This window comes from Pristiophorus japonicus, chromosome 5 (genome assembly GCF_044704955.1).
Source record: "Pristiophorus japonicus isolate sPriJap1 chromosome 5, sPriJap1.hap1, whole genome shotgun sequence".
Taxonomy (NCBI): domain Eukaryota; kingdom Metazoa; phylum Chordata; class Chondrichthyes; family Pristiophoridae; genus Pristiophorus; species Pristiophorus japonicus.
Window position 1 is genome coordinate 31,053,875 of NC_091981.1, and position 144,179 is coordinate 31,198,053.

Here is a 144,179-nt window from a genome sequence, read left to right on the forward strand (position 1 = left end):
AAACTTTTGAAAATAGCATGTGGAGTCCAATTTGCATGGTAATCATCTTGCATTGCGTGAATGCTTTGCACTGGTTCAAAAAATTGTGTGCACTTGCAACAATAGTCAAGATTATCTAGTTTCCCCAAAATAGTATTCCGGGTTTCAAAAATGTTGACTTTACATATAGAGATATAACATTTAAACTGGCTCTGATTATTTTTTTTAAAAGGTGACAATGGCCCTGAAAATCAACAGGGGAACATCGTGCAGTAACAAATCTGCCCAGCACCTCCACCTCTGACAATACCAAAGTTCTCAGGGTCTGGGGAAGGTTCTCCAGAAATTAACTGTGGGCATTATGGGGAACACATCTGAGGCACATCATCACCGTTCCCCCATTGAAGACCTCGAGTATAATGTGGGAAAATGTGAGGTTATCCACTTAGGTAGGAGAAATAAAAAAGCAAATTATTAAAATGGGGTGAGATTACAAATGCTGCAGTACAGAGGGATCTGGGAGTCCTTGTACATGAAACACATTAAGTTAGCATGCAAGTACAGCAAGTAGTGAGGATGGCAAATGGAATGTTGGCCTTTATTGTAAGGGGGATGGAGTATAAAAGCAGGGAAATCCTGCTACAACTGTACAGGGTGCTGGTGAGACCACACCTGGAGTACTCCTTACAGTTTTGGTCTCCTTTTAAAGGAAGGATATACTTGCATTGGAGGCAGTTCAGAGAAGGTTCATGAGGTTTATTCTTGAGAAGAAGGGATTGTCATATGAAGAAAAGTTGAACAGGTTGGGCCTATACTCATTGAAGTTTAGAAGACTGAGAGGTGACCTTATTGAAACATATAAGATACTGAGGGGGGCTTGACAGGTTGGATGCAGAGAGGTTGTTTCCCCTTGTGGGGGAATCTAGAACTAGGGGGCACAGTTTCAGAATAAAGGGTGGCCCATTTAAAACAGAAATGAGGAGGAATTTCTTCTCTCAGAGGGTCGTGAATCTTTGGAATTCTCTACCCCAGAGAGCTGTGGAGGCTGGGTCATTTAACATATTTAAGGTGGAGACTGACTGATTTTTGAACGATAAGGGAGTCAAGGGTAATGGGGAGCGTGCGTGGAAGTGGAGTTGAGGCCAGAATCAGATCAGCCATGATCTTATTGAATGGTGGAGCAGGCTCGAGGGGTCATATGGCCTACTCCTTCTCCTATTTGTTATTTTCTTATGTTAATAATGGGAGAAAGCTGGCCAGACTGCAGGTGGTGATGGGGTGGTGGGGGTGAGGTGAAGTCCCAGCCCCCTGTCTGCCTCCCTTTGATGGATGTGGCCGACCATGTTTGCAGCAGACAAAGGTTCTCCTCCCCTCCTCCCTATCAGGAAACGACCGATTCAGGCCGGTGCCTGGAGTATCCGTGTCCTGGCCTACTTCCTGAGCCTTCCGCTGCACTCCCATCAGGGTTACAGTGGACGTGCGTCGGAAGATCCGATTATTTTGGTGGCCAGTGTTTCCAAACTACTCTCGGACAGCACAGAGCGTAATGCTAAGGTCTGTCTGTTCCAGAATTAGTTAATACAATAAGGGCTGAAGAAACCTTGCGTCCCAAAGCACTTTACAGCCAATGAAGTTGTTTTTAAAGTGTGGTCACTATTGTAATATAGGAAACCCAGCAGCCAATTTGTGCACAGCAAGATTCCACACAGCAATGTGACAATGACCAAATCATCTGTTTTAGTGATGTTGGTTTGAGGGAAAAATATTGGCCAGGGCACCGAGGAGAACTCCCCTGCTCTTCTTCGAAATTGCGCCGTGGGATCTTTTGCATTGTCCTGAATTGGTTTTATGTCCCATCGACAGACGGATTACAGATTGCGGAGCCTGGAAATACTCAAGACAAAATGAAGACTCATTGTGCGTCAGTTCTTCAAGAGGAAACAACTGCTGTTCGGTTACCAAGTATTTTTGAACAAACTTGAAAATCAAGAAAGAAAAATTAAAGTTCAAGTGTAAGTCTACTCTTGCTCAAAGGATTTCACAAGCAACTCATGACTTTTGAAATGGTGTCACAGTGATGTCATTAACAGCAGGCAAGATACAGGCAATGAGATGAGTGACTAATTAATGATTGAGGAGGTATGTTCACCCAGGACATTGGGAGAGCTCCCTACTCTACTGCCCAAAAGTCCCTTTCGTACCCTCAGAGAGCAGGACTTCTCACCAGAACAATAAAGTCAGGTAATTCTCGCATTAATACTGGCTCCTTTAATACAAGCCTCCTTCATGCAGGCTTTTTTAGTCTGGCACTTGATCATGTAAATAACAGAGGAAAATACAGCCCACAATTCTCAACTCATTTTCCCCTGTACTTGTTTTAAATGGAGGACTGACAAAGAAATATACCTAAGCCATGCTCATTCTTGAAATTTCACACAAATGGCAGCAAAAGTGCAGCATATTATCAGCATCTCCTGGTGAAACAGGAAAAACTGCTTACTTACAAGGGAAAACTAGGTCACAATTCACACAAGAACAGAAAGCACACTTCAGCTTTGGCAATACAGTCTGCTTGAACTTATGGGGTGGTAAGTGATGAATACAGCATTCATTTATTCCAAATTTACAACGGAAAAAAGACTTTTTTTTAACTTGCGTGAGCTTCGAACTTGAAAAATTAAAATAATGGTGGAAAATCGGAAGTGCGGTGAATTGGCATGCCCACCTCCCATGTGTGATTCTCTGATCTGTGCTCCCATTGAGTGAGGCTCTTTAGCGAGAGCAGAGTCTCAGCTTTGTAGGGCTGCAGTATAAATCAAAGATTGGCATCTCCAACATTTGCTCTTTCTAATATTAACTACACAAATTCAGCTTGTGCCCAGAAACACTTGAGGGTGAGAATTGGGCTGATAGGTCATTTTTCAATTTCAGTGCAGAGCCTTGTCTGAAGGAGCAGATAGCAGGTAAACAATCCAGCATAGCCATTCATTTTTGTTCCCGTTCATTTCAAAGGATGAAAAGTTGCAGGTACTGCCCATGAGATTTCCTGCTTTGCGCTCCTGGCAAGTGAGGCTCTATGATGGGAGCTCACAATCAGATCATTTGCCTTTCATGTCTTTTTGAAGAATTGTTCTTTTCAATATTTCTAGTTGTTCCACATTGTAAAGGAACAGGTTAATAATTTTTCAGAAAATACCAGAGGAAATCTTCATGAAGATATTTATGTCGTCTCTATACTGTGGTGACGGAGGAATTCTGACCCAGGTGAAACAACATTGACTCGTGTCACAAAAGCAAAATACTGTGGATGCTGGAATCTGAAATTAAACAACGGGTAAAAAATATGGGCAGAGGTTTTGATCTGAAATTGTTGAACTCGATATCGAGTCCAGAAGGCTGTAAAGTACCTAAACGAAAGATGAGGCCTGCTCCTCGAGCTTGCGTTGAGCTTCGTTGGAACAGTGTAAGAGGCCGAGGACGGAGAGATCAGAGTGAGAGTGGAGTGGAGAATTAAAATGACAGACGACTGAAAGCTCGGAGTCATGCTTACGGACTGAACGGAGGTGTTCCACAAAGTGCTCACCCAATCTAAGTTTGGTCTCCCCAGTGTAGTGGAGACCACATCGTGAGCAGCAAAAACAGTATACTAAACTGAAAGAAATACAAGTAAATTGCTGTTTCACCTGGAAGGGGTGTTTGGGGCCCTGGACAGTGGGTAGGCTGGAGGTTATAAAGGCAGGTGGTGCATCTCCTGCGCTTGCACAGGAAGGTGATGTGGGAAGGGGAGGGATTGCTGGGGGTGACTGCGGAATGGACCAGGGTTTTGCGATGGAGGTGGTCCCTTCGGAATGCTGAGAGGGGAGGGGAGGGGAAAATGTGTTTGATGGTGGGATTACGCTGGAGGTGGTGGAAATGGCGGAGGATGATCCGTTGAACGTGGAGGCTGGTGGGGTGAAAGGTGGGGACAAGGGGGATCCTGTCGTGGTTCTGGGAGGAAGGGGAAGGGGTGAGAGCAGAGGTGCGGGAAATAGAACGGACACTGTCGAGGGCCATGTTAACCATGGCGGAGGGGAATCCTCGATTTAGGAACGAGAAAGACATATCAGAAGCACTACTATGGAAGGTGGCGTTTTCAGAACAAATGCGATGGAGAAGGAGAAACTGGGAGAATGGAATGGAATCCTTACAGGATGCGGGGTGGGTGGAAGTGTAGTCCAGGTAGCTGTGGGAGTCAGTGGGCTTATAGTGAATGTTTGTCAACAGCATATCCCCAGAAATGGAGACAAAGAAGTCGAAGAAGGGAAGGGAAGAGTTGGAGATGGACCAACCATGTGAAGATGAGGGAAGGGTGAAGTTGGATGGAAAGTGAATGAAATTTTCTAGTTCAGAGCGAGAGCAGGGAATGGCACCGATATCGTCATCAATGTACCAGAAAAAGCGGACCTGAGTAGGACTGGAACAAAGAATGTTCCACATATCCCACGAAAAGGCAGGCATAGCTAAGATGCATACGGGTTCCCATAACAACACCTTTAATTTGGAGAAAGTGAGTGGAGTCAAGGGAGAAGTTGTTCAATGTGAGAACAAGTTCAGCCAGGCGGAGGAAGGTGTTGATGGATGGGGACTGGTTAGGCCTCTGTTAAGGAGGAAACGGAGCACCCTCAGGCCATCCTGGTAGGGGATGGAAATGTAGAGGGATTGGACATCCATAGTGAAAAGGAGACAATTGGGACCAGGAAACTGGAAACTGTTAAAGTGGTGGAAGGTATCAGAAGAGGCGGATATAAGTGGGAAGAGACTGGACAAGGGGAGAAAAAATGGAGTTGAGATAGGAAGAAATAAGTTCCGTGGGGCAAGAACAGGCTGAAATGATGGATCTACTGGGGCAGTCCTGTTAGTGGATCTTGGGAAGGAGGTAGAAGCGGGCTCTGCAGGGTTGGGAAAATATGAGGTTGGCGGCTGTGGAGGGAAGATCTCCAGAGGCGATGAGCTCAATGATGGTCTGGGAAATGATGGCTTTATGTTTGGTAGGGCGGGTCCAGGGAGAGATAGGAGGAGGTGTCAGAGAGTTGCTGATCAGCCTCTGCAAGATCGAGGTCGATTCGTAAACAACAACAGCGCCACCCTTGTCAGCAGGTGTAGTGACAATGTTGGGGTTGGATCTGAGAGAGCGGAATGCTGCAAGTTCAGAGGGAGGTAGGTTGATTGTTAGATTGATTAATGTCGGCCTTCTTGCTTTTCACCTGAAACATAGAAACATAGAAAATAGGTGCATGATTAGGCCATTCGGCCCTTCGAGCCTGCACTACCATTCAATATGATCATGGATGAAGATGCAACTTTAGTATCCCATTCCTGCTTTGCTCCTTATCCCTTGGTCCCTTTAGACATAAGGATCACATCTAACTCCCTTTTGAATATATCTAACGAACTGGCCTCAACCACTTTCTGTGAATTCCACAGGTTTACAATTCTCTGAGTGAAGAAGTTTCTCCTCAATTCGGTCCTCAATGGCTTACCCCTTATCCTTAGACTGTGACCCCTGGTTCTGGACTTCCCCAACATCGGGAACACTCTTCCTGCATCTAACCTGTCCAATCCCGTCAGAATTTTATATGTTTCTGAGATCCCCTCTCATTCTTCTAAATTCCAGTGAATATAAGCCTATTCGATCCAGTCTTTCTTCATATGTCAGTCCTGCCATCCCGGGAATCAGTCTGGTGAACCTTCGCTGCACTCTCTCAATAGCAAGAATGTCCTTCCTCAACTTAGGGGACCAAAACTATACACAATATTCAAGGTGAGGCCTCACCAAGGCCCTGTACAACTGCACTAAGACCCCTCTGCTCCTATTCTCAAATCCTCTCACTATGAAGGCCAACATACCATTTGCCTTCTTCACCGCCTGCTGTACCTGTCACCATTCAGATAATATTCTGCCTTCCTGTTTTTGCCACAAAAGTGGATAAACTCACATTTATTTACATTATACTGCATCTGCCATGCATTTACCCACTCACCTAACCTGTCCAAGTCACCCTGCAGCCTCTTAGCATCCTCCTCATAGCTAACACTGCCACCCAGCTTAGCGTCATCTGCAAACTTGGAGATATTACATTCAATTCCTTCGTCTAAATCATTAATGTATGTTGTAAATAGCTGGGGTCCCAGCACTGAACCTTGCGGTACCCCACTAGTCACTGCCTGCCATTCTGAAAAGGACAAGTTTATTCCTACTCTTTGCTTCCTGTCTGCCAACGAGTTCTCTATCCATGTCAATACATTACCCCCAATACCATGTGCCTTAATTATGCACACTAATCTCTTGTGTGTTACCTTGTCAAAAGCCTTTTGAATGTCCAAATAGACCACATCCACTGGTTCTCCCTTGTCCACTCTGCTAGTTACATCCTCAAAAGATTCTAGAAGATTTGTCAAGCATGATTTCCCTTTCATAAATCCATGCTGACTTGGACCGATCCTGTCACCGCTTTCCAAATGTGCTGCTATTTGATCTTTCATAATTGATTCCAACATTTTCCCCACTACCGATGTCAGGCTAACTGGTCTATAATTCCCTGTTTTCTCTCTCCCTCCTTTTTTTAAAAGTGGAATTACATTAGCTACCCTCCAATCCATAGGAACTGATCCAGAGTCTATAGAATGTTGGAAAATGACCACCAATGCATCCACTATTTCTAGGGCCATTTCCTTAAGTACTCTGGGATGCAGACTATCAGGCCCTGGAGATTTATCGGCCTTCAATCCCATGAATTTCCCTAACACAATTTCCAGCCTAATAAGGATTTCCTTCAATCCTCCTTCTCGCTAGACCCTCGGTCCCCTAGTATTTCCAGAAGGTTAGTGAAGACAAAATCAAAGTATTTGTTTAATTGGTCTACCATTTCTTTGTTCCCCATTATAAATTCACCTGATTCTGACTGCAAGGGACCTACATTTGTCTTCACTAATCTTTTTCTCTTCACATATCTATCAAAGCTTTTACAGTCAGTTTTTATGTTCCCTGCAAGCTTGCTCTCATACTCTATTTTCCCCCTCCTAATTAACCCTTTGTCCTCCTCTGCTGAATTCTAAATTTCTCTCAGTCCTCAGGTTTGCTGCTTTTTCTGGCCAATTTATATGCCTCTTCCTTGGATGTAACACTAACCCTAATTTCCCTTGTTAGCCACGGTTGAGCCAACTTCCCCATTTTATTTTTACGCCGCACAGGGATGTACAATTGTTGAAGTTCATCCATGTGATCTTTAAATGTCTGCCATTGCCTATCCACCGTCAACCCATTGAGTATCATTCGCCAGTCTATCCTAGCCAATTCACGTCTCATACCGTCGAAGTTACGCTTCTTTAAGTTCAGTCTCTGCATTAACTGTGTCACTCTCCATCTTAATGAAGAATTCTACTATATTATGATCACTCTTCCCCAAGGGGTCTCGCACAACAAGATTGCTAATTAATCTTCTCTCATTACACAACACCCAGTCTAGGATGCCAGCTCTCTCGTTGGTTCCCCGACATATTGGTCAAGAAAACCATCCATTATACACTCCAGGAAATCCTCCTCCACCGTATTGCTACCAGTTTGGTTAGCCCAATCTGTATGTAGATTAAAGTCATCCATGATAACTGCTGTACCTTTATTTCACACATCCCTAATTTCCTGTTTGATGCCATTCCCAACCTCACTACGACTGTTTGGTGATTTGTACACAACTCCCACTAGCGTTTTCTGTCCTTTGGTGTTCAGCAGCTCTACCCATACAAATTCAACATTATCCAAGCTAATGTCCTTCCTTACTATTGCGTTAATCTCCTCTTTAACCAGCAACGCTACCCCACCTCCTTTTCCTTTCTGTCTATTCTTCCTGAATATTGAATACCCCTGGATGTTGAGTTCCCAGCCTTGGTCACCCTGGAATCATGTCTCCGTAATCCTTATTACATCAGATCCGTTAACAGCTATCTGCAAGGTTAATTCATCCACCTTATTACAAATGCTCCTCGCATTGAGACACAGAGCCATCAGGTCTGTTTTTTTAACACTCTTTGTCCTTTTAGAATTATGTTGTAATGTGACCCTTTTTGATTTTTGCCTTTGATTTCTCTGCCTTCCACTTTTCTGTATCTCCTTTCTACCTTTTGCTTCTGCCCCCATTTTACTTCCCTCTGTCTCCCCGCATAGATTCACATCCCCCTGCCATATTAGTTTAAACACTCCTCAACAGCACTTGCAAACACTCCCCCTAGAATATCGGTTCCGGTCCTGTCCAGGTGCAGACCATCTGGTTTGTACTGGTCCCACCTCCACCAGAACCGGTTCCAATGTCCCAGGAATTTGAATCCCTCCCTCTTGCACCATTCCTCAAGCCACATATTCATCTTAACTATCCTGCTATGTCTGCTGTGACTAGCACATGGCACTGATAGCAATCCTGAGATTACTACCTTTAAAGGAGCAGCTGCAGGGCATTCTGGAGGGGGAGGGTGAACAGCCAGTTGTCGTGGTGCATATAGGTACCAACGATATAGGACCTTTGAGGTCCTATTTTTTAAATTTAACTCCTAGCTCCCTAAATTCAGCTTGTAGGACCTCATCCCATTTTTTTTACATATATCGTTGGTACCTATATGCACCACGACAACTGGCTGTTCACCTCCCCCTCCAGAATGCCCTGCTGCTGCTCCTTTAAAGCTAGTTTTGGAGAATCCCTTGCATCAATTCACCTCTTAAATCTGATGAGCTACCAGCCTTTGATCTATGCTACTGAATTCCTGTTAATTTCTGTTACAGTGAAGTGCCAGTCCTGGCTCAGTGGTAGCCCGCTTGCCTTTGAGTTAGAAGGTTGTGGGCTCAAATCCCTGGATTTGAACCCATAATCCAGGCTGAAACTTCAGTTCAAAACTGATGGAATGCTGCACTATCAGAGTTGCCGTCTTTCAGATGAGACAGTTAAACGGGGGCCGGTCTGCCTTCTCAGGTGGACATAATAAAGTTCATGGTATTAATTGTGAAAGAAAGGATACTATTGAATCCCTTTATCATTTTAAACACTTAGATTAGATCACACATCAACCTTCTAAACGGAATGCAGGCTACAGACATAGCTACCTAGTACATGAAAGGAGGGATATAATTTTATACTCTATTCATTAACTAAATAAACAAATAAATTACAAGCTCAATATTAACTGTTTCATAAAACAGATATTGAAGCCTTATAAACGCTCCATGTTTGTGAGCTTCTATTTCCTTTTTGAAGGAACAAATCTTTCTGAAAGAACACATGCAGTCTCAGATTATTATAGTAGTTAATTGCCTGTTATGCACTTTACAATCCTATTGTTGACTCCTCATTAATCATATCGCATTCTAGCTGGTCAAATGGTCCCTTTTCAGCAAGAATTCTTTTAGAGGTTGTTTAATACAGTATCAGTTAATAATAATTTAAACACAATGAAATTCATCTTTTGGCAATTAAAATATGTATCCCTGATGATAGACTCATAATAACAATCGTTACATTGGATATGCATGATGTGGGGCATTATTGCTTACATATAAAGGTAATTGCTTTGGAAGCTTTATAAATCTGCAATGAATAGCATTTTTAAATATTAGTTTCATTAAAATTAAATGGAAATTTCCCCACAATGGTTTTATAGTGCAGTATTCTTCATTTTCTCTCTCCTGTAAAGGTAGCCATCCTTTTTACTGGCATCCTTCTTTATATATTATTAATTATCTTTCTGCTTTATGGGAAATGTTCCTCTTTAACCAGCTTCTGATGGTAGAGCAACCATTATCAACGCTACTTTACTAAGAATCCACAAATCAAGTAGGTCTGTTAGCTATTCCAGCTCTGCAGTAGTCTTGATTCCATGGTAGCACTCTTGCTTCTGAGGCAGAGGTTGTGGGTTCTGAGCCCCAGTTGAGCATATAATACAGGTTAAAATTCCAGCACAGTACTAAGGGAGTGCTGCACTGTCAGAGGTGTCGTCTTTCAGATGACATATTAAACCAAGATTCCGTCTGTCTCTCAGGTGGCCATAAAATTCCCCTGGCACTTTATCAAAGAAAAGCTGGGGGCTGGATTTTCCAGTCCTTTGCACTCTGGGTCTCACTCCAGAGCGGCGCGAAATGGGGTGGCGAGGTCTCCTGCGTCCTGTCGCGAGCTTCGGGTCAGGTTTTGGGGCAGCAATGAGCAGCACCACCAGCAAGAGCTGCGTTGGGTGTGCAATGACTCTCGGTTTGACACCGTCCGAGTTTTGACTCGAACCCGACCTGTACGCCTGGAATCGCAGCCATGACGGCGGCGGTGATGAACGTAAAGTGCTGTAAAGGTAAGTGCGAGTGTTTGTTCTTTTAATTCTTTTAGCGATTTGTGTTGTGGTGGCTTGGGCAATGTTTTGGGAATGTTTTTGTGGGATTTTTTTAAGGTTCCCCCCACCCCTCCCAAGACCTCTCTCAGAGCGCACACGGCCCAGCACTTTAGTTCGCGAGTTTCCCATTTTTGCGCCTCGAAAGTTGTACAACGCCTCCCTTCGTGCTGCGCACCCTGGTGCAGGACCAAGATGGCAAAAATTCCTTACAAAATCCAACCTATTCCCGACCGGTAAATTTCCCACCCCGCCTCTGTTTTCGTCCCGAAAACAGAAAAGCCTAAAATCCAGCCCAGGGAGTCCTCCAAGTGTCCAACATTTATCCCTCAACCAACAACGCTAAGGAATTCAGAGAGTGGTGAGAATGTGGAACTGCAGCCATGTGGGGCAGTTGTGGCGAATAGTATAGAAGCATTTAAAAACATCAATAACAACTTGTATTTAAATAGCGCCTTTAACATAAAACATCCCAAGGAGCTTCACTGGAGAGTTATAAGACAAAAAAATAAATTTGACACCGAGCCTTACAAGAAGAAATTACGGCAGATAAGCAAAAGCTTGGTCAAAGAGATAGATTTTAAGGAGTGTCTTGAAGGAGGAAAGAGAGGTAGAGAGGCGTAGAGGTTTAGGGAGGGAGTTCCAGAGCTTAGTGCCTAGGCAGCTGAAGACACGGCCGCCGATAGTTGAGTGATTATAATCAGGGATGCTCAGAGGGGAGAATTTGAGAAGCGCTGCAATCGAGGCATTGCATAACCGGGAGCCAATGTCGGACAGCGAGCACAGGGGAACTTAAAGGGAATCTAGATAAGTCATCACCGTCATCATAGGCAGTCCCTCAAAATCGAGGAAGACTTGCTTCCACTGTAAAAGTGAGTTCTTAGGTCACTGAACAATCCAATGTGGGAATTACAGTCTCTGTCACAGGTGGGACAGACAGTCATTGAAGTAAAGGGTGGGTGGTGAGTCTGCTTTGCCGCACACATCTTCTGCTGCCTGCGCTTGCTTTCTGCATGCTCTCGGCGACGACACTTGAAGTGCTAAGCGCCCTCCTGGATGTTCTTCCTCCACCTAGAGGGACTCCCTGGACAACGTGGATTATTTCCCAGACCTCAGGAGCCTATTACCAGCAAGGGTAGACATCGATGACGAGGTTCAACACCGCCTCCAGTGCACCAGCGCAGCCTTCAGCCACCTGAAGAAGAGAGTGTTCGAAGATCAGGCCCTTAAATCTGGCACCAAGCTCATGGTCTACAAGTCTGTAGTGACACCTGCTCTCCTGTATGGCTCAGAGGCATGGACCATATACTGTAGACACCTCAAATCGCTGGAGAAATACCACCGTCAATGTCTCCGCAAGATCCTGCAAATCATCTGGGAGGACAGACGCACCAACTTTAGTGTCCTCGTTCAGGCCAACAATCCCAGCATCGAAACACTGACCACACTCAACCAGCTCTGTTGGGTGGGCCACATTGTTCACATACCTAACACAAGACTCCCAAAGCAAGCGCTCTACTCGGAACTCCTACATGGCAAGCGAGCCAAAGGTGGGCAGAGGAAACATTTCAAGGACACCCTCAAAGCCTCCTTGATAAAATGCAACATTCCCACCGACACCTGGGAGTCCCTGGCCAAAGACCTAGATAAGTATATGAGGGAGAAAGGAATAGAAGAATGTGCTGATATAGTGAGATGAAGAGGGGAGGGAGGAGGCTTGTGTTGTCGCATAAACACCGGCATAGACCTGTTGTGCCGAATGTCCTGTTTCTGTGCTGTAAATTCTGTAATTCTATGCCTACCTGGGGGAAGCCTGCAAGGGAACTCCGTGGGATTTGGAGACACATGTGTCAGGAAGAGGGACGATAGATGCTGGCCTGATCGGCCCATGTCCTGGTGAGAGGTGAGTGAATCCCACAGTGTGGGCCGTGAAGCTTCCTGTGGAACTTTTTAGTCTGCTTCAAGTGTTGCCTGGAAGGACACTGTCACCTTAGCAACCTGAGGTTCTGCATTTTGCTCTTTGTTTAAATCACTAGGGGGTACTGCTGCATTTTCTCTCACCAATTCTGGCTATTATGTCACTCAGTGTAACTAATTTCAGTTAATTTGGATAGTGTGTACAAAATTAGAGGGTGTCGTATAAAATTAACAATTCTCAAAGGAGGTTGAGAGCAGGAGGAATCCCTCCATCCCACAAACACATACACACACCACGAACACAACAACAACTTTATATATACATACACACAAACACACATATGCACGCATACAAACACATATTACACACAAACACACACACAAACACACAGTCATGAATATTTGGAACAGAGTCTCAGATAATTTACTGTGTAAATTAAGACCTTTAAGAAGAGCTGAATGAATATCTGGTACCAATATTGAGGAGCATTGTTCCAAATACAGATAGAGATCTAGTCCTGTATGAAATTTCACACCAAGGTCAGAGATGTATAGCGTAGGTAAGGGTGCGGTTAGATAACGGTTCTGAAGTTTTACTATATCTTTGACGCCGAGGAGAAACTTTGCAGAGTCTTCCCTCAGGGACGAAGCTGGTTGGCAGAATCCATGATTGGGGGAATTCCCTATCATTCAGCATTTGGCATTCAAGTTTTCTACAGAACTTTATAGACAGCAACATATGGCATTCAACGATTAAAGTTGTGGTATTGCTGAGGTGATTTTTATGTAACGAATGTTGAATTCTCTAAATTGTATCAGTGCATTAGTTAAATCTCTCAGTTTGTGTTTCACAAAATGCTGTATAAAGGTGCAAACACTAGACCACAGTGTGTAGTAAATCTACAGGAGATATGCAGGACTGCAACACGTGGCCCTGAAGCTCCGATTCAGCTCCCTTTGAACCCTGCTGGGAGCTTAGGATTTTCAGAGTAGTGAAGGAATGCAAAATTCACAAGAACCCCCCCCCCCTCCCCTGTGTTTGGGCTCATTCGAAAGGAAATTTAATTTGGAACTATCTACCGAAAAGTTTAGAACTCTAAAGTGCTTATGGAAGAAACTACGAACTTTAATAGAATTTTGGATTTTACAAGACAAATTCAAGGCTGTGGGTGGACCTTAAGAACCCACAGGAGACACCCTGATTAATGGGGCTGCCTAGGTGTTGGAACTGAAGTAACTTTGTCTGGAGAATTGAATAGTCAAGAATCTTTCTCCACAAGGAACATTAACATTACAAAATAGCTACTCATCAACATGGGTCTGGACAACCATTTCAGCATATACATCACAAAGAGGCCCAATCCCGTCAGTATGCGAAAGATTAAGCACAAAAGGACATTGCAATTACCAAACTAATATTTCCATCAGGAAACAGTTTTCGAACATCAACCCACCCAAGACATATCAACTTTTAACAAGCCCGACAAAATATTATAAAGAAGAACCAAACCCGCCAAAATTATACAAAGGATTTTGAAGAGATTTGTCGCTAAGATTAGAACACTGAAATTGTATAACTGGCCCCTGTTTTCAACAGACGTTAGGTGGTTGCTAGGTAGCTACAAGGCTGCTACTACCTCATCAAGACAAGGAGAGAAACCAACGCGACAGTTGTAAACTAACTTCTCCAGCCTCGAAGTCCTGAAGTCCTGAAGGAAGGAAGAACATCACCATCGCAGCAGCGACTGACCGCAGTCAATGTGGTATCAAGGGAAAACATAACCGCGATCCACCATTAACTATCAAAAGGATTGGTAAGCATAAGTCCCTGCCTGCGCTGGAGTATAACCTGGTTGGAATTAGGTATTGGGAGGTGGGAGGTATAATTTACTGTAACCCCCCTTTGAATGTGTAGTGCATGGTTCTTAGAGTGATTTGTGATTTTAAGTTTGACCTTGTACCTTTCCTTGCACTGTTCTTTATTAGTGTGATTTTAAGTTTGACCTTGTACTTTTCCTTGTATTGTCCTTTATTAGAGTGATTGTAAGTTTGGCCTTGTATTTTCTTACTAGAGTAATAAGCCTGTATTACCTTGACTGTAATTATAAACAAGGTTCTTTGCATCAAACCAGTATCCTTACCACTTTTGTCACACCCCCAAAATAAATCCAGAGTACAGAACCCAAGGGAGTAGGAGCGATTCGAAACTGCTCAAGTTGGTCAGAAGGGAACCTGACCCCCTCATAGAGACCACCACCCCTTATAGTAGCCAGTTGGATTTAGGTGATTTATCCACAAACCCTTCAGATTCCTAGAATAATTGGCATTGTCCCCACTGTGAGATGAATAATTGTAATTTTAGTGACCTCAAACGAGAGATAAGCCTTCAATATATCTGTCAAACAGGAGCACAGTACTGATTCAAGGTTGAAAGAGCAGGGCTTCACATTGCGTAACTGAATGCACTACTGCCGTCGTAACAGAAGTTAACAGGGCCAAAATTGCCCCTTTTTACAAGGCCCGTGGCCGCCTGAAAGCGAAGGCTACAGGTCGGTGCAGACTGACTGCTAATTCTCCACAGAGGGGCCGCCATTTTAGAAATTGTCCTTTCTCAGGTTTGGAGCGGTGTAGGGGACCGCTCCACCCATTTTCTCGCCACGGCATGCACACACCGACCCCTTACCTATCGGCGGCAACCCCGTCCTGAAATTGCCCCGTGGGAGCAGTGCCACTTCCGGTTGGTGCCCCCGACAGCTTTTTCTGTTCTGTGGCTTGTCAGCGCGGCCGCCCTTAAAGGGGAGGTGGCACTGCTGGAGACACCATGTTATTTTTTATTGTCGGCCGACTGCCAGGTCAGGCCGACAATTAATGCCACGGGTTTGGCCGGGCCGCCAACAGGCAGCCTGGCAACCCCTCTTGGATGCCAGGCCACTGGCACGGCCGAAACCCTCCCTGGTGGCCAGTGTTTGCCACTAAAGTGGCTGCATAGTCCACTTCCGTCCCGCTCCCAAAAAAACCCACAGAGTGTTGAATTTCTCCAGATTGTCCATCCCATGCATTGGGGCAGACGGAACACTTCAAGAGCGGTAGGTGCGACTCGTTTTGGGCGGTGGACAATTTCAGACCCAATGCCTCTTCAGAATGATCTCTGACCCAGTCCCAGAAACATTGGGAGCATTTTTAACCTAACCCGTGGAGCGGGAAAGCCACAGGATTGGGGGGAACGCCAGTTTTACACCCACTCGATATTACTTCACCCGACTCCGTGGGTATCCCGCTGCGAGTCAGGTTAAAATCAATGTGATCCTCATGGGTGGCATGGGAATCGGTAACTTATCTATAAATGTCATCAACAGAAACAGATTTTGCCATGTAGCAGAACTAATCCAACTTGTCCTCAACCATAATTTTATTAAACAAAATGTCTCCTCGTATTAAATTTGTTAGGTCTTGTGGGATAAGAAGTATTGTGTTAATTATGACAACCAGAGTAGACTTTGGGCTAGAATTTCAGTTGTCGGCGAAAATTGTAGTTTTACGCCTAAATTACCGGGGCAGAAATCCCAGCCTCCCTGGGTCTGTATGGAAGGCATTGCAAAATTCGGTTTTCGCCGCACAATATGCATATGCCGAAAAGCCGCTTTTCTGATTTGTTGAGCTCTGGCTTGACAGATCCTCCGTTTCCCCACAGCCAGAACATTTGCAAGGGCAAGATTGCCTTATTTATCCATATCTTGCCCAGCGAATGTCCTGAAAACTCTTGCGCCTGGTAAAAGCAAGCGCATAGCCTACTTTTACCAGCATAAGAGTTTTAAAATGTACAAAAACATAGTAAAATAAAAATTAAAAAACATATTTTAATCTTAAAAACCCTGCCCACGAGGTAAGTTTATTTTAAACTATAATTAAAAAACTTTTAAAAAATCGGAAAAATATATATTTTTTCTAAGACATTTATTAACTTTAATTTAAATTAATCTTAAATATGTGATATATTTTTTCTATTTTTTATTGGTGTTTTGTTGTTTGGGGGGGTGTTTCTCAATCATAATAATGAGAACTCTTACTTATGGAGTTACCATTATTATGAATGAGAAAATACTGTACCTGGATTGGCTGCCCAGTGCCATGTGACTCCAGCTCCAGCATACGGACGTCCCGACGTGCACACACTCTGATGCGCAGGGAGTAGACGCCTCAGGACCGGGATTGCTGGTGGGCGCAGCAGGATAAGATAGGTGTGCATCTTTTTGAACATTTTCTGTCAAGTACCCGCGGGGAGCAGAGGATTTCAGGGCCAATGTTTTTGCTGCCCTTCTGTTTTTAGGCCTAAATTGCGGCCTTTACTTCTGTGCCATCGGTAAAGTTGGTGTTATACGAGGATCTGCGGCTCAAACCGCGAGTTTCAGCAGTTATAGTCCCAGGCTGGTAGCGCTGCGAGAGTGACCTTGGGAGGGGGAAAGAAAAAATTGCAAATAACATTCACAAAACATTCACAAAACCCTTACCTAATAAATCGCTAAAAAGAACTTGAACTTACCTTTATTTCAGGTCTTCATACTTACCGCTGCTGGCAGTGCTGCACCTGTCGGTATTCTGGGCGTGGCGGACAGTGCCGAAAGTCTGTCGGTAACGTCAGCAGTATGTGGAAGTGCCGCTGCAGAAAGGTGCCCGAAGATCCCGCCGACCGGGTTTTCGCCGCAGAGGGTCAAATCGCGGAGAAAACCCAGTCGCAAAATCGGCAAAATTCTAGTCCTTTGCCTTCCAATGTACAACTCCCTGAGAAATCTAAATGTGTGAATTATAACTCATGAGGAACTTTTGATACAGTTGCTATAATTTGCCCAGGCAGAGAGTTCTTTTCTATTCTTCCTGTATAGGAGGAAGTGTAAAAGCCATTGACCCAGAAATTAAAGTGTGGGATACGAGCAGATGCTTAACACACCCTTCTCAAATTCCTACCACTGCTGTTTTAATGAAGGCCTTTGTGCATCAGGATTATTTCAGGGCTTATGTGTAACTATTGAAAGAAAAAAGGTTTCCATATCTTCATTACACGTAAAACAAATGCTTCTTGTGTTACAATCCTAGAAGAGATGTTGATCGAGTTCATCACCAATTTAATACACAATATTAGTATACTCAATTCACATGTGCAAATTAAATTAACTGAATGCTGATTTTCTTGCAAAATTCAAAAGACTTAAGAAGTGCGCTTTGCTAGACTGCAAAAAAAGATTATTAAAGACAGAAGAAAGACTTGGATTTATATAGCACCTTTCATGACCACTGGATGTCTCAAGCCTGCCACTTTAATTCCCCACTCCATTCCCACTCTGACCTCTCTGTCCTCGGCCTACGACACTGTTCCAATGAAGCTCAATGCAAGCTCGAGGAACAGCACCTTATCTTTTGTTTAAGCCCTTTACAGCCTTCTGGATTCAACAGCGAGTTCAGCAATTTTAGATCATAACCTCTTTCCACATTGTGTTCCCTTTCCTCCCTTTTTTTTTTACAAATCCTGTCCCCCCCCCCCCACCTTTTTACTTTTATTTTTATTTTTTGCTCTTTTCCAAGGCAGCTGGTAATTATTCTGCCATTCACACCCCATCTTGACTCATCTTTTGTTTCCTAACTTGCGCCATTACCATCTAATTTTGACCCATCATCCCTCCTGCCTTCCATCCTATCACTGACCTTCCCTTTTGTTCTTTCCTCCCCTCCCCCTTTCACTGCCCCCGAACTTCCTTAAGAACCTGTTACATTTCAAACCTTTCCAGTTCTAACGAAGGATCACAGACCAGAAACGTTAACTCTGTTTCTCTCCACAGATGTTGCCTGACCCGCTGAGATTTCCAGCATTTTCTGTTTTTATTTTAGATTCCAGCATCCGCAGTATTTTGCTTTTGTATAAGTACTTTTGGAGCGTAGTCACTGTTGTAATGTAGGAAATTAAGATTTGCTAATTTAATTAACTGTTCACCACCACCTTCTCAAGGACAATTAGGGATGGACAATAAATCCAGACCTTGCCAGCAATGCACACATCCCAGGAACTAATAAAAAAAAATTAATTTGCAAATGTAAATTAAGTGGATACAAAAACAACCTTTTGTCTGATTTATTCAAATTACATTTCTGTAACTTTCGGGGAATACTCATTTTTGTAAATTAGGATTATTGCAATATTGGTTTTCTCTGTAGCTCAGATAGTATAAGTGCTTGATACGTACTGACCACTGTATTGAATGTTATTTAAAACCTCCCCCTGGCTTTGCCTCAGTCACAATTTCTTCTGCTGCTTTAAGAAGCCAAACATGGCCATTGATCTAAATAATACCTTTATTTGCATATAATCATTTTAAAAATCTATTGTTTTAATTTATGTACAATACGAAAACATACTGTGGATTTATTGGATCAGATATTGTCAGCCTTTGAGTCAGAAGGTTGTGGGTTTAAGTCCCAATCCAAAGACTTGAGCACATAATGCGGGCTGAGGGAGTGCTGCAGTGTTGGAGGTGCTGTCTTTTGGGTGAGATGTTAAACCAATGCCACTCTGGCCTCTCAGGTATAAATGCAGCGCTGGTGGTACATCCGCCCAAAAGAGGAGGAAGAGCATCCGGGAGGGTACTGAGCACCTCGAGTCCCATTGCCGAGAACAAGCAGAAACCAAGCGTAGACAGCGGAAGAAACGTGCGTTAACCAGGTTCCCTGCCCACCCTTTCCTTTAACTACTGTCTGCCCCACCTGTGACAGAGACTGTAGGTCCCGTATTGGACTATACAGCCACCTGAGAACTCACTTTTAGAGTGGAAGCAAGTCACCCTCAACTCCGAGGGACCGCCTATGATGATGACATAAATGCAAGTTATTTTTCTTTTCATATTAATCCTTGACATAGCATTACACACACAGGACCTGGTTGCTTATGTGTCAATCCGGCAGGGAACCATGTGCATGACATCTGCCTCTTTGATCCTATATGGCAAAACAGCTGTTCATATCACTGGGAAGAGGGGGAATCTGTATATCTCTAAATAAGACCAAGCTGTGTGACACTTTGTAAGTTATAATTCTGCAGATCTTTCACACAAGCAACGTTAAGCAAACTGCTTTGAGCTGTCATGCATGGCACTGCTGTTTGGGAAAAGGCAGCAGGGAAGAGAGGCACAAGAACATTCAACATTACATTTTTATGTTAGAACTTGAACCTGTTGGTCTACTGGTGTGCGATCAATAGACATTTGTTGTAAGCCAATCAGCTTTGAACATTTTAAACACAAATATTTATGTACTGTGAAAAATGTCAGAAATTCTTTCAAATAAACTGCAGGGATTTTGTGTTTTGGAAATGATTATGGTTTCACATGGGGTGAGGGGAGTGTTCTCTATCCATCTATCCATTGTCATTTTGAAAAGCTTGAAACACAATCTCCTGCATAATATCCTGCGATATTTTCTATAACTCTCCTGTATCATCTGCTCGGAATCCTAAGCACCAGTGACACAGAAACAGACCATGATATGTGAATACACAAATCAAAGGTCGTCCTCATTTTGTAAAATTAACCTGTTTTACATTTTTGGTTAATTATTAATTAATTATTGGCAGCTATTTTTAGCTTCCTACTTATATAGTGGAAATCTGCATCTTCAAGAATAAGATAATAAATTGGAGAGAGAAGGTAAATTCGAATTTTGCTTCAAGCTAAACGGTGACAGTAGGTAAGGGGGCACAATTTTAAACTGATTAAAAAAGGGGCAAATTCAGGCCTGAAATCAGGAAGATCTTTACACAGAGTGATCAACATATGGAAAGCATATTAAGTAGAATAGTGGAGATAAAAACCTTGGAATCATTTTAGCACTAGTTGGATCTCCTGATGATGGACAGATGGTCTTTCTAAACAGATATATTGATGAGAGCCAAGAGCCCTTCCTTATCTTACATCTGATTTTCTAGTCTTGAGAATACCAAAATCCAGCATTTTCCACATGTCTGGATTTAATTAATGAACACGTGAAGGTTTTTTTTTAAAGAAGTGCTTTAGATAGAGAGAGAGCATCTAGTTAGAAACAACAGAGGGACGTATGACTGACGTACCATCTCAGGCTCATTACTGTTAAGAGCCACTGTCAGAGAATTGACACCAGTGCCATTTGTAAATGCTGGGAGATCTAAGTCTTAATCAGTACCACTGAACTTGACTCAGACCTTCTCCCTAACAGCCACCTCTGGAGCCCTAGCTAATAACCTCCTTGTGCACCTTCTTGTAACTGCATCATTCTGAAAATAAATCAGAAGTTGAAGATTTCAAAGGATGCCAGAAAAAGAAAATTAGCAAACTGCAAGGGGACAGCCAGCAGGTGTGAACAAGGTACAGTTCAACAATGAATCGAAGAAAATCTGAATAGGAGTGGTTGTCAGAAAATTAATCACAAACAGAGGGATACAGCAACGCTGCGGGAAGAATATAAATCAAGGAAAACTTGTCAGTTTTTTTTTAAGTCGAACATTAATTTTTCAAATTATAACCTGGCACCGCCACACGAACAGCATTTGTTAGAACAGATCAGCTAAAATGATAATAAGGTCAGGGTTATGATTGCCTGTTGTGCAGTAATTACAGTGAAGCAATAAGAGAAGGGTGAATTATTTTAGAGCGTCAACAGATCTTTTAGAAAGAACAGCAGGAACAAAGCATAGTCTTCAAAATCTTCAATTTCATCAGATATCTCCTGATTTTTGAAATGTGTTCCTTTAATTTCTCGCTGTCCTGATTAGGGAAATTTGTGTCATAAGTCTACTTTCACTTAACCCTCTGTTTCCACTAAACCCTCTATTTTCACTTAACTCTCTACTTTCACTTTAACCCTCTGTTTTCATTTAACCCTCTGTCACTACAACAATTTTTCAAGTGGGAATTTCAATGAAAGCTTGTACATTTTTGGAAAAATTAAGGGGCAAAATTAATATTTTGATAACAAATTTCCTATTCCAAACTAATACCGGAGGAAAGGGAGGGTTTGGAGAATTTGAATGGAATCCTTAAACTAAAATTGCAACAGGCAAATATGGTTGGAGTACAGCATGGAAGATTAATGCAGAATTCATGGAGTGTTTATAGGTTGAGGTTCAGGATGCATGCTGGACTGATCACGTGTCTACTATATAATCATCAGTGGACAGGAGCACTGTATGATCACCAGTGGACTAGTGCACTGTATGATCACCAGTGGACGTGGGCACTGTATGATCACAAGTGCACGTCGGCACTGTATGATCAGCGGTAGACAAGTGCACTGTATGGTCACCAGTGGACAAGTGCACTGTATGATCACCAGTAGACGTGGGCACTGTATGATCAGCAGTGGACAAGTGCCCTGTATGATCACCAGTGGACTAGTGCACTGTATAATCACCAGTGGACGTGAGCACGGTATGATCACCAGTTGACTTGTGCACTGTATGATCACCAGTTGATTGTGCACTGTGTGATCACCAGAAGACAAGTGCACTGTATGATCACCAGTGGACAAGTCTCCTGTATGATCACCAGTGGACTTGTGCCCTGTATGATCATAAATGGACGTGTGCACTGTATGATTACCAGTGGAATTGTGCACTGTATGATCACCAGTGGACATGGGCACTATATGATCACCAATGGACACGTACACTGTATGATCACCAGTGTACAAGTGCACTGTATGATCACCAGTGGACGTGGGCACTGTATGGTCACCAGTGGACATGGCCACTGTATGTTCATCAGTGGACAATTGCCCTGTATGATTACCAGTGGAATTGTGCACTGTATGATCACCAGTGGACGTGGGCACTGTATGATCACCAGTGGACAAGTGCACTGTATGATCACCAGTGGACTTCGGCATTGTATGATCAGCAGCGTACGTGTGCACTGTATGATCACCAGTGGACGTGTGCACTGTATGATCAACAGTGGACATGGGCACTGTATGATAAGCAGTGGACAAGTGCACTGTATGATCACCAGTGGACTAGTGCACTGTATGATCACCAGCGGACTAGTGCCCTGTATGATCACCAGTGGACGTGAGCACTGTGTGCTCACCAGTGGACAAGTGCACTGTATGATCACCAGTGGATGTGGGCACTGTATAATCATCAGTGGACAAGTGCCCTGTATGCTCACCAGTGGACATGGGCACTATATCGTCAGCAGTGGACGTGGGCACTGTATGATCACCAGTGGACAAGTACACTGTATGATCACCAGTGGACAAGTGCAGTGCATGATCACCAGTGGACGTGGGCACTGTATGATCAGCAGTGGATGTGTGCTCTGTATGATCACCAGTGCACAAATGCACTGCATGATCACCAATGGACAAGTACACTGTATGATCTACAGTGGACAAGTGCACTGTATGACCACCAGTGGACAAGTGCACTGTATGATCACCAGTGGATGTGTGCACTGTGTGATCACCAGTGGATTTGTGCAATGTGTGATCACCAGTGTATGCGGGTACTGTATGATCACCAGTGGACAAGTACACTGTATGATCACCAGTGGACAAGTACACTGTACGATCACCAGTGGACAAGTGCACTGTATGATCACAAGTGGATGTGGGCACTGTATGATCACCAGTGGACGAGGGCACTGTATGATCAGCAGTGGACAAGTGCCCTGTATGATCACCAGTGGAAAGGGCACTGTATGATCACCAGTGGATTGGTGCACTGTATGATCACCAGTGGGCATGTGCACAGTATGAATAGCAGTGGAATTGTGCACTGTATGATCACCAGTGGACGTGGGCACAGTATGATTACCAGTGGACTTGTGCACTGTATGATCATCAGTGGAAGTGGGCACGGTATGATCACCAGTGGACATGTACACTGTATGATCACCATTGGACAAGTGCACTGTATGATCACCAGTGGACAAGTGCACTGCATGATCACCAGTGGACAAGTGCACTGTATGATCAGCAGTGGACGTGTGCTCTGTATGATCACCAGTCCACCAGTGCACTGTATGATCACCAATGGACTAGAGCACTGCATGGTCACCAATGGACAAGTAAACTGTCTGATCTACAGTGGACAAGTGCACTGTATGACCACCAGTGGACAAGTGCACTGTATGATCACCAGTGGATGTGTGCACTGTGTGATCACCAGTGGATCTGTGCAATGTGTGATCACCAGTGTATGCGGGTACTGTATGATCACCAGTGGACAAGTACATTGTATGATCACCAGTGGACAAGTACACTGTATGATCACCAGTGGATGTGGGCACTGTATGATCACCATTGGACGAGGGCACTGTATGATCAGCAGTGGACAAGTGCCCTGTATGATCACCAGTGGACAGGGGCACTGTATGATCACCAGTGGACTCGTGCACTGCATGATCACCAGTGGACGTGTGCACTGTATGATCACCAGTGGACACGGGCACTGTGTGATCACCGGTGGACATGGGCATTGTAAGATGACCAGTGGACAAGTGCACTGCATTATCACTGGTGTACGAGTGCACTGTATGATCACCAGTGGACGTGGGCACTGTATGATCACTAGTGGATTGGTGCACTATATGATCACCAGTGGGCATGTGCACAGTATGAATAGCAGTGGAATTGTGCACTGTATGATCACCAGTGGACGTGGGCACAGTATGATTACCAGTGGACTTGTGCACTGTATGATCATCAGTGGAAGTGGGCACGGTATGATCACCAGTGGACATGTACACTGTATGATCACCATTGGACAAGTGCACTGTATGATCACCAGTGGACAAGTGCACTGTATGATCACCAGTGGACGTGGGCACTGCATGGTCAGCAGTGGACGTGTGCTCTGTATGATCACCAGTGCACCAGTGCACTGTATGATCACCAATGGACTAGAGCACTGCATGGTCACCAATGGACAAGTAAACTGTCTGATCTACAGTGGACAAGTGCACTGTATGACCACCAGTGGACAAGTGCACTGTATGATCACCAGTGGATGTGTGCACTGTGTGATCACCAGTGGATTTGTGCAATGTGTGATCACCAGTGTATGTGGGTACTGTATGATCACCAGTGGACAACTACACTGTATGATCATCAGTGGACAGGTACACTGTATGATCACCAGTGGACAAGTGCACTGTATGATCACCAGTCGACAAGTGCACTGTATGATCACCAGTGGATGTGTGCACTGTGTGATCACCAGTGGATTTGTGCAATGTGTGATCACCAGTGTATGTGGGTACTGTATGATCACCAGTGGACAACTACACTGTATGATCATCAGTGGACAGGTACACTGTATGATCCCCAGTGGACAAGTGCACTGTATGATCACCAGTCGACAAGTGCACTGTATGATCACCAGTGGATGTGGGCAATGTATGATCACCAGTGGACGAAGGCACTGTATGATCAGCAGTAGACACGTGCCCTGTATGATCACCAGTGGACAAGGGCACTGCGTGATCACCAGTGGACTTGTGCACGGTATGATCACCAGTGGACGTGTGCACTGTGTGATCACCAGTGGACTTGTGCACTGTATGATCACCAGTGGACGTGTGCACTGTGTGATCACCAGTGGATTTGTGCACTGTACAATAAACAGTGGACATGGGTACTGTATGATCACCAGTGGACAAGTACACTGTATGATCAACAGTGGACAAGTGCACTGTATGATCACCGGTGGACACGTGCACTGTATGATCACCAGTTGACAAGTGCACTGTATGATCAGCAGTGGACGTGTGCACTGTACGATTACCAATGGACAATTAGACTGTATGATCACCAGTGGACAAGTGCACTGTATGATCACCAGTGGATGTGGGTACTGTATGATCACCAGTGGACGAGGGCACTGTATGATCAGCAGTGGACAAGTGCCCTGTATGATCACCAGTGGACAAGGGCACTGTATGATCACCAGTGGACATGGGCACTGTATGATCACCAGTGGACAAGTGCACTGTATGATCATCCGTGGACAAGTGCACTGTATGATCACCAGTGGACGTGGACACTGTATGATCAGCAGTGGACGTGTGCTCTGTATGATCACCAGTGCACCAGTGCACTGTATGATCACCAATGGACTAGAGCACTGCATGGTCACCAATGGACAAGTAAACTGTCTGATCTACAGTGGACAAGTGCACCGTATGACCACCAGTGGACAAGTACACTGTATGATCACCAGTGGATGTGTGCACTGTGTGATCACCAGTGGATTTGTGCACTGTATGATCACCAGTGTACGTGGGTACTGTATGATCACCAGTGGACAAGTACACTGTATGATCATCAGTGGACAGGTACACTGTATGATCCCCAGTGGACAAGTGCACTGTATGATCACCAGTGGACAAGTGCACTGTATGATCACCAGTGGATGTGGGCAATGTATGATCACCAGTGGACAAAGGCACTGTATGATCAGCAGTAGACACGTGCCCTGTATGATCACCAGTGGACAAGGGCACTGCGTGATCACCAGTGGACTTGTGCACAGTATGATCACCAGTGGACGTGTGCTCTGTGTGATCACCAGTGGACTTGTGCACTGTATGATCACCAGTGGACAAGTACACTGTATGATCAACAGTGGACAAGTGCACTGTATGATCACCGGTGGGCACGTGCACTGTATGATCACCAGTTGACAAGTGCACTGTATGATCAGCAGTGGACGTGTGCACTGTACGATTACCAATAGACAATTAGACTGTATGATCACCAGTGGACAAGTGCACTGTATGATCACCAGTGGACAAGTGCACTGTACGATCACCAATGGACAAGTACACTGTGTGATCACCAGTGGACAAGTACACTGTATGATCAACAGTGGACAAGTGCACTGTATGATCACTGGTGGACAAGTGCACTGTATGATCACCAGTTGACAAGTGCACTGTATGATCAACAGTGGACATGGGCACTGTATGATCACCAGTGGACACGAGCCCTGTATGATCACCAGTGGAGAAGTGCACTGTATGATCACAAGTGGACGTGGGCACTGTATGATCAGCAGTGGACGTGTGCACTGTACGATTAACAGTTGACAAGTAAACTGTATGATCGCCAGTGGACAAGTGCACTGTATGATCACCAGTGGACAAGTGCACTGTATGATCAACAATGGACAAGTGCGCTGTATGATCAGCAGTGGACAAGTGCACTGCATGATCACCAGTTGACTAGTGTACTGCATGATCACCAGTTGCCTAGTGCACTGTATGATCACCAGTGGACGTGTGCACTGGATGATCACCAGTTGACAAGTGCACTGTATGATCACCAGTGGACAAGTGCACTGTATGATCACCAATGGACAAGTACACTGTATGATCACCAGTGGACAAGTACATGGTATGATCAACAGTGGACAAGTGCACTGTATGATCACCAGTGGACAAGTGCACTGTATGATCACCAGTTGACAAGTGCACTGTATGATCAACAGTGGACATGGGCACTGTATGATCACCAGTGGACACGAGCCCTGTATGATCACCAGTGGAGAAGTGCACTGTATGATCAGAAGTGGACGTGGGCACTGTATGATCAGCAGTGGACGTGTGCACTGTACGATTAACAGTTGACAAGTAAACTGTATGATCACCAGTGGACAAGTGCACTGTATGATCACCAGTGGACAAGTGCACTGTATGATCAACAATGGACAAGTGCACTGTATGATCACCAGTGGACGTGTGCACTGGATGATCACCAGTGGACGTGTGCACTGTGTGATCACCAGTGGATTTGTGCACTGTACGATGAACAGTGGACATGGGTACTGTATGATCACCAGTGGACAAGTACACTGTATGATCAACAGTGGACAAGTGCACTGTATGATCACCGGTGGACACGTGCACTGTATGATCACCAGTTGACAAGTGCACTGTATGATCAGCAGTGGACGTGTGCACTGTACGGTTACCAATAGACAATTAGACTGTATGATCACCAGTGGACAAGTGCACTGTATGATCACCAGTGGACAAGTGCACTGTATGATCACCAATGGATAAGTACACTGTGTGATCACCAGTGGACAAGTACACTGTATGATCAACAGTGGACAAGTGCACTGTATGATCACTGGTGGACAAGTGCACTGTATGATCACCAGTTGACAAGTGCACTGTATGATCAACAGTGGACATGGGCACTGTATGATCACCAGTGGACACGAGCCCTGCATGATCACCAGTGGAGAAGTGCACTGTATGATCAGCAGTGGACGTGTGCACTGTACGATTAACAGTTGACAAGTAAACTGTATGATCGCCAGTGGACAAGTGCACTGTATGATCACCAGTGGACAAGTGCACTGTATGATCAACAATGGACAAGTGCACTGTATGATCAGCAGTGGACAAGTGCACTGCATGATCACCAGTTGACTAGTGCACTGCATGATCACCAGTTGACTAGTGCACTCTATGATCACCAGTGGACGTGTGCACTGGATGATCACCAGTGGACGTGTGCACTGTGTGATCACCAGTGGATTTGTGCACTGTACGATAAACAGTGGACATGGGCACTGTATGATCACCAGTGGACAAGTACACTGTGTGATCAACAGTGGACAAGTGCACTGTATGATCACCGGTGGACACGTGCACTGTATGATCACCAGTTGACAAGTGCACTGTATGATCAGCAGTGGACGTGTGCACTGTACGATTACCAATGGACAATTAGACTGTATGATCACCAGTGGACAAGTGCACTGTATGATCACTGGTGGACAAGTGCACTGTATGATCACCAGTTGACAAGTGCACTGTATGATCAACAGTGGACATGGGCACTGTATGATCACCAGTGGACACGAGCCCTGTATGATCACCGTGGAGAAGTGCACTGTATGATCACCAGTGGACAAGTGCACTGTATGATCAACAATGTACAAGTGCCCTGTATGCTCACCAGTGGACGTGGGCACTTTATCGTCAGCAGTGGACGTGGGCACTGTATGATCACCAGTGGACAAGTACACTGTATGATCACCAGTGGACAAGTGCAGTGCATGATCACCAGTGGACGTGGGCACTGTATGATCAGCAGTGGACGTGTGCTCTGTATGATCACCAGTGCACAAATGCACTGCATGATCACCAATGGACAAGTACACTGTATGATCTACAGTGGACAAGTGCACTGTATGACCACCAGTGGACAAGTGCACTGTATGATCACCAGTGGATGTGTGCACTGTGTGATCACCAGTGGATTTGTGCAATGTGTGATCACCAGTGTATGCGGGTACTGTATGATCACCAGTGGACAAGTACACTGTATGATCACCAGTGGACAAGTACACTGTATGATCACCAGTGGACAAGTGCACTGTATGATCACCAGTGGATGTGGGCACTGTATGATCACCAGTGGACGAGGGCACTGTATGATCAGCAGTGGACAGGTGCCCTGTATGATCACCAGTGGAAAGGGCACTGTATGATCACCAGTGGACTCGTGCACTGTATAATCACCAGTGGACGTGTGCACTGTATGATCACCAGTGGACAAGGGCACTGTGTGATCACCAGTGGACATGGGCATTGTAAGATGACCAGTGGACAAGTGCACTGCATTATCACTGGTGTGCGAGTGCACTGTATGATCACCAGTGGACGTGGGCACTGTATGATCACTAGTGGATTGGCGCACTGTATGATCACCAGTGGGCATGTGCACAGTATGAATAGCAGTGGAATTGTTCACTGTATGATCACCAGTGGACGTGGGCACAGTATGATTACCAGTGGACTTGTGCACTGTATGATCATCAGTGGAAGTGGGCACGGTATGATCACCAGTGGACATGTACACTGTATGATCACCATTGGACAAGTGCACTGTATGATCACCAGTGGACAAGTGCACTGTATGATCACCAGTGGAAAAGTGCACTGTATGATCAGCAGTGGACGTGTGCTCTGTATGATCACCAGTGCACCAGTGCACTGTATGATCACCAATGGACTAGAGCACTGCATGGTCACCAATGGACAAGTAAACTGTCTGATCTACAGTGGACAAGTGCACTGTATGACCACCAGTGGACAAGTGCACTGTATGATCACCAGTGGATGTGTGCACTGTGTGATCACCAGTGGATCTGTGCAATGTGTGATCACCAGTGTATGCGGGTACTGTATGATCACCAGTGGACAAGTACACTGTATGATCACCAGTGGACAAGTGCACTGTATGATCACCAGTGGAAAAGTGCACTGTATGATCAGCAGTGGACGTGTGCTCTGTATGATCACCAGTGCACCAGTGCACTGTATGATCACCAATGGACTAGAGCACTGCATGGTCACCAATGGACAAGTAAACTGTCTGATCTACAGTGGACAAGTGCACTGTATGACCACCAGTGGACAAGTGCACTGTATGATCACCAGTGGATGTGTGCACTGTGTGATCACCAGTGGATCTGTGCAATGTGTGATCACCAGTGTATGCGGGTACTGTATGATCACCAGTGGACAAGTACACTGTATGATCACCAGTGGACAAGTGCCCTGTATGATCACCAGTGGACAAGGGCACTGTATGATCACCGGTGGACTCGTGCACTGTATGATCACCAGTGGACGTGTGCACTGTATGATCAACAGTGGACAAGGGCACTGTGTGATCACCAGTGGACATGGGCATTGTAAGATGACCAGTGGACAAGTGCACTGCATTATCACTGGTGTACGAGTGCACTGTATGATCACCAGTGGACGTGGGCACTGTATGATCACTAGTGGATTGGTGCACTATATGATCACCAGTGGGCATGTGCACAGTATGAATAGCAGTGGAATTGTGCACTGTATGATCACCAGTGGACGTGGGCACAGTATGATTACCAGTGGACTTGTGCACTGTATGATCATCAGTGGAAGTGGGCACGGTATGATCACCAGTGGACATGTACACTGTATGATCACCATTGGACAAGTGCACTGTATGATCGCCAGTGGACAAGTGCACTGTATGATCACCAGTGGACGTGGGCACTGCATGGTCAGCAGTGGACGTGTGCTCTGTATGATCACCAGTGCACCAGTGCACTGTATGATCACCAATGGACTAGAGCACTGAATGGTCACCAATGGACAAGTAAACTGTCTGATCTACAGTGGACAAGTGCACTGTATGACCACCAGTGGACAAGTGCACTGTATGATCACCAGTGGATGTGTGCACTGTGTGATCACCAGTGTATGTGGGTACTGTATGATCACCAGTGGACAACTACACTGTATGATCATCAGTGGACAGGTACACTGTATGATCCCCAGTGGACAAGTGCACTGTATGATCACCAGTGGACAAGTGCACTGTATGATCACCAGTGGATGTGGGCAATGTATGATCACCAGTGGACGAAGGCACTGTATGATCAGCAGTAGACACGTGCCCTGTATGATCACCAGTGGACAAGGGCACTGCGTGATCACCAGTGGACTTGTGCACGGTATGATCACCAGTGGACGTGTGCACTGTGTGATCACCAGTGGACTTGTGCACTGTATGATCACCAGTGGACGTGTGCACTGTGTGATCACCAGTGGATTTGTGCACTGTACGATAAACAGTGGACATGGGTACTGTATGATCACCAGTGGACAAGTACACTGTATGATCAACAGTGGACAAGTGCACTGTATGATCACCGGTGGACACGTGCACTGTATGATCACCAGTTGACAAGTGCACTGTATGATCAGCAGTGGACGTGTGCACTGTACGATTACCAATGGACAATTAGACTGTATGATCACCAGTGGACAAGTGCACTGTATGATCACCAGTGGATGTGGGCACTGTATGATCACCAGTGGACGAGGGCACTGTATGATCAGCAGTGGACAAGTGCCCTGTATGATCACCAGTGGACAAGGGCACTGTATGATCACCAGTGGACATGAGCACTGTATGATCACCAGTGGACAAGTGCACTGTATGATCATCCGTGGACAAGTGCACTGTATGATCACCAGTGGACGTGGACACTGTATGATCATCAGTGGACGTGTGCTCTGTATGATCACCAGTGCACCAGTGCACTGTATGATCACCAATGGACTAGAGCACTGCATGGTCACCAATGGACAAGTAAACTGTCTGATCTACAGTGGACAAGAGCACCGTATGACCACCAGTGGACAAGTGCACTGTATGATCACCAGTGGATGTGTGCACTGTGTGATCACCAGTGGATTTGTGCACTGTATGATCACCAGTGTACGTGGGTACTGTATGATCACCAGTGGACAGGTACACTGTATGATCCCCAGTGGACAAGTGCACTGTATGATCACCAGTGGACAAGTGCACTGTATGATCACCAGTGGATGTGGGCAATGTATGGTCACCAGTGGACGAAGGCACTGTATGATCAGCAGTAGACACGTGCCCTGTATGATCACCCGTGGACTTGTGCACTGTATGATCACCAGTGGACGTGTGCACTGTGTGATCACCAGTGGATTTGTGCACTGTACGATAAACAGTGGACATGGGTACTGTATGATCACCAGTGGACAAGTACACTGTATGATCAACAGTGGACAAGTGCACTGTATGATCACCGGTGGACACGTGCACTGTATGATCACCAGTTGACAAGTGCACTGTATGATCAGCAGTGGACGTGTGCACTGTACGATTAACAATGGACAATTAGACTGTATGATCACCAGTGGACAAGTGCACTGTATGATCACCAGTGGACAAGTGCACTGTATGATCACCAATGGACACGTACACTGTATGATCACCAGTGGACAAGTACACGGTATGATCAACAGTGGACAAGTGCACTGTATGATCACTGATGGACAAGTGCACCGTATGATCACCAGTTGACAAGTACACTGTATGATCAACAGTGGACATGGGCACTGTATGATCACCAGTGGACACGAGCCCTGTATGATCACCAGTGGAGAAGTGCACTGTATGATCACAAGTGGACGTGGGCACTGTATGATCAGCAGTGGACGTGTGCACTGTACGATTAACAGTTGACAAGTAAACTGTATGATCACCAGTGGACAAGTGCACTGTATGATCACCAGTGGACAAGTGCACTGTATGATCAACAATGGACAAGTGCACTGTATGATCAGCAGTGGACAAGTGCACTGCTTGATCACCAGTTGACTAGTGCACTGCATGATCACCAGTTGACTAGTGCACTGTATGATCACCAGTGGACGTGTGCACTGTGTGATCACCAGTGGATTTGTGCACTGTACGATAAACAGTGGACATGGGTACTGTATGATCACCAGTGGACAAGTACACTGTATGATCAACAGTGGACAAGTGCACTGTATGATCACCGGTGGACACGTGCACTGTATGATCACCAGTTGACAAGTGCACTGTATGATCAGCAGTGGACGTGTGCACTGTACGATTACCAATAGACAATTAGACTGTATGATCACCAGTGGACAAGTGCACTGTATGATCAACAGTGGACAAGTGCACTGTATGATCACTGGTGGACAAGTGCACTGTATGATCACCAGTTGACAAGTGCACTGTATGATCAACAGTGGACATGGGCACTGTATGATCACCAGTGGACACGAGCCCTGTATGATCACCAGTGGAGAAGTGCACTGTATGATCACAAGTAGACGTGGGCACTGTATGATCAGAAGTGGACGTGTGCACTGTACGATTAACAGTTGACAAGTAAACTGTATGATCGCCAGTGGACAAGTGCACTGTATGATCACCAGTGGACACGTGCACTGTATATCAACAATGGACAAGTGCACTGTATGATCAGCAGTGGACAAGTGCACTGCATGATCACCAGTTGACTAGTGCACTGCATGATCACCAGTTGACTAGTGCACTGTATGATCACCAGTGGATGTGTGCACTGGATGATTACCAGTGGACGTGTGCACTGTGTGATCACCAGTGGATTTGTGCACTGTATGATCAACAGTGGACAAGTGCACTGTATGATCACCGGTGGACACGTGCACTGTATGATCACCAGTTGACAAGTGCACTGTACGATCAGCAGTGGACGTGTGCACTGTACGATTACCAATGGACAATTAGACTGTATGATCACCAGTGGACAAGTGCACTGTATGATCACCAGTGGACAAGTGCACTGTATGATCACCAATGGACAAGTACACTGTATGATCACCAGTGGACAAGTACACTGTATGATCAACAGTTGACAAGTGCACTGTATGATCACTGGTGGACAAGTGCACTGTATGATCACCAGTTGACAAGTGCACTGTATGATCACCAGTGGATGTGGGCACTGTATGATCACCAGTGGACGAGGGCACTGTATGATCAGCAGTGGACAAGTGCCCTGTATGATCACCAGTGGACAAGGGCACTGTATGATCACCGGTGGACTTGTGCACTGTATGATCACCAGTGGACGTGTGCACTGTATGATCAACAGTGGACAAGGGCACTGTGTGATCACCAGTGGACATGGGCATTGTAAGATGACCAGTGGACAAGTGCACTGCATTATCACTGGTGTACGAGTGCACTGTATGATCACCAGTGGACGTGGGCACTGTATGATCACTAGTGGATTGGTGCACTATATGATCACCAGTGGGCATGTGCACAGTATGAATAGCAGTGGAATTGTGCACTGTATGATCACCAGTGGACGTGGGCACAGTATGATTACCAGTGGACTTGTGCACTGTATGATCATCAGTGGAAGTGGGCACGGTATGATCACCAGTGGACATGTACACTGTATGATCACCATTGGACAAGTGCACTGTATGATCACCAGTGGACAAGTGCACTGTATGATCACCAGTGGACGTGGGCACTGCATGGTCAGCAGTGGACGTGTGCTCTGTATGATCACCAGTGCACCAGTGCACTGCATGATCACCAATGGACTAGAGCACTGCATGGTCACCAATGGACAAGTAAACTGTCTGATCTACAGTGGACAAGTGCACTGTATGACCACCAGTGGACAAGTGCACTGTATGATCACCAGTGGATGTGTGCACTGTGTGATCACCAGTGGATTTGTGCAATGTGTGATCACCAGTGTATGTGGGTACTGTATGATCACCAGTGGACAACTACACTGTATGATCATCAGTGGACAGGTACACTGTATGATCCCCAGTGGACAAGTGCACTGTATGATCACCAGTGGACAAGTGCACTGTATGATCACCAGTGGATGTGGGCAATGTATGATCACCAGTGGACGAAGGCACTGTATGATCAGCAGTAGACACGTGCCCTGTATGATCACCAGTGGACAAGGGCACTGCGTGATCACCAGTGGACTTGTGCACGGTATGATCACCAGTGGACGTGTGCACTGTGTGATCACCAGTGGACTTGTGCACTGTATGATCACCAGTGGACGTGTGCACTGTGTGATCACCAGTGGATTTGTGCACTGTACAATAAACAGTGGACATGGGTACTGTATGATCACCAGTGGACAAGTACACTGTATGATCAACAGTGGACAAGTGCACTGTATGATCACCGGTGGACACGTGCACTGTATGATCACCAGTTGACAAGTGCACTGTATGATCAGCAGTGGACGTGTGCACTGTACGATTACCAATGGACAATTAGACTGTATGATCACCAGTGGACAAGTGCACTGTATGATCACCAGTGGATGTGGGCACTGTATGATCACCAGTGGACGAGGGCACTGTATGATCAGCAGTGGACAAGTGCCCTGTATGATCACCAGTGGACAAGGGCACTGTATGATCACCAGTGGACATGAGCACTGTATGATCACCAGTGGACAAGTGCACTGTATGATCATCCGTGGACAAGTGCACTGTATGATCACCAGTGGACGTGGACACTGTATGATCAGCAGTGGACGTGTGCTCTGTATGATCACCAGTGCACCAGTGCACTGTATGATCACCAATGGACTAGAGCACTACATGGTCACCAATGGACAAGTAAACTGTCTGATCTACAGTGGACAAGAGCACCGTATGACCACCAGTGGACAAGTGCACTGTATGATCACCAGTGGATGTGTGCACTGTGTGATCACCAGTGGATTTGTGCACTGTATGATCACCAGTGTACGTGGGTACTGTATGATCACCAGTGGACAGGTACACTGTATGATCCCCAGTGGACAAGTGCACTGTATGATCACCAGTGGACAAGTGCACTGTATGATAACCAGTGGATGTGGGCAATGTATGGTCACCAGTGGACGAAGGCACTGTATGATCAGCAGTAGACACGTGCCCTGTATGATCACCAGTGGACTTGTGCACTGTATGATCACCAGTGGACGTGTGCACTGTGTGATCACCAGTGGATTTGTGCACTGTACGATAAACAGTGGACATGGGTACTGTATGATCACCAGTGGACAAGTACACTGTATGATCAACAGTGGACAAGTGCACTGTATGATCACCGGTGGACACGTGCACTGTATGATCACCAGTTGACAAGTGCACTGTATGATCAGCAGTGGACGTGTGCACTGTACGATTAACAATGGACAATTAGACTGTATGATCACCAGTGGACAAGTGCACTGTATGATCACCAGTGGACAAGTGCACTGTATGATCACCAATGGACAAGTACACTGTATGATCACCAGTGGACAAGTACACGGTATGATCAACAGTGGACAAGGGCACTGTATGATCACTGATGGACAAGTGCACCGTATGATCACCAGTTGACAAGTACACTGTATGATCAACAGTGGACATGGGCACTGTATGATCACCAGTGGACACGAGCCCTGTATGATCACCAGTGGAGAAGTGCACTGTATGATCACAAGTGGACGTGGGCACTGTATGATCAGCAGTGGACGTGTGCACTGTACGATTAACAGTTGACAAGTAAACTGTATGATCACCAGTGGACAAGTGCACTGTATGATCACCAGTGGACAAGTGCACTGTATGATCAACAATGGACAAGTGCACTGTATGATCAGCAGTGGACAAGTGCACTGCTTGATCACCAGTTGACTAGTGCACTGCATGATCACCAGTTGACTAGTGCACTGTATGATCACCAGTGGACGTGTGCACTGGATGATCACCAGTGGACGTGTGCACTGTGTGATCACCAATGGATTTGTGCACTGTACGATAAACAGTGGACATGGGTACTGTATGATCACCAGTGGACAAGTACACTGTATGATCAACAGTGGACAAGTGCACTGTATGATCACCGGTGGACACGTGCACTGTATGATCACCAGTTGACAAGTGCACTGTACGATCAGCAGTGGACGTGTGCACTGTACGATTACCAATGGACAATTAGACTGTATGATCACCAGTGGACAAGTGCACTGTATGATCACCAGTGGACAAGTGCACTGTATGATCACCAATGGACAAGTACACTGTATGATCACCAGTGGACAAGTACACTGTATGATCAACAGTTGACAAGTGCACTGTATGATCACTGGTGGACAAGTGCACTGTATGATCACCAGTTGACAAGTGCACTGTATGATCACCAGTGGATGTGGGCACTGTATGATCACCAGTGGACGAGGGCACTGTATGATCAGCAGTGGACAAGTGCCCTGTATGATCACCAGTGGACAAGGGCACTGTATGATCACCGGTGGACTTGTGCACTGTATGATCACCAGTGGACGTGTGCACTGTATGATCAACAGTGGACAAGGGCACTGTGTGATCACCAGTGGACATGGGCATTGTAAGATGACCAGTGGACAAGTGCACTGCATTATCACTGGTGTACGAGTGCACTGTATGATCACCAGTGGACGTGGGCACTGTATGATCACTAGTGGATTGGTGCACTATATGATCACCAGTGGGCATGTGCACAGTATGAATAGCAGTGGAATTGTGCACTGTATGATCACCAGTGGACGTGGGCACAGTATGATTACCAGTGGACTTGTGCACTGTATGATCATCAGTGGAAGTGGGCACGGTATGATCACCAGTGGACATGTACACTGTATGATCACCATTGGACAAGTGCACTGTATGATCACCAGTGGACAAGTGCACTGTATGATCACCAGTGGACGTGGGCACTGCATGGTCAGCAGTGGACGTGTGCTCGGTATGATCACCAGTGCACCAGTGCACTGCATGATCACCAATGGACTAGAGCACTGCATGGTCACCAATGGACAAGTAAACTGTCTGATCTACAGTGGACAAGTGCACTGTATGACCACCAGTGGACAAGTGCACTGTATGATCACCAGTGGATGTGTGCACTGTGTGATCACCAGTGGATTTGTGCAATGTGTGATCACCAGTGTATGTGGGTACTGTATGATCACCAGTGGACAACTACACTGTATGATCATCAGTGGACAGGTACACTGTATGATCCCCAGTGGACAAGTGCACTGTATGATCACCAGTGGACAAGTGCACTGTATGATCACCAGTGGATGTGGGCAATGTATGATCACCAGTGGACGAAGGCACTGTATGATCAGCAGTAGACACGTGCCCTGTATGATCACCAGTGGACAAGGGCACTGCGTGATCACCAGTGGACTTGTGCACGGTATGATCACCAGTGGACGTGTGCACTGTGTGATCACCAGTGGACTTGTGCACTGTATGATCACCAGTGGACGTGTGCACTGTGTGATCACCAGTGGATTTGTGCACTGTACAATAAACAGTGGACATGGGTACTGTATGATCACCAGTGGACAAGTACACTGTATGATCAACAGTGGACAAGTGCACTGTATGATCACCGGTGGACACGTGCACTGTATGATCACCAGTTGACAAGTGCACTGTATGATCAGCAGTGGACGTGTGCACTGTACGATTACCAATGGACAATTAGACTGTATGATCACCAGTGGACAAGTGCACTGTATGATCACCAGTGGATGTGGGCACTGTATGATCACCAGTGGACGAGGGCACTGTATGATCAGCAGTGGACAAGTGCCCTGTATGATCACCAGTGGACAAGGGCACTGTATGATCACCAGTGGACATGAGCACTGTATGATCACCAGTGGACAAGTGCACTGTATGATCATCCGTGGACAAGTGCACTGTATGATCACCAGTGGACGTGGACACTGTATGATCAGCAGTGGACGTGTGCTCTGTATGATCACCAGTGCACCAGTGCACTGTATGATCACCAATGGACTAGAGCACTGCATGGTCACCAATGGACAAGTAAACTGTCTGATCTACAGTGGACAAGAGCACCGTATGACCACCAGTGGACAAGTGCACTGTATGATCACCAGTGGATGTGTGCACTGTGTGATCACCAGTGGATTTGTGCACTGTATGATCACCAGTGTACGTGGGTACTGTATGATCACCAGTGGACAGGTACACTGTATGATCCCCAGTGGACAAGTGCACTGTATGATCACCAGTGGACAAGTGCACTGTATGATAACCAGTGGATGTGGGCAATGTATGGTCACCAGTGGACGAAGGCACTGTATGATCAGCAGTAGACACGTGCCCTGTATGATCACCAGTGGACTTGTGCACTGTATGATCACCAGTGGACGTGTGCACTGTGTGATCACCAGTGGATTTGTGCACTGTACGATAAACAGTGGACATGGGTACTGTATGATCACCAGTGGACAAGTACACTGTATGATCAACAGTGGACAAGTGCACTGTATGATCACCGGTGGACACGTGCACTGTATGATCACCAGTTGACAAGTGCACTGTATGATCAGCAGTGGACGTGTGCACTGTACGATTAACAATGGACAATTAGACTGTATGATCACCAGTGGACAAGTGCACTGTATGATCACCAGTGGACAAGTGCACTGTATGATCACCAATGGACAAGTACACTGTATGATCACCAGTGGACAAGTACACGGTATGATCAACAGTGGACAAGGGCACTGTATGATCACTGATGGACAAGTGCACCGTATGATCACCAGTTGACAAGTACACTGTATGATCAACAGTGGACATGGGCACTGTATGATCACCAGTGGACACGAGCCCTGTATGATCACCAGTGGAGAAGTGCACTGTATGATCACAAGTGGACGTGGGCACTGTATGATCAGCAGTGGACGTGTGCACTGTACGATTAACAGTTGACAAGTAAACTGTATGATCACCAGTGGACAAGTGCACTGTATGATCACCAGTGGACAAGTGCACTGTATGATCAACAATGGACAAGTGCACTGTATGATCAGCAGTGGACAAGTGCACTGCTTGATCACCAGTTGACTAGTGCACTGCATGATCACCAGTTGACTAGTGCACTGTATGATCACCAGTGGACGTGTGCACTGGATGATCACCAGTGGACGTGTGCACTGTGTGATCACCAGTGGATTTGTGCACTGTACGATAAACAGTGGACATGGGTACTGTATGATCACCAGTGGACAAGTACACTGTATGATCAACAGTGGACAAGTGCACTGTATGATCACCGGTGGACACGTGCACTGTATGATCACCAGTTGACAAGTGCACTGTATGATCAGCAGTGGACGTGTGCACTGTACGATTACCAATAGACAATTAGACTGTATGATCACCAGTGGACAAGTGCACTGTATGATCACCAGTGGACAAGTGCACTGTATGATCACCAATGGACAAGTACACTGTGTGATCACCAGTGGACAAGGACACTGTATGATCAACAGTGGACAAGTGCACTGTATGATCACTGGTGGACAAGTGCACTGTATGATCACCAGTTGACAAGTGCACTTTATGATCAACAGTGGACATGGGCACTGTATGATCACCAGTGGACACGAGCCCTGTATGATCACCAGTGGACGTGTGCACTGTACGATTAACAGTTGACAAGTAAACTGTATGATCGCCAGTGGACAAGTGCACTGTATGATCACCAGTGGACACGTGCACTGTATGATCAACAATGGACAAGTGCACTGTATGATCAGCAGTGGACAAGTGCACTGCATGATCACCAGTTGACTAGTGCACTGCATGATCACCAGTTGACTAGTGCACTGTATGATCACCAGTGGATGTGTGCACTGGATGATTACCAGTGGACGTGTGCACTGTGTGATCACCAGTGGATTTGTGCACTGTATGATCAACAGTGGACAAGTACACTGTATGATCACCGGTGGACACGTGCACTGTATGATCACCAGTTGACAAGTGCACTGTACGATCAGCAGTGGACGTGTGCACTGTACGATTACCAATGGACAATTAGACTGTATGATCACCAGTGGACAAGTGCACTGTATGATCACCAGTGGACAAGTGCACTGTATGATCACCAATGGACAAGTACACTGTATGATCACCAGTGGACAAGTACACTGTATGATCAACAGTTGACAAGTGCACTGTATGATCACTGGTGGACAAGTGCACTGTATGATCACTGGTGGACAAGTGCACTGTATGATCACCAGTTGACAAGTGCACTGTATGATCACCAGTGGATGTGGGCACTGTATGATCACCAGTGGACGAGGGCACTGTATGATCAGCAGTGGACAAGTGCCCTGTATGATCACCAGTGGACAAGGGCACTGTATGATCACCAGTGGACATGAGCACTGTATGATCACCAGTGGACAAGTGCACTGTATGATCATCCGTGGACAAGTGCACTGTATGATCACCAGTGGACGTGGACACTGTATAATCAGCAGTGGACGTGTGCTCTGTATGATCACCAGTGCACCAGTGCACTGTATGATCACCAATGGACTAGAGCACTGCATGGTCACCAATGGACAAGTAAACTGTCTGATCTACAGTGGACAAGAGCACCGTATGACCACCAGTGGAAAAGTGCACTGTATGATCACCGGTGGATGTGTGCACTGTGTGATCACCAGTGGATTTGTGCACTGTATGATCACCAGTGTACGTGGGTACTGTATGATCACCAGTGGACAGGTACACTGTATGATCCCCAGTGGACAAGTGCACTGTATGATCACCAGTGGACAAGTGCACTGTATGATCACCAGTGAATGTGGGCAATGTATGATCACCAGTGGACGAAGGCACTGTATGATCAGCAGTAGACACGTGCCCTGTATGATCACCAGTGGACAAGGGCACTGCGTGATCACCAGTGGACGTGTGCACAGTATGATCACCAGTGGACGTGTGCTCTGTGTGATCACCAGTGGACTTGTGCACTGTATGATCACCAGTCGACGTGTGCACTGTGTGATCACCAGTGGATTTGTGCACTGTACGATAAACAGTGGACATGGGTACTGTATGATCACCAGTGGACAAGTACACTGTATGATCAACAGTGGACAAGTGCACTGTATGATCACCGGTGGACACGTGCACTGTATGATCACCAGTTGACAAGTGCACTGTATGATCAGCAGTGGATGTGTGCACTGTACGATTAACAATGGACAATTAGACTGTATGATCACCAGTGGACAAGTGCACTGTATGATCACCAGTGGACAAGTGCACTGTATGATCACCAATGGACAAGTACACTGTATGATCACCAGTGGACAAGTACACGGTATGATCAACAGTGGACAAGTGCACTGTATGATCACTGATGGACAAGTGCACCGTATGATCACCAGTTGACAAGTACACTGTATGATCAACAGTGGACATGGGCACTGTATGATCACCAGTGGACACGAGCCCTGTATGATCACCAGTGGAGAAGTGCACTGTATGATCACAAGTGGACGTGGGCACTGTATGATCAGCAGTGGACGTGTGCACTGTACGATTAACAGTTGACAAATAAACTGTATGATCACCAGTGGACAAGTGCACTGTATGATCACCAGTGGACAAGTGCACTGTATGATCATCAATGGACAAGTGCACTGTATGATCAGCAGTGGACAAGTGCACTGCTTGATCACCAGTTGACTAGTGCACTGCATGATCACCAGTTGACTAGTGCACTGTATGATCACCAGTGGACGTGTGCACTGGATGATCACCAGTGGACGTGTGCACTGTGTGATCACCAGTGGATTTGTGCACTGTACGATAAACAGTGGACATGGGTACTGTATGATCACCAGTGGACAAGTACACTGTATGATCAACAGTGGACAAGTGCACTGTATGATCACCGGTGGACACGTGCACTGTATGATCACAAGTAGACGTGGGCACTGTATGATCAGAAGTGGACGTGTGCACTGTACGATTAACAGTTGACAAGTAAACTGTATGATCGCCAGTGGACAAGTGCACTGTATGATCACCAGTGGGCACGTGCACTGTATGATCAACAATGGACAAGTGCACTGTATGATCAGCAGTGGACAAGTGCACTGCATGATCACCAGTTGACTAGTGCACTGCATGATCACCAGTTGACTAGTGCACTGTATGATCACCAGTGGATGTGTGCACTGGATGATCACCAGTGGACGTGTGCACTGTGTGATCACCAGTGGATTTGTGCACTGTATGATCACCAGTGGACAAGTGCACTGTATGATCACCGGTGGACACGTGCACTGTATGATCACCAGTTGACAAGTGCACTGTACGATCAGCAGTGGACGTGTGCACTGTACGATTACCAATGGACAATTAGACTGTATGATCACCAGTGGACAAGTGCACTGTATGATCACCAGTGGACAAGTGCACTGTATGATCACCAATGGACAAGTACACTGTATGATCACCAGTGGACAAGTACACTGTATGATCAACAGTGGACAAGTGCACTGTATGATCACTGGTGGACAAGTGCACTGTATGATCACCAGTTGACAAGTGCACTGTATGATCAACAGTGGACATGGGCACTGTATGATCACCAGTGGACACGAGCCCTGTATGATCAACAATGTACAAGTGCACTGTATGATCAGCAGTGGACAAGTGCACTGCATGATCACCAGTTGACTAGTGCACTGCATGATCACCAGTTGACTAGTGCACTGTATGATCACCAGTGGACGAAGGCACTGTATGATCAGCAGTAGACACGTGCCCTGTATGATCACCAGTGGACAAGGGCACTGCGTGATCACCAGTGGACTTGTGCACGGTATGATCACCAGTGGACGTGTGCACTGTGTGATCACCAGTGGACTTGTGCACTGTATGATCACCAGTGGACGTGTGCACTGTGTGATCACCAGTGGATTTGTGCACTGTACGATAAACAGTGGACATGGGTACTGTATGATCACCAGTGGACAAGTACACTGTATGATCAACAGTGGACAAGTGCACTGTATGAACACCGGTGGACACGTGCACTGTATGATCACCAGTTGACAAGTGCACTGTATGATCAGCAGTGGACGTGTGCACTGTACGATTACCAATGGACAATTAGACTGTATGATCACCAGTGGACAAGTGCACTGTATGATCACCAGTGGATGTGGGCACTGTATGATCACCAGTGGACGAGGGCACTGTATGATCAGCAGTGGACAAGTGCCCTGTATGATCACCAGTGGACAAGGGCACTGTATGATCACCAGTGGACATGGGCACTGTATGATCATCAGTGGACAAGTGCACTGTATGATCATCCGTGGACAAGTGCACTGTATGATCACCAGTGGACATGGACACTGTATGATCAGCAGTGGACGTGTGCTCTGTATGATCACCAGTGCACCAGTGCACTGTATGATCACCAATGGACTAGAGCACTGCATGGTCACCAATGGACAAGTAAACTGTCTGATCTACAGTGGACAAGAGCACCGTATGACCACCAGTGGATGTGTGCACTGTGTGATCACCAGTGGATTTGTGCACTGTATGATCACCAGTGTACGTGGGTACTGTATGATCACCAGTGGACAGGTACACTGTATGATCCCCAGTGGACAAGTGCACTGTATGATCACCAGTGGACAAGTGCACTGTATGATCACCTGTGGATGTGGGCAATGTATGATCACCAGTGGACGAAGGCACTGTATGATCAGCAGTAGACACGTGCCCTGTATGATCACCAGTGGACAAGGGCACTGCGTGATCACCAGTGGACTTGTGCACAGTATGATCACCAGTGGACGTGTGCTCTGTGTGATCACCAGTGGACGTGTGCACTGTATGATCACCAGTGGACGTGTGCACTGTGTGATCACCAGCGGATTTGTGCACTGTACGATAAACAGTGGACATGGGTACTGTATGATCACCAGTGGACAAGTACACTGTATGATCAACAGTGGACAAGTGCACTGTATGATCACCGGTGGACACGTGCACTGTATGATCACCAGTTGACAAGTGCACTGTATGATCAGCAGTGGACGTGTGCACTGTACGATTAACAATGGACAATTAGACTGTATGATCACCAGTGGACAAGTGCACTGTATGATCACCAGTGGACAAGTGCACTGTATGATCACCAATGGACAAGTACACTGTATGATCACCAGTGGACAAGTACACGGTATGATCAACAGTGGACAAGTGCACTGTATGATCACTGATGGACAAGTGCACTGTATGATCACGAGTTGACAAGTGCACTGTATGATCAACAGTGGACATGGGCACTGTATGATCACCAGTGGACACGAGCCCTGTATGATCACCAGTGGAGAAGTGCACTGTATGATCACAAGTGGACGTGGACACTGTATGATCAGCAGTGGACGTGTGCACTGTACGATTAACAGTTGACAAGTAAACTGTATGATCACCAGTGGACAAGTGCACTGTATGATCACCAGTGGACAAGTGCACTGTATGATCAACAATGGACAAGTGCACTGTATGATCAGCAGTGGACAAGTGCACTGCTTGATCACCAGTTGACTAGTGCACTGCATGATCACCAGTTGACTAGTGCACTGTATGATCACCAGTGGACGTGTGCACTGGATGATCACCAGTGGACGTGTGCACTGTGTGATCACCAGTGGATTTGTGCACTGTACGATAAACAGTGGACATGGGTACTGTATGATCACCAGTGGACAAGTACACTGTATGATCAACAGTGGACAAGTGCACTGTATGATCACCGGTGGACACGTGCACTGTATGATCACCAGTTGACAAGTGCACTGTATGATCAGCAGTGGACGTGTGCACTGTACGATTACCAATGGACAATTAGACTGTATGATCACCAGTGGACAAGTGCACTGTATGATCACCAGTGGACAAGTGCACTGTATGATCACCAATGGACAAGTACACTGTATGATCACCAGTGGACAAGTACACTGTATGATCAACAGTGGACAAGTGCACTGTATGATCACTGGTGGACAAGTGCACTGTATGATCACCAGTTGACAAGTGCACTGTATGATCAACAGTGGACATGGGCACTGTATGATCACCAGTGGACAAGTGCACTGTATGATCAACAATGTACAGGTGCACTGTATGATCAGCAGTGGACAAGTGCACTGCATGATCACCAGTTGACTAGTGCACTGCATGATCACCAGTTGACTAGTGCACTGTATGAACACCAGTGGACGTGTGAACTGGATGATCACCAGTGGACGTGTGCACTGTGTGATCACCAGTGGACTTGTGCACTGTATGATCACCAGTGGACAAGTGCACAGTCTGATCAGCAGTGGACATGAGCACTGTATGTTAAGCAGTGGACAAGTGCACTGTTTGATCACCAGCAGACTAGTGCCCTGTATGATCACCAGTGGAAGTGAGCACTATATGCTCACCAGTGGACAAGTGCACTGTATGATCACCAGTGGATGTGGGCACGGTATGATCAGCAGTAGACGTGTGCACTGTATGATCACCAGTGGACAAGTGCATTGCATGAACACCAGTGGACTTGTGCACAGTATGATCACCAGTGGACATGAGCACTGTTTGATCACCAGTGGACAAGTACACTATATGATCAGCAGCGTACGTGTGCACTGTATGATCACCAGTGGACGTGTGCACTGTATGATCAACAGTGGACATGGGCACTGTATGATCACCAGTGGACAAGTGCACTGTATGATCAACAGTTGACTAGTGCACTGTATGATCACCAGTGGACAATTGCACTGTATGATCACCAGTGGACACGTGCTCTGTATGATCAACAGTGGACATGGGCACTGTATGATAAGCAGTGGACAAGTGCACTGTATGATCACCAGTGGACTAGTGCACTGTATGATCACCAGCGGACTAGTGCCCCGTATGATCACCAGTGGACGTGAGCACCGTGTGCGCTCACCAGTGGACACGTGCACTGTATGATCACCAGTGGATGTGGGCACTGTATGATCATCAGTGGACAAGTGCCCTGTATGCTCACAAGTGGACGTGGGCACTATATCGTCAGCAGTGGACGTGGGCACTGTATGATCACCAGTGGACAAGTACACTGTATGATCACCAGTGGACAATTGCAGCGCATGATCGCCAGTGGACGTGGGCACTGTATGATCAGCAGTGGACGTGTGCTCTGTATGATCACCAGTGCACAAGTGCACTGTATGATCACCAGTGGACAAGTGCACTGTATGATCAACAATGGACAAGTGCACTGTATGATCAGCAGTGGACAAGTACACTGTATGATCACCAGTGGACAAGTACACTGTATGATCAACAGTGGACAAGTGCATTGTATGATCACTGGTGGACAAGTGCACTGTATGATCACCAGTTGAGAAGTGCACTGTATGATCAACAGTGGACATGGGCACTGTATGATCACCAGTGGACAAGTACACTGTATGATCAACAGTGGACAAGTGCACTGTGTGATCACCGGTGGACACGTGCACTGTATGATCACCAGTTGACAAGTGCACTGTATGATCAGCAGTGGACGTGTGCACTGTACGATTACCAATAGACAATTAGACTGTATGATCACCAGTGGACAAGTGCACTGTATGATCAACAGTGGACCAGTGCATTGTATGATCACTGGTGGACAAGTGCACTGTATGATCACCAGTGTACGTGGGCACGGTATGATCACCAGTGGACAAGTACACTGCATGATCACCAGTGGACAAGTGCACTGTATGATCACCAGTGGATGTGGGCACTGTTAGATCAGCAGTGGACGTGTGCACTGTATGATCACCAGTGGACACGTGCACAGCATGATCACCAGTGGACTTGTGCACAGTATGATCACCAGTGGGCGTGTGCACTGTATGTTTACCAGTGAACAAGTGCACTGTATGATCCCCAGTCACTAGTCCACTATATGATCACCAGTGGACTAGTGCCTTGTATGATCACCAGTGGACAAGTGCACTGTATGATCACCAGTGGACTTGTGCACTGTATGATCACCAGTGGACAAGTGTACTGTATGATCAACAATGTACAAGTGCACTGTATGATCAGCAGTGGACAAGTGCACTGCATGATCACCAGTTGACTAGTGCACTGCATGATCACCAGTTGACTAGTGCACTGTATGATCACCAGTGGACGTGTGAACTGGATGATCACCAGTGGACGTGTGCACTGTGTGATCACCAGTGGACTTGTGCACTGTATGATCACCAGTGGACGTGGGCACTGTATGATTAGCAGTGGACGTGTGCACTGTATGATCACCTGTGGACAAGTGCACAGTCTGATCAGCAGTGGACATGAGCACTGTATGATAAGCAGTGGACAAGTGCACTGTTTGATCACCAGCAGACTAGTGCCCTGCATGATCACCAGTGGAAGTGAGCACTATATGCTCACCAGTGGACACGTGCACTGTATGATCACCAGTGGATGTGGGCACGGTATGATCAGCAGTAGACGTGTGCACTGTATGATCACCAGTGGACAAGTGCATTGCATGAACACCAGTGGACTTGTGCACAGTATGATCACCAGTGGACATGAGCACTGTTTGATCACCAGTGGACAAGTACACTATATGATCACCAGTGTACGTGGGCACGGTATGATCACCAGTGGACAAGTACACTGTATGATCACCAGTGGACAAGTGCACTGTATGATCACCAGTGGATGTGGGCACTGTTAGATCAGCAGTTGACGTGTGCACTGTATGATCACCAGTGGACACGTGCACAGCATGATCACCAGTGGACTTGTGCACAGTATGATCACCAGTGGGCGTGTGCACTGTATGTTTACCAGTGAACAAGTGCACTGTATGATCCCCAGTCACTAGTCCACTATATGATCACCAGTGGACTAGTGCCTTGTATGATCACCAGTGGACAAGTGCACTGTATGATCACCAGTGGACTTGTGCACTGTATGATCACCAGTGGACTTGTGCACTGTATGATCACCAGTGGACAAGTACACTGTATGATCACCAGTGGACAAGTGCACTGTATGATCAACGGTGGAAAAATGCACTGTATGATCACCAGTTGACAAGTGCACTGTATGATCACCAGTGGACATGGGCACTGTATGATCACCAGTGGACAAGAGCCCTGTATGATCACCAGTGGAGAAGTGCACTGTATGATCACCAGTGGACGTGGGCACTGTATGATCAGCAGTGGACGTGTGCCCTGTACGATTAATAGTTGACAAGTAAACTGTATGATCACCAGTGGACAAGTGCACTGCATGATCACCAGTGGACAAGTGCACTGTATGATCAACAATGGACAAGTGCACTGTATGATCAGCAGTGGACAAGTGCACTGTATGATCACCAGTTGACTAGTGCACTGCATGATCACCAGTGGACGTGTGCACTGTGTGATCACCAGTGGACTTGTGCACTGTATGATCACCAGTGGACACGTGCACAGTCTGATCAGCAGTGGACATGAGCACTGTATGATAAGCAGTGGACAAGTGCACTGTATGGTCACCAGTGGACTAGTGCACTGTATGATCGCCAGCGGACTAATGTCCTGTATGATCACCATTGGATGTGTGCACTGGATGATCACCAGTAGACTAATGCACTGTATGATCACCAGCGGACTAATGCCCTGTAAGATCACCAGTGGACGTGGGCACTGTATGATCAGCAGTGGACATGTGCTCTGTATGGTCACCAGTGGACAAGTGCACTGTATGATCACCAATGGACAAGTAAACTGTATGATCTACAGTGGACACGTGCACTGTATGACCACCAGTGGACAAGTGCACTGTATGATCACCAGTGGACATGTGCACTGTGTGATCACTGGTGGATGTGTGCACTGTATGATCACCAGTGTATGTGGATACTGTATGATCACCAGTGGACAAGTACACTGTATGATCACCAGTGGACAATTGCACTGTATGATCACCAGTGGACACGTGCACTGTATGATCAACAGTGGACATGGACACTGTATGATAAGCAGTGGACAAGTGCACTGTATGATCACCAGTGGACTAGTGCACTGTATGATCACCAGCGGACTAGTGCCCTGTATGATCACCAGTGGACGTGAGCACTGTGTGCTCACCAGTGGACAAGTGCACTGTATGATCACCAGTGGATGTGGGCATTGTATGATCATCAGTGGACAAGTGCCCTGTATGCTCACCAGTGGACGTGGGCACTATATCGTCAGCAGTGGACGTGGGCACTGTATGATCACCAGTGGACAAGTACACTGTATGATCACCAGTGGACAATTGCAGTGCATGATCACCAGTGTACGTGGGCACTGTATGATCAGCAGTGGACGTGTGCTCTGTATGATCACCAGTGCACAAGTGCACTGTATGATCACCAGTGGACAAGTGCACTGTATGATCAACAATGGACAAGTGCACTGTATGATCAGCAGTGGACAAGTACACTGTATGATCACCAGTGGACAAGTACACTGTATGATCAACAGTGGACAAGTGCATTGTATGATCACTGGTGGACAAGTGCACTGTATGATCACCGGTTGACAAGTGCACTGTATGATCAACAGTGGACATGGGCACTGTATGATCACCAGTGGACAAGTACACTGTATGATCAACAATGGACAAGTGCACTGTATGATCACCGGTGGATACGTGCACTGTATGATCACCAGTTGACAAGTGCACTGTATGATCAGCAGTGGACGTGTGCACTGTACGATTACCAATAGACAATTAGACTGTATGATCACCAGTGGACAAGTGCACTGTATGATCACCAGTGGACAAGTGCACTGTATGATCACCAATGGACAAGTACACTGTATGATCACCAGTGGACAAGTACACTGTATGATCAACAGTGGACACGTGCATTGTATGATCACTGGTGGACAAGTGCACTGTATGATCACCAGTTGACAAGTGCACTGTATGATCAACAGTTGACATGGGCACTGTATGATCACCAGTGGACACGAGCCCTGTATGATCACCAGTGGAGAAGTGCACTGTATGATCACAAGTGGACGTGGGCACTGTATGATCAGCAGTGGACGTGTGCACTGTACGATTAACAGTTGACAAGTAAACTGTATGATCACCAGTGGACAAGTGCACTGTATGATCACCAGTGGACAAGTGCACTGTATGATCACCAGTGGACGTGTGCACTGGATGATCACCAGTGGACGTGTGCACTGTGTGATCACCAGTGGATTTGTGCACTGTACGATAAACAGTGGACATGGGTACTGTATGATCACCAGTGGACAAGTACACTGTATGATCAACAGTGGACAAGTGCACTGTATGATCACCGGTGGACACGTGCACTGTATGATCACCAGTTGACAAGTGCACTGTATGATCAGCAGTGGACGTGTGCACTGTACGATTACCAATGGACAATTAGACTGTATGATCACCAGTGGACAAGTGCACTGTATGATCACCAGTGGACAAGTGCACTGTATGATCACCAATGGACAAGTACACTGTATGATCACCAGTGGACAAGTACACTGTATGATCAACAGTGGACAATTGCACTGTATGATCACTGGTGGACAAGTGCACTGTATGATCACCAGTTGACAAGTGCACTGTATGATCAACAGTGGACATGGGCACTGTATGATCACCAGTGGACACGAGCCCTGTATGATCACCAGTGGAGAAGTGCACTGTATGATCACCAGTGGACAAGTGCTCTGTATGATCAACAATGTACAAGTGCACTGTATGATCAGCAGTGGACAAGTGCACTGCATGATCACCAGTTGACTAGTGCACTGTATGATCACCAGTGGACGTGTGAACTGGATGATCACCAGTGGACTTGTGCACTGTATGATCACCAGTGGACGTGGGCACTGTATGATTAGCAGTGGACGTGTGCACTGTATGATCACCTGTGGACAAGTGCACAGTCTGATCAGCAGTGGACATGAGCACTGTATGATAAGCAGTGGACAAGTGCACTGTTTGATCACCAGCAGACTAGTGCCCTGTATGATCACCAGTGGAAGTGAGCACTATATGCTCACCAGTGGACAAGTGCACTGTATGATCACCAGTGGATGTGGGCACGGTATGATCAGCAGTAGACGTGTGCACTGTATGATCACCAGTGGACACGTGCATTGCATGAACACCAGTGGACTTGTGCACAGTATGATCACCAGTGGACATGAGCACTGTTTGATCACCAGTGGACAAGTACACTATATGATCACCAGTGTACGTGGGCACGGTATGATCACCAGTGGACAAGTACACTGTATGATCACCAGTGGACAAGTGCACTGTATGATCACCAGTGGATGTGGGCACTGTTAGATCAGCAGTGGACGTGTGCACTGTATGATCACCAGTGGACACGTGCACAGCATGATCACCAGTGGACTTGTGCACAGTATGATCACCAGTGGGCGTGTGCACTGTATGTTTACCAGTGAACAAGTGCACTGTATGATCCCCAGTCACTAGTCCACTATATGATCACCAGTGGACAAGTGCCTTGTATGATCACCAGTGGACAAGTGCACTGTATGATCACCAGTGGACTTGTGCACTGTATGATCACCAGTGGACTTGTGCACTGTATGATCACCAGTGGACGTGTGTACTGTGTGATCACCAGTGGATTTGTGCACTGTATGATAAAACAGTGGACATGGGTACTGTATGATCACCAGTGGACAAGTACACTGTATGATCACCAGTGGACAAGTGCACTGTATGATCACTGGTGGACAAGTGCACTGTATGATCACCAGTTGACAAGTACACTGTATGATCACCAGTGGACAAGTGCACTGTATGATCACCAGTGGACTTGTGCACTGTATGATCACCAGTGGACTTGTGCACTGTATGATCACCAGTGGACGTGTGTACTGTGTGATCACCAGTGGATTTGTGCACTGTATGATAAAACAGTGGACATGGGTACTGTATGATCACCAGTGGACAAGTACACTGTATGATCACCAGTGGACAAGTGCACTGTATGATCACTGGTGGACAAGTGCACTGTATGATCACCAGTTGACAAGTACACTGTATGATCACCAGTGGACAAGTACACTGTATGATCAACAGTGGACACGTGCATTGTATGATCACTGGTGGACAAGTGCACTGTATGATCACCAGTTGACAAGTGCACTGTATGATCAACAGTTGACATGGGCACTGTATGATCACCAGTGGACACGAGCCCTGTATGATCACCAGTGGAGAAGTGCACTGTATGATCACAAGTGGACGTGGGCACTGTATGATCAGCAGTGGACGTGTGCACTGTACGATTAACAGTTGACAAGTAAACTGTATGATCACCAGTGGACGTGTGCACTGTATGATCACCAGTGGACACGTGCACAGCATGATCACCAGTGGACTTGTGCACAGTATGATCACCAGTGGGCATGTGCACTGTATGTTTACCAGTGAACAAGTGCACTGTATGATCCCCAGTCACTAGTCCACTATATGATCACCAGTGGACTAGTGCCTTGTATGATCACCAGTGGACAAGTGCACTGTATGATCACCAGTGGACTTGTGCACTGTATGATCACCAGTGGACTTGTGCACTGTATGATCACCAGTGGACGTGTGTACTGTGTGATCACCAGTGGATTTGTGCACTGTATGATCACCAGTGGACGTGTGTACTGTGTGATCACCAGTGGATTTGTGCACTGTATGATAAAACAGTGGACATGGGTACTGTATGATCACCAGTGGACAAGTACACTGTATGATCACCAGTGGACAAGTGCACTGTATGATCACTGGTGGACAAGTGCACTGTATGATCACCAGTTGACAAGTACACTGTATGATCACCAGTGGACAAGTACACTGTATGATCAACAGTGGACACGTGCATTGTATGATCACTGGTGGACAAGTGCACTGTATGATCACCAGTTGACAAGTGCACTGTATGATCAACAGTTGACATGGGCACTGTATGATCACCAGTGGACACGAGCCCTGTATGATCACCAGTGGAGAAGTGCACTGTATGATCACAAGTGGACGTGGGCACTGTATGATCAGCAGTGGACGTGTGCACTGTACGATTAACAGTTGACAAGTAAACTGTATGATCACCAGTGGACGTGTGCACTGTATGATCACCAGTGGACACGTGCACAGCATGATCACCAGTGGACTTGTGCACAGTATGATCACCAGTGGGCATGTGCACTGTATGTTTACCAGTGAACAAGTGCACTGTATGATCCCCAGTCACTAGTCCACTATATGATCACCAGTGGACTAGTGCCTTGTATGATCACCAGTGGACAAGTGCACTGTATGATCACCAGTGGACTTGTGCACTGTATGATCACCAGTGGACTTGTGCACTGTATGATCACCAGTGGACGTGTGCACTGTGTGATCACCAGTGGATTTGTGCACTGTATGATAAACAGTGGACATGGGTACTGTATGATCACCAGTGGACAAGTACACTGTATGATCACCAGTGGACAAGTGCACTGTATGATCAACGGTGGAAAAATGCACTGTATGATCACCAGTTGACAAGTGCACTGTATGATCACCAGTGGACATGGGCACTGTATGATCACCAGTGGACAAGAGCCCTGTATGATCACCAGTGGAGAAGTGCACTGTATGATCACAAGTGGACGTGGGCACTGTATGATCAGCAGTGGGTGTGTGCCCTGTACGATTAATAGTTGACAAGTAAACTGTATGATCACCAGTGGACAAGTGCACTGTATGATCACCAGTGGACAAGTGCACTGTATGATCAACAATGGACAAGTGCACTGTATGATCACCAGTGGACAAGTGCACTGTGTGATCACCAGTTGACTAGTGCACTGTATGATCACCAGTGGACGTGGGCACTGTATGATTAGCAGTGAACGTGTGCACTGTATGATCACCAGTGGGCACGTGCACAGTCTGATCAGCAGTGGACATGAGCACTGTATGATAAGTAGTGGACAAGTGCACTGTATGATCACCAGTGGACTAGTGCACTGTATGATCGCCAGCGGACTAATGTCCTGTATGATCACCATTGGATGTGTGCACTGGATGATCACCAGTAGACTAATGCACTGTATGATCACCAGCGGACTAATGCCCTGTAAGATCACCAGTGGACGTGGGCACTGTATGATCAGCAGTGGACATGTGCTCTGTATGGTCACCAGTGGACAAGTGCACTGTATGATCACCAATGGACAAGTAAACTGTATGATCTACAGTGGACACGTGCACTGTATGACCACCAGTGGACAAGTGCACTGTATGATCACCAGTGGACATGTGCACTGTGTGATCACCGGTGGATTTGTGCACTGTATGATCACCAGTGTATGTGGATACTGTATGATCACCAGTGGACAAGTACACTGTATGATCACCAGTGAACAATTGCACTGTATGATCACCAGTGGACACGTGCACTGTATGATCACCAGTGGACGTGGGTACTGTATGATCACCAGTGGACAAGTGCACAGCATGATTAGCAGTGGACTTGTGCACAGTATGATCACCAGTGGGCGTGTGCACTGTATGATCGCCAGTGGACATGGGCACTGTATGATCAGCATTGGACGTGTGCACTGTACGATTACCAGTGGACAATTACATGGGTACTGTATGATCACCAGTGGACAAGTACACTGTATGATCAACAATGGACAATTGCACTGTTTGATCACCGGTGGACAAGTGCACTGTATGATCACCAGTTGACAAGTGCACTGTATGATCAACAGTGGACATGGGCACTGTATGATCACCAGTGGACAAGAGCCCTGTATGATCACCAGTGGAGAAGTGCATTGTATGATCACAAGTGGACGTGGGCACTGTATGATCAGCAGTGGACGTGTGCCCTGTATGATTAATAGTTGACAAGTAAACTGTATGATCACCAGTGGACAAGTGCACTGTATGATCACCAGTGGACAAGTGCACTGTATGATCAACAATGGACAAGTGCACTGTATGATCAGCAGTGGACAAGTGCACTGTATGATCACCAGTTGACTAGTGCACTGTATGATCATCAGTGGACGTGTGCAATGGATGATCACCAGTGGACGTGTGCACAGTGCGATCACCAGTGGACTTGTGCACTGTATGATCACCAGTGGACAAGTGCACTGTATGATCACCAATGGACAAGTACACCGTATGATCGCCAGTGGACACATGCACAGTCTGATCAGCAGTGGACATGGGCACTGTATGATAAGCAGTGGACAAGTGCACTGTATGATCACCAGTGGACTAGTGCACTGTGTGATCGCCAGCGGACTAATGTCCTGTCTGATCACCAGTGGACGTGTGCACTGGATGATCACCAGTGGACGTGTGCACTGTGTGATCACCAGTGGACTTGTGCACTGTATGATCACCAGTGGACGTGGGCACTGTATGATCAGCAATGGACATGAGCACTGTATGATAAGCAGTGGACAGGTGCACTGTATGATCACCAGTGGACTAATGCACTGTATGATCACCAGCGGACTAATGCACTGTAAGATCACCAGTGGACGTGGGCACTGTATGATCAGCAGTGGACGTGTGCTCTGTATGATCACCAGTGGACAAGTGCACTGTCTGATCACCAATGGACAAGTAAACTGTATGATCTACAGTGGACAAGTGCACTGTATGATCACCAGTGGACAAGTGCAGTGTATGATCACCAGTGGATGTGTGCACTGTGTGATCACTAGTGGATTTGTGCACTGTATGATAAACAGTGGACATGGGTACTGTATGATCACCAGTGGACAAGTACACTGTATGATCAACAGTGGACAAGTGCACTGTATGATCACCAGTTGACAAGTGCACTGTATGATCACCAGTGGACATGGGCACTATATGATCACCAGTGGACAAGAGCCCTGTTTGACCACCAGTGGACAAGTGCCCTGTATGATCAACAATGGACAAGTGCACTGTACGATTAACAGTTGACAAGTAAACTGTATGATCACCAGTGGACTTGTGCACTGTATGCTCACCAGTGGACGTGTGCACTGTGTGATCACCAGTGGATTTGTGCACTGTACGATAAACAGTGGACATGGGTACTGTATGATCACCAGTGGACAAGTACACTGTATGATCAACAGTGGACAAGTGCACTGTATGATCACCGGTGGACACGTGCACTGTATGATCACCAGTTGACAAGTGCACTGTATGATCAGCAGTGGATGTGTGCACTGTACGATTACCAATGGACAATTAGACTGTATGATCACCAGTGGACAAGTGCACTGTATGATCACCAGTGGATGCGGGCACTGTATGATCACCAGTGGACAAGGGCACTGTATGATCAGCAGTGGACTAGTGCCTTGTATGATCACCAGTGGACAAGTGCACTATATGATCACCCGTGGACTTGTGCACTGTATGATCACCAGTGGACTTGTGCACTGTATGATCACCAGTGGACGTGTGTACTGTGTGATCACCAGTGGATTTGTGCACTGTATGATAAACAGTGGACATGGGTACAGTATGATCACCAGTGGACAAGTATACTGTATGATCACCAGTGGACAAGTGCACTGTATGATCAACGGTGGAAAAAGGCACTGTATGATCACCAGTTGACAAGTGCACTGTATGATCACCAGTGGACATGGGCACTGTATGATCACCAGTGGACAAGTGCACTGTATGATCAACAATGGACAAGCGCACTGTATGATCAGCAGTGGACAAGTGCACTGTATGATCACCAGTGGACAAGTGCACTGTATGATCAGCAGTGGACAAGTGCACTGTATGATCACCAGTTGCCTAGTGCACTGTATGATCACCAGTGGACGTGTGCACTGTGTGATCACCAGTGGACTTGTGCACTGTATGATCACCAGTGGACGTGCGCACTGTATGATTAGCAGTGGACGTGTGCACTGTATGATCACCAGTGGACACGTGCACATTCTGATCAGCAGTGGACATGAATACTGTATGATAAGCAGTGGACAAGTGCACTGTATGATCACCAGTGGACTAGTGCACTGTATGATCGCCAGCGGACTAATGTCCTGTATGATCACCATTGGATGTGTGCACTGGATGATCACCAGTAGACTAATGCACTGTATGATCACCAGCGGACTAATGCCCTGTAAGATCACCAGTGGACGTGGGCACTGTATGATCCGCAGTGGACATGTGCTCTGTATGGTCACCAGTGGACAAGTGCACTGTATGATCACCAATGGACAAGTAAACTGTATGATCTACAGTGGACAAGTGTACTGTATGACCACCAGTGGACAAGTGCACTGTATGATCACCAGTGGACATGTGCACTGTGTGATCACCGGTGGATTTGTGCACTGTATGATCACCAGTGTATGTGGATACTGTATGATCACCAGTGTACAAGTACACTGTATGATCACCAGTGGACAATTGCACTGTATGATCACCAGTGGACGTGGGTACTGTATGATCACCAGTGGACAAGTGCACAGCATGATTAGCAGTGGACTTGTGCACAGTATGATCACCAGTGGGCGTGTGCACTGTATGATCACCAGTGGACATGGGCACTGTATGATCAGCATTGGACGTGTGCACTGTACGATTACCAGTGGACAATTACATGGGTACTGTATGATCACCAGTGGACAGGTACACTGTATGATCAACAATGGACAAGTGCACTGTTTGATCACCGGTGGACAAGTGCACTGTATGATCACCAGTTGACAAGTGCACTGTATGATCAACAGTGGACATGGTCACTGTATGATCACCAGTGGACAAGAGCCCTGTATGATCACCAGTGGAGAAGTGCACTGTATGATCACAAGTGGACGTGGGCACTGTATGATCAGCAGTGGACGTGTGCCCTGTATGATTAATAGTTGACAAGTAAACTGTATGATCACCAGTGGACAAGTGCACTGTATGATCACCAGTGGACAAGTGCACTGTATGATCAACAATGGACAAGTGCACTGTATGATCAGCAGTGGACAAGTGCACTGTATGATCACCAGTTGACTAGTGCACTGTATGATCACCAGTGGACGTGTGCACTGGATGATCACCAGTGGACGTGTGCACAGTGCGATCACCAGTGGACTTGTGCACTGTATGATCACCAGTGGACAAGTGCAGTGTATGATCACCAGTGGATGTGTGCACTGTGTGATCACTAGTGGATTTGTGCACTGTATGATAAACAGTGGACATGGGTACTGTATGATCACCAGTGGACAAGTACACTGTATGATCAACAGTGGACAAGTGCACTGTATGATCACCAGTTGACAAGTGCACTGTATGATCACCAGTGGACATGGGCACTATATGATCACCAGTGGACACGAGCCCTGTTTGACCACCAGTGGACAAGTGCCCTGTATGATCAACAATGGACAAGTGCACTGTACGATTAACAGTTGACAAGTAAACTGTATGATCACCAGTGGACTTGTGCACTGTATGATCACCAGTGGACGTGTGCACTGTGTGATCACCAGTGGATATGTGCACTGTACGATAAACAGTGGACATGGGTACTGTATGATCACCAGTGGACAAGTACACTGTATGATCAACAGTGGACAAGTGAACTGTATGATCACCGGTGGACACGTGCAATGTATGATCACCAGTTGACAAGTGCACTGTATGATCAGCAGTGGATGTGTGCACTGTACGATTACCAATGGACAATTAGACTGTATGATCACCAGTGGACAAGTGCACTGTATGATCACCAGTGGACTAATGCACTGTATGATCACCAGCGGACTAATGCACTGTAAGATCACCAGTGGACGTGGGCACTGTATGATCAGCAGTGGACGTGTGCTCTGTATGATCACCAGTGGACAAGTGCACTGTCTGATCACCAATGGACAAGTAAACTGTATGATCTACAGTGGACAAGTGCACTGTATGATCACCAGTGGACAAGTGCAGTGTATGATCACCAGTGGATGTGTGCACTGTGTGATCACTAGTGGATTTGTGCACTGTATGATAAACAGTGGACATGGGTGCTGTATGATCACCAGTGGACAAGTACACTGTATGATCAACAGTGGACAAGTGCACTGTATGATCACCAGTTGACAAGTGCACTGTATGATCACCAGTGGACATGGGCACTATATGATCACCAGTGGACAAGAGCCCTGTTTGACCACCAGTGGACAAGTGCCCTGTATGATCAACAATGGACAAGTGCACTGTACGATTAACAGTTGACAAGTAAACTGTATGATCACCAGTGGACTTGTGCACTGTATGATCACCAGTGGACGTGTGCACTGTGTGATCACCAGTGGATTTGTGCACTGTACGATAAACAGTGGACATGGGTACTGTATGATCACCAGTGGACAAGTACACTGTATGATCAACAGTGGACAAGTGCACTGTATGATCACCGGTGGACACGTGCACTGTATGATCACCAGTTGACAAGTGCACTGTATGATCAGCAGTGGATGTGTGCACTGTACGATTACCAATGGACAATTAGACTGTATGATCACCAGTGGACAAGTGCACTGTATGATCACCAGTGGATGCGGGCACTGTATGATCACCAGTGGACAAGGGCACTGTATGATCAGCAGTGGACTAGTGCCTTGTATGATCACCAGTGGACAAGTGCACTATATGATCACCCGTGGACTTGTGCACTGTATGATCACCAGTGGACTTGTGCACTGTATGATCACCAGTGGACGTGTGTACTGTGTGATCACCAGTGGATTTGTGCACTGTATGATAAACAGTGGACATGGGTACAGTATGATCACCAGTGGACAAGTATACTGTATGATCACCAGTGGACAAGTGCACTGTATGATCAACGGTGGAAAAAGGCACTGTATGATCACCAGTTGACAAGTGCACTGTATGATCACCAGTGGACATGGGCACTGTATGATCACCAGTGGACAAGTGCACTGTATGATCAACAATGGACAAGCGCACTGTATGATCAGCAGTGGACAAGTGCACTGTATGATCACCAGTGGACAAGTGCACTGTATGATCAGCAGTGGACAAGTGCACTGTATGATCACCAGTTGCCTAGTGCACTGTATGATCACCAGTGGACGTGTGCACTGTGTGATCACCAGTGGACTTGTGCACTGTATGATCACCAGTGGACGTGCGCACTGTATGATTAGCAGTGGACGTGTGCACTGTATGATCACCAGTGGACACGTGCACATTCTGATCAGCAGTGGACATGAATACTGTATGATAAGCAGTGGACAAGTGCACTGTATGATCACCAGTGGACTAGTGCACTGTATGATCGCCAGCGGACTAATGTCCTGTATGATCACCATTGGATGTGTGCACTGGATGATCACCAGTAGACTAATGCACTGTATGATCACCAGCGGACTAATGCCCTGTAAGATCACCAGTGGACGTGGGCACTGTATGATCCGCAGTGGACATGTGCTCTGTATGGTCACCAGTGGACAAGTGCACTGTATGATCACCAATGGACAAGTAAACTGTATGATCTACAGTGGACAAGTGCACTGTATGACCACCAGTGGACAAGTGCACTGTATGATCACCAGTGGACATGTGCACTGTGTGATCACCGGTGGATTTGTGCACTGTATGATCACCAGTGTATGTGGATACTGTATGATCACCAGTGGACAAGTACACTGTATGATCACCAGTGGACAATTGCACTGTATGATCACCAGTGGACGTGGGTACTGTATGATCACCAGTGGACAAGTGCACAGCATGATTAGCAGTGGACTTGTGCACAGTATGATCACCAGTGGGCGTGTGCACTGTATGATCACCAGTGGACATGGGCACTGTATGATCAGCATTGGACGTGTGCACTGTACGATTACCAGTGGACAATTACATGGGTACTGTATGATCACCAGTGGACAAGTACACTGTATGATCAACAATGGACAAGTGCACTGTTTGATCACCGGTGGACAAGTGCACTGTATGATCACCAGTTGACAAGTGCACTGTATGATCAACAGTGGGCATGGTCACTGTATGATCACCAGTGGACAAGAGTCCTGTATGATCACCAGTGGAGAAGTGCACTGTATGATCACAAGTGGACGTGGGCACTGTATGATCAGCAGTGGACGTGTGCCCTGTATGATTAATAGTTGACAAGTAAACTGTATGATCACCAGTGGACAAGTGCACTGTATGATCACCAGTGGACAAGTGCACTGTATGATCAACAATGGACAAGTGCACTGTATGATCAGCAGTGGACAAGTGCACTGTATGATCACCAGTTGACTAGTGCACTGTATGATCACCAGTGGACGTGTGCACTGGATGATCACCAGTGGACGTGTGCACAGTGCGATCACCAGTGGACTTGTGCACTGTATGATCACCAGTGGACAAGTGCAGTGTATGATCACCAGTGGATGTGTGCACTGTGTGATCACTAGTGGATTTGTGCACTGTATGATAAACAGTGGACATGGGTACTGTATGATCACCAGTGGACAAGTACACTGTATGATCAACAGTGGACAAGTGCACTGTATGATCACCAGTTGACAAGTGCACTGTATGATCACCAGTGGACATGGGCACTATATGATCACCAGTGGACACGAGCCCTGTTTGACCACCAGTGGACAAGTGCCCTGTATGATCAACAATGGACAAGTGCACTGTACGATTAACAGTTGACAAGTAAACTGTATGATCACCAGTGGACTTGTGCACTGTATGATCACCAGTGGACGTGTGCACTGTGTGATCACCAGTGGATTTGTGCACTGTACGATAAACAGTGGACATGGGTACTGTATGATCACCAGTGGACAAGTACACTGTATGATCAACAGTGGACAAGTGCACTGTATGATCACCGGTGGACACGTGCAATGTATGATCACCAGTTGACAAGTGCACTGTATGATCAGCAGTGGATGTGTGCACTGTACGATTACCAATGGACAATTAGACTGTATGATCACCAGTGGACAAGTGCACTGTATGATCACCAGTAGATGTGGGCACTGTATGATCACCAGTGGACGAGGGCACTGTATGATCAGCAGTGGACTAGTGCCTTGTATGATCACCAGTGGACAAGTGCACTGTATGATCACCAGTGGACTTGTGCACTGTATGATCACCAGTGGACTTGTGCACTGTATGATCACCAGTGGACGTGTGTACTGTGTGATCACCAGTGGATTTGCGCACTGTATGATAAACAGTGGACATGGGTACAGTATGATCACCAGTGGACAAGTACACTGTATGATCACCAGTGGACAAGTGCACTGTATGATTAGCAGTGGACGTGTGCACTGTATGATCACCAGTGGACACGTGCACAGTCTGATCAGCAGTGGACATGAGCACTGTATGATAAGCAGTGGACAAGTGCACTGTATGATCAGCAGTGGACTAGTGCACTGTATGATCACCAGAGGACTAATGCCCTGTAAGATCACCAGTGGACGTGGGCACTGTATGATCAGCAGTGGATGTGTGCTCTGTATGATCACCAGTGGACGTGTGCACTGGATGATCACCAGTGGACGTGTGCACAGTGCGATCACCAGTGGACTTGTGCACTGTATGATCACCAGTGGACAAGTGCAGTGTATGATCACCAGTGGATGTGTGCACTGTGTGATCACTAGTGGATTTGTGCACTGTATGATAAACAGTGGACATGGGTACTGTATGATCACCAGTGGACAAGTACACTGTATGATCAACAGTGGACAAGTGCACTGTATGATCACCAGTTGACAAGTGCACTGTATGATCAACAGTGGACATGGGCACTATATGATCACCAGTGGACAAGAGCCCTGTTTGACCACCAGTGGACAAGTGCCCTGTATGATCAACAATGGACAAGTGCACTGTACGATTAACAGTTGACAAGTAAACTGTATGATCACCAGTGGACTTGTGCACTGTATGCTCACCAGTGGACGTGTGCACTGTGTGATCACCAGTGGATTTGTGCACTGTACGATCAACAGTGGACAAGTGCACTGTATGATCACCAGTGGACAAGTGCACTGTATGATCACCAATGGACAAGTACACTGTATGATCACCAGTGGACAAGTACACTGTATGATCAACAGTGGACAAGTGCACTGTATGATCACTGGTGGACAAGTGCACTGTATGATCACCAGTTGACAAGTGCACTGTATGATCAACAGTGGACGTGGGCACTGTATGATCACCAGTGGACACGAGCCCGGTATGATCACCAGTGGAGAAGTGCACTGTATGATCACCAGTGGACAAGTGCACTGTATGATCAGCAGTGGACAAGTGCACTGCATTATCACCAGTTGACTAGTGCACTGCATGATCACCAGTTGACTAGTGCACTGTATGATCACCAGTGGACGTGTGCACTGGATGATCACCAGTGGACGTGTGCACTGTGTGATCACCAGTGGACTTGTGCACTGTATGATCACCAGTGGACGTGGGCACTGTATGATTAGCAGTGGACGTGTGCACTGTATGATCACCTGTGGACAAGTGCACAGTCTGATCAGCAGTGGACATGAGCACTGTATCATAAGCAGTGGACAAGTGCACTGTTTGATCACCAGCAGACTAGTGCCCTGTATGATCACAAGTGGAAGTGAGCACTATATGCTCACCAGTGGACAAGTGCACTGTATGATCACCAGTGGATGTGGGCACGGTATGATCAGCAGTAGACGTGTGCACTGTATGATCACCAGTGGACAAGTGCATTGCATGAACACCAGTGGACTTGTGCACAGTATGATCACCAGTGGACATGAGCACTGTTTGATCACCAGTGGACAAGTACACTATATGATCACTAGTGTACGTGGGCACGGTATGATCACCAGTGGACAAGTACACTGTATGATCACCAGTGGACAAGTGCACTGTATGATCACCAGTGGATGTGGGCACTGTTAGATCAGCAGTGGACGTGTGCACTGTATGATCACCAGTGGACACGTGCACAGCATGATCACCAGTGGACTTGTGCACAGTATGATCACCAGTGGGCGTGTGCACTGTAAGTTTACCAGTGAACAAGTGCGCCGTATGATCCCCAGTCACTAGTCCACTATATGATCACCATTGGACTAGTGTCTTGTATGATCACCAGTGGACAAGTGCACTGTATGATCACCAGTGGACTTGTGCACTGTATGATCACCAGTGGACGTGTGTACTGTGTGATCACCAGTGGATTTGTGCACTGTATGATAAACAGTGGACATGGGTACTGTATGATCACCAGTGGACAAGTACACTGTATGATCACCAGTGGGCACGTGCACTGTATGATCACCAGTGGACAAATGCACTGTATGATCACCAGTTGACAAGTGCACTGTATGATCACCAGTGGACATGGGCACTGTATGATCACCAGTGGACAAGAGCCCTGTATGATCACCAGTGGAGAAGTGCACTGTATGATCACAAGTGGACGTGGGCACTGTATGATCAGCAGTGGACGTGTGCCCTGTACGATTAATAGTTGACAAGTAAACTGTATGATCACCAGTGGACAAGTGCACTGTATGATCAACAATGGACAAGTGCACTGTATGATCAGCAGTGGACAAGTGCACTGTATGATCACCAGTTGACTTGTGCACTGTATGATCACCAGTGGACGTGGGCACTGTATGATAAGCAGTGGACAAGTGCACTGTATTATCACCAGTGGACTAGTGCACTGTATGATCGCCAGCGGACTAATGTCCTGTATGATCACCATTGGATGTGTGCACTGGATGATCACCAGTAGACTAATGCACTGTATGATCACCAGCGGACTAATGCCCTGTAAGATCACCAGTGGACGTGGGCACTGTATGATCAGCAGTGGACGTGTGCTCTGTATGGTCACCAGTGGACAAGTGCACTGTATGATCACCAATGGACAAGTAAACTGTATGATCTACAGTGGACAAGTGCACTGTATGACCACCAGTGGACAAGTGCACTGTATGATCACCAGTGGACATGTGCACTGTGTGATCACCGGTGAATTTGTGCACTGTATGATCACCAATGTATGTGGATACTGTATGATCACCAGTGGACACGTACACTGTATGATCACCAGTGGACAATTGCACTGTATGATCACCAGTGGACACGTGCACTGTATGATCACCAGTGGACGTGGGTACTGTATGATCACCAGTGGACAAGTGCACAGCATGATTAGCAGTGGACTTGTGCACAGTATGATCACCAGTGGGCGTGTGCACTGTATGATCACCAGTGGACATGGGCACTGTATGATCAGCATTGGACGTGTGCACTGTACGATTACCAGTGGACAATTACACGGGTACTGTATGATCACCAGTGGACAAGTACACTGTATGATCAACAATGGACAAGTGCACTGTTTGATCACCGGTGGACAAGTGCACTGTATGATCACCAGTTGACAAGTGCACTGTATGATCACAAGTGGACGTGGGCACTGTATGATCAGCAGTGGACGTGTGCCCTGTATGATTAATAGTTGACAAGTAAACTGTATGATCACCAGTGGACAAGTGCACTGTATGATCACCAATGGACAAGTACACTGTATGATCGCCAGTGGACACATGCACAGTCTGATCAGCAGTGGACATGAGCACTGTATGATAAGCAGTGGACAAGTGCACTGTATGATCACCAGTGGACTAGTGCACTGTGTGATCGCCAGCGGACTAATGTCCTGTCTGATCACCAGTGGACGTGTGCACTGGATGATCACAGTGGACGTGTGCACTGTGTGATCACCAGTTGACTTGTGCACTGTATGATCACCAGTGGATGTGGGCACTGTATGATCAGCAATGGACATGATCACTGTATGATAAGCAGTGGACAAGTGCACTGTATGATCACCAGTGGACTAATGCACTGTATGATCACCAGCGGACTAATGCCCTGTAAGATCACCAGTGGACGTGGGCACTGTATGATCAGCAGTGGACGTGTGCTCTGTATGATCACCAGTGGACAAGTGCACTGTATGATCACCAATGGACAAGTAAACTGTATGATCTACAGTGGACAAGTGCACTGTATGACCACCAGTGGACAAGTGCAGTGTATGATCACCAGTGGATGTGTGCACTGTATGATCACTAGTGGATTTGTGCACTGTATGATAAACAGTGGACATGGGTACTGTATGATCACCAGTGGACAAGTACACGGTATGATCAACAGTGGACAAGTGCACTGTATGATCACCAGTTGACAAGTGCACTGTATGATCACCAGTGGACATGGGCACTATATGATCACCAATGGACAATTAGACTGTATGATCACCAGTGGACAAGTGCACTGTATGATCACCAGTGGATGTGGGCACTGTATGATCACCAGTGGACGAGGGCACTGTATGATCAGCAGTGGACTAGTGCCTTGTATGATCACCAGTGGACAAGTGCACTGTATGATCACCAGTGGACTTGTGCACTGTATGATCACCAGTGGACTTGTGCACTGTATGATCACCAGTGGACGTGTGTACTGTGTGATCACCAGTGGATTTGTGCACTGTATGATAAACAGTGGACATGGGTACTGTATGATCACCAGTGGACAAGTACACGGTATGATCAACAGTGGACAAGTGCACTGTATGATCACCAGTTGACAAGTGCACTGTATGATCACCAGTGGACATGGGCACTATATGATCACCAATGGACAATTAGACTGTATGATCACCAGTGGACAAGTGCACTGTATGATCACCAGTGGATGTGGGCACTGTATGATCACCAGTGGACGAGGGCACTGTATGATCAGCAGTGGACTAGTGCCTTGTATGATCACCAGTGGACAAGTGCACTGTATGATCACCAGTGGACTTGTGCACTGTATGATCACCAGTGGACTTGTGCACTGTATGATCACCAGTGGACGTGTGTACTGTGTGATCACCAGTGGATTTGTGCACTGTATGATAAACAGTGGACATGGGTACTGTATGATCACCAGTGGACAAGTACACGGTATGATCAACAGTGGACAAGTGCACTGTATGATCACCAGTTGACAAGTGCACTGTATGATCACCAGTGGACATGGGCACTATATGATCACCAATGGACAATTAGACTGTATGATCACCAGTGGACAAGTGCACTGTATGATCACCAGTGGATGTGGGCACTGTATGATCACCAGTGGACGAGGGCACTGTATGATCAGCAGTGGACTAGTGCCTTGTATGATCACCAGTGGACAAGTGCACTGTATGATCACCAGTGGACTTGTGCACTGTATGATCACCAGTGGACTTGTGCACTGTATGATCACCAGTGGACGTGTGTACTGTGTGATCACCAGTGGATTTGTGCACTGTATGATAAACAGTGGACATGGGTACTGTATGATCACCAGTGGACAAGTACACTGTATGATCACCAGTGGACTTGTGCACTGTATGATCACCAGTGGACGTGTGTACTGTGTGATCACCAGTGGATTTGTGCACTGTATGATAAACAGTGGACATGGGTACTGTATGATCACCAGTGGACAAGTGCATTGTATGATCAACGGTGGAAAAAGGCACTGTATGATCACCAGTTGACAAGTGCACTGTATGATCACCAGTGGACATGGGCACTGTATGATCACCAGTGGACAAGAGCCCTGTATGATCACCAGTGGAGAAGTGCACTGTATGATCACAAGTGGACGTGGGCACTGTATGATCAGCAGTGGACGTGTGCCCTGTACGATTAATAGTTGACAAGTAAACTGTATGATCACCAGTGGACAAGTGCACTGTATGATCACCAGTGGACAAGTGCACTGTATGATCAACAATGGACAAGTACACTGTATGATCAGCAGTGGACAAGTGCACTGTATGATCACCAGTTGACTAGTGCACTGTATGATCACCAGTGGACGTGTGCACTGTGTGATCACCAGTGGACTTGTGCACTGTATGATCACCAGTGGACGTGTGCACTGTATGATTAGCAGTGGACGTGTGCACTGTATGATCACCAGTGGACATGTGCACAGTCTGATCAGCAGTGGACATGAGCACTGTATGATAAGCAGTGGACAAGTGCACTGTATGATCACCAGTGGACTAGTGCACTGTATGATCGCCAGCGGACTAATGTCCTGTATGATCACCATTGGATGTGTGCACTGGATGATCACCAGTAGACTAATGCACTGTATGATCACCAGCGGACTAATGCCCTGTAAGATCACCAGTGGACGTGGGCACTGTATGATCAGCAGTGGACACGTGCTCTGTATGGTCACCAGTGGACAAGTGCACTGTATGATCACCAATGGACAAGTAAACTGTATGATCTACAGTGAACAAGTGCACTGTATGACCACCAGTGGACAAGTGCACTGTGTGATCACCGGTGGATTTGTGCACTGTATGATCACCAGTGTATGTGGATACTGTATGATCACCAGTGGACAAGTACACTGTATGATCACCAGTGGACAATTGCACTGTATGATCACCATTGGCACGTGCACTGTATGATCACCTGTGGACGTGGGTACTGTATGATCACCAGTGGACAATGCACAGCATGATTAGCAGTGGACTTGTGCACAGTATGATCACCAGTGGGCGTGTGCACTGTATGATCACCAGTGGACATGGGCACTGTATGATCAGCATTGGACGTGTGCACTGTACGATTACCAGTGGACAATTACATGGGTACTGTATGATCACCAGTGGACAAGTACACTGTATGATCAACAATGGACAAGTGCACTGTTTGATCACCGGTGGACAAGTGCACTGTATGATCACCAGTTGACAAGTGCACTGTATGATCAACAGTGGACATGGGCACTGTATGATCACCAGTGGACAAGAGCCCTGTATGATCACCAGTGGAGAAGTGAACTGTATGATCACAAGTGGACGTGGGCACTGTATGATCAGCAGTGGACGTGTGCCCTGTATGATTAATAGTTGACAAGTAAACGGTATGATCACCAGTGGACAAGTGCACTGTATGATCACCAGTGGACAAGTGCACTGTATGATCAACAATGGACAAGTGCACTGTATGATCACCAGTGGACAAGTGCACTGTATGATCACCAGTGGACAAGGGCACTGTGTGATCACCAGTGGACATGGGCATTGTAAGATGACCAGTGGACAAGTGCACTGCATTATCACTGGTGTACGAGTGCACTGTATGATCACCAGTGGACGTGGGCACTGTATGATCACTAGTAGATCGGTGCACTGTATGATCACCAGTGGGCATGTGCACAGTATGATTAGCAGTGGAATTGTGCACTGTATGATTACCAGTGGACGTGTGCACTGTATGATCATCAGTGGAAGTGGGCACGGTATGATCACCAGTGGACATGTACACTGTATGATCACCATTGGACAAGTGCACTGTATGATCACCAGTGGACAAGTGCACTGTATGATCACCAGTGGACAAGTGCACTGTATGATCACCAGTGGACGTGGGCACTGTATGATCAGCAGTGGACGTGTGCTCTGTATGATCACCATTGCACTGTATGATCACCAATGGACTAGAGCACTGCATGGTCACCAATGGACAAGTAAACTGTCTGATCTACAGTGGACAAGTGCACTGTATGACCACCAGTGGATGTGTGCACTGTGTGATCACCAGTGTACGTGGGTACTGTATGATCACCAGTGGACAAGTACACTGTATGATCATCAGTAGACAGGTACACTGTATGATCCCCAGTGGACAAGTGCACTGTATGATCACCAGTGGACAAGTGCACTGTATGATCACCAGTGGATATGGGCAATGTATGATCACCAGTGGACGAAGGCACTGTATGATCAGCAGTAGACACGTGCCCTGTATGATCACCAGTGGACATGGGCACTGTATGATCAGCAGTGGACGTGTGCACTGTACGATTACCAATGGACAATTAGACTGTATGATCACCAGTGGACAAGTGCACTGTATGATCACCATTGGATGTGGGCACTGTATGATCACCAGTGGACGAGGGCACTGTATGATCAGCAGTGGACAAGTGCCCTGTATGATCAGCAGTGGACAAGGGCACTGTATGATCACCAGTGGACATGGGCACTGTATGATCACCAGTGGACAAGTGCACTGTATGATCATCCGTGGACAAGTGCACTGTATGATCACCAGTGGACTAGTGCACTGTATGATCACCAGTGGACGTGTGCACTGTATGATCACCAGTGGACAAGGACACTGTGTGATCACCAGTGGACATGGGCATTGTAAGATGACCAGTGGACAAGTGCACTGCATTATCACTGGTGTACGAGTGCACTGTATGATCACCAGTGGACGTGGGCACTGTATGATCACTAGTGGATTGGTGCACTGTATGATCACCAGTGGGCATGTGCACAGTTTGTTTAGCAGTGGAATTGTGCACTGTATGATCACCAGTGGACGTGGGCACAGTATGATTACCAGTGGACTTGTGCACTGTATGATCATCAGTGGAAGTGGGCACGGTATGATCACCAGTGGACATGTACACTGTATGATCACCATTGGACAAGCGCACTGTATGATCACCAGTGGACAGGTGCACGGTATGATCACCAGTGGACAAGTGCACTGTATGATCACCAGTGGACGTGGGCACTGTATGATCAGCAGTGGACGTGTGCTCTGTATGATCACCAGTGCACTGTATGATCACCAATGGACTAGGGCACTACATGGTCACCAATGGACAAGTAAACTGTCTGATCTACAGTGGACAAGTGCACTGTATGACCACCAGTGGATGTGTGCACTGTGTGATCCCCAGTGGATTTGTGCACTGTATGATCACGAGTGTACGTGGGTACTGTATGATCACCAGTGGACAAGTACACTGTATGATCATCAGTAGACAGGTACACTGTATGATCCCCAGCGGACAAGTGCACTGTATGATCACCAGTGGACAAGTGCACTGTATGATCACCAGTGGATATGGGCAATGTATGATCACCAGTAGACGAAGGCACTGTATGATCAGCAGCAGACACGTGCCCTGTATGATCACCAGTGGACACGGGCACTGTGTGATCACCAGTGGACTTGTGCACAGTATGATCACCAGTGGACGTGTGCTCTGTGTGATCACCAGTGGACTTGTGCACTGTATGATCACCAGTGGACGTGTGCACTGTGTGATCACCAGTGGATGTGTGCACTGTACGATAAACAGTGGACATGGGTACTGTATGATCACCAGTGGACAAGTACACTGTATGATCAACAGTGGACAAGTGCACTGTACGATCACCGGTGGACACGTGCACTGTATGATCAGGAGTGGACGTGTGCACTGTACGATTACCAATGGACAATTACACTGTATGATCACCAGTGGACAAGTACACTGTATGATCAACAGTGGACAAGTGCACTGTATGATCACTGGTGGACAAGTGCACTGTATGATCACCAGTTGACAAGTGCACTGTATGATCAACAGTTTACATGGGCACTGTATGATCACCAGTGGACACGAGCCCTGTATGATCACCAGTGGAGAAGTGCACTGTATGATCACAAGTGGACGTGGGCACTGTATGATCAGCAGTGGACGTGTGCACTGTACAATTAACAGTTGACAAGTAAACGGTATGATCACCAGTGGACAAGTGCACTGTATGATCACCAGTGGACAAGTGCACTGTATGATCAACAATGGACAAGTGCACTGTATGATCAGCAGTGGACAAGTGCACTGCATGATCACCAGTTGACTAGTGCACTGCATGATCACCAGTGGACGTGTGCACTGGATGATCACCAGTGGACGTGTGCACTGTGTGATCACCAGTGGATTTGTGCACGGTACGATAAACAGTGGACATGGGTACTGTATGATCACCAGTGGACAAGTACACTGTATGATCACCAGTGGACAAGTGCACTGTATGATCACCGGTGGACACGTGCACTGTATGATCACCAGTTGACAAGTGCACTGTATGATCAGCAGTGGACGCGTGCACTGTACGATCACCAGTGGACAATTAGACTGTATGATCACCAGTGGACAAGTGCACTGTATGATCACCAGTGGACAAGTGCACTGTATGATCACCAATGGACAAGTACACTGTATGATCACCAGTGGACAAGTACACTGTATGATCAACAGTGGACAAGTGCACTGTATGATCACCAGTGGACAAGTGCACTGTATGATCACCAATGGACGTGTGCACTGTGTGATCATCAGTGGATTTGTGCACTGTACGATAAACAGTGGACATGGGTACTGTATGATCACCAGTGGACAAGTACACTGTATGATCACCAGTGGACAAGTGCACTGTATGATCACCGGTGGACACGTGCACTGTATGATCACCAGTTGACAAGTGCACTGTATGATCAGCAGTGGACGCGTGCACTGTACGATCACCAGTGGACAATTAGACTGTATGATCACCAGTGGACAAGTGCACTGTATGATCACCAGTGGACAAGTGCACTGTATGATCACCAATGGACAAGTACACTGTATGATCACCAGTGGACACGTGCACAGTCTGATCAGCAGTGGACAAGTGCACTGTATGATCACCAGTGGACAAGTGCACTGTATGATCAACAATGGACAAGTACACTGTATGATCACCAGTGGACAAGTACACTGTATGATCAAAAGTGGACAAGTGCACTGTATGATCACTGGTGGACAAGTGCACTGTATGATCACCAGTTGACAAGTGCACTGTATGATCAACAGTGGACGTGGGCACTGTATGATCACCAGTGGACTTGTGCACTGTATGATCACCAGTGGACGTGTGCACTGTACGATTACCAGTGGACAATTACATGGGTACTGTATGATCACCAGTGGACACGTACACTGTATGATCAACAATGGACAAGTGCACTGTTTGATCACCGGTGGACAAGTGCACTGTATGATCACCAGTTGACAAGTGCACTGTATGATCAACAGTGGACATGGGCACTGTATGATCACCAGTGGACACGAGCCCTGTATGATCACCAGTGGAGAAGTGCACTGTATGATCACCAGTGGACGCGTGCACTGTATGATCAACAATGGACAAGTGCACTGTATGATCAGCAGTGGACAAGTGCACTGCATGATCACCAGTTGACTAGTGCACTGCATGATCACCAGTTGACTAGTGCACTGTATGATCACCAGTGGACGTGTGCACTGGATGATCACCAGTTGACTAGTGCACTGTATGATCACCAGTGGACGTGTGCACTGGATGATCACCAGTGGACGTGTGCACTGTGTGATCACCAGTGGACTTGTGCACTGTATGATCACCAGTGGACGTGGGCACTGTATGATTAGCAGTGGACGTGTGCACTGTATGATCACCTGTGGACAAGTGCACAGTCTGATCAGCAGTGGACATGAGCACTGTATCATAAGCAGTGGACAAGTGCACTGTTTGATAACCAGCAGACTAGTGCCCTGTATGATCACCAGTGGAAGTGAGCACTATATGCTCACCAGTGGACAAGTGCACTGTATGATCACCAGTGGATGTGGGCACGGTATGATCAGCAGTAGACGTGTGCACTGTATGATCACCAGTGGACAAGTGCATTGCATGAACACCAGTGGACTTGTGCACAGTATGATCACCAGTGGACATGAGCACTGTTTGATCACCAGTGGACAAGTACACTATATGATCACTAGTGTACGTGGGCACGGTATGATCACCAGTGGACAAGTACACTGTATGATCACCAGTGGACAAGTGCACTGTATGATCACCAGTGGATGTGGGCACTGTTAGATCAGCAGTGGACGTGTGCACTGTATGATCACCAGTGGACACGTGCACAGCATGATCACCAGTGGACTTGTGCACAGTATGATCACCAGTGGGCGCGTGCACTGTATGTTTACCAGTGAACAAGTGCACTGTATGATCCCCAGTCACTAGTCCACTATATGATCACCAGTGGACTAGTGTCTTGCATGATCACCAGTGGACAAGTGCACTGTATGATCACCAGTGGACTTGTGCACTGTATGATCACCAGTGGACGTGTGTACTGTGTGATCACCAGTGGATTTGTGCACTGTATGATAAACAGTGGACATGGGTACTGTATGATCACCAGTGGACAAGTACACTGTATGATCACCAGTGGACAAGTGCACTGTATGATCACCGGTGGACAAATGCACTGTATGATCACCAGTTGACAAGTGCACTGTATGATCACCAGTGGACATGGGCACTATATGATCATCAGTGGACAAGAGCCCTGTATGATCACCAGTGGAGAAGTGCACTGTATGATCACAAGTGGACGTGGGCACTGTATGATCAGCAGTGGACGTGTGCCCTGTACGATTAATAGTTGACAAGTAAACTGTGTGATCACCAGTGGACAAGTGCACTGTATGATCAACAATGGACAAGTGCACTGTATGATCAGCAGTGGACAAGTGCACTGTATGATCACCAGTTGACTTGTGCACTGTATGATCACCAGTGGACGTGGGCACTGTATGATTAGCAGTGGACGTGTGCACTGTATGATCACCAGTGGACACGTGCACATTCTGATCAGCAGTGGACATGAGCACTGTATGATAAGCAGTGGACAAGTGCACTGTATTATCACCAGTGGACTAGTGCACTGTATGATCGCCAGCGGACTAATGTCCTGTATGATCAACAGTGGACGTGGGCACTGTATGATCACCAGTGGACTTGTGCACTGTATGATCACCAGTGGACGTGTGCACTGTACGATTACCAGTGGACAATTACATGGGTACTGTATGATCACCAGTGGACACGTACACTGTATGATCAACAATGGACAAGTGCACTGTATGATCAGCAGTGGACAAGTGCACTGCATGATCACCAGTTGACTAGTGCACTGCATGATCACCAGTTGACTAGTGCACTGTATGATCACCAGTGGACGTGTGCACTGGATGATCACCAGTGGACGTGTGCACTGTGTGATCACCAGTGGACTTGTGCACTGTATGATCACCAGTGGACGTGGGCACTGTATGATTAGCAGTGGACGTGTGCACTGTATGATCACCTGTGGACAAGTGCACAGTCTGATCAGCAGTGGACATGAGCACTGTATCATAAGCAGTGGACAAGTGCACTGTTTGATAACCAGCAGACTAGTGCCCTGTATGATCACCAGTGGAAGTGAGCACTATATGCTCACCAGTGGACAAGTGCACTGTATGATCACCAGTGGATGTGGGCACGGTATGATCAGCAGTAGACGTGTGCACTGTATGATCACCAGTGGACAAGTGCATTGCATGAACACCAGTGGACTTGTGCACAGTATGATCACCAGTGGACATGAGCACTGTTTGATCACCAGTGGACTTGTGCACAGTATGATCACCGTGGGCGTGTGCACTGTATGTTTACCAGTGAACAAGTGCACTGTATGATCCCCAGTCACTAGTCCACTATATGATCACCAGTGGACTAGTGTCTTGCATGATCACCAGTGGACAAGCGCACTGTATGATCACCAGTGGACTTGTGCACTGTATGATCACCAGTGGACGTGTGTACTGTGTGATCACCAGTGGATTTGTGCACTGTATGATAAACAGTGGACATGGGTACTGTATGATCACCAGTGGACAAGTACACTGTATGATCACCAGTGGACAAGTGCACTGTATGATCACCGGTGGACAAATGCACTGTATGATCACCAGTTGACAAGTGCACTGTATGATCACCAGTGGACATGGGCACTATATGATCATCAGTGGACAAGAGCCCTGTATGATCACCAGTGGAGAAGTGCACTGTATGATCACAAGTGGACGTGGGCACTGTATGATCAGCAGTGGACGTGTGCCCTGTACGATTAATAGTTGACAAGTAAACTGTGTGATCACCAGTGGACAAGTGCACTGTATGATCAACAATGGACAAGTGCACTGTATGATCAGCAGTGGACAAGTGCACTGTATGATCACCAGTTGACTTGTGCACTGTATGATCACCAGTGGACGTGGGCACTGTATGATTACCAGTGGACGTGTGCACTGTATGATCACCAGTGGACACGTGCACAGTCTGATCAGCAGTGGACATGAGCACTGTATGATAAGCAGTGGACAAGTGCACTGTATTATCACCAGTGGACTAGTGCACTGTATGATCGCCAGCGGACTAATGTCCTGTATGATCACCATTGGATGTGTGCACTGGATGATCACCAGTAGACTAATGCACTGTATGATCACCAGTTGACAAGTGCACTGTATGATCAACAGTGGACGTGGGCACTGTATGATCACCAGTGGACTTGTGCACTGTATGATCACCAGTGGACGTGTGCACTGTACGATTACCAGTGGACAATTACATGGGTACTGTATGATCACCAGTGGACACGTACACTGTATGATCAACAATGGACAAGTGCACTGTTTGATCACCGGTGGACAAGTGCACTGTATGATCACCAGTTGACAAGTGCACTGTATGATCAACAGTGGACATGGGCACTGTATGATCACCAGTGGGCACGAGCCCTGTATGATCACCAGTGGAGAAGTGCACTGTATGATCACCAGTGGACGCGTGCACTGTATGATCAACAATGGACAAGTGCACTGTATGATCAGCAGTGGACAAGTGCACTGCATGATCACCAGTTGACTAGTGCACTGCATGATCACCAGTTGACTAGTGCACTGTATGATCACCAGTGGACGTGTGCACTGGATGATCACCAGTTGACTAGTGCACTGTATGATCACCAGTGGACGTGTGCACTGGATGATCACCAGTGGACGTGTGCACTGTGTGATCACCAGTGGACTTGTGCACTGTATGATCACCAGTGGACGTGGGCACTGTATGATTAGCAGTGGACGTGTGCACTGTATGATCACCTGTGGACAAGTGCACAGTCTGATCAGCAGTGGACATGAGCACTGTATCATAAGCAGTGGACAAGTGCACTGTTTGATAACCAGCAGACTAGTGCCCTGTATGATCACCAGTGGAAGTGAGCACTATATGCTCACCAGTGGACAAGTGCACTGTATGATCACCAGTGGATGTGGGCACGGTATGATCAGCAGTAGACGTGTGCACTGTATGATCACCAGTGGACAAGTGCATTGCATGAACACCAGTGGACTTGTGCACAGTATGATCACCAGTGGACATGAGCACTGTTTGATCACCAGTGGACAAGTACACTATATGATCACTAGTGTACGTGGGCACGGTATGATCACCAGTGGACAAGTACACTGTATGATCACCAGTGGACAAGTGCACTGTATGATCACCAGTGGATGTGGGCACTGTTAGATCAGCAGTGGACGTGTGCACTGTATGATCACCAGTGGACACGTGCACAGCATGATCACCAGTGGACTTGTGCACAGTATGATCACCAGTGGGCGCGTGCACTGTATGTTTACCAGTGAACAAGTGCACTGTATGATCCCCAGTCACTAGTCCACTATATGATCACCAGTGGACTAGTGTCTTGCATGATCACCAGTGGACAAGTGCACTGTATGATCACCAGTGGACTTGTGCACTGTATGATCACCAGTGGACGTGTGTACTGTGTGATCACCAGTGGATTTGTGCACTGTATGATAAACAGTGGACATGGGTACTGTATGATCACCAGTGGACAAGTACACTGTATGATCACCAGTGGACAAGTGCACTGTATGATCACCGGTGGACAAATGCACTGTATGATCACCAGTTGACAAGTGCACTGTATGATCACCAGTGGACATGGGCACTATATGATCATCAGTGGACAAGAGCCCTGTATGATCACCAGTGGAGAAGTGCACTGTATGATCACAAGTGGACGTGGGCACTGTATGATCAGCAGTGGACGTGTGCCCTGTACGATTAATAGTTGACAAGTAAACTGTGTGATCACCAGTGGACAAGTGCACTGTATGATCAACAATGGACAAGTGCACTGTATGATCAGCAGTGGACAAGTGCACTGTATGATCACCAGTTGACTTGTGCACTGTATGATCACCAGTGGACGTGGGCACTGTATGATTAGCAGTGGACGTGTGCACTGTATGATCACCAGTGGACACGTGCACATTCTGATCAGCAGTGGACATGAGCACTGTATGATAAGCAGTGGACAAGTGCACTGTATTATCACCAGTGGACTAGTGCACTGTATGATCGCCAGCGGACTAATGTCCTGTATGATCAACAGTGGACGTGGGCACTGTATGATCACCAGTGGACTTGTGCACTGTATGATCACCAGTGGACGTGTGCACTGTACGATTACCAGTGGACAATTACATGGGTACTGTATGATCACCAGTGGACACGTACACTGTATGATCAACAATGGACAAGTGCACTGTATGATCAGCAGTGGACAAGTGCACTGCATGATCACCAGTTGACTAGTGCACTGCATGATCACCAGTTGACTAGTGCACTGTATGATCACCAGTGGACGTGTGCACTGGATGATCACCAGTGGACGTGTGCACTGTGTGATCACCAGTGGACTTGTGCACTGTATGATCACCAGTGGACGTGGGCACTGTATGATTAGCAGTGGACGTGTGCACTGTATGATCACCTGTGGACAAGTGCACAGTCTGATCAGCAGTGGACATGAGCACTGTATCATAAGCAGTGGACAAGTGCACTGTTTGATAACCAGCAGACTAGTGCCCTGTATGATCACCAGTGGAAGTGAGCACTATATGCTCACCAGTGGACAAGTGCACTGTATGATCACCAGTGGATGTGGGCACGGTATGATCAGCAGTAGACGTGTGCACTGTATGATCACCAGTGGACAAGTGCATTGCATGAACACCAGTGGACTTGTGCACAGTATGATCACCAGTGGACATGAGCACTGTTTGATCACCAGTGGACTTGTGCACAGTATGATCACCGTGGGCGTGTGCACTGTATGTTTACCAGTGAACAAGTGCACTGTATGATCCCCAGTCACTAGTCCACTATATGATCACCAGTGGACTAGTGTCTTGCATGATCACCAGTGGACAAGCGCACTGTATGATCACCAGTGGACTTGTGCACTGTATGATCACCAGTGGACGTGTGTACTGTGTGATCACCAGTGGATTTGTGCACTGTATGATAAACAGTGGACATGGGTACTGTATGATCACCAGTGGACAAGTACACTGTATGATCACCAGTGGACAAGTGCACTGTATGATCACCGGTGGACAAATGCACTGTATGATCACCAGTTGACAAGTGCACTGTATGATCACCAGTGGACATGGGCACTATATGATCATCAGTGGACAAGAGCCCTGTATGATCACCAGTGGAGAAGTGCACTGTATGATCACAAGTGGACGTGGGCACTGTATGATCAGCAGTGGACGTGTGCCCTGTACGATTAATAGTTGACAAGTAAACTGTGTGATCACCAGTGGACAAGTGCACTGTATGATCAACAATGGACAAGTGCACTGTATGATCAGCAGTGGACAAGTGCACTGTATGATCACCAGTTGACTTGTGCACTGTATGATCACCAGTGGACGTGGGCACTGTATGATTACCAGTGGACGTGTGCACTGTATGATCACCAGTGGACACGTGCACAGTCTGATCAGCAGTGGACATGAGCACTGTATGATAAGCAGTGGACAAGTGCACTGTATTATCACCAGTGGACTAGTGCACTGTATGATCGCCAGCGGACTAATGTCCTGTATGATCACCATTGGATGTGTGCACTGGATGATCACCAGTAGACTAATGCACTGTATGATCACCAGTTGACAAGTGCACTGTATGATCAACAGTGGACGTGGGCACTGTATGATCACCAGTGGACTTGTGCACTGTATGATCACCAGTGGACGTGTGCACTGTACGATTACCAGTGGACAATTACATGGGTACTGTATGATCACCAGTGGACACGTACACTGTATGATCAACAATGGACAAGTGCACTGTTTGATCACCGGTGGACAAGTGCACTGTATGATCACCAGTTGACAAGTGCACTGTATGATCAACAGTGGACATGGGCACTGTATGATCACCAGTGGGCACGAGCCCTGTATGATCACCAGTGGAGAAGTGCACTGTATGATCACCAGTGGACGCGTGCACTGTATGATCAACAATGGACAAGTGCACTGTATGATCAGCAGTGGACAAGTGCACTGCATGATCACCAGTTGACTAGTGCACTGCATGATCACCAGTTGACTAGTGCACTGTATGATCACCAGTGGACGTGTGCACTGGATGATCACCAGTGGACGTGTGCACTGTGTGATCACCAGTGGACTTGTGCACTGTATGATCACCAGTGGACGTGGGCACTGTATGATTAGCAGTGGACGTGTGCACTGTATGATCACCTGTGGACAAGTGCACAGTCTGATCAGCAGTGGACATGAGCACTGTATCATAAGCAGTGGACAAGTGCACTGTTTGATAACCAGCAGACTAGTGCCCTGTATGATCACCAGTGGAAGTGAGCACTATATGCTCACCAGTGGACAAGTGCACTGTATGATCACCAGTGGATGTGGGCACGGTATGATCAGCAGTAGACGTGTGCACTGTATGATCACCAGTGGACAAGTGCATTGCATGAACACCAGTGGACTTGTGCACAGTATGATCACCAGTGGACATGAGCACTGTTTGATCACCAGTGGACAAGTACACTATATGATCACTAGTGTACGTGGGCACGGTATGATCACCAGTGGACAAGTACACTGTATGATCACCAGTGGACAAGTGCACTGTATGATCACCAGTGGATGTGGGCACTGTTAGATCAGCAGTGGACGTGTGCACTGTATGATCACCAGTGGACACGTGCACAGCATGATCACCAGTGGACTTGTGCACAGTATGATCACCAGTGGGCGTGTGCACTGTATGTTTACCAGTGAACAAGTGCACTGTATGATCCCCAGTCACTAGTCCACTATATGATCACCAGTGGACTAGTGTCTTGCATGATCACCAGTGGACAAGTGCACTGTATGATCACCAGTGGACTTGTGCACTGTATGATCACCAGTGGACGTGTGTACTGTGTGATCACCAGTGGATTTGTGCACTGTATGATAAACAGTGGACATGGGTACTGTATGATCACCAGTGGACAAGTACACTGTATGATCACCAGTGGACAAGTGCACTGTATGATCACCGGTGGACAAATGCACTGTATGATCACCAGTTGACAAGTGCACTGTATGATCACCAGTGGACATGGGCACTATATGATCATCAGTGGACAAGAGCCCTGTATGATCACCAGTGGAGAAGTGCACTGTATGATCACAAGTGGACGTGGGCACTGTATGATCAGCAGTGGACGTGTGCCATGTACGATTAATAGTTGACAAGTAAACCGTGTGATCACCAGTGGACAAGTGCACTGTATGATCAACAATGGACAAGTGCACTGTATGATCAGCAGTGGACAAGTGCACTGTATGATCACCAGTTGACTTGTGCACTGTATGATCACCAGTGGACGTGGGCACTGTATGATTAGCAATGGACGTGTGCACTGTATGATCACCAGTGGACACGTGCACAGTCTGATCAGCAGTGGACATGAGCACTGTATGATAAGCAGTGGACAAGTGCACTGTATTATCACCAGTGGACTAGTGCACTGTATGATCGCCAGCGGACTAATGTCCTGTATGATCACCATTGGATGTGTGCACTGGATGACCACCAGTAGACTAATGCACTGTATGATCACCAGCGGACTAATGCCCTGTAAGATCACCAGTGGACGTGGGCACTGTATGATCAGCAGTGGACGTGTGCTCTGTATGGTCACCAGTGGACAAGTGCACTGTATGATCACCAATGGACAAGTAAACTGTATGATCTACAGTGGACAAGTGCAATGTATGACCACCAGTGGACAAGTGCACTGTATGATCACCAGTGGACATGTGCACTGTGTGATCACCGGTGGATTTGTGCACTGTATGATCACCAGTGTATGTGGATACTGTATGATCACCAGTGGACACGTACACTGTATGATCACCAGTGGACAATTGCACTGTATGATCACCAGTGGACACGTGCACTGTATGATCACCAGTGGACGTGGGTACTGTATGATCACCAGTGGACAAGTGCACAGCATGATTAGCAGTGGACTTGTGCACAGTATGATCACCAGTGGGCGTGTGCACTGTATGATCACCAGTGGACTTGTGCACTGTATGATCACCAGTGGACGTGTGTACTGTGTGATCACCAGTGGATTTGTGCACTGTATGATAAACAGTGGACATGGGTACTGTATGATCACCAGTGGACAAGTGCACTGTATGATCACCAGTGGACAAGTGCACTGTATGATCAACGGTGGAACAGGGCACTGTATGATCACCAGTTGACAAGTGCACTGTATGATCACCAGTGGACATGGGCACTGTATGATCACCAGTGGACAAGAGCCCTGTATGATCACCAGTGGAGAAGTGCACTGTATGATCACAAGTGGACGTGGGCACTGTATGATCAGCAGTGGACGAGTGCCCTGTACGATTAATAGTTGACAAGTAAACTGTATGATCACCAGTGGACAAGTGCACTGTATGATCACCAGTGGACAAGTGCACTGTATGATCAACAATGGACAAGTGCACTGTATGATCAGCAGTGGACAAGTGCACTGTATGACCACCAGTTGACTAGTGCACTGTATGATCACCAGTGGACGTGTGCACTGTGTGATCACCAGTGGACTTGTGCACTGTATGATCAGCAGTGGACATGTGCACTGTATGATTAGCAGTGGACGTGTGCACTGTATGATCACCAGTGGACACATGCACAGTCTGATCAGCAGTGGACATGAGCACTGTATGATAAGCAGTGGACAAGTGCACTGTATGATCACCAGTGGACTAGTGCACTGTATGATCGCCAGCGGACTAATGTCCTGTATGATCACCATTGGATGTGTGCACTGGATGATCACCAGTAGACTAATGCACTGTATGATCACCAGCGGACTAATGCCCTGTAAGATCACCAGTGGACGTGGGCACTGTATGATCACCGGTGGATTTGTGCACTGTATGATCACCAATGGACAAGTAAACTGTATGATCTACAGTGGACAAGTGCACTGTATGACCACCAGTGGACAAGTGCACTGTATGATCACCAGTGGACATGTGTACTTGTGATCACCGGTGGATTTGTGCACTGTATGATCACCAGTGTATGTGGATACTGTATGATCACCAGTGGACAAGTACACTGTATGATCACCAGTGGACAATTGCACTGTATGATCACCATTGGCACGTGCACTGTATGATCACCAGTGGACGTGGGTACTGTATGATCACCAGTGGACAAGTGCACAGCATGATTAGCAGTGGACTTGTGCACAATATGATCACCAGTGGGCGTGTGCACTGTATGATCACCAGTGGACATGGGCACTGTATGATCAGCATTGGACGTGTGCACTGTACGATTACCAGTGGACAATTACATGGGTACTGTATGATCACCAGTGGACAAGTACACTGTATGATCAACAATGGACAAGTGCACTATTTGATCACCGGTGGACAAGTGCACTGTATGATCACCAGTTGACAAGTGCACTGTATGATCAACAGTGGACATGGGCACTGTATGATCACCAGTGGACAAGAGCCCTGTATGATCACCAGTGGAGAAGTGCACTGTATGATCACAAGTGGACGTGGGCACTGTATGATCAGCAGTGGACGTGTGCCCTGTATGATTAATAGTTGACAAGTAAACGGTATGATCACCAGTGGACAAGTGCACTGTATGATCACCAGTGGACAAGTGCACTGTATGATCAACAATGGACAAGTGCACTGCATGATCACCAGTTGACTAGTGCACTGCATGATCACCAGTTGACTAGTGCACTGTATGATCACCAGTGGACGTGTGCACTGGATGATCACCAGTGGACAAGTGCACTGTATGATCACCAGTGGATGTGGGCACTGTATGATCACCAGTGGACGATGGCACTGTATGATCAGCAGTGGACTAGTGCCTTGTATGATCACCAGTGGACAAGTGCACTGTATGATCACCAGTGGACTTGTGCACTGTATGATCACCAGTGGACAAGAGCCCTGTTTGACCACCAGTGGACAAGTGCCCTGTATGATCAACAATGGACAAGTGCACTGTAAGATTAACAGTTGACAAGTAAACTGTATGATCACCAGTGGACCTGTGCACTGTATGATCACCAGTGGACGTGTGCACTGTGTGATCACCAGTGGATTTGTGCACTGTACGATAAACAGTGGACATGGGTACTGTATGATCACCAGTGGACAAGTACACTGTATGATCAACAGTGGACAAGTGCACTTTATGATCACCGGTGGACACGTGCACTGTATGATCACCAGTTGACAAGTGCACTGTATGATCAGCAGTGGACGTGTGCACTGTACGATTACCAATGGACAATTAGACTGTATGATCACCAGTGGACAAGTGCACTGTGTGATCACCAGTGGACAAGTGCACTGTATGATCAGCAGTGGACAAGTGCACTGTATGATCACCAGTTGACTAGTGCACTGTATGATCAGCAGTGGACTAGTGCCTTGTATGATCACCAGTGGACAAGTGCACTGTATGATCACCAGTGGACTTGTGCACTGTATGATCACCAGTGGACTTGTGCACTGTATGATCACCAGTGGACAAGAGCCCTGTTTGACCACCAGTGGACAAGTGCCATGTATGATCAACAATGGACAAGTGCACTGTACGATTAACAGTTGACAAGTAAACTGTATGATCACCAGTGGACTTGTGCACTGTATGATCACCAGTGGACGTGTGCACTGTGTGATCACCAGTGGATTTGTGCACTGTACGATAAACAGTGGACATGGGTACTGTATGATCACCAGTGGACAAGTACACTGTATGATCAACAGTGGACAAGTGCACTTTATGATCACCGGTCGACACGTGCACTGTATGATCACCAGTTGACAAGTGCACTGTATGATCAGCAGTGGACGTGTGCACTGTACGATTACCAATGGACAATTAGACTGTATGATCACCAGTGGACAAGTGCACTGTGTGATCACTAGTGGATGTGGGCACTGTATGATCACCAGTGGACGAGGGCACTGTATGATCAGCAGTGGACAAGTGCCCTGTATGATCACCAGTGGACAAGGGCACTGTATGATCACCAGTGGACATGGGCACTGTATGATCGCCAGTGGACACGTGCACTGTATGATCATCCGTGGACAAGTGCACTGTATGATCACCAGTGGACTCGTGCACTGTATGATCACCACTGGACGTGTGCACTGTATGATCACCAGTGGACAAGGGCACTGTGTGATCACCAGTGGACATGGGCATTGTAAGATGGCCAGTGGACAAGTGCACTGCATTATCACTGGTGTACGAGTGCACTGTATGAGCACCAGTGGACGTGGGTACTGTATGATCACTAGTGGATTGGTGCACTGTATGATCACCAGTGGGCATGTGCACAGTATGATTAGCAGTGGAATTGTGCACTGTATGATCACCCGTGGATGTGGGCACAGTATGATTACCAGTGGACTTGTGCACTGTATGATCATCAGTGGAAGTGGGCACGGTATGATCACCAGTGGACATGTACACTGTATGATCACCATTGGACAAGTGCACTGTATGATCACCAGTGGACAAGTGCACTGTATGATCACCAGTGGGCAAGTGCACTGTATGATCACCAGTGGACGTGGGCACTGTATGATCACTAGTGGATTGGTGCACTGTATGATCACCAGTGGACAAGTGCATAGCATGATCACCAGTGGACTTGTGCACAGTATGATCACCAGTGGATGTGTGCACTGTATGTTTACCAGTGGACTAGTGCCTTGTATGATCACCAGTGGACATGGGCACTGTATGATCAGCAGTGGACGTGTGCACTGTACGGTTACCAGTGGACAAGTGCACTATATGATCACCAGTGGACAAGTGCACTGTATGATCACCAATAGACAAGTACACGGCATGATCACCAGTGGACAAGTGCACTGTCTGATCACCAGTGGACTTGTGCACCGTATGATCACCTGTGGACGTGTGTACTGTGTGATCACCAGTGGACATGGGCACTGTATGATAAACAGTGGACATGGGTACTGTATGATCACCAGTGGACAAGTACACTGTATGATCAACAGTGGACAAGTGCACTGTATGATCACCAGTTGACAAGTGCACTGTATGATCACCAGTGGACATGGGCACTGTATGATCACCAGTGGACAAGAGCCCTGTATGATCACCAGTGGAGAAGTGCACTATATGATCACAAGTGGACGTGGGCACTGTATGATCAGCAGTGGACGCGTGCACTGTACAATTACCAGTTGACAAGTAAACTGCATGATCACCAGTGGACAAGTGCACTGTATGATCACCAGTGGACATGGGCACTGTATGATTAGTGGTGGACGTGTGCACTGCATGATCACCAGTGGACATGGGCACTGTATGATCACCAGTGGACAAGAGCCCTGTATGATCACCAGTGGAGAAGTGCACTATATGATCACAAGTGGACGTGGGCACTGTATGATCAGCAGTGGACGCGTGCACTGTACAATTACCAGTTGACAAGTAAACTGCATGATCACCAGTGGACAAGTGCACTGTATGATCACCAGTGGACATGGGCACTGTATGATTAGTGGTGGACGTGTGCACTGCATGATCACCAGTGGACAAGTGCACTGTATGATCACCAGTTGACTAGTGCACTGTATGATCACCAGTGGGCGTGTGCACTGGATGATCACCAGTGGACGTGTGCACTGTGTGATCACCAGTGGACTTGTGCACTGTATGATCACCAATGGACGTGGGCACTGTATGATTAGCAGTGGACGGGTGCACTCTATGATAAGCAGTGAACAAGTGCACTGTATGATCACCAGTGGACTAGTGCACGGTATGATCACCAGCGGACTAATGCCCTGTATGATCACCAGTGGATGTGTGCTCTGTATGATCACCAGTGGACAAGTGCACTGTATGATCAACAGTGGACCAGTGCACTGTATGATCACCAGTGGAAAAGTAAACTGTGTGATCTACAGTGGACAAGTGAACTGTATCACCACCAGTGGACAAGTGCACTGTATGATCATCAGTGGACGTGGGTACTGTAAGATCACCAGTGGACGTGGGCACAGTGTGATCAACAGTGGACAAGTGCACTGTATGATCATCAGTGGACGTGGGTACTGTAAGATCACCAGTGGACGTGGGTACTGTAAGATCACCAGTGGACTTGTGCACTGTATGATCACCAGTGGACGTGTGATCACCAGTGGATTTGTGCACTGTATGATAAACAGTGGAAGTGGGGACTGTATTATCACCAGTGGACAAGTACACTGTTTGATCACCAGTGGACAAGTGCACTGTATGATCCACGGTAGACAAGTGCACTGTATGATCACCAGTTGACAAGTGCACTGTATGATCACCAGTGGACAAGTGCACTGTATGATCACCAGTGGACGTGGGCACTGTATGATCACCAGTGGACAAGTGCACTGTATGATCACAAGTGGACGTGGGCACTGTATGATCAGCAGTGGACAAGTGCACTGTATGATCACCAGTGGAGAAGTGCACTGTATGATCAGCAGTGGATGTAGGCCCTGTATGATCTCCAGTGGACGTGGGCAGTGTATGGTCACCAGTGTACGCTGGCACTGTATGATCACCAGTGGACAAGTGCACAGTATGATCACCAGTGGACGTGTGCTCTGTGTGATCACCAGTGGACGTGTGCACTGTGTGATCACCAGTGGATTTGTGCGCTGTATGATAAACAGTGGACATGGGAACTGTATGATCACCAGTGGTCAAGTACACTGTATGATCAGCAGTGGATAAGTGCACTGTATGATCACCGGTGGACAAGTGAACTGTATGATCACCAGTTGACAAGTGCACTGTATGATCACCAGTGGACATGGCACTGTATGATCAGCAGTGGACGTGTGCACTGTACGATTACCAGTGGACAATTACACTGTATGATCACCAGTGGACAAGTGCACTGTATGATCACCAGTGGACAAGTGCACTGTATGATCACCAATGGACAAGTACACTGTATGATCACCAGTGGACAAGTGCACTGTATGATCACCAGTGGACTAGTGCACTGTATGATAAACAGTGGACATGGGTACTGTATGATCACCAGTGGACAAGTACACTGCATGATCAACAGTGGGCAAGTGCACTGTATGATCAACGATGGACAAGTGCACTGTATGATCACCAGTTGACAAGTGCACTGCATGATCAACAATGGACAAGTGCACTGTATGATCAGCAGTGGACAAGTGCACTGTATGATCACCAGTTGACTAGTGCACTGTATGATCACCAGTTGACTAGTGCACTGTATGATCACCAGTGGACGTGCGCACTGTATCATCACCAGTGGACGTTGGCACTGTATGCTCACCAGTGGACAAGTGCACTGTATGATCACCAGTGGACAAGTGCACTCTATGATCACCAGTGGACGAGTGCACTGTATGATCACCAGTGGACAAGGGCACTGCATGATTACCAGTGCACGTGGGCACTGTATGATCACCAGTGGACAAGTGCACTGTATCAGCAGTGGAGAAGTGCACTGTATCACCAGTGGACTAGTGTGCCGTATGATCACCAGTGGACTAGTGCCTTGTATGATTACCAGTGGGCATGGGCACTGTATGATTACCAGTAGACGTGGGCACTGTATCGTCAGCAGTGGACTTGGGCACTGTATGATCACCAGTGGACAAGTGCCCTGTATCATCACCAGTGGATGTAGGCACTGCATCATCAGCAGTGGACATGGGCACTGTATGATCACTAGTGGACAAGTGCCTTGTATGATCAACAGTGGACGTGGGCACTGTATCGTCAGCAGTGGACGTGGGTACTGTATGATCACCAGTGAACTAGTGCACTGTATGATCACCAGTGGACAAGTGCACTGTATGATCACCAGTGGACACGTGCACTGTATGATCACCAGTGGACAAGGGCACTCTATGATCAGCAGTGGAGAAGTGCACTGTATCACCAGTGGACTAATGCACCGTATGATCACCAGTGGACAAGTGCCCTGTATGATCACCAGTAGACATGGGCACTGTATCGTCAGCAGTGGACTTGAGTACTGTATGTTCACCAATGGACAAGTGCACTGTAAGTTCACCAGTAGACAAGTGCACTGTATGATCAGCAGTGGAGCAGTGTCCTGTATCACCAGTGGACTAGTGCACCGTATGATCACCAGTGGACACGTGCACTGTATGATCACCAGTGGACAAGGGCACTGCATGATTACCAGTGGACAAGTGCCCTGTATGATCACCAGTGGACGTGGGAACTGATGGTCAGCAGTGGACGTGGGCACTGTATGATCACCAGTGAACAAGGGCACTGTATGATCACCAGTGGACAAGTGCACCGTATGATCACCAGTGGACAAGTGCACTGTATGATCACCAGCGGACGTGGGCACTGTTTGATCACCAGTGGACAAGTGCACTGTATGATCAGCAGTGGACAAGTGCACTGTATGATCACCAATGGACAAGTACACTGTATGATCACCAGTGGACAAGTGCACTGAAAGATCACCAGTGGACGTGTGCACTGTGTGATCACCATTGGATTTGTGCACTGTATGATAAACAGTGGAAGTGGGTACTGTATTATCACCAGTGGACAAGTACACTGTATGATCACCAGTGTACAAGTGCACTGTATGATCCCCGGTAGACAAGTGCACTATAAGATCACCAGTTGACAAGTGCACTGTATGATCACCAGTGGACAAGTGCACTGTATGATCACCAGTGGACGTAGGCACTGTATCATCAGCAATGGATGTGGGCACTGTATGATAACCAGTGGACAAGTGCCCTGTATGATCAGCAGTGGACGTGTGCTCTGTATGGTCACCAGTGGACAAGTGCACTGTATGATCACCAATGGACAAGTAAACTGTATGATCTACAGTGGACAAGTGCAATGTATGACCACCAGTGGACAAGTGCACTGTATGATCACCAGTGGACATGTGCACTGTGTGATCACCGGTGGATTTGTGCACTGTATGATCACCAGTGTATGTGGATACTGTATGATCACCAGTGGACACGTACACTGTATGATCACCAGTGGACAATTGCACTGTATGATCACCAGTGGACACGTGCACTGTATGATCACCAGTGGACGTGGGTACTGTATGATCACCAGTGGACAAGTGCACAGCATGATTAGCAGTGGACTTGTGCACAGTATGATCACCAGTGGGCGTGTGCACTGTATGATCACCAGTGGACTTGTGCACTGTATGATCACCAGTGGACGTGTGTACTGTGTGATCACCAGTGGATTTGTGCACTGTATGATAAACAGTGGACATGGGTACTGTATGATCACCAGTGGACAAGTGCACTGTATGATCACCAGTGGACAAGTGCACTGTATGATCAACGGTGGAACAGGGCACTGTATGATCACCAGTTGACAAGTGCACTGTATGATCACCAGTGGACATGGGCACTGTATGATCACCAGTGGACAAGAGCCCTGTATGATCACCAGTGGAGAAGTGCACTGTATGATCACAAGTGGACGTGGGCACTGTATGATCAGCAGTGGACGAGTGCCCTGTACGATTAATAGTTGACAAGTAAACTGTATGATCACCAGTGGACAAGTGCACTGTATGATCACCAGTGGACAAGTGCACTGTATGATCAACAATGGACAAGTGCACTGTATGATCAGCAGTGGACAAGTGCACTGTATGACCACCAGTTGACTAGTGCACTGTATGATCACCAGTGGACGTGTGCACTGTGTGATCACCAGTGGACTTGTGCACTGTATGATCAGCAGTGGACATGTGCACTGTATGATTAGCAGTGGACGTGTGCACTGTATGATCACCAGTGGACACATGCACAGTCTGATCAGCAGTGGACATGAGCACTGTATGATAAGCAGTGGACAAGTGCACTGTATGATCACCAGTGGACTAGTGCACTGTATGATCGCCAGCGGACTAATGTCCTGTATGATCACCATTGGATGTGTGCACTGGATGATCACCAGTAGACTAATGCACTGTATGATCACCAGCGGACTAATGCCCTGTAAGATCACCAGTGGACGTGGGCACTGTATGATCACCGGTGGATTTGTGCACTGTATGATCACCAATGGACAAGTAAACTGTATGATCTACAGTGGACAAGTGCACTGTATGACCACCAGTGGACAAGTGCACTGTATGATCACCAGTGGACATGTGTACTGTGTGATCACCGGTGGATTTGTGCACTGTATGATCACCAGTGTATGTGGATACTGTATGATCACCAGTGGACAAGTACACTGTATGATCACCAGTGGACAATTGCACTGTATGATCACCATTGGCACGTGCACTGTATGATCACCAGTGGACGTGGGTACTGTATGATCACCAGTGGACAAGTGCACAGCATGATTAGCAGTGGACTTGTGCACAATATGATCACCAGTGGGCGTGTGCACTGTATGATCACCAGTGGACATGGGCACTGTATGATCAGCATTGGACGTGTGCACTGTACGATTACCAGTGGACAATTACATGGGTACTGTATGATCACCAGTGGACAAGTGCACTATTTGATCACCGGTGGACAAGTGCACTGTATGATCACCAGTTGACAAGTGCACTGTATGATCAACAGTGGACATGGGCACTGTATGATCACCAGTGGACAAGAGCCCTGTATGATCACCAGTGGAGAAGTGCACTGTATGATCACAAGTGGACGTGGGCACCGTATGATCAGCAGTGGACGTGTGCCCTGTATGATTAATAGTTGACAAGTAAACGGTATGATCACCAGTGGACAAGTGCACTGTATGATCACCAGTGGACAAGTGCACTGTATGATCAACAATGGACAAGTGCACTGCATGATCACCAGTTGACTAGTGCATTGCATGATCACCAGTTGACTAGTGCACTGTATGATCACCAGTGGACGTGTGCACTGGATGATCACCAGTGGACAAGTGCACTGTATGATCACCAGTGGATGTGGGCACTGTATGATCACCAGTGGACGATGGCACTGTATGATCAGCAGTGGACTAGTGCCTTGTATGATCACCAGTGGACAAGTGCACTGTATGATCACCAGTGGACTTGTGCACTGTATGATCACCAGTGGACAAGAGCCCTGTTTGACCACCAGTGGACAAGTGCCCTGTATGATCAACAATGGACAAGTGCACTGTAAGATTAACAGTTGACAAGTAAACTGTATGATCACCAGTGGACCTGTGCACTGTATGATCACCAGTGGACGTGTGCACTGTGTGATCACCAGTGGATTTGTGCACTGTACGATAAACAGTGGACATGGGTACTGTATGATCACCAGTGGACAAGTACACTGTATGATCAACAGTGGACAAGTGCACTTTATGATCACCGGTGGACACGTGCACTGTATGATCACCAGTTGACAAGTGCACTGTATGATCAGCAGTGGACGTGTGCACTGTACGATTACCAATGGACAATTAGACTGTATGATCACCAGTGGACAAGTGCACTGTGTGATCACCAGTGGACAAGTGCACTGTATGATCAGCAGTGGACAAGTGCACTGTATGATCACCAGTTGACTAGTGCACTGTATGATCAGCAGTGGACTAGTGCCTTGTATGATCACCAGTGGACAAGTGCACTGTATGATCACCAGTGGACTTGTGCACTGTATGATCACCAGTGGACTTGTGCACTGTATGATCACCAGTGGACAAGAGCCCTGTTTGACCACCAGTGGACAAGTGCCATGTATGATCAACAATGGACAAGTGCACTGTACGATTAACAGTTGACAAGTAAACTGTATGATCACCAGTGGACTTGTGCACTGTATGATCACCAGTGGACGTGTGCACTGTGTGATCACCAGTGGATTTGTGCACTGTACGATAAACAGTGGACATGGGTACTGTATGATCACCAGTGGACAAGTACACTGTATGATCAACAGTGGACAAGTGCACTTTATGATCACCGGTCGACACGTGCACTGTATGATCACCAGTTGACAAGTGCACTGTATGATCAGCAGTGGACGTGTGCACTGTACGATTACCAATGGACAATTAGACTGTATGATCACCAGTGGACAAGTGCACTGTGTGATCACTAGTGGATGTGGGCACTGTATGATCACCAGTGGACGAGGGCACTGTATGATCAGCAGTGGACAAGTGCCCTGTATGATCACCAGTGGACAAGGGCACTGTATGATCACCAGTGGACATGGGCACTGTATGATCGCCAGTGGACACGTGCACTGTATGATCATCCGTGGACAAGTGCACTGTATGATCACCAGTGGACTCGTGCACTGTATGATCACCACTGGACGTGTGCACTGTATGATCACCAGTGGACAAGGGCACTGTGTGATCACCAGTGGACATGGGCATTGTAAGATGGCCAGTGGACAAGTGCACTGCATTATCACTGGTGTACGAGTGCACTGTATGAGCACCAGTGGACGTGGGTACTGTATGATCACTAGTGGATTGGTGCACTGTATGATCACCAGTGGGCATGTGCACAGTATGATTAGCAGTGGAATTGTGCACTGTATGATCACCCGTGGATGTGGGCACAGTATGATTACCAGTGGACTTGTGCACTGTATGATCATCAGTGGAAGTGGGCACGGTATGATCACCAGTGGACATGTACACTGTATGATCACCATTGGACAAGTGCACTGTATGATCACCAGTGGACAAGTGCACTGTATGATCACCAGTGGGCAAGTGCACTGTATGATCACCAGTGGACGTGGGCACTGTATGATCACTAGTGGATTGGTGCACTGTATGATCACCAGTGGACAAGTGCATAGCATGATCACCAGTGGACTTGTGCACAGTATGATCACCAGTGGATGTGTGCACTGTATGTTTACCAGTGGACTAGTGCCTTGTATGATCACCAGTGGACATGGGCACTGTATGATCAGCAGTGGACGTGTGCACTGTACGGTTACCAGTGGACAAGTGCACTATATGATCACCAGTGGACAAGTGCACTGTATGATCACCAATAGACAAGTACACGGCATGATCACCAGTGGACAAGTGCACTGTCTGATCACCAGTGGACTTGTGCACCGTATGATCACCTGTGGACGTGTGTACTGTGTGATCACCAGTGGACATGGGCACTGTATGATAAACAGTGGACATGGGTACTGTATGATCACCAGTGGACAAGTACACTGTATGATCAACAGTGGACAAGTGCACTGTATGATCACCAGTTGACAAGTGCACTGTATGATCACCAGTGGACATGGGCACTGTATGATCACCAGTGGACAAGAGCCCTGTATGATCACCAGTGGAGAAGTGCACTATATGATCACAAGTGGACGTGGGCACTGTATGATCAGCAGTGGACGCGTGCACTGTACAATTACCAGTTGACAAGTAAACTGCATGATCACCAGTGGACAAGTGCACTGTATGATCACCAGTGGACATGGGCACTGTATGATTAGTGGTGGACGTGTGCACTGCATGATCACCAGTGGACATGGGCACTGTATGATCACCAGTGGACAAGAGCCCTGTATGATCACCAGTGGAGAAGTGCACTATATGATCACAAGTGGACGTGGGCACTGTATGATCAGCAGTGGACGCGTGCACTGTACAATTACCAGTTGACAAGTAAACTGCATGATCACCAGTGGACAAGTGCACTGTATGATCACCAGTGGACATGGGCACTGTATGATTAGTGGTGGACGTGTGCACTGCATGATCACCAGTGGACAAGTGCACTGTATGATCACCAGTTGACTAGTGCACTGTATGATCACCAGTGGGCGTGTGCACTGGATGATCACCAGTGGACGTGTGCACTGTGTGATCACCAGTGGACTTGTGCACTGTATGATCACCAATGGACGTGGGCACTGTATGATTAGCAGTGGACGGGTGCACTCTATGATAAGCAGTGAACAAGTGCACTGTATGATCACCAGTGGACTAGTGCACGGTATGATCACCAGCGGACTAATGCCCTGTATGATCACCAGTGGATGTGTGCTCTGTATGATCACCAGTGGACAAGTGCACTGTATGATCAACAGTGGACCAGTGCACTGTATGATCACCAGTGGAAAAGTAAACTGTGTGATCTACAGTGGACAAGTGAACTGTATCACCACCAGTGGACAAGTGCACTGTATGATCATCAGTGGACGTGGGTACTGTAAGATCACCAGTGGACGTGGGCACAGTGTGATCAACAGTGGACAAGTGCACTGTATGATCATCAGTGGACGTGGGTACTGTAAGATCACCAGTGGACTTGTGCACTGTATGATCACCAGTGGACGTGTGATCACCAGTGGATTTGTGCACTGTATGATAAACAGTGGAAGTGGGGACTGTATTATCACCAGTGGACAAGTACACTGTTTGATCACCAGTGGACAAGTGCACTGTATGATCCACGGTAGACAAGTGCACTGTATGATCACCAGTTGACAAGTGCACTGTATGATCACCAGTGGACAAGTGCACTGTATGATCACCAGTGGACGTGGGCACTGTATGATCACCAGTGGACAAGTGCACTGTATGATCACAAGTGGACGTGGGCACTGTATGATCAGCAGTGGACAAGTGCACTGTATGATCACCAGTGGAGAAGTGCACTGTATGATCAGCAGTGGATGTAGGCCCTGTATGATCTCCAGTGGACGTGGGCAGTGTATGGTCACCAGTGTACGCTGGCACTGTATGATCACCAGTGGACAAGTGCACAGTATGATCACCAGTGGACGTGTGCTCTGTGTGATCACCAGTGGACGTGTGCACTGTGTGATCACCAGTGGATTTGTGCGCTGTATGATAAACAGTGGACATGGGAACTGTATGATCACCAGTGGTCAAGTACACTGTATGATCAGCAGTGGATAAGTGCACTGTATGATCACCGGTGGACAAGTGAACTGTATGATCACCAGTTGACAAGTGCACTGTATGATCACCAGTGGACATGGCACTGTATGATCAGCAGTGGACGTGTGCACTGTACGATTACCAGTGGACAATTACACTGTATGATCACCAGTGGACAAGTGCACTGTATGATCACCAGTGGACAAGTGCACTGTATGATCACCAATGGACAAGTACACTGTATGATCACCAGTGGACAAGTGCACTGTATGATCACCAGTGGACTAGTGCACTGTATGATAAACAGTGGACATGGGTACTGTATGATCACCAGTGGACAAGTACACTGCATGATCAACAGTGGGCAAGTGCACTGTATGATCAACGATGGACAAGTGCACTGTATGATCACCAGTTGACAAGTGCACTGCATGATCAACAATGGACAAGTGCACTGTATGATCAGCAGTGGACAAGTGCACTGTATGATCACCAGTTGACTAGTGCACTGTATGATCACCAGTTGACTAGTGCACTGTATGATCACCAGTGGACGTGCGCACTGTATCATCACCAGTGGACGTTGGCACTGTATGCTCACCAGTGGACAAGTGCACTGTATGATCACCAGTGGACAAGTGCACTCTATGATCACCAGTGGACGAGTGCACTGTATGATCACCAGTGGACAAGGGCACTGCATGATTACCAGTGCACGTGGGCACTGTATGATCACCAGTGGACAAGTGCACTGTATCAGCAGTGGAGAAGTGCACTGTATCACCAGTGGACTAGTGTGCCGTATTATCACCAGTGGACTAGTGCCTTGTATGATTACCAGTGGGCATGGGCACTGTATGATTACCAGTAGACGTGGGCACTGTATCGTCAGCAGTGGACTTGGGCACTGTATGATCACCAGTGGACAAGTGCCCTGTATCATCACCAGTGGATGTAGGCACTGCATCATCAGCAGTGGACATGGGCACTGTATGATCACTAGTGGACAAGTGCCTTGTATGATCAACAGTGGACGTGGGCACTGTATCGTCAGCAGTGGACGTGGGTACTGTATGATCACCAGTGAACTAGTGCACTGTATGATCACCAGTGGACAAGTGCACTGTATGATCACCAGTGGACACGTGCACTGTATGATCACCAGTGGACAAGGGCACTCTATGATCAGCAGTGGAGAAGTGCACTGTATCACCAGTGGACTAATGCACCGTATGATCACCAGTGGACAAGTGCCCTGTATGATCACCAGTAGACATGGGCACTGTATCGTCAGCAGTGGACTTGAGTACTGTATGTTCACCAATGGACAAGTGCACTGTAAGTTCACCAGTAGACAAGTGCACTGTATGATCAGCAGTGGAGCAGTGTCCTGTATCACCAGTGGACTAGTGCACCGTATGATCACCAGTGGACACGTGCACTGTATGATCACCAGTGGACAAGGGCACTGCATGATTACCAGTGGACAAGTGCCCTGTATGATCACCAGTGGACGTGGGAACTGATGGTCAGCAGTGGACGTGGGCACTGTATGATCACCAGTGAACAAGGGCACTGTATGATCACCAGTGGACAAGTGCACCGTATGATCACCAGTGGACAAGTGCACTGTATGATCACCAGCGGACGTGGGCACTGTTTGATCACCAGTGGACAAGTGCACTGTATGATCAGCAGTGGACAAGTGCACTGTATGATCACCAATGGACAAGTACACTGTATGATCACCAGTGGACAAGTGCACTGAAAGATCACCAGTGGACGTGTGCACTGTGTGATCACCATTGGATTTGTGCACTGTATGATAAACAGTGGAAGTGGGTACTGTATTATCACCAGTGTACAAGTGCACTGTATGATCCCCGGTAGACAAGTGCACTATATGATCACCAGTTGACAAGTGCACTGTATGATCACCAGTGGACAAGTGCACTGTATGATCACCAGTGGACGTAGGCACTGTATCATCAGCAATGGATGTGGGCACTGTATGATAACCAGTGGACAAGTGCCCTGTATGATCACCAGTGGACGTGGGTACTGTAACATCAGCAGTCGACGTGGGTACTGTATGATCACCAGTGGACACTTGCACTGTAAGATCAGCAGTGGACGTGGACACTGTATGATCACCAGTGGACGTGGGCACTGTATGCTCACCAGTGGACACGTGCACTGTATGATCACCAGTGGACAAGTGCGCTGTATGATCAGCAGTGGACGTGAGCACTGTATGCTCACCAGTGGACAAGTGCACTGTATGATCACCAGTGGACAAGTGCACTGTATGATCAGCAGTGGAAGTGAGCACTGTATCATCGCCAGTGGACGTGGGCACCGTATGCTCACCAGTGGACAAGTGCGCTGTATGATCACCAGTGGACAATTGCACTGTATGATCACAAGTGGACGAGTGCACTGTATGATCACCAGTGGACAAGGGCACTGCATGATTACCAGTGCACGTGGGCACTGTATGATCACCAGTGGACACTTGCACTGTATGATCACCAGTGGACGAGTGCACTGTATGATCACCAGTGGACAAGGGCACTGCATGATTACCAGTGCACGTGGGCACTGTATGATCACCAGTGGACAAGTGCACTGTATCAGCAGTGGAGAAGTGCACTGTATCACCAGTGGACTAGTGCACCGTGTGATCACCAGTGGACTAGTGCTTTGTATGATTACCAGTGGGCATGGGCACTGTATGATTACCAGTAGACGTGGGCACTGTATCGTCAGCAGTGGACGTGGGCACTGTATGATCACCAGTGGACAAGTGCCCTGTATCATCACCAGTGGATGTAGGCACTGTATCATCAGCAGTGGACGTGGGCACTGTATGATCACTAGTGGACAAGTGCCCTGTATGATCAACAGTGGACGTGGGCACTGTATCGTCAGCAGTGGACGTGGGTACTGTATGATCAGCAGTGGACACGTGCACTGTATGATCACCAGTGGACAAGGGCACTGCATGATTGCCAGTGGATATGGGCACCGTATGATCACCAGTGGACATGGGCACTGTATGATCACCAGTGGACAAGTGCACTGTATGATCACCAGTGAACAAGTGCACTGTATGATCACCAGTGGACACGTGCACTGTATGATCACCAGTGGACAAGGGCACTGCATGATTTCCAGTGGATGTGGGCACCGTATGATCACCAGTGGACAAGTGCCCTGTATGATCACCAGTAGACATGGGCACTGTATCGTCAGCAGTGGACTTGGGTACTGTATGTTCACCAGTGGACAAGTGCACTGTATGTTCACCAGTAGACAAGTGCACTGTATGATCAGCAGTGGAGAAATGCCCTGTATCACCAGTGGACTAGTGCACCGTATGATCACCAGTGGACACGTGCACTGTATGATCACCAGTGGACAAGGGCACTGCGTGATTACCAGTGGACGTGGGCACTGTATGATTACCAGTGGACAAGTGCCCTGTATGATCACCAGTGGATAAGTGTACTGTATGATCACCAGTGGACGTGGGCACTGTATGATCACCAGTGGACACGTACCCTGTATGATCACCAGTGGACATGGGCACTGATGGTCAGCAGTGGACGTGGGCACTGTATGATCACCAGTGGACAAGTGCACTGTATGATCACCAGTGGACAAGTGCACTGTATGATCACCAGTGGACAAGGGCACTGCGTGATTACCAGTGGACGTGGGCACTGTATGATTACCAGTGGACAAGTGCACTGTATGATCACCAGTGGATAAGTGCACTGTATGATCACCAGTGGACGTGGGCACTGTTTGATCACCAGTGGACAAGTGCACTGTATGATCAGCAGTGGAGAAGTGTACTGTATCACCAGTGGACTCGTGCACCGTATGATCACCAGTGAACTAGTGCCTTGTATGAACACCAGTGGGCGTCGGCACTGTATGATCACCAGTGGACAAGTGCCCTGTATGATTACCAGTAGACGTGGGCACTGTATCGTCAGCAGTGGACGTGGGCACTGTATGATCACCAGTGGACAAGTGCCCCGTATCATCACCAGTGGATGTAGGCACTGTATCGTCAGCAGTGGACGTGGGCATTGTATTATCACTAGTGGACAAGTGCCCTTTATGATCACCAGTGGATAAGTGTACTGTATGATCACCAGTGGACGTGGGCACTGTATGATCACCAGTGGACGAGTGCAGTGTATGATCACCAGTGGACATGGGCACTGTATGATCACCAGTGGACATGGGCACTGATGGTCAGCAGTGGACGTGGACACTGTATGATCACCAGTGGACAGGTGCACTGTATGATCACCAGTGGGCACGTGCACTGTATGATCACCAGTGGACAAGGGCACTGCGTGATTACCAGTGGACGTGGGCACTGTATGATTACCAGTGGACAAGTGCCCTGTATGATCACCAGTGGATAAGTGTACTGTATGATCACCAGTGGATGTGGGCACTGTTTGATCACCAGTGGACAAGTGCACTGTATGATCAGCAGTGGAGAAGTGCACTGTATCACCAGTGGACTCGTGCACCGTATGATCACCAGTGAACTAGTGCCTTGTATGATCACCAGTGGGCGTCGGCACTGTATGATCACCAGTGGACAAGTGCCCTGTATGATTACCAGTAGACGTGGGCACTGTATCGTCAGCAGTGGACGTGGGCACTGTATGATCACCAGTGGACAAGTGCCCTGTATCATCACCAGTGGATGTAGGCACTGTATCGTCAGCAGTGGACGTGGGCATTGTATGATCACTAGTGGACAAGTGCCCTTTATGATCACCAGTGGATAAGTGTACTGTATGATCACTAGTGGACGTGGGCACTGTATGATCACCAGTGGACAAGTGCCCTGTATGATCACCAGTGGACGTGGGCACTGATGGTCAGCAGTGGACGTGGGCACTGTATGAGCACCAGTGGACAAGTGCACCCTATGATCACCAGTGGACTAGTGCCTTGTATGATCACCAGTGGGCATGGGCACTGTATGATCACCAGTGGACAAGTGCCCTGTATGATCACCAGTGGATAAGTGTACTGTATGATCACCAGTGGACGTGGGCACTGTTTGATCACCAGTGGACAAGTGCACTGTATGATCAGCAGTGGAGAAGTGTACTGTATCACCAGTGGACTCGTGCACCGTATGATCACCAGTGAACTAGTGCCTTGTATGATCACCAGTGGGCGTCGGCACTGTATGATCACCAGTGGACAAGTGCCCTGTATGATTACCAGTAGACGTGGGCACTGTATCGTCAGCAGTGGACGTGGGCACTGTATGATCACCAGTGGACAAGTGCCCTGTATCATCACCAGTGGATGTAGGCACTGTATCGTCAGCAGTGGACGCGGGCATTGTATGATCACTAGTGGACAAGTGCCCTTTATGATCACCAGTGGATAAGTGTACTGTATGATCACCAGTGGACGTGGGCACTGTATGATCACCAGTGGACAAGTGCCCTGTATGATCACCAGTGGACGTGGGCACTGATGGTCAGCAGTGGACGTGGGCACTGTATGAGCACCAGTGGACAAGTGCACCCTATGATCACCAGTGGACTAGTGCCTTGTATGATCACCAGTGGGCATGGGCACTGTATGATCACCAGTGGACAAGTGCCCTGTATGATCACCAGTGGATAAGTGCACTGCATGATCACCAGTGTACGTGGGCACTGTATGATCACCAGTGGACAAGTGTACTGTATGATCAGCAGTGGACAAGTGCACTGTATGATCACCAGTGGACTAGTGCACTGTATGATCACCAGTGGACTAGTGCCTTGTATGATCACCAGTAGACGTGGGCACTTTATCGTCAGCAGTGGACGTGGACACTGTATGTTCACCAGTGGACGTGGGCACTGTATGATCACCAGTGGACAAGTGCACTGTATGATCAGCAGTGGACGTGGGCACTGTATGATCACCAGTGGACGTGGGCACTGTATGCTCACCAGTGGACAAGTGCACTGGATGATCACCAGTGGACAAGGGCACTGCATGATTACCAGTGGATGTGGGCACTGTATGATCAAGTGGACAAGTGCACAGTATGATCACCAGTGGACGAGTGCAGTGTATGATCACCAGTGGACATGGGCACTGTATGATCACCAGTGGACAAGTGCCCTATATGATCACCAGTGGACAAGTGCATTGTATGATCACTAGTGGACTAGTGCCTTGTATGATCACCAGTGGACGTGGGCACTGAATCATCAGCAGTGGACGTGGGCACTGTATGATCACCAGTGGACAAGTGCCCTGTATGATCACCAGTGGACGTGGGCACTGTATCATCAGCAGTGGACGTGGTCACTGTATGATCACCAGTGGACCAGTGAACTGTATGATCCCCAGTGGAGCAGTGCACTGTATGATCAGCAGTGGATGTAGGCCCTGTATGATCTCCAGTGGACGTGGGCAGTGTATGGTCAGCAGTGGACGTGGGCACTGTATGATCACCAGTGGACAAGTGCCCTGTATGATCACCAGTGGACAAGTGCACTGTATGATCACCAGTGGACGTGGGCACTGTATGCTCACCAGTGGACAAGTGCACTATATGATCAGCAGTGGATGTAGGCACTGTATGATCACCAGTGGACAAGTGCACTGTATGATCACCAGTGGGTACTGTATGATCACTAGTGGAAAAGTGCCCTGTATGATCACCAGTGGACGTGGGCACTGTATGGTCAGCAGTGGAACGTGGACACTGTATAATCAGCAGTGGACATGGGCACTGTATGATCACCAGTGGAAAAGTTACCTGTATGACCAGCAGTGGACATGTGCACTGTATGATCACCAGTGGAGAAGTGCACTGTATGATCAGCAGTGGATGTAGGCCCTGTATGATCTCCAGTGGACGTGGGCAGTGTATGGTCACCAGTGTACGCTGGCACTGTATGATCACCAGTGGACAAGTGCACTGTATGATCAGCAGTGGACAAGTGCACTGTATGATCACCAGTGGACTAGTGCACCGTATGATCACCAGTGGACTAGTGCCTTGTATGATCACCAGTAGACGTGGGCACTGTAACGTCAGCAGTGGACGTGGGCACTGTATGTTCACCAGTGGACGTGGGCACTGTATGCTCACCAGTGGACAAGTGCACTGTATGATCACCAGTGGACAAGTGCACTGTATGATCACCAGTGGACGTGGGCACTGTATGCGCACCAGTGGACAAGTGCACTATATGATCAGCAGTGGATGTAGGCACTGTATGTTCACCAGTGGACAAGTGCACTGTATGATCACCAGTGGGCACTGTATGATCACTAGTGGAAAAGTGCCCTGTATGATCACCAGTGGACGTGGGCACTGTATGATCAGCAGTGGATGTGGGCACTGTATGATCACCAGTGGCCGTGTGCACTGTATGATCACCAGTGGACAATTGCGCTGCATGATCACCAGTGGACTTGTGTACTGCATGTCGCACTGTCCTGGACGGGCTTGGCTACTGGACATTGTGTAATTTTTGTTGTTTTATGAACTCATTGGGAATCACACAAGGAGATTTAAGGATATATCCTTACTTTACAGTATAAATGCACACGAGGCCCATACTTGAGAGAATGTCACTCTGTGACCAGTTACCTTTATTACCAAGACCTCAAGTGATGATGGTGGGTGGAGCTTCCCCTTTTATACCTGAAAGTCCAGGTTAGGAGTGTTACCCACAAGTTCACCCCCTTGTGGTCAATGTTCTCAAGGTGTACAAATTAGGTCAGCTTATACATGGGTTACAATGATAGTTGAATACATGACATCACCTACCCCCGCAAAGTCTTATTGGGATCACAGGTTAAGTCTCTCTGGTGGTTTACGCTCCCTTGTAGAGCGCCTGAGTTGGGGCTCCTGTTGTTGGGTGCTGGCCTGAGTGTCTGCTGTTTGCGGTGCCTCAGGCCTGTCTGGAATGCCCACGGTGACTGGGCTCTCCGCCACTTGGTTCCGGTGTTCGGTCACCTGTGGTGGAGTAAACTCTATGTCATGTTCTTCCTCTGCTTCTTCTATGGGGTTGCTGAGCCTCCTTTTAGTTTGATCCACGTGTTTGCGGCAGATTTGTCCATTGGCAAGTTTAACTATCAAAACCCTATTCCCCTCTTTGGCAATCACAGTGCCTGAAGCCATTTGGGCCCTGCAGCATAATTAAGGACAAAAACTGGGTCATTGACATCAATACATCGCAATCTCGCATTCCTGTCATGGAAGTCACATTGTAACTGATGCATGCTCTCAACGATTTCTTTCATAGTAAGGTGTATAAGGGATAACCTGGTTTTGAGCGTCCTTTTCATTAGCAGCTCTGCGGGTGGAACCCCTGTGAGCGAGTGTGGTCGGGTCTATTGGCCAACAGGAGGCGTGATAAGCGGCTTTGTAGGGAACCCCCTTGGATTCTGAGCATCTCCTGTTTGATTATCTGCACTGCTCGTTCCGCCTGACCGTTAGAGGCCGGCTTGAAGGGTGCTGTTCTGAAATGGTTGAGTCCATTGCCTGCAATGAAGTCCTGGAATTCAGTGCTCGTGAAGCACGGGCCATTGTCGCTGACCAAGACATCCGGTAGACCTTGGGCGGCGAACATTACCCGTAGACTTTCTACCGTGGCAGTGGATGTGCTTGAATTTAAAATGGCACACTCAATCCATTTGGAGTAGACATCTACTACAAACAAAAACATTTTTCCCATGAAAGGACCTGCGTATTCCACATGGATGCGTGACCATGGCTTGGCGGGACAGGACCAGGGGCTAAGGGGGTCTTCCCTGGGTGCGTTGCCCAGCTGAGCACACGTGTTGCACCTGCGAACACAAAGTTCCAGGTCTGCAGCTATCCCTGGCCACCAAACGTGTGACCTGCAATTGCCTTCATCATCACAATGCCCGGGTGCTCATTGTGAAGTTCTCTGATAAACACCTATCTGCCCCTCTGGGGCATGACTACTCGGTTTCCCCACAAGAGGCAATCGGCCTGAATCGAGAGTTCATCCTTGCGCCTATGAAACGGTTTAAATTCCTCAGGGCATGCCCCGTACGTGGCTGCCCAGTCCCCATTCAGGACACATTTCTTAACTAAAGACAGTAGCGGGTCTTTATTTGTCCAGACTTTAATCTGACAGGCTGTCACAGGTTAGCCTTCGCTTTCGAAAGCTTCAACAGCCATTACCATCTCAGCATCATGCTCAGCTGCCCCCTCAGTGGTGGCTAGTGGTAGCCTGATGAGTCCATCGGCACAGTTTTCAGTGCCCGGTCTGTGCCGAATTGTGCAGTCATCAGCGGCTAACGTAAGTGTCCACCTCTGTATGCGGGCCGATGTATTCGCATTTATGGCCTTGTTGTCGGCCAAAAGGGATGTTAGGGGTTTGTGATCTGTCTCCAGCTCAAATTTCCTGCCAAACAGATACTGGTGAATTTTTTAACTGCATATACACATGCTAACGCTTCCTTTTCTACCATCCCGTAGCCCCTTTCAGCCTGGGATAGACTTCTGGAGGCATAAGCTACCGGCTGTAACTGACCATTGGCATTCACATGCTGCAGCACACACCCGACACCATAGGACGACGCATCGCACGTTAGAACAAGTTTCTTACATGGGTCATATAACGTTAACAGTTTGTTGGAACATAACAAGTTGCGTGCTCTATCAAAAGCCCTTTCCTGGCTGTGCCCCCAGACCCAATCGCGACCTTTGCGTAGGTGCATGTGTAGCGGCTCTAACAGCGTGCTCAATTTGGGAAGAAAGTTACCAAAATAGTTCAGGAGCCCCAGGAATGAACGCAGCTCCGTCATGTTACGGGGTCTGGGTCCTCTCTGGATCAATTCCGTTTTGGACGCAGTAGGTCTGGTCCCGTCTGCTGCTACCCTCCTCCCCAGGAATTCTACCTCTGGAGCTAAGAAGACCCACTTCGCCTTTTTCAGCCGCAGCCCTACTCAGTCCAGTCTGTGGAGCACCTCTTCCAGGTTGTGGAGATGTTCTTCAGTATCGCAACCCGTGATGAGGATGTCGTCTTGAAAAGCCACCGTTCTTGCAATTGACTTGAGGAGGCTTTCCATATTTCACTGAAAGATCGCGGCGGCCGAACGAATCCCGAACGGACATCTGTTATACCCAAACAACCCCTTGTGTGTCATGATGGTGGTCAGCTTCTTCGACTCACTCGCCAGCTCCTGGGTCATATAAGCTGAGGTCAGGTCCAATTTTGAAAAAAGTTTGCCACCGGATAGCCTTGCAAAGAGGTCCTCTGCTCTTGGTAGTGGGTACTGGTCTTGGAGTGACACCCGATTGATGGTGGTCTTGTATCCTGATTGACCCATCCGCCTTGAGCACCGGCTCGATCAGGCTCGCCCAGTCACTGAATTCGACTGGCGAGATGATGCCTTCCCTCAGCAGGCGGTCTAATTCGCATTCTATCTTTTCCCGCATCACGTACGGCACTGCTCTGGACTTGTGGTGTACTGGCCTGGCATCGGGTTTATATGAATCATTTCCTTGGCCCCCATGAGAGTGCCGATGCCAGGTTGAAATAATTAGTCAAATTTGTCCAAGGCCTGTGAGCATGATACTCGCTCCACAGAAGAAATTGCATTGACATCGCCCCATTTCCAGTTCATGACAGCAAGTCAACTCCTCCCCAGTAGTGCGGGACATCGCCCGGGACAATCCATAGTGGCAACCTGTTCTCCGAATCTTTGTGGGTCACGACTACCGTGGCGCTAGAATGATCTCCTTTGTATATGTCCGTAGCTGTGCGTCAATCGGCAATAATTCTGGCCGCCTGGCTTTGGACACCCACAACCTTTCGAACTGTTTGATACTCATCAGACTGGCTGGCCCCTGTGTGTAGCTCCATTAATACTGGGATGCCATTGAGGAGCACTTTTATCATTATCGGTGGCGTCTGGTATATGAACTGTATATGTGCTCTACATGAACTCGTAAACGTCAGCTTCCAGCTTCCAGCGATTTTCCCCAGTATTCATTTGGCCTCGCAGGGCCTCGTAGGGCTTACATCGGGCCCGTCCTCCTCGTACATCAACCTGGCTGCAGGCTTCCTGCATATACGCGCCAAGTGACCGCTGATGTTGCAGTTTCTGCAGGTATATTGCTGATACCTGCAAGCTCTGGCTGGGTGTTTGCCTCCACACCTCCAGCATGAGCTGGAGGCCTCGTTGTTGGAAACAAAAGGTCCAGTACCAGTCGATCGTCTCTGATTGTCTATGTAACTGTCCTTAAGTGCACCATTAACAGGTGTTGATGGCCCCATTACTGGCCGCATTGTCCATTGCGATGGCATGAATTGCCTTTCAGCTAGCCATTGTCTCTGTTGAATTCCCTCTTTGGGTTCGACTGCAAGCTGGGGCATGTTCGATTGCCCTTGTCTGCCTAGAGAACTGTGTGCCGCGTTAACAATGTTGACTCCCTGGTCGTTTGCCGCATTTGAGCCAAGACTTTTGTCATACATCATTCTGGTCTCTTGCTCCCCTGAGATAAATGTCTGGGCTATCAGAGCCGCCGCTTCCAAGGTCAAGTCTTTGGTCTCAATCAGTTTCCTGAAAACCCCAGCGTGGCCGATGCCCTCAATAAAAAAGTCTCGCAGCATCTCCGCTCTGCATGCATCTGTGAACTTACATAGGCTCGCCAGTCGCCGGAGATCTGCCACGAAGTCAGGAACGCTTTGCCCTTCTCGCCGCCGGTGCGTGTAAAACCGGTGTCTCGCCATGTGCATGCTGTTCGCTGGTTTAAGGTGTTCCCCAATCAACTTACTGAGTTCTTCGAACGTCTTGTCCGCCGGCTTCTCTGGCGCTAGAAGGTCCTTCATCAGGGAGTACGTTTTCGATCCACAAACCGTTAGGAGATGAGCCCTGCGTTTGTCGGTCAAATCCTGTCCCAACCATTCCTTAGTGACAAAGCTTTGCTGTCATCTCTCAATTAAGTCGTCGCAAACATCACCAACACCATACCTCTCTTCTGTGCTGCTAGTGGCCATGCTCACATGGTTTAAATCCCAGTTTCTCGTCACCAATGATACGTCCTTACTGTACAGTATAAATGCACACGAGGCCCATACTTGAGAGAAGGTCACTCTGTGACCATAGAAACACAGAAACATAGAAAATAGGTGCAGGAGTAGACCATTCGACCCTTCGAGCCGGCACCGCCATTCAATGAGTTCATGGCTGAACATGCAACTTCAGTACCCCATTCCTGCTTTCTCACCATACCCCTTGATCCTCCCAATAGTAAGGACGACATCTAACTTCTTTTTGAATATATTTAGTGAATTGGCCTCAACAACTTCCTGTGGTAGAGAATTCCACAGGTTCACCACTCTCTGGGTGAAGAAGTTTCTCCTCATCTCGGTCCTAAATGGCTTACCCCTTATCCTTAAACTATGATCCCTGGTTCTGGACTTCCCCAACATTGGGAACATTCTTCCTGCATCTAACTTGTCTAAACCCGTCAGAATTTTAAACGTTTCTATGAGGTCCCCTCTCATTCTTCTGAACTCCAGTGAATACAAGCCTAGTTGATCCAGTGTTTCTTGATATGTCAGTCCCGCTATCCCGGGAATCAGTCTGGTGAACCTTCGCTGCACTCCCTCAATAGCAAGAATGTCCTTCCTCAAGTTAGGAGAACAAAACTGTACACAATACTCCAGGTATGGGCTCACCAAGGCCCTGTACAACTGTAGTACTCAATCCCCTCGCTATGAATGCCAACATGCCATTTGCTTCCTTAACCGCCTGCTGTACCTGTATGCCAACCTTCAATGACCGATGTACCATGACACCCAGGTCTCGGTGCACCTCCCCTTTTCCTAATCTGTCACCATTCAGATAATAGTCTGACTCTCTGTTTTTACAACCAAAGTGGATAACCTCACATTTATCCACATTATACTTCATCTGCCATGCATTTGCCCACTCACCTAACCTATCCAAGTCACTCTGCAGCCTCATAGCATCCTCCTCGCAGCTCATACTGCCACCCAACTTAGTGTCATCTGCAAATTTGGAGATACTACATTTAATCCCCTCGTCTAAATCATTAATGTACAATGTAAACAGCTGGGGCCCCAGCACAGAACCTTGCGTACCCCACTAGTCACTGCCTGCCATTCTGAAAAGTACCCATTTACTCCTACTCTTTGCTTCTTGTCTGCCAACCAGTTCTCAATCCACGTCAGCACACTACCCCCAATCCCATGTGCTTTAACTTTGCACATTAATCTCTTGTGTGGGACCTTGTCGAAAGCCTTCTGAAAGTCCAAATACACCACATCAACTGGTTCTCCCTTGTCTACACTACTGGAAACATCCTCAAAAAATTCCAGAAGATTTGTCAAGCATGATTTCCCTTTCACAAATCCATGCTGACTTGGACCTATCATGTTACCTCTTTCCAAATGCGCTGCTATGACATCCTTAATAATTGATTCCATCATTTTACCCACTACCGATGTCAGGCTGACCGGTCGATAATTCCCTGTTTTCTCTCTCCCTCCTTTTTTAAAAAGTGGGGTTACATTGGCTACCCTCCACTCCATAGGAACTGATCCAGAGTCAATGGAATGTTGGAAAATGACTGTCAATGCATCCGTTATTTCCAAGGCCACCTCCTTTAGTACTCTGAGATGCAGTCCATCAGGCCCTGGGGATTTATCAGCCTTCAATCTCATCAAGTTCCCCAACACAAAATTTCCCGACTAATAAGGATTTCCCTCAGTTCTTCCTTCTTACTAGACCCTCTGACCTCTTTTATATCTGGAAGGTTGTTTGTGTCTTCCTTAGTGAATATCGAACCAAAGTACTTGTTCAATTGGTCTGCATTTCTTTGTTCCCCGTTATGACTTCCCCTGATTCTGACTGCAGGGGACCTACGTTTGTCTTTACTAACTTTTTTCTCTTTACATATCTATAAAAGCTTTTGCAGTCCGTCTTAATGTTCCCTGCAAGCTTCCTCTCATACTCTATTTTCCCTGCCCGAACCAAACCCTTTGTCCTCCTCCGCTGAGTTCTAAATTTCTCCCAGTCCCCGGGTTCGCTGCTATTTCTGGCCAATTTGTATGCCACTTCCTTGTCTTTAATACTATCCCTTTATTACCAAGTTACCTTTATTACCAAGACCTCAAGTGATGAAGGTGGGTGGAGCTTCCCCTTTTTATACCTGAAAGTCCAGGTTAGGAATGTCTCCCACAAGTTCACCCCCTTGAGGTCAATGTTCTCAAGGTGTACAACTTAGGTCAGCTTATGCATGGGTTACAATGATAGTTGATTACATGACAGTTAACATTTAACAATTTACAATTAATCTTTAACAACTAACAAAAGTAACAAAACAGGAACAAGAACAATTAAACAAGTGAACAAACTTTGTGAAAAAACGCCCCCTTCCCTACCTGCAGCCAGGTCCAGTCCTACCCCATGTTCCTACCCCTCCTGCCCGTTTTGGTCTACGCAGACTGACACCAAGACGTCATGCAGAATGGGACAGCAAGACTTCCTGCCGTGCTGGAGGTGACTGAGCGGAAGCGGAAGCCTGAAGCTCCACTTCTGAGTCAGGAGGAACTGTGTCCTCCGTACTCGTTTGCATGCTTGGGGTCTCACTGCGAGCCAACATGACACCTTGGAGTGCAGCACCGTGTCCGGGCAGCAACGCATGCCGTAGGGCATAGGTTGCAGCTGTCTGCTGCCAAAAGGCGTCCCAGGTCTCCCTTGCAGTCTGTGCCTGCTCGGAGGACCAATTGGAGAAATTCATGCAGAACTCACTCCAGGATGCTGGAAACTGGCTCCAGTTCACGGAGAACTGGCTCCAGTTCGCAGAGAATCCCACTAACTCCTGGATAGGGTCGTGACCAATCGCAACCGTCTCCCTGCACAGGGAAATCAAGCTCTCTGTCTGGCCCTCCATGGTAGGCGATTGCTCGCCACGCTGACCGGACCTCCGTGGGGTCGGCGTTTGCAAAATGACGCGCCTTGGCGTCGCTACCTGCGCACCGCTTGGTCCCAGTTCATCATCCATCTCAATAGAGATGGCCGCAGGTTGTTCCCCCCCACCAAAAAAATATCTTCTTCTTCCGTCTCCTCCTCCTCCTCCTGTTGATGCACAGCCGCAGGAGTCTGCAGTGGCTCCTCTTCTTCTTCATCCTCCTGTGATGTTTGAGATGGTTCAGTGGTAGTGAACTCCACTGACTCGACGACCATTTGACCTTTAAATTGATAAACATCGCTTAACAATTCAAATCAATGCATTACAATTTTTTACGAATTCAAAACATTACAATGCTTTCCATTACCCCATATGCACAAGGGATCACCAGGTCTAACATGACCTAACATGACCTCATTCGAAGATCAATAGTACATCACAATTATATATCAAATTACATTATAATTGCACAATATTACATTATAATTGCATAACATTGCATAACATCAAATCACATTATAATTGCATAACATTACATACGATATTTTTAGTATTTACTAATAATTCACACATTGCACAATGCACAGTTATCATTACTCACCTGTCTTAAGGGTGGGTTCATCCACACCACGGGTTGTGACCGAATGGTTTTCAGGCCACACCAAGGCCACCGCAAGCTCCTCGAATGCAGTTAAACAGTACATCATGGCAGAGCCCCCGCCTGTCCTGCGTCGCTCACGATGTTTGATAGATATCTTCTTTTGTAAATGATACGATAACATTGCACGGCATAAGCAAATGGATCAGGCAATTTAAGACATTTAAGATATTTAAGACTGACAGATTTAAATGTTGAATTACAAATTAGCATTACGTTGCATACGAATAAAATAACATATTTCATACTATAACATTCAACTTTATGCTGGGGTGCATAAATTTATTCATAATTTAGTTATGTTTTAATGTCATGAAATAACATTGCAGATTCAAGTTACAATTTCCATAGATCATTAAATAATACACAAATACAAATTTCAACTTACTCTCGCAGCTGTCAGTAAGCTGGTCCATCATTTGCGGCACTGGTGCGGTGTGCGCGCTTCATTAGATGCCGACGTGGACCAAATCCTCTGATATGCATGGGGTGGAGGTTTCCCATGCTCACACCATGTCAGATCCTCTCACCTCGTGCTGACAACATGCACGAGGGCCTCATTGGCCTCCTCGCTGAAGGACTTGGTCCTATGCCTATCAACTGATCCCTCCATTTTTATTAAACAAATTGGTACTGATAATTTTTTTACTTGAATTACCAGTAATTATCAGTTTTGTTTCCAATATTTTTAATTTGCTAAATTATTGTCAGTGTAACTAACAGTACAGAAAATTATTTTAAATGGAAAAAAAAATTCGAAGAATGTCGATTATTAACAGATAAATCAGAGCGTTCAACCACAAAATGTTTTCTCCTCTCTCTCTCTCTCCCCAACCCTCACAGAGCTTCTGAATATGTGTAATGACCCCTGACCTCTCAAAACGTGACAAAGAAAATCAACCTAAAAAAAAAAATCAAACGACACATGTGCAGCATAGCATTGCTAGGGAAGCTTTTCTTTTCATTCACTTCTGTTTTCTTTGGGTGATCGTGAGATCGCCGAGAAATCTGATCGCCCATTTGACATCGCCGGGGTAAGGCCAAGTGAAAAATCGCTAAAAAAATAATGGGCCTTGTGCCGGCGATCAGTACAGGCGATACGGTCCCAGATCGCTGCAGCAAGGTCAATTTTTTGGGGCCTTAGCCACCAAGTGGAAAGTCTAGCCCTTAATACCTATGCCTAACAAAACTCGGTTTTGAAATTTTCAATTGACTCCCCCAGCCTCAACAGCTTTCTTGGGGGAGAGCGTTCCAAATTTCAACTACCCTTTGGGTGAAGCAGTGCTTCCTGACATCACCACTGAACACCTAGCTCTAGTTTTAAGGTTATGCTCCCATATTCTGGACTGCCCGACCTGGATTGATTTCTCTCTATCTACCCGATGAAGTACTTAAATCATCTTTAATAGCTCAATTAGATCACCCCTTAATCTTCTATATTCAAGGGAACACAAGCAACCTGTGCTTATAATTTAGCCCTTTCAGCCCCAGTATCTTTCTGGCCAATCTGTGCTGCCCCCCTCCAAGGCCAATATATCCTTCCTGAGCTGGAGATTCCAGAATTGAATGCAATTTTAATCCAGATGTGTTCCAACCAGAGCTTTATATAACAAGAAACATAACTTCCACCGTTTTTTATTCCAGCCCCTCTGAGTTGAAGGCTAACATTCCTTTAGCCTTTTAAATTGCTTTTTGTACCTGTCCACCAGCGGTTAGTGATTTCTGTCCAGATGTACTAATAAAATGGTTACGTACCTAAAATAACTGCAATTCAAATGAATACATAGTTTAGGGTGTAACGAGTCAGTTCTGGAGCTCCAGGTCTTACCCTTTCAACAGCACCTCCCGCCCCTGCAACCTCTACCAATGAGAAAGATAAGAGCAACAATTTTGCGGGAACAATGTCATGTCCAAGACACGCATCATCCAGAAGTGGACATATAACTTTTCTTCCTTATCATTGTTCACTTAATATCATGGAATTCTCTACCTAACAACATTGTGGGAGTACCTTCACCACACGGACTCGAACTGTTCAAGAAGGTGGCTCACCACCACCTTCTCAAGGGCAACTAGGGACGGGCAATAAATGCTGGCCTTGGCAGTGACACCCATATCCTGAGAACAAATAAAGAAATAATAGCTCAGGACCCCACTTACAACAGCTGCCAAACTCCTGTGAGAAGTTAGAATCAAAGTGTGAAAATTTAAGGTGTGCGAATTTGGAGTTCGAAAGTGTGTGAATTTTCTGCTGGCAGTATTTGGCCAAATTACTTCTGGAATGCAGAAAACTGAAGGTCCTATTCCATGTGTTAGAAATCACCGATCACATATCACTGATCCTCCCCATAGAGCTCTCATAGAACGTGCAATCAGGGAATTCTTATTTTTAGATCATTTAGATTATGCTAAATACAGTTCCGAATAATTTTATCTGTCTGTATAAAGCTTTGGATTATTATCTCTCAATGCAAGTCATGTGGAGGGAGATGTCAGAGTCTTAAGGAGAATGTTGAAACACCGATAAAGGGATTTGAGAGGCAGACAGGTTGAAATTATGCTGAATAATATTAGCAGCAAGCCTTCTTAGAGTTCATGCTATTAACCAACACCGTTTCTTTGTCTTGAGGGCTGGGTAACCATTTCTATAAGCAGTCTGAGTCTATCATGAACTGTAATCTACTTCCTATCCATTGCCATGTACAGATTGTGTGGCCAGATTTACCAATGATCACTGGACAATACGCCTGGTTTCGTCCCGCCGGGGTTTTTGGGGCTGGTTTCGGCAAGGCGCAGAGCATTACCACCTGGAGGAGCTGAGCCGGTGTGCAATGCCCCTGGTTGCGACACCGGCTCGTTTTTTGACTCCCACCCGGCCCGTACACCCTGCTTTTCACGGTCGGTCCGATCTATACTGGCTGCAGTTAGGTAAGTAATGTCCACCTCAGGTAAGTGTGATTGTTTTTCTTTTTCTTACAATATATGTTGTGGTGGTGTGGGCTATATATTGGGAATGTTTTGGGCTTTTTTCTTTTCAAGTTTGTTTTCTCCCCAGGCCTCTCTTAGAGCGCTCCTGGGCTGGCTCTTTAGCTCAGGATTTTCCCATGCTCAGCCGGCCTAGTGCTCTAAGAGAGGTGTACAACGCTTCCCTTAGCACTCTGCCCTACACTCAGGGCCCAGCTGCCCAATTTTGCTGACTGAGGCGCAGACTGTTCCTGGGCGCAATCTTTACCGCCCTGCTGCAATTATCGCCCCGAAATCAGCAAAGTCGAAAAACCAGCCCAAGATGTCAACGTGTACTCGCTTCACTGCTAAAGGTTGAAAATAATGCTTCTAATAATTAGCAGATCGCTGTGTACAGGTTAAAACTATTAGTCAAATTTACTGGACAACATGGACCACTTTCCATACCTCAGGAGCCTATTATCAGCAAGGGCAGACACCGCTTCCAGTGCATCAGCACAGCCTTTGGCCGCCTGAGGAAGAGAGCGTTCGAAGATCAGGCCCTCAAATCTGGCACCAAGCTTATGGTCTACCAGGCTGCCCGCCCTCCTATATGGCTCAGAGACGTGGACCATATACAGTAGACACCTCAAATCGCTGGAGAAATACCACCAGTGTTTTCTCTGCAAGATCCTGCAAATCCCCTGGAAGGAGGGATGCACCAACATTAGTGTCCTCGTTCAGGCCAACATCCCCAGCATCGAAGCACTGACCACACTCGACCAGCTCCGTTGGGTGGGCCACATTGTTCGCATGCCTGACACAAGACTCCCAAAGCAAGCACTCTACTCGGAACTCCTACATGGCAAGCGAGCCAGATGGGCAGAGGAAACGTTTCAAGGATACCCTCAAAGCCTCCTTGATAATATGCAACATCCCCACCTACACCTGGGAATCCCTGGCCAAAGACCGCCCTAAGTGGAGGAAGGGCAACCGGGAGGGAGCTGAGCACATTGAGTCTCGTCACCGAGAGCATGCAGAAAATAAGAGCAGGCAGCGTCAAACCAGACTCCCCGCCCACCTTTTCCTTCAGTCTGTCCCACCTGCGATGTAATTCCCGTATTGGACTGTTCAGTCACCTAAGAACTCACTTTTAGAGTGGAAGCAAGTCTTCCTCGATTTCGAGGTACTGCCTATGATGATGAAAACTATTAGTCAAATTTACTTACAGTTTAAGTAGTACACAGAAGTAGAAACTTCCCCACTTCTGACCTTATGATGGAGAGAAGTTCATTGATGAGGCAGCTGAAGATGGTTGGGCCTAGGACACTGCTCTGAGGAACTCCTGCAGCAAAGTCTTGGGGCTGAGATGATTGGTCTACAACAACAACAACCATCTTTCTTTGTGCTTGGTATGACTTCAACCAGTGAAGAGTTTTCCCCCTGCTCTCATAGCTGAGTAAGTGCCGATTGACAGCACTGTCAACGACACTGTCCATCACTTTGCTGATGATTGAGAGTAGGCTGACGGGGCGGTAATTGTCCGGATTGTATTTGTCCTGCTTTTTGTGGACAGGACATAACTGGGCAGTTTTCCATTTTGTCGGTTAGATGGCAGTGTTGTAGCTGTACTGGAACAGCTTGGCTAGAGGTATGGAGCACTAGTCTTCAGCACGACAGCCGGGATGTTGTCGGGGCCCGTAGTCTGTGCTGTATCCAGTGCACTCAGTCATTTCTTGAATTCACATGGAGTGAATCAAAATGGTTGAAGACTGGCATCTGTGATGGTGAGGACCTTAGGAGGAGGCCGAGATGAATCATCTACTTGACACTTCTGGTTGAAGAATGTTGCAAACACTTCAGCCTTGTCTTTTGCTCTTGCGTGCTGGGCTCCGCCATCATTGATGGTGGGAATGCTCATGGAACCTCTTCTTCTTGTTAGTTGTGTAATTGTCCACCACCATTCAACACTGGATGTGGCAGAACTGCACAACATTGATCTGATCTGTTGTTTGTGGGATCGCTTAGCTCTCTCTATAACATGCTGCTTCCGCTGTTTAGCACACAAGTAGTCCTATGTTGCAGTTTTGCCAGGTTGGCACCTCACCTTTATGTACACCTGGTGCTGCTCCTGGCATACTCTTCTATCATCACCTGCTGCAAGCCCAGTCTGGCAGCCATATCCTTCAGGACTCAAGCAGCTCTGTCAATAATGGTGCTACCGAGCCACTCTTTGTGATGAACCACCCAATGTATATTCTGTGATCTTCAGTGCTTCCTCCAAGTTGTGCTCATCAGCTGAGGGAGAGCGGTAGGTGGTAATATTTTCCTTGGCCATGTTTGACCTGATGCCAAGAGATTTCACGGGATCTGGAGCTATTGTTGTGGACTTGTGCCACCTCCTCTGGTGAGTCTGTCCTGCCGGTGGGTGATGGAAAAGTCTGAGATATTAGCTGAATATCTCTCCCAATTTTGCCACCAGATGTTAGTGCGGAGCACTTTGCAGGGTCACTCGGCTGGGTGTGCCTTTGAAGTGTCTGAATCCGATTCCTAACTCGATGTTGGGTGGTCCGTCCGCTTTTATTCTTAATATAGTTCAGAGGGTAGTTAAGTGTCAACCACAGTGCTGTGGGTCTGGAGTCACATACAGGCCAGCCAGGCAGGTGAACCAGATGGGTTTTTCCAACAATTTTTGTGGTCATCATTAATTCCAGGTTTTTATTTAATTAACTGAATTAAATTCTGCGATGGTGGGATTTGAACTCATGTTTCTGGGTTATTAGTTCAGGCCTCTGGATTACTTGTCCAGTAACATAACCACTAAGTTACCGTACCCTTGAAGGAATACTTCAAGTGAAGGCTGGAGATTCAAAACTGTACAAATGGCATTGAAAGCAAAGTTTGAAAATACATGAGCACAGTGTGAGGGGGAGACGATTGTATCACACTACATTAATGGAAGATAATTGTGAATGGGCGGAAGCCTTGTGGCAATGCTTTCACTTGCATGGACTGGTGGAGATGGTATTAACACTCAAGGCCGCCTCTGCTAATTTTTACGGCCCCATTCTTCTTGAGACCCAAGTGACGGCATAGGTGAAGAGGGTTAAAATTTAGAATGCTTGCTCTTGCAAAATAAAGAAACAGTACACAATCTGTGGACGGAAGATTCAATTCTCTGTCTCATCATTCGGGAAATGCAGATTCCACCTGTATTCACTGAGCCTTGAAAATATCCAGGCATGGTGCTGCATGTTACTAACCTCGTCAAAACCTAATTAAAAAATGATCTGGAGATCTAGGGCAATGAAAGATAAGAGGTACTTGTTTATTTTGGAAGTAGGAGGTTGGATAACAGGATGATTGAAGATTGAGTCAGCTTTACCCTTATCAAAGGATCATTGTATCATGTACACTATAGCTCAGAATGTAAAGTTACATGTGAACCAGGCCATGCTGGCTATGCCATTAAAGGGCATTTTCATAAAAAGCTTGTAAGCCACTAAGGCATATAAGACAGTGTAACACACGTGGGAATTTAGTTTGGATTGAGCTCAAGGATTCCCCGACTAAACTTGCTTGGTTGTAAGTACTTAACTTTGTTTACGATATTGCCCCGGAATTTGTCGTCAGGATGACGACAACCTGGCAGGCGCATGCAAAAATCCCGAATTTGCGGTCAGTCATTAAGAGCTCTGAAACAGGCTGCGCTGTCCCTCCGCCTCACCCTCCACCCACTGACCGCCCCCCCCCCTCCCCCCCGCCACCCCACCACAGAGCGGCAGTCTGTATAATCAGCCAAATCATTGAAACAGATGCAAACTTTGGCTCTTCTGCAGTATGTACGCTGTTAAATTGGCCACTAAAAATTAGGCCCAAATGGATTAGGTGTAACTGGGAGTGTATTGACTGCTAAACAAATGTTACGGGACTGGAAAACTAATTTTAAATTTGTGCAGTGTGAAATTTATATATTTCAATATAAAATAATATTTTAATAACATTTTCAAAAAATATTTTTTTACATTCTTTTTAAGTTTGTCCATCAAGTTTGCCTTTTCCCTATGTGCGAATCCTAATCTTTCTTTTACTCTCGCTAACTATTTTTAAAAGTTAGAATTTTAAGAGCTTACTCACTTCCTCCTTCGCTGTGAAAATTCTGCCTGTTGATTGGCTGCTTAGACAGCATGTTAACATCACAGCAGCTCGCACAAGGGGATCCCCACTACAGTCCATTGAATTAAAATGAAGGTTGGAAAACCCGAAGTTCGCAACACATGGATCGCGAGATCCTAATGCGGAGCTTACTTTCAGGGTCTTCGCTTCGCCGCTGACCGCAAATTCTGGGCCATTGTACTTTGAATGAATGAACTGTGCTTGTGAACGCATTAACTTACCGGCATTAGTTGATCTTGAATAGAGTATTTTACACTTAGAGAGCCCCCATCCTCTCCTGGATTTCCTCCAGATGAATTTTGATGGCCTCATCAGAGAAACATGCCACTCTCGAACTTCTTACACTCTTTACTGATACTCTTTCCCCAAATTACTTTCCTGTTTTTCAGAGCATGTCGTCACCTGCCTGTCCCCTTAAGGATTTCCGGGCTGTACAACTCCATCAGATGTCATACCCGCCAACAGGCACACTCCCAATCACGGGCACTTTCAGTTGCCGGGACTTTGCCCGTGCGTACGAGGCCAATGCACTAAAGGTAGCCCAGGTGCCCTTCCAGTTGAGCATGTGCCCGATAATCTGGACTGACGAGTTCTCAGCCATCGATCAGCTGTCCGGAGTTGCTATAGGGTGGAGGTCAGGCACACTGCTGCAAGGAGGGAGGTGAAATCAGAAAGAGGGAGGAAGAGAGCTGCTCTCACAAATCACCTTGCTCTTGGCAAACTACACTGTGCAATAGAGAAAAAAATCTTCAAAATGTATCATTGCGTTTATAATGCGCTACACCCTGGATGACTTTTATCATTGGGAATGCACTCATTTGCAAAATATGTTTGCGAAAATTTACCGTCATGGTAAATCATTTACATATTAGCAGAATGGTACAATCCAATCTACAGGATTTATTAATATGTAAATGAGGGCAGGATTCACAGTTTAAAAGAGTGCTTTAGGCAAGAGATGACTCCACAAGCTATTAAAACACTACACACACTGCTCCATTGCAGAGTTGGGCAGACCAACTGATTTCATATGAGAACTGACTGTTGTGAGATCGACAAAGAGGCACAGGACAAAAAGTGATGAATGCAATTATAGAAACTGCCCCAGTGCCTCACATTTAAATTGAATTCCACAAGGAACTCCAGAGTTAAAATGCCTCTGTGCACAATTTTTACTGAACACTTTTAATGCATTATTGCGTTTGTTAAAGTACAGGAATCAATGACTTTGTTAAAATAGTGCACACAGAAATTTGATACAAGTGAATTGACCAGTGCATTAAAAGAAGTTTCAGCTCCTTTTCGAGCTTAATGTTTGATCCAGAGATATGCGGGCCAGCTTTGGGCAGATACCCTGGTGTTGCCGGGGGGTTTGGGGGGATGGGGGCGGTGGACCGATGTACTCCTGTGGTGCGAAACAGGCTCATAGTGAATTGGCAGCCTGTTTTACACCCGATTGGAAAAGAAAATTGGGCATGGTGTAAAATGGGTGGCCAATTGGGCATGGTAAAATGGGTGGCCAATTGGGCATGGTAAAATGGGTGGCCAATTCATTGTCAGCAAACTTCATGGTGCAGCCATGGCTCAGTGGGTAGCACCCTCACTTCTGTGTTAGAAGGTTGTGAGTTCAATCCCCACTCCAGAGACTTGAGCACAAAATCTAGGCTGGCACTTGTAGTAGCGAGGGAGTGCTGCACTGTCGGAGGGACTGTCGGATGTGCTGTCTTTCAGATGAACAGTTAAAACCAGGCTCCGTCTGCCCTCTCGGGTGAACGTAAAAATCCAATGGCAATATTGGAAGAAAAGCAGGGGAGTTATCCCCAGTGTTGTGGCCAATATTTAACCTTCAACCAATCATCATTAAAAGAGATTATCGGGTCATTATGTCATTGCTGCTTGTGCGATCTTGCTGTGCAGAGATTGGCTACTATCTTTCCTACCTTACACCACTTCAAAAGGACTTCATTGGCTGTAAAGCGCTTTGGGACATCCTGAGGTCGCAAAAAGGCGCTGTATAAATGCAAATCTTTCTTCCTTTGTACTGGCATTGACCAATTTCACTCTCAGTGTGAATAGAGTGTGCTGCACTTGCCCAGGCTGGGTTGCATCCAATACTGGCAGGCAGGACTATGCCACGTGCATGGTATAGGCCTGCTGCCCACCAGGCTCTTCCTTACGCAAGGAAACAGGGCCATCTGGCATGGAGAACTGAGGACATTTTTAAAAGACCAGCTGCGTTTGTTCCTGTCTTCAGCTTCATCAGAGGCTCTAGTCTGACAAGAGTTCCAGTTTAAGGCATCAATATCAGCTTTGTAGTGCAGCCTTGTGTCTGGCCACCCCAGGGCTGCACATTCAGGAGGTTGAGGTGGGAGAGGTTGGGAATGCCTGCTCTTGCCTCGTTTGCATGGGGATGTTGGGCTTGAGCCCATTTCAGCGACAGACCCTGTTTTGCCCATCCAGGGCAACCCTGGGAATCCTGGGAAGGAGATGAAGAGTGGGGTCGAGGTACTGGGTGAAAATTCCTCCTCGATCCCACCTCGATCCTCCTGTGGCAGGTGCAGGAAAAATCCAGTCCAATGTCACCATAATACCAATCATCTATAAGATGGACCAATAAGAGAAATGGAGAAAGAGTTACCTCACTTGCGGTGACTATACTGGTCAATTCCCATTCTTTTTTTCATTCTTTAATGTAGCACAAGTATGGGTGCTACAATTAGCCTCCATTTCCCTGGACCAAATCTGGTAGAGTTCCCAGTGTGTGGTGGGTGCATTTGTGTGTGTATGCATGTGTACATATGTGACTGTTTATGCATGCGTGTATACGTGTGTGTATGCGTGTGGGTGCATGCGTGTGGCATGCCATAAGAGGAGCAAACCACTGCAAGGTACAGCGTGAGCTAGTCCGGGAGGGCGACGGCTGTGAAGGGGGTGACTGGATTTGACGTCACGATAACACAAATCGGTGATTGGAACGTGGGCAGGTACAGCAGGAGCGGCGAGGTTGGGTCGAAGGAGCGGCAAGAGATTGCAGAACAATGTGATCAGGGCCCAGGAGAGGCATGGGCCCAGGGGCAGCATGGACCAGCCCACACTGCGATATGTGTGCGCACTAGGTCTGTGCAGCAGAGCTGGTCTCCAGTTGTCTTGGTTAATCCTTGCCACTGGACCAAGACCTAGCTTGTCTAGCCTGTGTGGTGGCTGGTGTGCAACGGCCACCACACGTTATAAAATCCACACAAAGGCATCTTCCACCCTTCAATATGCAGTTCAGGACCTGGAATATTAGCGTCTTCATTGAAACACTTGTGAACGCATCCCTTTTTGGCGTGGAAGCAAGTCATCCTCAATATGAGGGACCGCCTAAGAAGAAGAAGCATGCGTGTGTGTATGTGTGTGTACATATGTGAATATTTATGCGTATGTGTACATATATATGTGTGCGTGCATGTCTGCGTGTGCTTGAGTGTGAGTGTGTATGTGTTCATGTGTATCTGCTTTAATGTGTGTGTGTGTGCGTGTACATGTGTGTATATGGAGATAAGGACTGGAATCTGTTATGATGTCTTTTATGGATGACGAGGTCTGCCAACCTTCCCCTCCCCCACTGCTTGGGCTCACACAGAGTGGTCATGCCTGTAGAATCATTATCTCGGAAGAAGTTAACATCTTCAGGCGAGGGGAGGGGACAAAAGGAGAGAAAATCAGTCAAATAAAAAATCAGTGGGGTTTTCGAATCAAGACTTTTATCTTGTCACAGAAAAAATTAATTGCTACCGAGGGCTTGTTCATTAATTGGCTGCTCCAGCCCCCCTGGCAAAGCCGTATTTTATTTCTGATCAGTGGAATATAGAACTCACAAAGGAGGTTGACAGGGAGTTGTTTGTCTTGCAGTATTGGATATCAATATTTCCATGCTAATTAGAAGCTGTTTCATGTCTTTCACAGCCATACGAGATAGAATTTGCTGTTGATTAGCTACGCCAGTGCGCGCACCCCTGATCTGGCTCTCTGCCACAGCAATGAAACAGCCCGAATCAAATTCAGAAATGACGTTCTCTGTGACAATCCCCCCTGACCCTTCTCGACCCCCTGCAATCTTTGACATGCTCAACCACAGCATCCTCCGCCATTGTCCAGCTCAGTGGGACTGCCTTCACTTGGTTCTAAAAGTCTAAGGTCCTCACTAATGACCACAGAGTCTCAGTCAGCACCACAGAAATAGTCCAGGTTGGGAGATAATTGGTCTAGTCATAGTAATCAATGATTATTGCATACAGGGAGGTAATTGGTTTAGTGACAGTAATGAACCATCATAAATCCAGTCTCTATGCATTTTCTATAATGTAAATGTAATGTAACTATTATAGGCACATCTATCTAATTTTAATAATGCTAATCCAAATTATGGCTGGTAGATGTCAAATCTGTGGACTTGAAACATAATTTCTGTGTAACTAAAATGCCCTAAGATTAAATTGCTGATTTTATCTATAGTCTACATGACCTTTAACCCACCCTCAATGCAATGGGATTGATAGCATGGTGGTTATTTTACTGGGCCAGTAATCCAGAGGCCTGGACTAATGATCCGGAGACAGGAGCAGGCCATACGGCCCCTCGAGCCTGCTCCACCATTCAATGAGTCGGTAGCTTTGTGGTTACATTACTGGACTAACGATCCAGAAACATAAGTTCGAATCCCACCACGGCAGTTGGGAAATTTAAACCCTGTTAACTAAATAAATCTGGAATAATAAGCTAGTATCAGTAATGGTGACCATGAAATTACCCATCTGGTTCACTAACGTCCTTTAGGGGAGGAAATCTGCCCTCAGCCTATACGTGACTCCAGGCCCACAGTAATGTGGTTGACTCTTAACTGCCCTCCGAAATGGCCTAGCAAGCCACTCACTTGTACCAAACTACTACAATGAACGGCGATTCACCACCGCCTTCTCAAGGGCATTTAATGATGGGCAATAAATGCCGCCCTTGCCAGCAATGTCCACATCCCATGAACGAATAAATAAAAACTCACTCTCTCCCCTCTATGACCTTGTTATCTTGACTCAACTTACAAATGGTTATCAATAACTTATGGGAAACAGTTGCAAAGAAACATCAACATATTCTTGCAAATGTAAGTAATCTATCATTGCTGGCTGTGCTGCAGCCAACTCACTATTGCGGCAGTGCCCAAGGCAGTACAGTTAAAATTCTGAAAGTATGAATAATTACTGCATGGGGGACAGAGGCTGAAACAAAGAACAATAATGTTGTAGACAAGCTGAACCGCCATGAAGTGCCTTACTTTTATGGGAAGCCACTAGTGCTGTTTTTTCAAAGGCATTTTCAAAGGAAAAGCATTCTGACAAGTGTTTTGTGCCTGAACTGGGAGGGGGGCGGGGGAGCTGCTGGAAAGGCCAATGGTGAGGAAGATGAGCAAGGGACTATAAAAGTACTGGAAATCTTTAGGAACAGGGTAGGCGTAATAAGGTTACTGATGCCCCAGGTGGCAGTTGGCTTACCAAGAGGGATCCTGGGGCTGGATTTTCCGGTCTTCTGCGTTCCATTTTTTGCCCCGGAGTGGCAGCAATGGTGGCGGTAAAGTCTTCTGCACCATTGGCCTTTCCAGCGTTCCTCAGGTTCGGTTTGGCGGCGGCGCGGACTATCACCGTCCGGAAGAGCTGAGTCGGTGTGCAATGCCCTTGTTTGCGACGCCGGCGCGAGTTTGAGCTCCTGCCCGACCCATCCGCCCGGAAGTGCGTCTCGAATTGACCGCCTGGGAAATCAGGGCGGTCCTACCATCCCATCAACGAAGAGGTGAGTAATGGACTCCTCAGGTAAGTGCGATTGTTTTATCTTTTAATTTTTTTAGTGATTTGTGTTGTTGTGGTGTGGGCAATGTTTTGGGAATGTTTTTGTGGGTTTTTTTTAGGTTCTCCCACCTCCCCCAGACGTCACTCAGAGTGCTCCCAGCCCGGGTCTTTAGCTCGTGAGTTTCCCATCCTAGCGCCAAGAGAGGTGTACAACGCTTTCATTAGACGCAGGGCTCAAAGTTAACTGTTAGAGCGTAAACTATTGCCAGCCGCTAACTTTCCCACCCCGCTGCCATTATCCCCCCAAAAACAGAAAGCCTAAAATGGAGCGCAAAGTCCTTGTGAGGTTAGCTCAGTGCTGACAATGGCAGACCTCAAGATTACCCCCTCATATACCATCAAGTCATAAGAACAGGAATAGGCCTTTCAGCCCCTTGAGCCTGCTTCGCCGTTCGATTAGATCATGGCTGACCTGTCCCTCAACTCCCTTTTGAACACTGCCAGGAGAGAAACAAGGGGAAAACATTGGAAATAAATAAAGCGAACACTACACTGTGTTCTTTTCGTGAGATTGGCGAGTACATAATTAACAGGTAAGACAGTGTTTTGTAAAAGCACAGTTGTTGACCTGGAGTAGAGTGCAAATAAACAGATTTACAAAACACACACAGACATCAGGCAAAAATGCTATGGTGCATTGGAAACTGCAAATGAACAAGCACAGAAGCAAACAATTATAACCCTTCACATTAATTTGTGATTGAAATTTCCAACATGTGCCCTGATACACATGGTGAAGTTTAATGCTAATTAGTGCCAAGGTGCTCTTGATAATGAATCACCTTCTACATATACCCTTTATCAGATGCTTTTGTTTTTACATGTGCATAAAAATCGCCCTACACAAAATTTTTCTTACTGTTTGATATTTTTCCATTTAAAGTACAGATTGTAGTACTATTATTATCATACCTGATTATCGAACAAATGGCACTTTAGCAATGAACCACATTATATTAAAAAATCCATAAACAATCATTATTCTTCATTAAAAATTTTCTGCACAATGCAAGATCTGTCATCCAATTGGCCTTGAGATGTCACACGCTCATATTGCAGAAGGTGATGACATAAGTGTACTTGTCGATTGGCCGTTCCTGCTCTCTTTAAAATGGAGTGCAGTGTTGCTGATTACCAGTCCCCTTCTTCCCAGCTCTGCAAATGAGTCCTCACTATCTGATGAAGCTGGAATTGCCTGAGAGTTCTGACCTTGTTACAACATTTATCGAGAAAGGTTGTTGTCAATCAACCTGTTCTTTCATTTTTATAAAAGAGCGGGAGTATCAGTGGGGATGTGTTTAACTTTGAGTGCTAATGTAAAATGGACAACATGGGGTCGGCCGCCCGTTATATAGCCCCCCGGAATTTCCTTTACATTGAAGCAATTCACATACATGAAAGTGAGCTGTGCAGCTTTGAAATGAATACATTGAGTGCCCGAATTCCACCAATACAGAAAAAGAAAGACCAAAGAAAATTTTTCCCGGAATGTAGTTACAAAAGACATATCAAAATTGTTACAATCTGCAAAATATATAATGGCCCGGAGTTTGCTTCAATTGTGTATTTGGCGCCGATCCAGTAAGTGAGCCCTGTAATGTATTTGCATTATAGGTTCTTTGCTTAAACATTCATAGCAACACATTGCTATTAAGAAAGGTTTAACAATCACACTACACATTACCAGTTCATCAACTTGGCTCACAACTGCATACCCCATCATGGATGACCTAGCACCAACTGACTGGGGTTTAATTGATTCTTGTGAACATGACGGGACTGGTTAAGCCACTCACAATGCAGCAGCTCCACAACTATTTTGTTGTTGAACATTAATACGTGCCACCTGATTAAAGGGGAGCACTAAAACCGACAAACTTCATCAAATTAAACTTTAGACAGTCAACTTAAGTCAAATTAAAATTTGGTTGCCGGGGGTGATGATGCACTCCAGTCCCTCCGGCGCCACCTCTCACAGAAGGCGGTGAGCGTGACGGTGGAGACCGCGTTCTCCATCTCCAGGGACACCCTGGCTCGGATGTAACCGCGGAAGAGAGGGAGGCGGTCGGGCTGAACGATCCCCTCGACCGCCCGCTGCCTGGACCAGTTGATGGCCACCTTGGCCCTTGGCCATGCCCAGGAGCAGTCCTACGAGGACGCCTTCCAATCCGCCCACTCCCCTCCGCACAGGGTGCCCAAAGATCAGGAGTGTGGGACTGAAGTGCAACCAGAATTTGAGGAGCAGCCCCTTCAAATAATGGAACAGGGGCTGCAACCTCGCACATTCGACATATACATGGAACACGGATGCCTCCAGATCGCAGAAATTGCAGGCGGCCTGGGAGTCCGTGAACTGGCTTAAAAACTTATTGAACGGGACTGCTCCATGCAACACCCTCCAGGCCAAGGCACCAATAAATAGAGGGAGGACTCCTGCATAGAGAGCACTCCATTGGGGACCCCCGTCTCCACCGGACGGCAAGATGGTGCGCCATGGTGTGTCCAGACGGCAGACGTGAATGGCAACATGGAGAGTGTGCAAGAGCAGCCCATACAGGAATCCCTTCCGCGCAGAACTGAAAGGCACGGAGGGGATTTCCCGGAGGAGGCTCCAGTTGTGAGGCGCCAGCTCCCGAGGGAGGTTTCGGGGCTTGGCGTCAATGAGGAATTCCATCACAGCAGCTCTACAACTATTTTAGCTGTGCACTTTAATCAAGTGCCCCCTGGTTAAAGGGGGGTCACACTTCAAACAAGTGCCCCCTTGTTTTTGTTGTTTTTTTGGTTTTTTTGAGGGCACTAAAACACAAATATATACAAGTGCCCCCTGCAAAAGGGGAGGGGACACTAAAACCGGCAATAAAACAAATTAAACTTTAAAACATATAAAATCAAATTAAAATTTGGTTGCCCGGGGTGATGATGCACTCCAGTCCCTTCGGCGCCCACCTCTCGCGGAAGGCCGCGAGCGTACCGGTGGACACCGCGTGCTCCATCTCCAAGGACACCCTGGCCCGGATGTAACTGCGGAAGAGAGGCAGGCAGTCGGACTGAACGACCCCCTTAACTGCCCGCTGCCTGGACCGGCTGATGGCCTCCTTGGCCGTGCCCAGGAGCAGTACTATGAGGAGACCTTCCGACCTGCCCGCTACCCTCCGCACAGGGTGCTCAAAGATCAGGAGTATGTGACTGAAGTGCAACCAGAATTTGAGGAGCAGCCCCTTCAGATATTGGAAGAGAGGCTGCAACCTCGCACACTCAATAAAAATGTGGAACACGGACTCCTCTGGACCACAGAAATTACAGGCGGCCTGGGAGCCCGTGAACTCACTTAAAAACTTATTGCATAGGACTGCTCTGTGCCAAGTCCCCAATAAATAGAGGGAGGAATCCCGCATAGAGAGCACTCCATTGAGAACCCCTACCTCCTCCGGATGGCAAGATGATGCGCCATGGACGTGTCCGGACAGCAGACGAGGATGGCAATGTGAAAAGTGTGCAAGAGCAACCCATACAGGAATCCCATCCCTGCAGAACTAAAAGGCAAGGAGGGGCTTTCCCAGAGGAGGCTCAAGTTGTGAGGCACCAGCTCCTGAGGGAGTTTCGGGGCTTGGCGTCGATGAGGAATTCCATCGTAGCAGCTCTACAACTCTTTTGGTTGGATAACAATAAAACAGTTAAGTCAAGTGCCCTCCAATCTGGGGGACACTCCAAACATTTTTCAACTGCCCTTTTTCTTTTACTTTTTTTTAAACTTTTTTTTTGTGATTTTTTTTTTGGGCAATAAAATCATAAATTTTAAAAGTGCTCCCTATAAAAGGGGAGGGGGACACTAAAAACACCGGCAATTAAAACAAATGAAACTTTAAAACATAAAATCAAATTAAAATTTGGTTGCCGGGGGTGATGATGCACTCCAGTCCCTCCGGCGCCCACCTCTCGCAGAAGGCCGCGAGCGTACCGGTGGACACCGCGTGCTCCATCTCCAGGGACACCCTGGCCCGGATGTAGGCACGGAAGAGAGGCAGGCAGTCAGGCTGAACGACCCCCTCGACCGCCCGCTGCCTGGACCAGCTGATGGCACCCTTGGCCGTGCCCAGGAGCAGTCTTACGAGGAGGCCCTCGGACCTACCCGCTCCCCTCCGCACAGGGTGCCCAAAGATCAGGAGTGTGGGACTGAAGTGCAGCCAGAAATTGAGGAGCAGCCCCTTTAAATAATGGAACAGGGGCTGCAACCTCGCACACTCCATAAAAACATGGAACACGGACTCTTCCAGACCGCAGAAATTGCAGGTGGCCTGGGAGCCCGTGAACCGACTTAAAAATTTATTGCACGGGACTGCTCCGTGCACCACCCTCCAGGCCAAGTCCCCGATGAATAGTGGGAGGACCCCTGTGTAGAGTGCACTCCATCGGGGACCCGCGCCTCCTCCGGACGACAAGATGTTGTGCCATGGCGTGTCTGGACGGCAGACGAGGATGGCAAGGTTGAGAGTGTGCAGGAGCAGCCCGTACAGGAAACCGCTCCGCGTAGAACTGAAAGGCACGGAGGGGCTTTCCCAGAGGAGGCTCAAGTTGTGAGGCACCAGCTCCTGAGGGAGGCTCCGGGCTTGGCGTCGATGAGGAATTCCATCGTAGCAGCTCTACAACTCTTTTAATAGGAGACAAAATTAACCAGTTAAATCAAGCGCCCCCCCAATCTGGGGGAGTATCCAAACATTTTTCAACTGCCCTTCCAACAGCTCCACAACTCTTTTTGAGTAAACAAAATCAACATTAAATCAAGTGCCCCCCGATCTGAGGGACACTACAAACATTTCACAAGGCCCTTTTTTTTTTGTTTTTTTTGTATTTTTTGTATTTTTGTAGTTTTCTTTTGTGTTTTTTTTTGGGGCTCTAAAACCATAATTTACAAGTGCCCCCTATCTTTTGGGGGACACTAAACCCAGCATTTAAAATAAATTAAACTTTAAAACATAAAATCAAATTAAAATTTGGTTGCCGGGGGTGATGATGCACTCCAGTCCCTCCGGCGCCCACCTCTCGCGGAAGGCCGCGAGCGTACCGGTGGACACTGCGTGCTCCATCTCCAGGGACACCCTGGCCCGGATGTAGGCGCGGAAGAGAGGCAGGCAGTCAGGCTGAATGACCCCCTCGACCGCCCGCTGCCTGGACCGGCTGATGGCACCATTGGCCGTGCCCAGGAGCAGTCCTACGAGGAGACCTTCGGACCTACCCGCTCCCCTCCGCACAGGGTGCCCAAAGATCAGGAGTGTGGGACTGAAGTGCAGCCAGAATTTCAGGAGCAGCCCCTTTAAATATTGGAACAGGGGCTGCAACCTCGTACATTCAACAAAAACGTGGAACGCGGACTCTTCCAGACCGCAGAAATTGCAGGCGGCCTGTGAGCCCGTAAACCGACTTAAAAATTTGTTGCACGGGACTGCTCCGTGCACCACCCTGCAGGCCAAGTCCCCGATAAATAGTGGGAGGACTCCCGCGTAGAGTGCACTCCATCGGGGACCCCCGCCTACTCCGGACGGCAAGATGGTATGCCATGGCATGTCCAGACGGCAGGCGAGGATGGCAAAATTGAGAGTGTGCAGGAGCAGCCCGTACAGAAAACCCCTCCGCGCAGAACTGAAAGGCAAGGAGGGGCTTTCCCAGAGGAGGCTCAAGTTGTGAGGCACCAGCTCCTGAGGGAGGTTTCGGGGCTTGGCATCGGTGAGGAATTCCATCGTAGCAGCTCTACAAACCTGTGAGCATACTCACAGGTGCATACATTACAAGACTGTTGTGCTTCCCAATTCTTCTGCGCCAATCCATGTGGAATCTATATGGGTAGAGCTGCAGAACACCAAAGGGCAAAAAACGTTAGTGGGAGTTGTGTACAGACCTCCAAACAGTAGTAGTGATGTTGGGGAGGGCATCAAACAGGAAATTAGGGGTGCGTGCAATAAAGGTGCAGCAGTTATAATGGGTGACTTTAATATGCACATAGATTGGGCTAACCAAACTGGAAGCAATACGGTGGAGGAGGATTTTCTGGAGTGCATAAGGGATGGTTTTTTAGACCAATATGTCGAGGAACCAACTAGGGGGGAGGCCATCTTAGACTGGGTGTTATGTAATGAGAGAGGATTAATTAGCAATCTCGTTGTGCGAGGCCCCTTGGGGAAGAGTGACCATAATATGGTGGAATTCTGCATTGGGATGGAGAATGAAACAGTTAATTCAGAGACCATGGTCCAGAACTTAAAGAAGGCTAACTTTGAAGGTATGAGGCGTGAATTGGCTGGGATGGATTGGCGAATGATACTTAAGGGGTTGACTGTGGATGGGCAATGGCAGACATTTAGAGACCGCATGGATGAACTACAACAATTGTACATTCCTGTCTGGCATAAAAATAAAAAAGGAAAGGTGGCTCAACCGTGGCTATCAAGGGAAATCAGGGATAGTATTAAAGCCAAGGAAGTGGCATACAAATTGGGCAGAAATAGCAGCGAACCTGGGGACTGGGAGAAATTTAGAACTCAGCAGAGGAGGACAAAGGGTTTGATTAGGGCAGGGAAAATGGAGTATGAGAAGAAGCTTGCAGGGAACATTAAGACGGATTGCAAAAGTTTCTATAGATATGTAAAGAGAAAAAGGTTAGTAAAGACAAACGTAGGTCCTCTGCAGTCAGAATCAGGGGAAGTCATAACGGGGAACAAAGAAATGGCGGACCAATTGAACAAGTACTTTGGTTCGGTATTCACGAAGGAGGACACGAACAACCTTCCGGTTATAAAAGGGGTCGGGGGGTCTAGTAAGGAGGAGGAACTGAGGGAAATTCTTATTAGCCGGGAAATTGTGTTGGGGAAATTGATGGGATTGAAGGCCGATAAATCCCCAGGGCCTGATGGACTGCATCCCAGAGTACTTAAGGAGGTGGCCTTGGAAATAGTGGATGCGTTGACAGTCATTTTCCAACATTCCATTGACTCTGGATCAGTTCCTATGGAGTGGAGGGTAGCCAATGTAACCCCACTTTTTAAAAAAGGAGGGAGAGAGAAAACAGGGAATTATAGACCGGTCAGCCTGACATCGGTAGTGGGTAAAATGATGGAATCAATTATTAAGGATGTCATAGCAGTGCATTTGGAAAGAGGTGACATGATAGGTCCAAGTCAGCATGGATTTGTGAAAGGGAAATCATGCTTGACAAATCTTCTGGAATTTTTTGAGGATGTTTCCAGTAGAGTGGATAAGGGAGAACCAGTTGATGTGGTATATTTGGACTTTCAGAAGGTGTTCGACAAGGTCCCACACAAGAGATTGATGTGCAAAGTTAGAGCACATGGGATTGGGGGTAGTGTACTGACATGGATTGAGAACTGGTTGTCAGACAGGAAGCAAAGAGTAGGAGTAAATGGGTACTTTTCAGAATGGCAGGCAGTGACTAGTGGGGTACCGCAAGGTTCTGTGCTGGGGCCCCAGCTGTTTACACTGTACATTAATGATTTAGATGAGGGGATTAAATGTAGTATCTCCAAATTTGCGGATGACACTAAGTTGGGTGGCAGTGTGAGCTGCGAGGAGGATGCTGTGAGGCTGCAGAGCGACTTGGATAGGTTAGGTGAGTGGGCAAATGCATGGCAGATGAAGTATAATGTGGATAAATGTGAGGTTATCCACTTTGGTGGTAAAAACAGAGAGACAGACTATTATCTGAATGGTGACAGATTAGGAAAAGGGGAGGTGCAAAGAGACCTGGGTGTCATGGTACATCAGTCATTGAAGGTTGGCATGCAGGTGCAGCAGGCGGTTAAGAAAGCAAATGGCATGTTGGCCTTCATAGCAAGGGGATTTGAGTACAGGGGCAGGGAGGTGTTGCTACAGTTGTACAGGGCATTGGTGAGGCCACACCTGGAGTATTGTGTACAGTTTTGGTCTCCTAACCTGAGGAAGGACATTCTTGCTATTGAGGGAGTGCAGCGAAGGTTCACCAGACTGATTCCCGGGATGGTGGGACTGACCTATCAAGAAAGACTGGATCAACTGGGCTTGTATTCACTGGAGTTCAGAAGAATGAGAGGGGACCTCATAGAAACATATAAAATTCTGACGGGGTTAGACAGGTTAGATGCAGGAAGAATGTTCCCAATGTTGGGGAAGTCCAGAACCAGAGGTCACAGTCTAAGGATAAGGGGTAAGCCATTTAGGACCGAGATGCGGAGGAACTTCTTCACCCAGAGAGTGGTGAACCTGTGGAATTCTCTACCACAGAAAGTTGTTGAGGCCAATTCACTAAATATATTCAAAAAGGAGTTTGATGAGGTCCTTACTACTAGGGGGATCAAGGGGTATGGCGAGAAAGCAGGAATGGGGTACTGAAGTTGAATGTTCAGCCATGAACTCATTGAATGGCGGTGCAGGCTAGAAGGGCCGAATGGCCTACTCCTGCACCTATTTTCTATGTTTCTATGTTTCTAAAGCCAAACTTTGCTGAGAAACTCACTATAATACGCCGTAGCAATGATCGTGGCGATCCAAGGAGCTATGAAATGGTGTTAGTGCTCAAACAAGTCTCTGATAACCCCCTCACTGTCCAGGTAGTCATACAGAGTATCTCTAATGATCCCTTCTCGCATCGTTCCCATAACGGAAGTCAAGCTACTGGACCTGAAATTTCGATCGGAGGCTTCCTTCGGACAAACGCCTCCGACCCGAAATTTCTCTATGAATGTACCTGGTGGTCCCAGAGGCGCATTGGATTCCGGTCGGAGGTCTTCTTTCCACGCGCTTCGCAGCGTATCCATGTATTCTAGATACAGACAGAGAAGCTGGAGTCACGTGGGCCTGGAGCACCAATCACTGTGCAGTATTCTCATTGATAGTAATGGGAACTCTGATGAGAATGAGAATAACCCCCTAAAACATCCAAACACAACATAATACATTAAAAAAATCACACATATTTTAAATTATTTGAAATTAAAGTTAATTAAGTGTTTTAGAAAAAAAATATATTTTGGGGATTTTTTTAAATGTGTTTTAATGGAGTTTAAAATAAACTTACCTTAGGGGACAGGGTTTTTACTATAAAAATGTGTATTTAAATTTTATTTTAATATGTTTTAAAACTCTTACGCTGGTAAAAGTAGGCTATGCGCCTGCTTTTACCAGGCGTGAAGATTTGAAGGACATTTGCTGGGCAAGAGATGGGCAAATAGCCCAATCTCACCCGCACGGATGTCCTTCTCCCGGGGATGCAGAGGATCTGTCAAGAGATATCGGAAAAGTAGATTTTCAGCACATGCGCAATGCATGGGCGGACCAATCGACGCCGGAATTTCAGGGCTAATGTGTTACAATTCACAGGTTCTGACTCTTGCTCTCTTTAAATATTGGCCCCACATGAGCTGCTCTCAAGTCCATGGGAACAATCCCAGATCCTAGTGAACTGCTAAGTATATCAGCAGAGCACTCGCAGAGTATTATTGTGCAGGTAGTCTTTGTTGAGGAGACGCGCATCTCTGTCAGAGCCTTGCTGCTGAGCCCCAGCATGTTATGGCACTGGTCCTCAGTCAATCACAGGGAACTGTTTTTTGGAAGATAGACCCAATGCATTGTGAAGCAGTGCACCTCACTGAATGCCTTTGTGTGCCACCTGGCATCACATGCTTGCCTTTCCTGCTCTTGCTGGTTCTCCTCAGCTGATTGCCGTCCAAGTAGCAGATTGAGTCCGAATCCAATTGTAATCCAAATTGTCTAACCTGGAGCTCTGTTCTCTGTTGTTGAAGCAAAGCAGTTTGTAGTGACTACCATGCTGTCATTTTAAGTGAGGTTGAGAGCATACTGTACCTGCAGAGTGGGAATCGAAGAAAATGTCCTGAGTTGAGTTCAAAGTTCAACATAAACAAGCTGCATAAAACTAATGTATAGATTCCACATTAAATCACCAACAAACTAATTCAACCTGCCAATAATTTTGCAGTGTACAGCAGCAGTAGGTTAAATCTGCAATCCCAACACTACTGCTACCTATTGTACAAATAACACAGATATTCGTAGTAATGCCAACAGGATTCGTAGTAATGTCTACCAGCGATCACTCCGACAGCATGTCATTACAGAATCAACTTACATTGCCATCGGTCTCTTTCTCTATATAGCCATCATTCCACATGGTTGTTTTATCTAATTAACTGCATCACCATATCCACTGGGAAAGCATTACTTTTCCCACTTTCTCACCACCCATCTGCCCCTAGGGCTCATAATGTAATTATAATTATTGCTGTTATCTGCTGTTTGCAATTTCTGTTCTACATTTCATTGAGCATCTCCTACAAATTAATATTAATCTCTCTGCCTTTCACTCTTGAAAGAAGAAAGAGCTTGCATTGGTATAGCACCTTTCACATCTTCAGGTTAACCCAAAATGTTCTACAACAAACAAATTACTCTTGAAGTGTAATTATTGTCATTTGGTAAGGAAACACAGGAGACAATTTGCACACAGTGAGATCCCACAAACAAGATTGCGATAAGTGAGCAGTTGATCTGATTTTTGCTGTTGGAGTGTCCCAGGAGTGAAGGGGTTGGTAAATGAGGGGCTAATGGCCTTAATGGGGCGCTGTACGGGTGCTATTCAAGAGAGTTACCCAATTTCAGCTGACTTACCTTCAGGAATCAGCATTCAATCCTTGCCTCCAGCTCATTCCAGGGAAATAATTTCCAATTGCTGGTGTTCATTTTCAGCATTGCTGCACTTGAGTCAGGCATTTCAGCAACTGAGACACCTTTGTGTGATGGCTGGGGCAAATCCTGCTTCAAGGGAAAGGGCCACGCACTTTAATAATCTGCCGCTGGAGACATTGGTGGGGGCAGTGGAGAGAAGGAGGGAGTCACTGTTCCCTCCTTCGCCACAGGTATGCAGGGCCATGTGGTGAGAAGTGGCCGAGGAGGTTGTGGTGTTTGCAGGCACTCTAGTAATGACTCCACGAGGTAAGGTACTTGAACTGTTGTGACCTTAGTCCATTTATTGCAGCTCCTGAATGAGGTTACAGTAAGGTCGGCTCCCTTTTATACCTGGTTACCTGCGGTTTACAGGTGACCTCTAGGTCTCCACCTGTTGCACCCTCTGGTGGTACAGGCATAGTGTATACAGTGTAAATATATATTCATTGGTCTTAAGTAACTGTACATTTAATGGACAGGGTATATACATACACAACAGAGGTGTCGGCCAGCACTGTAGTTGACAGAACCCTGACAAAGTGCCGTAAGAAATTCAACGACCTCAGTCGGGTGGTGAAGGTGAATACATGTTTTCACACCTCCTACATACCAGCCTCTCAACCTCTATCTGTATACACTGAGCAAAGCAACACTTCTCCACCACTCAACCACCCAGCATCTGCAGATTATCGCACTCATATCTTTATCTCACGCCCTGCCTACATTCACAGCTATTCAACCACAGCAGGTATATCTTCCATATACATAGCTGGACTCTTGCTCACACAAGTTCTTTTCTTTTGTAGACCAAGGTAGCACACAACAGGAGGGAGCAGCAGTGGACTGAAGGGGGAGGGGAGGGAGGGTGGTGGAGGGGGCGGACCTGAACTCCGCGAGCTCAGTGACCTTGAGGAGTGAGTGCTGTGGCTCATTGGCTTGCAGGTGGTGGGCGCTGTGGCCGGTGGAGATGTCGATCCTGCTGGGGGCAACAACAATATCTTTATCCCCGCTCCTTTTCTCATCCCACTTCCCTGTCAAACCAGAAGGCTTTATCACTTTCCAGCTCTTGATACTGTCTGCCTTCCTTGCTCCATTCCTGCCCCCTGCCCTCACCTTGACATGAGTCTTGTGCCATTTATGCTTTAAGGTAGCCAGCCAGCAGATGTGCAGCCTGTTCATGAACCCCCCCAACACAGGTGGAAGAGGAAGAGGAAGAGGAAGAGGAAGAGGATGAGGATGAGGAAGAGGATGAGGAGGAGGAGGAGGAGGAGGAGGAGGAGGAGGAGGAGCCAAGCACTGCATCATTGCATCTCTCACCCACAGGCACCATCTCAGATATTGGTTCATTAGAGGTTAGTTTTGTAGAGAGGTCTGCACTGGGTGATGCACTGGGACCTAGCAGGCTGCAGCAAGGCCAAGGGGAAAGGGATCTTGATGGTAAGGCATTCACACAAAGGATGATGGCCATGCACTCTGACATGATGGGTGCAATGGCAAGGGTGCCCAAGAGCCTCTCGGCAGTGGTAAGGAGCGTGGACGAGTCTGCCTCCAGCATTACGCTGAGCTCTGCGCACACCATGGAGCCCATCATTTCCAGTCTGCAGATGCTGGTGGACTCCCAGAGAGACCGTGTGGATCCAGACCTCATGGCGCATGTCATGGGTGATGTGGCAGCTTCCATTGAAGCAACACAACGTCTTGGTGCTCTAATGAAGACAATGGTTGACATCATGGATGTTCTGACACAGTCTCACCTGGATGCCCGCATGGTCTGACTGCTGCCATCGCCGCTGGGTCCATCACTGTCCATTGGGGATCTCACAATGTCACAGCAGCCCACCAATCTCTGCTCTAGCAGATTGGTGGGGATGCTGAGGTGTTGCCCTGGGGGAGTGGCATTGGCTCAGTGAAGCAGGAAGCTGCTGTCCTCTTCCACCCCGCCACTTGTCGCTGCTGGTCACCCAGCCAGCCCAGACTGCCACCACCCAGCCTGGTGGCAGTCTACAGCCGGGACTTCCAGGCCCAGAGCTGGTCGAGGGCATCCTGCAAGTCCATCTGTAATGTCTAGCCCTGACACACAGCAGCCTTCCACCAGCTGTGCTGCAGCCACAGGGGATACACTGCGGAGGAGCACTAGAATAGCTAAAGCAAAAAGGGGATATAAGAAAAAGCACAAGGGTGCTTCTTAAACACATTATGCTACAGTTAATTGTTGTTACATAAAGATTTATTGGAATGTTTCATCTTTGCTGTTGTCTCTCATTTCAGTTTTGTGGCTTTGCTATAGAAGGGAAAATGAATGTGGTGATGGGGACATCCAGAGGAACCGTGAAGTGGGTTGGAATTCACTGGAACAGTAGTCTGATGAGATGGTCGCGGATCGCCCTTGCAGAATGTCGATTGAGTGGCTGCCTCCTCCATCGCTGGTGCTGGTGCCCTTGCTCCTCCTTATCCTCTGCTACATCCTCCTCCTCTTGCTCATGATGGCCAAGTTGTGCAGCATGCAGCAGACGACGACGAATAGAACCACCTGCTGCGGCGATTACTGGACTACTCCTCCCGAGTGGTCAAGGCAGCGGAACCATTGCTTGAGCACTGCGATGGTCTGTGCAATGATGTTCCTGGTGGCGGCATGACTCTCATTGTATGAGTGCTGGGCAGGAGTGTTAGGGTTGCAGGGGGGAGTCAAGAGCCAGGTGCAGAACAGATAGCCCTTGCCTCCGAGCAGCCATCCGCGAGCTTGATGTGGTGGCTAGAAGAAATCTAGCACACCGGTCTGGCGCAGGATGAAGGCATCATGGCTGCTGCCGGGTATAGTGGGCATTGACGGTGAGGATTCTGTGTGTGTGATCGCACACCAACTGCACATTCAGTGAGTGGTAGCCTTTACGGTTATGGAATACCTCAGGATTGTTATGTGGTGCCCATAAAGCGATGAGGGTGCAGTCAATGGCGCCCTGCACCATGGGGAAGCACGCTACCCTGATGAAGCCATGTACTGCTGCTTCTCTCTGATCATGGGAAAGGGAATGTAGTCCGTTATAAATCCCACCCATTATAAGCCCCGCCCGTTATACATCCCGCCTGTTATACACGGCGCCCATTATATGCCCCACCCCTTATACATCCCGCCTGTTATACATCCTCCCATTATACACCCACCCGTTATACACCCTGCCCATTATATACCCTGCCCATTATACACCCCACCCATTATACACCCCACCCATTAGACGCCCTGCCGGTTATACACCCGCCCGTTATACACCCTGCCCAATATAAACCCTGCCCATTATACACTGCCTGTTGTACACTCCCGCCCACCCCCCTCCCCTCCATTACAGATAAACATATGAGGAAGAAGGCAATTGAGGATTATACTGATAGATTTAGATGAGGAACGTTAGGAGGAGGCTCGAGTGGATCATAACACCAGCATAGACTGGTTAGACCGAACGGCCTGTTTCTGTGCTGTATATTCAATTTATTTACAAGTTATCAACAAAATTTGACACTGAACCACTTAAGGAGACATTGGGGCTAAAATTCCAGCCTCACCGGGTTCATACGAAGTGTGCATGGACCCAGCGAGACCTCACAAAAGCCGGTTTTCGGGGCACGATGCGGTTTAGGGAGAGAATTCCAGAGATAGGGCTTAGACAGCCGAAGACATGGCTGCCAATGGTGGGGCGAAAACGGTGAGGATTGCCCGAGAGGCCAGAATTATAGTCACTCAGAGTTCTCAGGGCTGGAGGAGAGTTGGAGGAGCTGACAGAGATAGGGATAATAACTGCTAATCCAGGCAATAGTGAAAGATGAGCAACAAAAGCAGTCATGTCAACGCTGCCCACAACCTGAGATGAAATCCAAACAAATTCCCTGGCAAAGCTGGGACGTGCTGAGTTCCAATCTCCAGGTTGCTGTTAATCAACATCATTGCCGTAAAAATTATGGGTCAATTCACAGTGCGATGGTAATACATGAGTAATAAGATTGTAAATACTCCCTTGAGAGAATTAATTTACAAAATGTTATATTTGCAGCGGATATAAAAGGGGTCAGAGGGTCTAGTAAGGAGGGGGAACTGAGGGAAATCTTTATTAGTCGGGAAATTGTGTTGGGGAAATTGATGGGATTGAAGGCCGATAAATCCCCAGGGCCTGATGGACTACATCCTAGAGTACTTAAGGAGGTGGCCTTGGAAATAGCGGATGCATTGACAGTCATTTTCCAACATTCCATTGACTCTGGATCAGTTCCTATGGAGTGGAGGGTAGCCAATGTAACCCCACTTTTTAAAAAAGGAGGGAGAGAGAAAACAGGGAATTATAGACCGGTCAGCCTGACCTCAGTCGTGGGTAAAATGATGGAATCAATTATTAAGGATGTCATAGCAGTGCATCTGGAAAATGGTGACATGATAGGTCCAAGTCAGCATGGATTTGTGAAAGGGAAATCATGCTTGACAAATCTTCTGGAATTTTTTGAGGATGTTTCTAGTAAAGTGGACAAAGGAGAACCAGTTGATGTGGTATATTTGGACTTTCAGAAGGCTTTCGACAAGGTCCCACACAAGAGATTAATGTGCAAAGTTAAAGCACATGGGATTGGGGGTAGTGTGCTGACGTGGATTGAGAACTGGTTGTCAGACAGGAAGCAAAGAGTAGGAGTAAACGGGTACTTTTCAGAATGGCAGGCAGTGACTAGTGGAGTGCCGCAAGGTTCTGTGCTGGGGCCCCAGCTGTTTACATTGTACATTAATGATTTAGACGAGGGGATTAAATGCAGTATCTCCAAATTTGCGGATGATACTAAGTTGGGTGGCAGTGTGAGCTGCGAGGAGGATGCTATTAGGCTGCAGAGTGACTTGGATAGGTTAGGTGAGTGGGCAAATGCATGGCAGATGAAGTATAATGTGGATAAATGTGAGGTTATCCACTTTGGTGTTAAAAACAGAGAGACAGACTATTATCTGAATGGTGACAGATTAGGAAAAGGGAAGGTGCAACGAGACCTGGGTGTCATGGTACATCAGTCATTGAAGGTTAGCATGCAGGTACAGCAGGCGGTTAAGAAAGCAAATGGCATGTTGGCCTTCATAGCGAGGGGATTTGAATACAGGGGCAGGGAGGTGTTGCTACAGTTGTACAGGGCCTTGGTGAGGCCACACCTGGAGTATTGTGTACAGTTTTGGTCTCCTAACTTGAGGAAGGACATTCTTGCTATTGAGGGAGTGCAGCGAAGGTTCACCAGACTGATTCCCGGGATGGCGGGACTGACCTATCAAGAAAGATTGGATCAACTGGGCTTGTATTCACTGGAGTTCAGAAGAATGAGAGGGGACCTCATAGAAACGTTTAAAATTCTGACGGGTTTAGACAGGTTAGATGCAGAAAGAATGTTCCCAATGTTGGGGAAGTCCAGAACCAGGGGTCACAGTCTGAGGATAAGGGGTAAGCCATTTAGGACCGAGATGAGGAGAAACTTCTTCACCCAGAGAGTGGTGAACCTGTGGCATTCTCTACCACAGAAAGTAGTTGAGGCCAATTCACTAAATATATTCAAAAGGGAGTTAGATGAAGTCCTTACTACTCGGGGGATCAAGGGTTATGGCGAGAAAGCAGGAAGGGGGTACTGAAGTTTCATGTTCAGCCATGAACTCATTGAATGGCGGTGCAGGCTAGAAGGGCTGAATGGCCTGCTCCTGCACCTATTTTCTATGTTTCTATGTTTCTATGCGTGCTGAAGGCAGATTAAAGACTGTTGCTGGTATAGGATATAGGAATGATACCAGCCTCTTATAGTCTACAACTGTGTTCAATTCTGGGTACCACACCTTAGGAAGGATATATTGGTCTAGGAAGGAGTGCTGCTTAGATTTACCAGAATGATACCTGGACTCCAAGGATTAAATTATGAGGAGAGACTACACAAACTAGAGTTGTATTCCCTGAAATCTATAAGGTTAAGGGGTGATTTGATTGAAGTTTTCAACGTATTGAGAGGAACTGATAGGGTAGATAGAGAGAAACTATTTCTGCTGGTTGGGGAGTCTAGAACTAGGGGATATAGCCTAAAATAGAGGGCCAGGCCTTTCAGGTGTGAAGTTAGGAAATACTTCTACACCCAGAGGGTGGTGGAAATTTGGAACTCTCTTCCGCAAACAGTAGTTGATTCTTGGTCAATTGTCAATTTTAAATCCGATGTTTGTTAACTAAAAGTATTAGAGGATATAGGCCAAAGGGTATATGGAGTTAGGTCAAAGATCAGCCATAATCTCATTGAATGGTGGAACAGGCTAGAGGGGCTGAATGGCCTCCCCGTTCCTACGGGGCCAAGTTTCGGCCTGAGTTGCTCCTGTTTTTTTGGAGCAACTGGTTTAGAATGGAGTATCTTAGAAATTTGAATTCTCGGCATTTAGTTTGCTCCAGATCTAGTCAGTTAGAACAATTTCACTTTGGAACAGAATGTTTTTTTCAAAAGGGGGCGTGTCCGGCCACTTACGCCTGTTTTCAAAGTTTAGGCAGTGAAAACTTACTCCAAACTAACTTAGAATGGAGTAAGTGAAGATTTTTGTACGTTCGAAAAAACCTTGTCTACACTTTAGAAAATCAGGCATAGGTTACAAATTAGGCGTTGGGAATGGGGGGCGGGGGGGGGGGTTTAAAGGGAAGTTTACAAACATTAAACACTTCAGTTTTATAAATAAAGAGCCATCATCAATAATAAATGATAAATACATCAATAAATCAACCAATAAATAAATCAAAAAATATTAATAAAACATTTTTAAAAATGTTAAAATCAATAAATAAAACATTTTCTACTTACCGACTGCAGCACCGGGAGTCCTCCAACAGTGTGCTGGGACGGCCCCCCCAGTGTGTCTCTGTCAGTGTCTCTATCTCTCTGTCTGTCTGTGTGTGTGTGTCTCTCACTCTCTGTCTGTCAGTGTCTGTGTTTCTGACAGCGAGGGGGGGGGGAGAAGGAGGGAGGGGGAGAAGGGGGGTGGGGGGGAAAAGGAGGGTGGGGGAGTGGGGGAGAAGGGAGGGAGGGAAGGAGGGGAGGAGGGAGGGAGGGAGGGAGGGAAGGAGAGAGAGTGAGGGAGGGAGGGGAGGGGGGGAGGAGGGAGGAAGGAGGGAGGGAGGGAAGGAGAGCGGAGGGAGGGAGGGAAGGAGAGAGGAGGGAGTGAAGGAGAGAGGAGGGAGGGAGGGAAGGAGGGGGGGGAAGGGAGAGAAGGAGGCTGAACGGCCGGGCCCCAGACCTCGGGCTGGATTTACAAGTAGGTGGCGTTGGGTCTCGGGGGGGGTCGCGGAGGTCCGGGGGGGGACACAGTCGCGGAGGTCCAGAGGGGAGCGGAGGTCAGGTCGCCAGGTGGGGGGGGGGGGAGAGCGTGGGTCGGGTCAGGTCCGGTCGGGTGGGAGGAGCATTATGCACGCAACCCTAGTGATGGCATTCGGCCAGGGCTAGGGGCTGCATGCTTCGGGCCCCTCCCACACAGTTTTGCACGCCTGGAGCTACTGCATATGCGCGCCCACTGTAGCGCGCATGTGCAGAGGTCCTGGCACTGTTTTCAGTGCAGGGACCTAGCTCCCCCCCCTACAGCTCGTGCTGCGCCGCGCCTGGCTCCAGAGGGCCTCCAGGGAGCTGGAGAATAGGTACGTTTTTTTTAGGCGCACTTTCTGGCGCGAAAAACGGGCGTCCAGGTCCGGACTGCGCCGTTTTAGGCGCGGCCCGAAACTTGGGTCCTCCATTTCTACCTTTCAGCAGTTTACATCTGCTCAAATTGGCCTTGGAAGTTCCATTAGTGACTCCTTGCTGTAGCAAGTGTTCCAAGTCTCTTTCATTGAATACATAGAGCTGGGGGAGGCACAGGCAGACTTTGAAAAGGATTTTCCATTTGATTGAATTTTTTCAAACCAATTGAAAAGAAAGACACTTTTATTTTTTCAGGCTC